The 144179-nt window shown below is 42.2% G+C and overlaps 1 protein-coding gene across 1 annotated transcript; it reads right to left on the bottom strand.

The window, feature by feature from the left end:
• Window positions 1–60895: 60895 nt before the first annotated feature.
• On the bottom strand, window positions 60896–106713 carry LOC115435859 (uncharacterized). The gene is made up of 5 exons (XM_030158467.1): window positions 106670–106713; window positions 84936–85262; window positions 79531–79863; window positions 76215–76550; window positions 60896–61092 (listed from the first exon to the last, which is right to left on the bottom strand). Exons 2-5 carry the CDS (start codon window positions 85072–85074, stop codon window positions 60896–60898), a joined length of 1005 nt encoding a protein of 334 aa, XP_030014327.1. The 5' UTR covers window positions 85075–85262; window positions 106670–106713.
• Window positions 106714–144179: the final 37466 nt, after the last annotated feature.

Genomic DNA, 144179 nt, shown 5'->3' on the forward strand with positions numbered 1-144179 from the left:
CCACTACAGCAGACACAGGTCAAAGGTCAGATATAAACCACACCCACTGCAGTAGACACAGGTCAGAGGTCAGATATAAACCACACCCACTACAGCAGACACAGGTCAAAGGTCAGGCTCAGACTGGATTATTCCATTTAGTCTGTGGTTCTGGATGAAGGTTGAGCTGAACTTGTTTTCAGTCTGTTGCTGAAAACACACCTTGGATGGTTCTTGTTCTTCTCCATTTCATGTGAACAGTGTGTGTTGTTGAAGTTCTAGAGGACTTTATTGTCTGTTCTAATCACTGTGGTCTGTTTCCTGTCAGATGACCAGGAGGAGGTGGAGGTCCGGCAGGGGGCGGAGTCTATCCGTCTGCCTTGTCAAGCTTCAGCCGATCTGCCTGAAGACACTACAGTGGACTGGACTCACTTTGATCCAGAACTGATGGTGGTCCACGTGTCCCGGAGTAAAACTGATGATCTTCAAACACAGGACAGGTCTTACCGTGACCGCACACAGATGAATGAAGACATGAGTCTGACTCTGAAAAAGCCCACAGACACAGACGGAGGTGTGTATATCTGCACCGTCTACAGGGAAGGAGACGTCCTGAGGTCTAAAGTCCTGCTCCAGGTGGTCCCAGGTCAGTGCTGGGATAGACCACATGAAACAGCTCCAATCTGAAAACACACACCTTCTGCTGCAGCTCTCACTTCTGAGTCCAAAACATTCAATATGGAGATCCATGTCCTGATGATATTTCATACTGATGGAGAAAAGACACTGTTCAATACTCTGTCTGGATATACTACCGATCAATACTCAGACTACTGTCAATACTCAGACTACTGTCAGTACTCCACCTTATCAATACTCAGACTACTGTCAATACTCCACCTGATCAATACTCAGACTACTGTCAATACTCCACCTGATCAATACTCAGACTACTGTCAGTACTCCACCTTATCAATACTCAGACTACTGTCAATACTCCACCTGATCAATACTCAGACTACTGTCAGTACTCCGCCTTATCAATACTCAGACTACTGTCAATACTCCACCTGATCAATACTCAGTACTACAGTCAGTACTCCACCTTATCAATACTCAGTACTACAGTCAGTACTCCACCTTATCAATACTCAGTACTACAGTCAGTACTCCACCTTGTCAGCTCTGGCTCTTTCATATGACCAACTGTCAAACAGGTTCACAGAATAAAACACATCTTTCTTTTCTGCTTCATATCTGCAGGTTTTCGGGTCCTTGATCATGTCTTTAAACATTTGTTAGGATTTGATTGACACGTCATCATACGATCATGTCTGAGCAGGAGTTCATGTTGGTGTTTTGTCGTCCACAGAGGGTTTTCCAGCCTGGGCCACAGCTCTCCTGGTTGTCTTTGCTGTTCTTCTTCTAATCCTTCTCGGACTTTCCTATAAGTTTCGAGGGTACTTTCTGTCAGGTACGTCACATCTGTTCCTATATTACCCATGGTGCTGTTCTTCATCATGTTTGTCTTTGTCTCATGTGATTCTAGAAGCAGACTGTCACTCATACATATAGAAACCTACAGACCAAGTTTGGGATTGTAATGTGTGTGTGTGTAGTCGCTGCTGAGGAGGTCAAAGGTCAGGAGTCCCAGTGGACTGATCAGAGAAATGCTTCAGATCATGTGTAGAATTTGACTCAGACACAAACCACAGTCAAACTGGTGTCTGAAGTCTTTTTCAGACCTAACAGTCTGCTAGACTTGGGTCCATTGGGGACTCAGTTCAGTTGGGGGCTCGGTTCGATCGGGGAATCAGTTTGATTCAACAGGGGTTCCAACATTCAAGTTTGGGCTGGGTATCATGGCCAGTTTCCATAATCAGTTCGATTCATAAGGTTCTGAATCAATTAATCACGATTGGATCCGATCCAATATCGATTCGATTCAGTGTTAATTGATCAATTCAGATTAATTTAGTGATACCAAAGTACAATTTTGAGGTGTAATCTGATTATTAGAAAGGAAATAAATCTGACATTTTATCAGTAAGTAGCTGAATCTGCTCTGAAATAATGAACAGGACACAAACATGTCCATGTTTCTACAGCGGCTTAGAACGAGTTTCTTCATCATCTTCATTCTGTTTTATGGCTGGAGGCTTCTGCAGATGAAACCAAATGAACCACCTTTGATGTGAAAACCCCCTTAAACATCCTCACTACCTTTTTAAATGACCAAGGGTTTTTCTGAACCGGGGAACAGGGGCGCTGCGCCCTCATACTTTGAGTTAGTGCCCCCTTACCAAAATTCCTTTTTTTTTTTTTCTACCCTGAAGCTCACAGTCATGCCTAGGGCTGCACGATGACTCAATTTTAAATCGAAATCGGACTTTTTAATTAGGACGATTTTTAAAAAAGAGAAATCGTAAAATGGATTTCATCTTTCTCGTGCCTAAGGGTCGCGTGCTTGCGGGCTACTGCAGGCTCCTCCTCACAATTAATTTAGTCCTCTTGCTCACTAAAGTTTTTATTCACAAATGTAAGTTCTGTAACACAAAACCAAATGTTATTTATTTTTTGAAAGATGTTGAACTTTATTTAAAGCTGTTCGATAAATCTGGAACCAAAAAGCTATAAAAAACCATCAGGATTTGCTCTGATTTGGACATTGTATCGTAGTGGATTCCCCCTGGCAAACTTATGTTATTTTCTTGTTGTATACATTGTTTGTATACTCTACTTCATTTTAAAGATTTAATGAAGAAAAAAATCTTCTGTGGGTTCATCACATGATCTCATCACAGATCTGAGGTCAGAGCAGTGCCTTGCATTGTGGGCTGCTCATGAAAATGACATGCTGACTTCTGTTGTCTTTTGTAGTTTTACCCAAAAATCAAAATCAAAAATCCAGTTTTTATCCATCCATCCATTATCCACCGCTTATCCGGGGCCGGGTTGCGGGGGTAACAGTCTACCCAGGGATATCCAGACTTCCCTCTCCCCAGAAACCTCCTCCAGCTCTTCCGGGGGGACCCCGAGGCGTTCCCAGGCCAGCCGAGAGACATAGTCTCTCCAACGTGTCCTGGGTCTTCCCCGAGGTCTCCTCCTGGTGGGACATGCCCGGAACACCTCCCCAGGGAGGCGTCCAGGAGGCATCCAAAACAGGTGTCCGAGCCACCTCAGCTGGCCCCTCTCGACACGGAGGAGCAGCGGCTCTACTCCGAGCTCCTCCCTGGTGACTGAGCTCCTCACCCTATCCCTAAGGGTGCGCCCAGCCACCCGACGGAGGAAACTCATTTCGACCGCTTGTATCCGGGATCTTGTCCTTTCAGTCATGACCCAAAGCTCATGACCATAGGTGAGGGTAGGAACGTAGATTGACCGGTAAATCGAGAGCTTCGCCTCTCGGCTCAGCTCCTTCTGAACCTCAACCGACCGATACAGTGACTGCATCACTGCAGACGCTGCACTGATCCGTCTGTCAATCTGACGCTCCATCCTTCCCTCATTCATGAACAAGACCCCAAGATACTTAAACTCCTCCACTTGGGGCAAAGACTCCCCACCTACCCGGAGAGGGCAGACCACCTTTTTCTGGTTGAGAACCATGGCCTCGGATTTGGAGGTGCTGATCCTTATCCCACTGGCTTCACACTTGGCTGCAAACTACCCCAGGGCACGCTGAAGGTCCAGGCTCGATGAGGCCAACAGGACAACGTCGTCTGCAAAAAGCAGAGATGAAATCCTGTGGTCCCCAAACCGGACACCCTCCGGCCTCTTGCTGCGCCTAGAAATTCTGTCCATAAAAATTATGAACAGAACCGGTGACAAAGGGCAGCCCTGCTGGAGACCAACGTGCACCTGGAACAGGTCTGACTTACTGCCGGTAATGCGAACCAGGCTCCTGCTTCGGTCATACAAGGACCGGACTGCCCTTAGCAAAGGGCCCCGGACCCCATACTCCCGAAGCACCCCCCACAGGATACCACGAGGGACACGGTCGAATGCCTTCTCCAGATCCACAAAACACATGTGGACTGGTTGGGCGAACTCCCATGAACCCTCGAGCACCCGATGGAGAGTATAGAGCTGGTCCAGTGTTGCGCGACCGAGACGAAAACCGCATTGTTCCTCCTGGATCTGAGGTTCGACTATCGATCGGATCCTCCTCTCCAGTACCTTGGAATAGACTTTCCCCGGGAGGCTGAGGAGTGTGATCCCCCTATAGTTGGAGCACATCCTCCGGTCCCCCTTCTTAAAAAGGAGAACCACCACCCTGGTCTGCCAATCCAGAGGTACTGTCCCCGACTGCCACGCGATGTTACAGAGACACGTCAGCCAAGACAGTCCTGCACATCCAGAGACTTAAGGTACTCAGGGCGAATCTCATCCACCCCCAGTGCCCTGCCACCGAGGAGCTTGCCAACCACCTCGGTGACTTCAGCTTGGGTGATGAACGAGTCCACCTCTGAGACCTCAGCCTCTGCTTCTTCTATGGAAGACGTGACAGTGGGATTGAGGAGATCCTCGAAATATTCTTTCCACCCTCCGACAACATCCCCAGTCGAGGTTAGCAGCTCCCCACTTCCACTATAAACAGTGTTGGTGGCACACTGCTTTCCCATTCTGAGGTGCCGGATGGTTTGCCAGAATTTCCTCGAGGCCGACCAATAGTCCTCATCCATGGCCTCCCCAAACTCCATCCAGATCCGAGTTTTTGCCTCCACAACTGCTAGGGCTGCAGCTCGCTTGGCCTTCCGGTACCCATCAGCTGCCTCAGGAGTCCCACGGGCCAACAAGGCTCGATAAGACTCCTTCTTCAGCTTGACGGCATCCCTTACTTCCAGGGTCCACCACCGGGTTCGGGGATTGCCGCCACGACAGGCACCGGAGACCTTGCGACCACAGCTCTGAGCAGCCGCTTCAACAGTGGAGGTGGAGAACATAGTCCACTCGGACTCAATGTCCCCAGCCTCCCCCGGGATCTGGGAGAAGCTCTCCCGGAGGTGGGAGTTGAAGACCGCATTGACATCGGGCTCTGCCAGACGTTCCCAACAGACCCTCACAATATGTTTGGGCCTGCCGAGTCGGTCCGGTTTCCTCCTTCGCCAGTGGATCCAACTCACCACCAGGTGGTGATCGGTTGACAGCTCTGCCCCTCTCTTCACCCGAGTGTCCAAAACACGCGGTCGGAGGTCTGATGACACGACAGTGAAGTCGATCATCGACCTCCAGCCTAGGGTGTCCTGGTGCCAAGTGCACTTATGGACATCCCTGTGTTCGAACATGGTGTTTGTTATGGACAAACTGTGACTAGCACAGAAGTCCAATAGCAAAACACCACTCGGGTTCAGATCAGGGAGGCTGTTCCTCCCCATCACCCCCCTCCAGGTCTCACTGTCGTTGCCCACGTGGGCATTGAAGTCACCCAGGAGAACAATGGAGTCCCCAGTTGGAGCACCATCCAGCACCCCTCCCAGGGACTCCAAGAAGGCCGGGTACTCTGCACTGCTGTTCGGCCCATAGGCCGAGACAGCAGTGAGGCACCTGTCCCCGACCCGAAGGCGCAGGGACGCGACCCTCTCGTTCACCGGGGTGAACTCCAACACATAACGGCTGAGCTGAGGGGCTATGAGCAAGCCCACACCAGCCTGCTGCCTGTCACCGCGGGCAATGCCAGAGAAATGGAGAGTCCAGCCCCTCTCGAGGGGTTGGGTTCCAGAGCCCAAGCTGTATATGGAGGTGAGCTCGACTATATCTAGTCGGTATCTCTCAACCTCCCTCACAAGCTCCGGCTCCTTCCCTCCCAGCGAGGTGACATTCCATGTCCCAAGAGCTAGACTCTGCGTCCGGGGATCGGGTTGTCGGGCTCCCTGCCATCGACTGCCACCCAATCCACATTGCACCCGGCCCCTACGATTCCCTCGGTGGGTGGTGAGTCCACCGGAGGGCGGGTCCACGTCGCTCCTTCGGGCTGGGCCTGGCCGGACCCCGTGGGCATAGGCCTGGCCACCAGGCGCTCACATTCGAGCCCCAACCCCAGGCCTGGCTCCAGGGTGGGGCCCTGGCTGCGCCACACCGGGCGACGTCACTTTCTTCTGATGTTTACTTTTCATAGGGGCTTCTGAACTGCTCTTAGTCTGGCCCGTCACCCAGGACCTGTTTGCCTTGGGAGACCCTACCAGGGGCATAAAGCCCCCGACAACATAGCTCCTGGGATCATTCGGGCACCCAAACTCCCCCACCACGATAAGGTGGCAGTTCAAGGGGGAGCCAGTTTTTAGAGGAAAAAATAAAATTGGGATTTGGGATCATGCAGCCCTAGTTACGCTGTACACTTATAGTTACATACAACATAGTACTTACACAACATGCAGTCTTTCCAAAAACGATCTTTTCCCAGCGAAACTACCACAGTAGCAACACATGACAATGTGCCTGGTCATCAAAAACAATATAATCATTCCAAAACTATCCTAAACATAGAACACATGTTTACACGCAACTTGAGGAATAGAAAACTGTTGGTGTAAAGTCCCACTGTGCAACAAGTTGTAACATTGACTGTGTTATTTAAGATTGTTGTCCAGAATTTTTTCCAGTTTTAGTGCCAAAGTATGTTCCACTCATCTGGAGGAAATGCTGCCTCTGACCAGTGCAGCTGCAGCCTTTGCTTTGACCTCTGCAGCTCTTCCATGTGCTTTCACTACCTGCATATTAGACACACACAGTTTGGGCTGATCATTGAATGAGCTGCCATGCTTCTAAGACAATGCTGTCCACAATATGTTTGGTTCAGAAGGAAATTATGTTGGAACAAAGCACACTACAGCAGGCCAGCCAATCAGGTGTCTACTTTTGTATTTGTCTGTTCTCAGACCAGCTGGTGGAGGTGGATTCAGGGGAGGAGTCTGTCCTGCTGCCATGTAAAACTATAGCTCACCTGACAAAGAACTGCAGACAGATCAGCGTTATGTGGAAGAACTTAGACAACGATCAGGTCCTTGTGCATAAGTACGGCTCTGGAAAACCTGATGAACAGGACCAGGATTACAGAAACAGAACAGAGATGAAGAAACACTGGCTGAGAACTGGAGACTTCAGTTTAACCCTGAAACACCCAATGGACCGGGACGCCAGAGAATACTCATGCATCATCTACAACAAAAACAAAGTCCTGAAGGAGAAACGAGTGGTGCTGAAGGTCAGAGGTCAGTGCTGTAGACAGAAGATGAGAAAACTAAAGGTGTCTGGATTATCAGACACAAATGTCCAATGGAGTTGAACTGAGAATAGGAGTTAACAGTTGAATAAGCAGTGGGTTCTGCTGATGATTCAACACAGACTGAACAAATAGGACTTAGAACTGGATCCATGGCAGATGTTTTCCTCTACTGTTGTCTGATGGTATGGGTGTTGTTCTCAGTCCAACAGGTGGAGGTGGATTCAGAGGAGGAGTCTGTCCTGCTGCCCTGGAAAACCACATTACATATAGAGGACGTCAGTCAGCTCACAGTGGAGTGGACGGACTATTATAACAGGAAGGTCCATGTGTATGAGGACGGCTCTGACAGAACTAATGAACAGCACAAAATATACAGAAACAGAACAGAGATGAAAGAAGACCCACTGAGAACTGGAGACCTCAGTCTGACCCTGAAACACCCCACAGACCTGGACACTGACACCTACACCTGCACCGTCTACAACAGACACAAGCAGATCCTGAGGAGGAAACAAGTGGAACTGAAGGTCAAAGGTCAGTCCTGTAGACACAGGTCATTCCTAGTTCTAGAACACTGAGCCCTTCTTATGCTGCGTTTCCACTACGTAGAACCGGCTCGACTCTGGTACCAGGTCCTATTCCAGACCGTTTCCATTCCAGGATACTACTCACTTTACAGTACCTGGTCGTCATAGCGATGCAGTGCGTTACTTCCGTTTCGTCTGCTCACAGTTGCTGATAAACTCACTCGTTGCGTGTTGTCTGGTCAAACTCATGCTGAATTTTTACGTCTGAACCTCCTGGACAAACTATGGTGTAGTTTTACAGACTGTCATCATGTGAATTAACCTACCGACACATTTACTGTAAACTACTGCATCTGTTTTTGTAAAAGGGCGGGGCACAGACACCACTCTGACCAATCAGTGGTCTGCAGTGTTTACACAGTGTCACCTTTTAGTATCTGGTCCCCAGTCCTGGAACCTCAGCGGAGGTGATACCAAAAAAGTAGTACCAGGTACCAGATTCCAGGTCCTTTTTCATAGTGCAAACACAAAAAGACCGAGTCGAGTCGAGTCGAGTCGAGTCGATCCCATGTAGTGGAAACGCGGCATTAGAGTCAGCATTCTAGACGTGGGTCAGTCCTCTAGATACAGGTCAGTGTGCTGAAGGGAAACCAAAAACACTGCAGCATTAATTCGTATTAAAATGACATAAACAGCTCTTTCAAAACTCTGAAAAATGTCCTTATTATTTTTTCCTGACATTCCAAAGTAAAATATAATTAGTCAAATATTTTCCATCCAGTCTCATATTAACACTATATAGATCAGGATGATAGCATCAACTTATGGGTTTGTTTCTACAGTCCTCTGACACAACAACAGAAATATTCCTTCATTTTCCAAACTGTTGAATCCTCTGGAGGGTTGCAGGGATGCCAGGGCCTATCCTGACTACCAACAAGGAAATGCACGGTTTACTCGGAATATTTGTCTAGGTCAGCGCTAACATGTAGAGACCCACAACCATTCACTGTCACATTCTTTTGATTTAGACTCACCAATTAAGCCATAAAATGCATGTGTGTGGATGGTGGGAGGAAGCCAGAGGACCTGGTCTGAGAAAGGCCACCACCAGCAGGTTTATGTTTGTACAAAGTCTGATAGAAGACTGTGTGCTGTGAAAAATGAGGGGGAATTCCAACCCAATACCCGATAGTGCAGTGGTTCCCATCCTTTTTTGCCTTGTGACCCCATTTTAACATCACACATTTCTGGCGTCCCCAAACATTCAAAACAGAGACTTTTTTTTTTTTTTTTTGGCTAAAATTAAATTGTTTTTGATGATGTAATAGTTTGCTATACTATGTTGCAAATAAACGTTCATTTTAGATAACATTTAGTCTATATAATGTCTATTATTGTGGACAGAGGCAGTAAATCAGGTGTAGATTACTGCACAAAGGGAGAATTGTATTTTCCTTGGTAGGATCTGTCCAGTCAGTCCAGCTGTGATTTACAAGGAGGACAATTAATACTGAACAAACAAGAACTGAAACTATGAATTATGAAAGAGCTGCAGCATCTGAAACTGACCACAATGAACATTTGACACACAAACAGAACCACAGTGCTGCAGTTTCACACTCAGTCATGTCTTTTATAATAATAATAATAATAATAATAATAATAATAATAATAATAATAATTAAAGCCACAAACAGCATTGAAAGGCCCTCGCCACGGGCATGTCCAGTAAAAGCCTGTCCATTGTTCAGCAGGTGGTGCTCTACCACCAAATTTTAATGTCTTCTGATGAATGAGGTGTAGGCCTGGGAGATTGACAACTAACTCAAATTTGAGGCAGATAGGTGATCATATGTCCAAACATGAGCCAATTTTAGTAAAATTAAATTTGTAGGGGGCGCTTTGGAGCCAAATTTCAAATTTTTCAAATTAATGGGTGTAGGCCTGGGAGATAGACAACTGACTCAAATTTGAGCCAAATTGGTGTTCGTATGTCCGAGCTGAAGCAGTTTTTGTAAAGGTAACTTTGTAGGGGGCGCTATAGTGCAAAATTTAAATTTCTTCCAATGAATAGATGTAGGCCTAGGAGATTGACAACTAATTCAAATTTGAGCCTAATCAGTAATTGTATGTCGGAACTGAAGAAATTTCCTTAAAAATATATTTGTAGGGGGCGCTATAGTGCAAAATTTCAATTTCTTTCAATAAATGGATGTAGGCCTGGGAGATAGACGTCTGATTCAAATTTGAGGAGGTAAATTTGTAGAGGGCGCTATTGCGCAAAATGGCATTTTCTTTTGATAAATGGGTGTAGGCCTGAGAGATTGACAACTGATTCAAATTTGAGCCACATTGGTGTTCATATGTCTGAAGTGAAGTAATTTTCGTAAAGGTAAAATTGTAGGGGGTGCTATAGCGCCAAATTTAAATTTTTTTCTGATAAATGGGTGTAGGCCTGAGAGATAGACGTCTGAGTCAAATTTGAGCCAAATTGTTGTTTGTATGTCCGAAGTGAAGCAATTTTAATTAAAAAAAATTTAAAAAAAAACTTGTAGGGGGCGCTGTAGTGTGAAATTTCAGTTTCTTTTGACAAATAGGTGTAGGCCTGGGAGACAGATGTCTGAATCAAATTTGAGCCAAATCGGTGTTCGTATGTCCGAACTGATGTCATTTTTGTTAATGTACATTTGTAGGGGGCGCTATAGTGCGAAATTTCAATTTCTTTTAATAAATGGGTGTAGACCTGGGAGATAGACTTCTGATTGAAATTTAAGCCAAATCGGTGTTTGAATGTCTGAGCTGAAGCAATTTTTGTGATGGTAAATTTTCGAAAAAACTTTGCAAAGTTTGCAACCTCGTCACACAAAAACGGTGACACCGATTCAAAAAATTCGGCTAACTTTTGATGCCCCACTTCTCTAGATACTGTACACCGATTTTGAGCTCATTCGGCCAAATGCCCAAGGAGGAGATAGTTAAAATATGACATCAACGAAAACGCTGACTCAGCATTTTGGAAATTTCAATCCAACATGGCTGACCTGGGGCAGGCTGTTCCAAAGTCGAGGGGCCCTGATGGAAAAGGCGCGCTCACCTTTCCATTGAAGCCTTTTATATATTGTGATTGACTCGCTCAACTCAACATATATTTTTTTTAGTAAGTTTTTATTTTATTTTATTTTTTTATCAATTACTAGACATTTCAGGTGACCCCATTTGAATTCCAGGTGACCCCACGTGGGGTCCCGACCCCAAGATTGAAAAACACTGCGTTAGTGACTGTTTTCAAAAATCATGTTTTCTTTCATGTTGTACATTCAATTGTGTTTAAAGTGTCGTTAAAAACTGATGCGTTAAAGGTGAAGTTGGTGATATTTACTCCACCTAGTGGTGAACTTGTAGACTCAGAGAACCAACTGAACTCTGCCCCCCCTCTCTTAGGGGGGACCCAAAAACCCTCCCAGTCCTTCACTGGTGTCAGTCTTTCTTGTCATTCCTTCTGGTCTTTTCTGTTCAGATTGTTGAAACCACTTCTTCAACACGTTTGTATAAACTGGCTTTGATGGAATGACACACTTGGATGAATTCTCCTTTTACTCTGTGGTTTGTTGGTTACAGTTTCCTTGTGCGACATTGTCTTTACTGATGTTTAATATCCTCACAGTTCCTTTCAAATCCAACTGGATCATATAAAAGGAGTATGGTTATTGGCTGAACCCTCAGTGAGTCACTCCTATTATTGATGATTTCCCCAAAATCCACAAACATCTGAGGAAACCACCTGTGAATACAGCATGGAGCAAATCCAATCAATTTTCCAGACTGAAGCACATCTACAGATGAAACTGGAGTTATTCACACATGTGTTGAACAGACATTTTAGTAGCAGTCATCCCAAACATATGACAGATAACATACCAGCAGGGCAGTCTGAGACTGAACTGGAACTGCTGTGATCCTGATGACATTCACAAACAGACTCAAAACTTCAGACACACACAGAAGTACTTGGTTCTGCTGCTGATTCCATCATCACTTAGAACTGGATCCATGGCAGATGTTTTCCTCTACTGTTGTCTGATGGTATGGGTGTTGTTCTCAGTCCAACAGGTGGAGGTGGAGGAGGGGGAGGAGTCTGTCCTGTTGCCCTGGAAAACCACATTACATATAGAGGACGTCAGTCAGCTCACAGTGGAGTGGACGGACCGTTATAACAGGAAGGTCCATGTGTATGAGGACGGCTCTGACAGAACTAATGAACAGGACGATGAATACAGAAACAGAACAGAGATGAAAGAAGACCCACTGAGAACTGGAGACCTCAATCTGACCCTGAAACACCCCACAGACCAGGACAACCACATCTACACCTGCACCGTCTACAACAGAGACAAGCAGATCCTGAGGAGGAATAACGTGCATCTGTGGGTCATAGGTCAGTCCTGTAGACACAGGTCATTCCTAGTTCTAGAACACTGAGCCCTTCTTTCCCTTTCCCTGTCCAACCTCCACAATCACAAAGAGCACAATGTGCAGTTACTCATGGAGCAGATTTGAATGATTTACATTTGAGTATTTTTAATCAGGCTGGATAATCCATCCATCCATCCATGGGTGGGTGGAACCCCACACCTGCTCCACACTTCTCACCCTGAACAACTCCTGAATAAAAAACCATAGTCCCAGCACCCTTGAGCAGATGGGTTCCAGAGCCCAGGTCTAGTGTGGACCTCTGAACCCTCTGCCACAGCTCCACCTCCTTCCCCACCAGGACAGTAGTATTCTGTGTCCTAGAGCCAGTTTAGACCACCATGGATCTGTGGTTGTAGTCATCTAATCAGCCTTCTCTGCTGTTCCTGGTCCCAGAACTGAAGTTGAACAATTATTCAATCTTTTCCTTTTACAGAGGCTGATTTTCCTCCATATAGAAGAGTTGATGATAAAAAACTGTCTCATGTTGATGTCATGTTTCCTCCCAGGTCAACAGGTGGAGGTGGAGGAGGGGGCGTGGTCAGCCCTGCTGCCCTTCAGAACGACCCCTGACCTGCCTCAGGACGCCAGAGTGGTGTGGATGTACCAAACTAATGACCTGAAACTCAGACGTGTCCATGTGTATGAGAAGGAGTCAGCTCAACCTGATGAACAGAACTATAGATAGAGAAACAGAACAAAGATGAATGAAGACCCATGGACGACTGGAGACTTCAGTCTGACCCTGAATGACCCCCAACAGGACGACTCTGGAAGATATTTATGTGTAGTCAGCAGAGATGAAGTCATCCTGAGAAGGAAAGCAGTGAGGCTGAAGGTCAAAGGTCAGAGTTCAGGTGCAGGTCAGAGGTCAGGTGTGTCTCTGTCCTCTGTCTCCTCTGCAGACAGAACTCAGATCACATATCAGTTTCCTCCAATAAGCTCAGATGCAGAAGCTGAAGCAGCTGTTTGATTGCTCTGTTGTGTGTGTGTTTGTGTTTGTCCAGTCCAACTCCTAAACTGAGGCTTGATCTTATTCCTCTTGAATATATGAAACAGGTCAATCCAATAGAAATACACACACTTCAAACACTCAGACTGGGCTGTTCCACTCTTCATTATTGTATTTCTAGTGTTTGTTTCTCTGTGATGACAGTCTGTCCTCCAAACCAAAGAAAAGCCAAACAATCCAATCCAAAGCACTGCAGCCAAATCTGACAAATGAACACTGTCAGAGAGGATGGATTTTCCACCAGGATGATGATGTGAACCCTATCTGTAAATCCACCATGGACCAGCTCACAGACTCCAGCTGAAGGTTTGGAACGCACCTCACAGTCCCAGACTGGAACATCATTGAACATCTGTGGGTAGGTCTGTCATGGGGGGATTGAATGTTCCCAAAGCTCCAGTTGGATTTAGTTGTCGTTGGTGTCCATTTGGTTTTGCCCTCGTTAGTTTCATGGTTTGTCCAAACCTCTATATCTGCTCCCACTGAGTCTCATTCTGTCAGCTCAGTTTTGGTCCGTTTGTTGAATGCATCAGTTCTTGTTCTCAGCCTTAGTGTCTATTATTTTTGTGTCCAGTTCTGGGATGTGGAGCTCTTTTCTCTGCTTAATTGTTCAAACTATCATTTGTAATCCTTTTTTGGATCATTTGGGCTGAATAAACCCCACAGCTGTGTCCTGCTCGTCTTACTGCTCGGTCCCAAACACAGATCAGAGAGAACAGTGAAGCATGGGTCCAGTCCTCCAGAGACAGCACATGGAATCCAAAGCTACAAAAGCAGCACATCCAGTAGAAAGCCACCCAATCCATCAGCACAGGATCACAGACAGGGATGGAAACAGACATCACATATGGACACACAGCATCCATGAGCATGACACACACAACACACACACATATGTTTGACACAAGTGCAACGGAGGAGCCCAGAGCAGAACACCCCAGTAAAGTCCAACAGTTTGATTAACAGGCAAACTGTCCACAGACAGGACAGACAGCAGGGCAGTCAGACAGGCGCTGGGTCTGGAGCCGGGGAATCCCAACGGGACCAGGAGGGCCCAGGCTGGAGACCTGGGCGGAGACGGAAGGAGGGGCCATCATCTGGGACTCAGGCGGAGAGAGCTGGGCAAACAAAGGTGGTTTTAGGGTCAGTTTGGGTGAATTTGGGGGATTTTTGAGTCCTAACTTCTCATTAGTCCATGTGCATTCTGGATCAGATCTACAAAGACACTGAACACTGAGGAACAGGAAGAAAAGAGTTCAGACTGGACTGAATTTAATACAGACATTTGGACACATTTGTTCAGGTTAGTCACATTTTATTGGTACAGGAGAGGTTGGAAATGGAAAGATTTTCATCATTTAATGTTAATTTTTTTGGCACTAAAATTTGAAGTTGTCATTAATTATTGGCATAATGTTAGGTGGTTTTGGGTGATTTTTAGGTATTTTTTGGGTTATTTTTAGGTGTTTTTGGGTGATTTTTAGGCGGTTTTTTAGGTTGTTTTTGGGTGTTTTTTGGGTGTTTTTTTGGATGATTTTAAGATTTTTTGGGTGTTTTTTAGGTGATTTTTGGGTGATTTTTAGGTGTTTTTTTGAGTGATTTTTAGGTATTTTTGGGGTTTTTTTTATGTGGTTTTGGGTGATTTTTAGGTCGTTTTTGTGATTTTTAGGTGGTGGTGGGGGGGTTGTGGTTATTAGGTGGTTTTTGAGTAATTTTTAGGTGATTTTAGGGTTATTTTTGGGTCGTTTTTGAGTAGTAACTTCTCATTAGTCCATGTGCATTCTGGATCAGATCTCCAAAGACACTAAACACTGAGGAACAGGAAGAAAAGAGTTCAAACTGGACTGAATTTAATACAGACATTTCAGGTTGGTCACATTTGTTCAGGTTATTCACATTTTATTGGTACAGGAGAGTTTGGAAATGGAAATATTTTCATGATTTTATGGGGTTTTTTTGCACTAAAACAAAGAAAAAATTTGAAGTTGTTAATTCAAGATTTTTTGCTAAATTTGAAATTTTTTTTGGGCTTAATTCAGCATTTTTTTTTTACTTAAATGAAGATTTTTTTTTTTTTTGCTTAATTCAAGATTTTTTTCCTTAATTCAAGCCATTTTTTTTTCCTTTTTTTTGCTTAATTCAATTCAAGACTGTGGAATTTTTGTACTATGTGGAACCTGAATTAAAATGATGTGGACACCACTGATTGTTAACATCTTAGTGTAATTTTTTCATTTCACAAATTCATCCCAGGGTCGGACTGGACCCTTTGCTGGGCCGGATTTGGCCCCCGGGCCTCATGTTTGACACCTGTGCTCTAGAATCTTGTCAGAATCAGAAGGACACTTATCAGCACCTCTACAAACCTGCTCTGAAATTCTTCTGTCCTCCTTCTTCTTCTGTTCCATGTGAAAGAGTGTTCTCCAAAGCAGCAGAACTGGGATCAAACACACCAAATGGTCCAACTTGCTGCAAAAACGTCTTTTCCTTCATTCAAATGTGGAACCCCTGCCTTGTCCCCCCAGTAACAAGTCCACAATCTCTGCAATGTCCTAAAGGATTTGGACCAAACTGTCCCTTTAGTTTGACATTTTCAGTTTGACTTGAACATTTTGTTTTGTTCATTCTTCATTTGACACACCGTATGAGTTCTAATATTTGGCTTCTATTCAAATGAATTGGAATTCATCCAAATCCCTTTCATTCAGTAAACACATGAATTCATCATTTGGTGTCCACCAGGCCCGGACTGGCTAATCGGGAGGACCGGGACAATTCCCGGTGGGCCGGTATAATATTTAGGCCGCGAGGGCCGGAGTTCACTTTAAATATGTATTTAATATTTTATTTATTTATTTTTGGGGGCCGGTGTTCAGTCATAGCACTGAGTTGATCACGTAATCTGCAGCCGCTGTTCCTGGGCCCCACCCCCTCTACTAGTAAACTGTTTGTTTTCTTCTTCTTTTTTTGCGGACACACCGTGACCTGACGTAGTATGTCCTTGCATACAGTTAGTAGCTCTGTACTGTATCTGTGGAGCAGATACCATCTGTGCTCTGTAGGCTGTGGATGGTCAGCTGTGTTTACTGTTTTAATAGAAAGAGCAAAGGTGGCACAGAGAAGGCAAGAATTAAAAAGAGGCAAGAATTAAAAAGAGGAAAGCTCTGGAAGCAAACGCAGCCAAATCTGCCAAAATCTGCAACTTTTTTCTTTTTTACAAAAACGACCTCCCGGTTGGAAACAACTAATGAGGACGATGAACCGGGTAAACCACCTTTCAAGCAAGGTTATTATCGTTAACGAAAACAAACAAAATGACGAAAACTAAAATTGAAATAACATTTTCGTTAACTGAAATAAATAAAAACTCTAATTAAAAGAAAAAAACGATAACTAACTGAAACTGTATTGTGAGCTTACAAAACTAACTAAAACGTATAAAAATTATTGATTGAATTCCCTTCGTTTTCGTCTTTGTCAATGTCGGATTGATATGAAATTAATTTATTTCACTCCAGCAGTTTGAGCTGGTGACACCATACAACACTACATAGTCTGTCATGTCTGGTCACTGGTGGTTTCCAGTGGTCTTCTGGTCCCCACTCTACCTGGAACATACAGACTAAAGCTGGGACACAGCAGCACAGTCCTGTCTGGGGTTTACTTTAGTGATACATGGGTCGGGTTTTTTTTTTTTTTTTTTTTTTTGGCGTACCGTGTGTGTGCGTGTGAGTGACAGAGACAGAGTGGAGCTAAAGGACTGAGTCAGACAGGACTAGCATCCAGGTAAAAACTGGAGAGTTTATCACCATGAAAAGGCCTTCCAAGCCCTGAACTGCACAGTTTAGAAGAGGAGAAAAGAGGAGGAGGAAAACTAATCCAATTACAGAGGTATGGAACCTGTTATAGTGTTAAGAAACGTTTGATGGTACTAGCTACAGCTAGCTGAACTGAACTGAAGCAAAGTTGGCTAATAATGGAACTGGAGATGATTAAGAGATGAGAGATCTGCTAAGGTGTGGTTTACTGATGAGGAACTGGGTTAGATATGTTTATAAGTGGTTTATATATGTTTCTGTCTGCTTTAACTGCTGGTTAGCTGGTTTATATATGTTTCTATCTGCTTTAACTGTTGGCTGCTTTGTGCATCTCCTCTCATGCTTTGCACACAAGCCCGGATTAACCATATGGGCAACTGGGCAATTGCCCAGGGGCCCGCGACCTCTGAAGGGCCCTGGGTAGCTCGGGCATAACGAAAATATCTGGTTATCTTTTGCATATAAATGAAACTGTCCGCTGCCCGGAGCCATTGCACTGCACACAAACCCTGCTCCTGCTGTCTGTGACCGTGAGCTGAGACCCTCTCCTCATTGGTCAGTCCAAAAAGCGAATCAGCGGTGACGCAAATCAACGTGCGTGCACTGAGCGGGATGTGAGACGTCAAGAACTACGCGACATACGCGAATCAAACATTGCAAACATGGAGAAGCAGCTAAGTGGGAAGTTTAGTATTGGTCAGATAAGTATTTCTTTGAGAGAAATTGACGGTTTTCCAGATGTTTATATCAGTGGCGATTTCTCATAGACTGCAAGGGAAGCCCGGCTTCCCCTAAAATGATGAAAATTAAATGGTTAAATATGTACGGTTGTGTTGACATTTTATTGACTACAAATGTGTTAAAACACGTTCATCTCAAAGATGAGTTCGTTCAAATCAGCTTTATCACAAACCAACGGACGCGATGTTGGTCACTTCTCCTCCATTCCCGTGTCTGTTTTCTCCTCCATCTCTGCTCAGTGCATTTGTCCACAGACTGTGTCCGTCTCTGGGCTTCAATGGGACTGAATGGAACAGTTTTTTTCATTGCGTCAAAACTGGACGGTAATTGGATAAATGCCACGATGTTGTCCCGCCCCCGGACACCGGGTGTCTCTGCGGGTGAATGGAGCTGTGGGCGGAGCTCGAACGGGCTATGCCAGAATCCCACGTGCTGATTGGAGGATCGGTCGAAAGGCTGAATCCCGTTTGTTTGACAGCTGTTTTCAGATCTACTCCTTCACTGACACAGTTCAGTTTAGTAACATCGCGCATTCTGCTGGGAAATCAAGAGAGAAAGTACTACGAAATTACTCGTTCATTTTTTGCACTGTAAATAAAACACACTCATTGGACTTCCTTGTTTCAATTTAACATAGTTTCAGCGTTTTCTTGTTTCATTTACATAATTTAATCATTTCTTGTTCGAGTTTAATATCGTTTTGTAGATAGTTAAATCAGTCAGACTGTCGGCTAGGTCGGAGTGAAAGGAGCATCTGTAGTTTAAAAAGGCTGAAGTCTGACACCCACAACACAATGAGCCAAGGCAATCTAAGCAGCCTAGGTCTGCTGGATACTGAGAGGACACTGGTCCAGTCCCTGAAAAAGACGCCTACTTGGTACGATAAGGTTACTGAGCATTTTCTTAACTCTTTTTTTTTTTTTTTTTTTTTTTTAATGTAAGCCGACAGTGAGCTTCCCCTGTCTAAAAGACGAGCAGCCGGCACTGGTTTATAGTATTTAGTATATGTAGTATTTAGTATTAAAATGTTTAACCCTTGCCTTGACATGCCTTGAATTGTGATGTGTTTTCTGTTTAAAAGTTAAACTGGGACCAAAATGTTTATTTTAGCAGATTATACTGCATTATATTTATTTTTTCCTTGTGGTGGCTCCATGAAAATGTTGAGATATGTTTATTGTTGAGAGAAAGCAGATTTCAAGATGTTTACATTGCACTTACTTTAACTCTCTTGTTGAATTCTGAGGTGACAAGGGGATTTCTGTTTAAAATTCATCTCTGATTCTATCAGATTATGTTTGTGTTTTGTCTGTGGGCTTTTTCTGACAATTCAATACATTTGTGTTGGCAAAAACTGTTCTTAAATAAATACTGGATACTTTGGAAATGGTTTATTTATTTTTTGTGAAAATGGAGGACACTTCCCTCTCTTTCTAATGTAGTGGATCAATTTTAGACAATACTGATGATGTGTTTTGTTTTCATATCATCATATGCAAGTGAGTGGCCTTGACAAGAGGCTATAGTAGTGCACTTATAGTTCTACGAGCATTTACACATTTGTACATCAAAATGCAATTGATAATAGTTAGATATTGGAGTATGGGGTATGTTTACATATATTCCTGGAATTTATTCTGTATTTTGCCAGATTATAGGGATCCTGGGGTTGTGATGATGGGGCCCTTGAATATTGTTGCCCAGGGTACAATGAAGTGTTAATCTGGCCCTGTTTGCACATCTTCGCATTGTTTCACGTAAGTGACGTTGTGTATGGATTGCACCCCACCTCAACCTGCTATAGGGAATTTATACATTGTACGGTACATTGTGTCTCTGCTCAGTCCATGAGCCGCCCTAACCCGACCCCCAAATAAAGTGTCCAGGGTAACCCATATCCGCGCCTCACTAATTTCTTTGAATAGGATGATGAGGAAGATAAAATATATGAAATAATTAAAACTAATACTAAAACTAAACTAAACTAAAACTAAGCATTCAGAAAAAAACGATAACTAATAAAAACTAACAAACCTGCTCTAAAAACTAATTAAAACTAACTGAATAAGAGAAAAAAAAGTCAAAACTAATTAAAACTAAACTATAATTAAAAATCCAAAACTATTATAACCTTGCTTTCAAGTTAGTTAATTATCGAGTCAGTGAATTGTGTGGCATTGTGGCGTGGAACATAACATTATGCAATTTAAATAATAGTATGATACGACGCCACATAACTGGGAAACTTTGTCTTGTAGCTCCTCAGAGTCAGAAAGCAGATCCAGCAGCAGACAGCAGCCATGAGCCCACAAGTCCAGAGTGGGCAGGTAGGACTGCTCAGAGAGGGAAGAGGATTAGAAGAAACAGGCTCCAATGAAGAGTATGGTGTAGGCCTGTTCAGTATGAAAGGTATCTGAGATGATTCTGCACTACATGAATGAAACTGACACCAAGGCTTTGAAAACAGAAGGTTTGTGCTGAGAATTCTGAGCATTTAAACTGTGCTTTAGTGTCAGAAGCAGAGCCAGGAGCCAGTAGTGATGAGGGGATTGTTCCTGTCAGGATGGAAGGAGAAGGTGAGCTGTTGGAACAGACTGTGTCAACAAGCAGTAGTTCCACTAAAACCACTGTCTAGACCCAAACCATAGTCCTGACCTATTTTAATTTTTATTATTAAAAGTGAGACAGTAAATACACAAAGCCCACAACTGAAAGGCAATAGTATAAAGTAATATCAAATAAGCCTGCATATTCTGCCAATGCAAATATCTTAATTAGTTAAGTAAGTCCAAATGTCTGTAGATCTTATTTTTTATTGTGATCCAGGTGCAGGTGAGTCTAGGGAAACTGGAGGAAGTGTGAAAGGGAGAACAGAGTCTGCTGATGACAGAGGAGCAGCTCAGCAGCACAACCTGAACCACTAATGACACACATGAACAGGAGTCTGCTGTTAGCTTTGATTACTTTGCTCACCCTCAGTCACAGGATATACAGACATTTTTTTCTGATCATCCTCATCAAACCCCTAATATCACTGTACCAAAAGTTTTCAATAGCAACGATGGAACAAACCGCAAGTAAGTTGTAATGGAAATCTTTTGTTGCAGAGGATACAAAAATAATAGTTATTAGAAAAAGCAGCAAGCTTTATTTTTTTTTAAATTATTTTTTTATTCAATATTTTTATATATTCTTTCATTTCATTTCAAACATTTTAAAGGTTTGAAAAATGTTAACACTTATAAGAACAAAAATATAGATTCTGTTGTTGTGTTGTGAGGAATAATAATGTTGGAGATGTGGATGTGCACTCACTGTTGAAATAAATCCACATTGTGAAGCAACCTTTACTTGCACTGAATTGGAAATATTTTAGAAAATACACTGAATTAGAAGGCTTTGCAGAACAGTGTGTAGACCTAACATGTAAGGTTAGAATTCCATGATTTTAATCATAATCGGTCGTGATCTAAAGTGGGCCAGTCTGAGGTATGAAACTCCAGGGCTGAAAATGAGTCTCAGTCCGGCCCTGGTGTCCACCGTCCACTGAAGCCACACACTCCACACTCTGAATCCAGGCAGCCTGCAATGATTTTGGAAGTCCACCAGATGTCCCCATTAAGCCACACACCAACACAGTGTCCACACAGTGTCCACACACTCAGGGGAATGGGCCACACACCTCATGAGGCCTCATTTGTCCATCACTAACGCTGAGCCGTCCACAGTGTATCCTCCTTCCACCACTGGTAGCCCCAGTGGAAAAGCTCCGGCACCTCACAAGTGGTTCAGAAAATGGATGAATGGATATTTAGCAGAAATAATTCCACATCTATCCACTACCCTTTACTGAAATCATCCAAACATTTGCACTTTGACGACAGTTCAACAGGTTTGGCTGTAAAATGATTGGATTTCTAAGTCAGTTTAGTCAACACAGATAATTCTATCAAAATGAACGTTTGCTGTTAGTTATCCAGGTTTTTGAAAACTAAGACCAAACTGAAGTTACAGTGAAACTGTGTTGAAAACTTCAGAAGGTCTCTGTACTGAAACAGTGGGCTCTGTTCCATGCTGAGTCAGCCCAAAAGTGTCCAGAGTGTTCTTCAGGTCTGGAGTCCCTTTGTTCTGAACAATGTCAACATGGATGTTAAAATCAACAACAATAATTCTACAGTCAAAACCAACACAGATCATAGACAGCAGTTCACGAAAATCATCGTAAAAGTCTGCACAGTATTTTTTTTTTGGGGGGGGTCATGAATATTAAAAGCATGCCTCTGGACGATGCCTTCAGCTGTACAGCCACATATTCAAAAGAAGGGAAACTTCCCACAGATAGCTGCTGACACTGATATGATTCTGTGAGTAAGACTGCACCTCCCCCTCCTCTTCTGTTTATTCTAGGCTCACTGATAAAACTGAAGGGGGGTGGGGGGTGGGCAGGGGCGGACCTACTAGGGTGGCATAGGGGGGCAAATTCCACCTTAAAACAAAGCCTTGCCACCCTGGCTGCCACCCAGCTGGCAACTCGGAAATCAAGAAACAGTTCTAACAAATCGGACATTTGTGAGTACAAAGCTCTGATGTCTGAGTTCATTGAATGCAGCACGAGGTGACGACAGCTCCTAGAGCTTTGATTTGAACCCGAGTGGCGCGAAGTGAGGACGGAGCGCCAAGAACAGAAGGCAGCAGTACGAAAGGACAAAGGGAACAACTCATTTACTACATCAGATTTCTTCTTATCCCGGTACTGGAACAAAATTCCAATATTCCGGCTTCATAGTCGCCGACCGTAGCGTTGGAAAAACCTCAGTCCTGTTCACCCACGTTGGGAAGATAAAAGCCTGGGGTCAGTCTATATCGAACAATAGAATACACAAACTTATGGGTATCATGTCCCTCCCAGAAACAAGCATGCCTCTCAAAATAAAGTCTAAAATGTATACTATCACCTGTAATGTTCATATTTTTCCACAGACATCCCATTTCAAAAACCATATGAGCCGTACGCTGGGGTCACACAGGCCAAATTTCACGTCGGTTCCGTTGATAATGGCTGTAGCCGAATTTCTGATCACGATATTCAGCGAGGGGTGCTGAAATGAGTTACTGAAATTTTACCTTTATGCAAATCATAATCACCAAATAACCAATCTGTTCAGTTTATGTTTATGTGTTTATGTTTACGCATTTGGCAGACGCTTTTTTCCAAAGCGACTTACAGGGGAAAACCAATTAAATCACTCAATCAATCAAATTTTATTTATATAGCGCCAGATCACAAAAAAGTTATCTCTTTACATTTTATATACAGAGTTGGTCAAAACCAGACTCTAAGTCAATTCTACAGAAACCCAACAGAATCCTCCAGGAGCAAACACTTGTGACTGGTGACAGTGGAGAGGAAAAACTTCCCTTTAACAGGCAGAAACCTCGAGCAGACCCAGACTCCTGGAGGATGGCCGTCTGCCTTGACCAGTTGGGGTTAAAGAGAGAGAGTAGAGAAGGGGAAAAAGAGAGAGCGATAGAGATAGGGACTGGGGGAGAGGGGGAGAAGGGGGGAGTAGGGGGAGACACATGGAGGCGGTTGAGGATAAGTGAGTGGTGATGATGAGGGCAGGGAAGAGGCCGGACCACCGCAGCAGGTCCAGAGATAATCGTGAAAGAATCTGTGGTTGTCCTGGGAAAAACCTTATTAGAATATTTAAAATGGAATGTCTGACAGTGCTAGGACAGGAGGTGCTCTCGGAAGAGCTGGGTCTTCAGGAGCTTCTTGAAGATAGGCAGGGATGACTCTGTTCTTGTAGCACTTGGTAGAGCGTTCCACCAACGTGGAACGACCCATGAAAAGAGCCTGGATTGTCTTGTACAAGGTCTGGGGACCACCAGACTACGTTCCCCAGACGAGCGGAGTGGTCGTGGGGCAACATAAGCTTTTATTAGTGCACCTAAGTAGACAGGAGCAGACCCACGGAGAATTTTGTAGGCTAGGATTAAAGATTTGAATTTGATGCGGGCAGCTATGGGTAGCCAGTGTAACTCAATGAGTAAGGGGGTGACATGTGCCCTTTTAGGCTGATTGAAGACCAGACGCGCTGCTGCATTCTGGACCATCTGTAGTGGTTTGACAACACAAGCTGGGAGGCCCGTTAGAAGAGCATTGCAGTAGTCAAGACGGGAGATAACCATAGTCTGCACCAGGAGCTGGGTGGCCTGTTCGGTTAGGTATGGCCTGATCTTTCTTAGGTTGAACAGAGTGAAACGGCATGATCGGGTGACAGAGGCAACGTGATCCGTGAAGGTCAACTGATTATCAATCATGACTCCCAAGTTACGTACTACACTGGTAGGAGCCAGAGGTATGGAGTCAATAGTGATGGAGATGTCCAGCTGTATGGTTGGCTTAGCTGGGAAGACCAGCAGTTCAGTTTTGGACAGGTTCAGCTGAAGGTGATGGGCTTTCATCCATGCAGATATGTCAGAGAGACAATCTGAGATCCGCACTGAGACTGTGGAGTCATCAGGTGGGAATGACAGATAGAGCTGGGTATCATCAGCATAGCAATGATATGAGAAGCCGTGTGAGTGGATGATCTGACCGAGTGAGGTGGTGTATATGGCAAAAAGGAGGGGGCCCAACACAGAGCCTTGGGGGACCCCCGTGGTGAGGCGGTGAACTGCTGATGTGTGCCCTAGCCAGGACACACTGAAGGACCGACCAGTAAGGTAAGATTGAAACCAGGAGTGGGCGTGGCCTGTGATGCCCATGTTCCAGAGTATGGATAACAGGATATCATGATTGACAGTGTCAAATGCTGCTGATAAGTCCAGTAGAATGAGTACTGAAGACTTGGCTGCTGCTCTAGCCTCTTTCAAGGCTTCTGTCACAGACAACAGAGCCGTTTCAGTGGAGTGGCCGATTTTGAAGCCAGATTGGTTGATGTCCAGGAGGTTATTTTGGGAGAGGAATTCTGTGACCTGTTTGAAAACAGCCCTTTCGATGATCTTAGAAAGGTATGGGAGGAGTGAGACTGGTCGATAATTCTCCACTTGAGTGGGGGTGAGGGAAGGTTTTTTGAGTAGTGGTGTTACCTGCGCTTGTTTAAATACTGTAGGAAATGTTCCTGAAGTCAGTGAAGCATTAATCACATGTGTGATTGGTGCTGTGATAGTAGGGGCAACAGACTGTAAGAGGTTGGATGGAATAGGGTCCAACAGGCATGTTGTAGGACGGCTAGAGGAAAGGAGTTTAGACACCTCGTTCTCTGTGAGGGGAGTAAATGAGGGGAATGACGCAGTTGGGCTTTTATCAGTTGAGTTAGTAGTAGCCATAGTCAGGGGAGAGGAAGCAGTGTGTGATGATGATGATGTTGAAGAAGGAGGCGTGCAGTCTATGGGTGGATCAGTGAACTGACTGCTGATAGTAGACACTTTATTTGTGAAAAATGAAGCAAAATTGTCTGCTGTCAGATTATGTGATCAGATCAGTTTATGGTGCTAACGTAAGCAAATAAGTCAACTGAATTTATTTAGAAAAGATGGCGGTGCTCAGGAAATTGGACTGACTGTGTGTGGAGATCATATCTGATTAAAGCCATGACAGAAAAGAGATGATCAAGTATAGCTGTACTCAGCAGTGAATCAAAACGCACTAAAGCTTTGGATCTGGACACATTTGTAAAGCGTTTCACTGAGCAACACGGAAATGGTGGAATTCAGCTGTTGTAGGTGTGACAACTTTGTTATTTTCAGTGGTCTGCCTTTAATCGGCTAAAATGATGACATTTATGAGAATGTCTAAGAAATACTGTTTTGGTTTTGTTTGGGAAAAAAATGGATGCAAGCCTTTAAGGGGCTAAAATGTAAGTATAAGAAATGTACAGCTTTGTTTTTTGTTTAAAAAATGTACGTAATTATTTCAACTACGAAGGAATGAGCAGGGAGAACATGTTGTGAGTAAAGATGAAACGTAATGATCAGTAACTTGTTGGAGTTCACATGTATTTCCACACAATGCATTTATGGACACTGTCATACAGTTCTGTCCAGAGATCTTCTCAGGTACTTTTTTATTCAATAGTGTGTTTTGGACCAGCGCGGTCTCAGATGCTACACCCCTGAAAATTTCCTGCCCCTCCCTTGCCACCCCAGGAATATTTTTCTAGATCCGCCCTTGGCTCAGAGTCAAAGGATTCAAAGGAGTTTTATTTGTCATTCCATCACAAAGAAGAGAACGAAACTGGTTTCTGAGGACCTGTATTTGTCATATCAGTAAATAAATAACTAATAAATAAATGAATACATTAACCTGTTTAACCCTGACCATATTTTCAGGTAAAAACCCCTAAACAGACAAACCCAAAGTAAATGAAGAAGGACTTCACAATAATAAGGTTCATGTGGATGTTCTTGGTGTCTGTGGACGTTTACAGACCTCACAGAATCTATTCCCATTGTCTAAAATATTGGATCTATTACTATGTCTGAGTAAACTGGAACAAACTAAAAGACAAATTGGAATTTTTTATCCTCGCCTGTTTTTTTTTCGGCTGGATTGACGATGATATGCAGAAATTAACTGTTTGTGTTGGAGATTTTTAATAGCGTATATTTCACCTCACAAAGATTAAAAATCATGTTTGAACATTAAAGTTTGCACTAAAATACACTTTTGATGTACTTTTATTAACATTAGGGTCTAAACTTTGAGCAAAAGTTGAACAAAAACATTCATTGTCCTGATTTATTATATTTTTATAGTAGATGAATATGTATGTGTGTGTGTGTGTGTGTATGTATGTATGTATGTGTGTGTGTGTGTGTGTGTGTGTGTGTGTGTGTGCAGGTATATAACTCCATGGATAGTGTGTGTGAATAACTGTGTTCCAGTCCCAGTTCATCTGTTGTTCTAATCTGACCTAAACTTCACTCTCCTTCGTTCTAAATCACTCAAACTCTAACACTAGTCTAACTCCTCCTCTCAAAAACCCACAACCTTCTGATGGATTGTGTCCATTTTTAAGCATTTGGACTTTGACAACCCGCCCTTCATTCAAAGCTGCAGTGACACGTCACCGATACGCGTGTGACGTAACGAAGCTTCATTTGCGGAGTCACGTGATTTTTCGCCTGGTGACGCGAGGCTTCGAACCCTCTTCTCGCGATACTTCAGCTGTGAAACCCCGACACGGAGTCGAGCGTCTGCTTCGAGCGAAACATCAGGAGTTTGAAGCGTGTTTGGAAGCTTCAGTGTCTGCGGTAACATCACTCCACACAACCGTTGTGTCACTGCTGTATGTGTTGTTGTGTCAGTTGTGTTTTTGAGCAGTGGGGTTGACCACTGAAAGGACTGACTTTAGGACTTTGAAAACTTCCATTTTGGGGGAAGGTTTGGTGTTAGCATGGGTAGGCTACTTCCGGGACTGGTGCTATCTTTAGCAGTTCATTCATTCTGGAATTGTTCTGGACTCGGAAGGAGACACAACTGAGCATTTTCAGTTGGACTATTCTAGGACTGAGGTCCAAGCAGAAAACAGTGTTTATCTGTGAACACTGTGTGTCTGCCAAGCTCTGCTCTGACAACACACACAATAATAATAATTGTTTTTGTGCATGCGCGGGTGAGTGCCGGCTGCAAGTCGCAATGCTCTTCCAACTTCTCCACTTTTTCTGCACTTTTATTGTTATTTGCTGCAATTTTGACAATCCTACAACAAATATCATTTTCATAAGAGATACATCGCTGACCACTGCAGACTTTGCTCTGGACTGTTTTTCATTTTGGTTGTTTATTGCCATTTTCGCTACCGGCATGTGTGTTGGTCCGCGTCCTTGGCGCGTCTACACAAAGGAACAGCTGATCGCCCTCCGGGGTGCGGTGGTGATGCCGCGCGACAGGCACGAGATTCCTGCGGAGGTGCTCAAAAGGACCAACAGAGGAGTTCGGGCGGGACGAAAACTCCGTGAAAAGAAGCGCTGCTTCAGGCCGGCGGTCCCCTCTGTTATCGTGGGGAATGTGCGCTCTTTGCCTAAGAACATCGATGAGCTGGCGGCGCTCGCACGGTACCGGAGGGAGTACAGGGATGCGAGCGTCATGATTTTCATGGAGTCGTGGTTAACCCCGAACATCCCGGACTCTTCTGTCGTCATGAACCACTTTCACTTGGTGCGCGCGGACAGAACGGCGGAGAGCGGTAAGAAGAGAGGAGGAGGGCTGGCTGTGTTTGTGAATGAGAAGTGGTGCAAACCCGGACACATCACGGTAAAGGAGCAGATGTGCAACAGGGACATTGAGCTGTTAGCTGTTAGCATGAGGCCATACTACCTGCCACGGGAATTCACATAGGCTATTGTGTTAGCAGTGTATGTTCCCCCACATGCTAACGCTGACACTGCCTGCGACACGCTGCTCTCATGCACCAGCAGGCTGCAGACACAGCACCCACAAGCCCTCATCCTCATTTCTGGAGACTTCAACCATGCTCTTCCCTCCTCTGTGCTGCCCACCTTCACCCAGTATGTCACCTGCCCCACAAGAAACAACAGAACTCTGGACTTGTTCTTTTGCAACACCAAAGATGCCTATACTGCTTCAGTGTTTCCTCCTCTGGGCAACGGGGATCACAACATCATCCACCTGCGCCCTGTGTACTCACCCCTGGTACACAGAGAGCCAGTTGTGACCCGGGTGGTGAGGAAATGGGGTGAAAGCAGTGCAGAGGCTCTGAGGGACTGTTTTGGAACCACGGTGTGGCCGGTGCTCTGTGCTCCCCATGGTGAGGACATCAATGCCATGACAGAGTGCATCTCTGGCTACATAAACTTCTGTTATGAGAACACTGTACCTGCCCAGACGGTGCGGTGTTTCTCCAACAACAAGCCATGGATTAACCCTGACATCAAGGCTCTGCTGAGGGAGAAGAAGAGAGCCTTCAGGTCAGGGGACAGGGAGGAGCTGAAGGCTGCACAGAAGAGGCTCAGGAGGAACATCCGGGAGGCCAAAGATGCCTACAGGAGGAAGATGGAGCAGCAGCTGCAGCAGAATAACATTCGGGAGGTGTGGAGAAGCCTAAGCACAGTCTCTGGCTTCAAAGCGTCTCCTGTACAGACAGAGGGAGACACTCGTTGGGTGAATGATTTGAACTCGCATTTTCTGAGATTTGATCTGTCACCCACCCCTCCCCCCATGCAGCCTGCCAGCCTTCAACTCAGGTCAGGACAATGGCCCAACCCTGCGCCTCTTCACACCTCTGTGATGGCCCATCAGCTCCCACACGGACTCACCCTCCCCACTCCATCCCCCGACACACTGCTGACATCATCACCACCAACACCTCTGCCCCCCTGCACAGAGCCAAGCCCACCTCTCTCCTTCAGTGCAGTCCAGGTGAGGAGAGAGCTGAAGAAGATCAGGCCCAGGAAAGCAGCTGGACCGGACGGCATCAGCTCCAGGCTCCTTAGGTCCTGTGCAAACGAACTGTGCGGGATCATGGAGCATGTCTTCAACCTGAGCCTGAGGCTGCGGGTGGTACCACAGCTCTGGAAGACCTCCTGCGTGGTACCAGTGCCCAAGACACCGTGCGCTATAGACCTCAGCAGCTTCAGGCCAGTGGCTCTCACGTCCCACCTCATGAAGACACTGGAGAGACTCATCCTGGGACACCTCCGCTCTGCTGTGGGCCCAGCGATGGACCCACTGCAGTTCGCGTACCGTTCTGGCATTGGAGTGGAGGACGCCATCATCCACCTGCTTCACCGCTCTCTCACTCATCTGGAGAAACCTGGCGGCGCTGTGAGGATTCTATTCTTTGATTTCTCCAGCGCGTTTAACACCATCCAGCCGGGGCTCCTGAGGGTGAAGCTGGAGAATGCTGGGGTGGACTACAACCTGACTGACTGGATCCTGGACTATCTCACAAACAGGCCCCAGTTTGTGAGAGTCCGTGACTGTGTGTCTGAAGTCCGGACCTGCAGTGTGGGGGCGCCTCAGGGCACGGTGCTCGCGCCCTTCCTCTTCACCCTCTACACTGCTGACTTCAGACACAACACGGACAGCTGTGTCCTTCAGAAGTTCTCTGATGACTCTGCCATCATCGGACTCATCACGGACGACGATGACGCAGAGTACAGAGGACTAACGCAGGACTTTGTAGACTGGTGTCAGCAGAACTATCTTCTCCTCAACGCCAGGAAGACCAAGGAGATGGTGGTGGACTTCCGTCGACGCCACTCTACTCCACCCGCACCAGTGAACATCCAGGGAAGGGACATTGAGAGAGTGGACTCATACAAGTACTTGGGTGTTCATCTGAACAATAAGCTGGACTGGACTCACAACACAGACACAGTACAAAAGGGGCCAGAGTCGTCTCTACCTCCTGAGGAGGCTTAGGTCTTTTGGAGTGAGAGGGCCACTCCTGAGGACCTTCTATGACTCTGTGGTGGCATCAGTGGTACTGTACGGTGTGGTCTGCTGGAGCAGCAGCATCACAGAGAGGGAGAGGAAGAAGCTGGACAAGATCATCAGGAAATCCAGCTCAGTCCTGGGCTGTTCTCTGGACTATGTTCGGGAGGTGGGGGACAGGAGGGTCCTGGCCAAACTCAGGTCAATGCTGGACCATGAGTCCCACCCCCTGCAGGAGACTCTGTCAGCTCTGGAGAGCAGCTTCAGTGACAGACTGATCCACCCTTGCTGTGTGAAAGAGAGGTTTCGCAGATCTTTCCTTCCTGCTGCTGTTAGACTCTACAATGAACACTTTTAACCTGGTGCAATAATCCCATTTGCAATACACAAAACAGACACTTTTATTTATTTGTATCCATATTGTACATACTTTTAATGCATGCAATTCTTTATTTATTTTTTTTTAAAACCTTCTGTGTGAACTTTTTCTGCACTGTCCTATAATGAGTGTTGCAACACTGGAATTTCCCCATTGTGGGACAAATAAAGGATTTCTTATCTTATCTTATCTTAATAAGGCATTCACCAGCGGATAGCACAGCGGCTAACAGCATGCTAGCGTTAGCACGGACGACAAACTCATTCCAAAGTCAACATTTTCAAACTCAAACTCAACAGTATCCTTATAGGATGAGTGGGATCTGACAAACGCCAAGTGACACAAGTTTGTCTGCCTTGAACTCATGAATAAGAACTTTGAATGAATGTGTTCCGACGGCGTTCCACTCAATGTAGGAACATCAGCCCCTCCAGAACCCGGAGGTAGGAGCAGATTTCATCCAGCATTTTATACAAGCGGAGTTTATGGAAGTGTCCAACTGTGTTTATATAGAAGGATCTGTCCAACTGTGTTTATATAGAAGGATCTGTTTAACTGTGTTTATATAGAAGGATCTGTTTAACTGTGTTTATATAGAAGGATCTGTTTAACTGTGTTTATATAGAAGGATCTGTTTAACTGTGTTTATATAGAAGGATCTGTCCAACTGTGTTTATATAGAAGGATCTGTTTAACTGTGTTTATATAGAAGGATCTGTTGAACTCTGGACACCAGCTGTGTTCTGATGATGATTCCGAGCTGTGACAGAGTTCGTCAGATCAGAAAAACACAGTTGTTTTTATCGATGTTGAGTCTTTGTTCCAGAAACTCATTCCAAGGACATATATCATTTACAGTTTTCAAATGTGTTTGTTTGGCTTTTGGTGATATGGGTAGAGTAAGGTGTCTGCTTCTGATCCTGACTAGAATCTCTGTAGGATAATCTTTGGACTGATTTGTCCTTTTGAATGATGAAGGGAAGAGATTAGACATGAGGGCACCATGGAGGATTTAGTTAGAGTGTGTGTGTGTGTGTGTGTATGTGTGTGTGTGTGTGTGTGTGTGTGTGTGCGTGTGTGTGTGTGTGTGTGCGTGTGTGTGTATGTGTGTGTGTGTGTGTGTGTGTGTGTTAGTTGTGGGCTGACACTCAGGTTTTCAAATGTGAACATTCTCAGTATTTGAAATCAACATGATTCCTTCATTTTGGGTGAATTCAGGGCCCTTTTCTGATTCCTTGGAACAGAATTCTTCCATACAGCTCCTTTAACTCTTAGAACTCTATTTGAGTTCTGACAGATCAGATCTGTTTCAGTCGACTTTGGGAAGTCAGCAAAGTAGGATGTGTGTGTGAAACAGGTGACCAGTTCCTGGACTCCAGCCACTGCTGTTTACATTAGCAGCAGGGGTTTGGGCACCAAAGGGATTTGTGATGTCACACTAGTCATCAACGCAATAAGAAGAAGAAGAATGATCATAGAAAACATTTGACAGACAATAGGGCCTTTGCAGCCAATTCTCAGCCCTTGGGCCCTAATAATACATTGAACTGGTCTGACTTTACTTTCAGTGACCAAACCAAACAAGTTTTTGCAGAGTTTTGTGATTCTGTGACTATTTAAAGAATCTGCCAACACTGGAGAGAACCTGACAGTTTTCATCTTCAGTTTGTCTGTTTTTATTTGCTTTTTCTGGTCTCATACAGGAAACACATCTCTTAAGGAGAACCCATCAAATATTGGTTGTTTTGAAAATGTCCTGTCGATGACCTAACGAGTTAATTTTGTCGATCTGCTTAATCTGGTCCTGAACAGATGTGTTTGTTCTGTTACATTCCATTGCATTTCAGTGACCACCTCTTCTTCTTTCTCTTTGTTTTGATGTAGAAAGAAGCCGAAGGTGGATTTTAAGTGAAACCTAAAAGTTGTATCAGGAGAAGATCACCTGATTCCAGCAAATATGGAAGGAAAACTCACTTGTGAGCAGTGTGGGAAGAGTTACACCCACAAGCATCAGCTTAAAACACACCAACGCATCCACAGTGGAGAAAGACCGTATGAATGTGAGCAGTGTGGGAAGACTTTCACCCAAGCATCTACCCTTAGGACATACCTCCACATCCACAGTGGAGAAAGACCATATTCATGTGAGGAGTGTGGAAAGACTTTCATCAGAAAGGAGGTGCTTAAAATCCACCAACGCATCCACAGTGGACAAAGACCATATGACTGTAAACACTGTGGGAAGACTTTCACCCAGATGAGTAAACTTAAGATACACCTACGCATTCACAGTGGAGAAAGACCATATTACTTTTATGAGTGTGGGAAAACTTTTACCGAGATGAGGGTCCTTAAGACACACCTACACATCCACAGTGGAGAAAGACCATATCACTGTAACCAGTGTGGGAAAACGTACGCCCATATAAATGGGCTTAAGACACACCTACGCATCTACAGAGGAGAAACACACTGAAATAGTCTGAGTGTTACCAATGTGAACAAAGATTCTATTCACACTCTGCTCTCTCCTACCGTCAACACAGATGTGAATCATCATCTGGACCAAACAGTACCTGAGCATCAGGTGACAACAAGAAACGCAATGTCTGAACTAGCAGCACCGACTTCTTCTGACAAGAACATCAAACTTAAAACCCTCCAGATCTGGCTCCATAGAGTCCAGATGTAAGGCACACCTATGCACCCACAGAGGAGAAAAACCAGAACACTGTGATCAGTGTGGGAAGGCTTTCTGAGCCTCCTCTGCATGATGTTCTCACTGTCACCTTCACCACAAGAAGTTGATGTACCCATGTGATAAGTGCACCAAGATCCTCTGGTCGTCCAACTTTTACAAGTGTCACCAACAGACTCATACTGGACACAAACCTTACCAGTGCAGATTTTGTGACAGATCTTTTACTACAGGTTCACAATGTACCAAAGAAGAATGTGCCAAACTTTCCACAAAAGACACAAACTGAACATACTGCTACTTATTGACTTTGTGGACATTGAATCAGTCACTTGTTGTGATTCTGTTGCTGGTTGGGGTTCTCACCTGTTCATTGTTCACAAATGAAACCAGCTACTCCTGTACCAGTTTTCCACAATTGTTCTGTGCAGTTTAAGTTCAATAAAGGCAACACCGCCACAGTTATAAAATGACAGAAAGCAGAGTATTGCAGACTGCCTTTCTTTTTTCCAAATGTTACTTTTTTTATGTGTATCCAACATACTGTGGTGAGATTTTTATACTACTTTTTCCAAAATTACATTTTTATTGCATATAAAGTTTGGGACTTGGAGATTTTAGGCATTTGATCTTTTACCACGAAGATAAATGCATGGACTAGTTTTTCCAGGTCCTGCTGAGACATCAGATCTTTTATCCTTGAGATGTTCTTAAGGTGATAGTAGACAAAGTTTGGATTTTCTCTCGTCATGGCACAAACTATGCCAGGTGTAGTTTCAGAGAGGACCCTGAAGGCCATTGTGTAAAATGAACAGAAGCTTTTTATTTTGTTTGTTTTGATTTTAGAGTAAATAGTGACCAAAACCAGTCACCATCAGAAAATTACAATACTGCTGGCAAGCTAGGGCATTACTGTAGGCTTTGAAGAAGGCCTGAAGTGCTAGGGTTAGGGTTGAAAAGACCAACTGTTCTTCATTTATATAAGCGTACCATGTCTTATTCTGTCAGAAATTTTTTTATCAGCCAGTGTAAGCATACATATTCATTTATAAAGATCCAGTCAGATATCTGCTGCAAACACTCAGTGTTCACTCTTTATTTTTCTGTTCTATTCCTATTGTCTTGGTTGTGTCTGTACCCCTGCTCTCTACCTTGCATTTCAACAGTCATTTTCTATCCACAACTCAATGTCCTGACCGTCTCTTACAGTTTGGGCAGTGACATGACTTCACCTGAAAACAATCAACAGTATACTGTGCTGGACTGTACATCAGTGGTAAATCAACTACAAATAGTGCATGGTGCTTGTAAGACTCAACCCTGTGTGTCTTATAAAGAGTAGAAGTGCTTTTTCTAGATCAGCCTTTTCCTCTGTAGCAGCAGCTCATTGGAATAGTCTGCCCACAAAGACCTGACCTTGTACCAGCTTACAGATGTTTGCACGTCTGACAAACAAGTGGCTCATCAAAACAAACTTGCACTCATTAGTGATGGTTATATTTGAATCTATGTGGTGTATATTTCTGTGCATATGTTTCTTGGAGTGTGTGTTGTATCTTCTGTGTATTTCCTCAATTTATACTTAATACAACATGAATGAACGGGACATAGATCAGCTCGGGAACAGGGAGCAACATGTGCCTGCTTTATTCGTCTACTACTCAACAACGTACCCAGGACAGTGAATAGCGTAATACCTACGCACGACAACAGGTGGCAGTAGTGGCCAATAACCCCAATACGCTCAATACATAACATACTCCTCCCCACTTAGTAAACAAGTTACATCCACAACTTAGAAATGTTGCTGAGAATAAGAGTATAATGGCATTAGTATAAATGACTAAGTATCTCAGTGACAACTAAAATGTATTGCATGTTACCATATAACTGCAACCAATTCCACAAAATCATATAATCACAAACACATATGTTAAGCATATAGCCATGCCACCTCTCATATTAACCTTTCAGTCAGCATAACCAAAATGCAACATTTCACAACATGAATGTCCCAAATGTCCTTTTTTTTTCTTTTTTTTTTTTTTTCTAACTAAGGGAATGAGGTAGACTGCTCAGACCCTGACATTACCCCAGGGATTATTCTGCCCTGTTCTTCAGGGTAAGTCACTAACTACAGATTAAGGCGTTGAGGAGGCCGCCGTTCTCTTAGAGGGTATCGACGGACAGCTCTGCCATCCGGCAGAGCCACTGTGGCTGTCCCTGGAACAGACGTCATGGAGGATGGTGGTGACAGTTCAGACTCTTGGAGAGTTGAAGAAGCAGATGCAGTAGATTCAGGCTCTCTGGCACACGGTCGGTCCGGAATGAGTGTGGGTTGGGCTGAACTGGTCTGCTCTACTGGCTTAGCACGACCTGGTGATGTTTCCACAGGCGATGTAGCTCCAGGAAGCAGCTGATCAGCATGTCTCCTCCACACAATGTCTGTGGAGGTCTTAACCGTATATGACACTGGGCCTGTTTGTGCTATGACTGTAGCAGGAATCCATTTTGGACCGTTGCTATAGTTACGAGCCAGTACTGGATGACCTGGGTGGAAAATCCTGTCTTTACTACTTCAACTGCGTCTCTCAACTTGAGCCTGCTCTCCCCGAGAGACAACGTCTTTGGTCTTCGGCGGTTTCACAAGATCAAGGTTGGTGCGAAGCTGTCTCTTCATGAGAAGCTCTGCTGGAGCAACCCTTGTGGTTGAGTGAGGGATGTTTCTGTAGGACAGCAGGAACCTGTTCAGTCGCTGGTGGAGGGAGCCTTGTCCCTGTGAAGCTTTCAAAGAGTGTTTCATGCTCTGGACAAATCTCTCCGCTGCTCCATTGGTGGATGGGTGGTATGGGGCAGAGCGGATGTGTTGTACTCCATTGATCTCAAGGAATCTCTCAAATTCTTGTGAGATAAACTGAGGTCCATTATCACTCATGAGTTGTTCAGGAAAACCAAATCGACTGAACATTTCACCAAGTTTCTCGATGGTTTTCTCTGTCGTTGTAGATCTCATTATGGACACCTCTGGCCATTAACTATGAGCATCCACTGCTATCAGAAACATCCTTTCTTCAAAAGGACCAGCAAAATCCACATGGACACGTTGCCAGGGTTCCGCTGGCCAATCCCATGGATGGAGAGGGGCTGGTTGTGGCATGCGGCTGATTTGCATGCACGATGAACATGTTCTAACTGTCTCTTCAATCTGTGCGTCAAGTCCCGGCCACCAAATGTAGCTTCTGGCTAACTCTTTCATGCGAACCATGCCACTGTGGCCAGTGTGTAGCTGCTGTAGCAGTCGTTTTTGCAAAACTGGTGGAATAATCACTCTGCGTCCCCATAAGAGGCATCCTCCCTGCACAGACAGTTCATTTCGTCTGGCCATGTAAGGTTTCAGTTCAGGGAGATCTCCACGCTCTCCTTTAACAACTACGTCCAACAGCTTTGATAGCACTGGATCATTTCTGGTGTGGCGTTTCACTTGAGCTGAGGTGACAGGTGCGTCCTCCACCTGTAGATGTCAGCCTGCTGTGATCCAACATGACTTTCTGGTAGGGGTAGCCTAGACAGGCCATCTGCGTTTGCGTGCTGCTCCGACCTTCGACATTTGATGTCATAGGAGTGAGCTGACAACATCAAGGCCCACCTCTGCATCCGACTGGCTGCCAGTGGTGGAATTCCAGTGTGTGGCCCAAAGATTGTAGTGAGGGGGTGGTGGTCGGTCAGAAGAATGGATTTCTTCCCAAAAAGATACTGGTGAAACTTCCGGACACCAAACACAATTCCCAGTGCTTCTCGTTCAATTTGTGCATATTTGCTCTCTGCTGCGCTGAGTGTGCGCAAAGCAAATGCAATGGGGCGCTCTCCACCATCAGGCATTATGTGTGAAATAACTGCCCCAACTCCATAAGGGGAAGCATCACAGGCAAGTTGTATGGGTAGAGTTGGATCGAAATGTGTCAAAGCATCAGACTCCAGCATGAAACATCCATAATAGTTGAGCAGTCCCAGATATGATCTTAGTTGACCCACATTTTGGGGGGCCGGTGCATCCACAATCGCTTTAACCTTGGATGGAGCCTTGTGCAAGCCCTTAGAGTCAATCACATGCCCCAAGTATTCCACTGAAGATCAGAAAAACTCACACTTGGATCTGCGCACCCTGAGTCCATATTCTGCCAGGCGCTGCAGCGTGGCATCCAGGTTCTTCAGATGTTCCTCGTCAGTCTTTCCGGTGACCAGGATGTCATCCAGATAACACTGAACGCCCGACAGTCCACTCAGTATCTGGTGCATCGCACGCTGAAAAAGGGCAGGAGCAGAAGTTATGCCAAATGGTAGCCTGCAGTACCTGAAAAGGCCTTTGTGAGTGTTTACTGTTAGTAACTCTCTCGACTTCTCATCCACATTCATCTGCAGGTAGGCTTGGTTCAGGTCAATCTTGCTGAATTTTTGTCCACCAGCTAAACCTGTGAACAGATCATGAATGTGAGGAAGTGGATATTGTTCAGCCTCCAGTATGGGATTTAAGGTCACTTTAAAATCCCCACAGACCCTCACTGAATTGTCTTTTTTCATAACTGGTACAACTGGAGTCGCCCAGTCGCTCTGGCTGACTGGTTCCAGCACACCACTCTTAACCAGGGAGTCCAGCTCTGCTTCCACCTTTGGTCTTATTGCATAAGGAACAGGTCTGGCTTTCAGAAACTTCGGTCTGCTGTCTGGTTTGATGTTCAGTTTGACAGTGATTTCCTTCATGCTTCCCAGTTCCTCCTTGAACACATCAGGATGTTTGTCAGGCACTGTTGTCAGGCCGATATCTCCTCTGCACAGCCTGCGGATTGCAGGCCAGTCCAGTATGACTTCCTCTAGCCAGGAGCGTCCGAGCAGAGATGGAAAGTTCCCTTTGACCACATACAGTGGCAACTTAGCCGATTGACCATTTACCTGGACTGTGACACTGATGACTCCTTTTGTTGGCACTGGCTCACCGGTGTAGGTTCTCAGGATGAGGCTGGATGGTTGTAAAGGAAGGTACTGTAGAGTTTTCTTGTAAACTGCATCCGATACCAGGGAGACTGCTGAGCCTGTGTCAATTTCCATGCGCACTGGCTTTCCATCCAGCAGTGGAGAGACCCAGTATCCCTCTACTCCTCCGGTCACTGACAGCACATACACTGCAGCCTCATCCGATGAGGCGCTGTCCACAGGAGCCTGACTTTGCTGAACATTGTGTACAGAATGTCTTTTCTTGAACTTTTGCTTTGGTGTGGTGTAGCATTGTTTTGTGTTCTTAGTTTGTTGCGGTCCTTTGCTTCTGTATGCACGTTCAATGTGTCCCTTTTTGCCACACTTTTTGCAATTCACATCCTTGCTCCAACACTCTGCAGCAAAATGTCCTGTTTTGTCACAGCGATAACATCTGTGCTGAGCTTTGTGTCCTTCGGTGGAGACCTTGTACACTTTTCCATTCGTGCTAAGCTGATGAGCCTCCTTGCTGGCTAGCTCCATTGACACACTAATCTCGATAGCTTAATCCAGAGTAAGCGCACTTTCAGTTAGCAGACGCTTCTGTGTTGCTTCATTCCTCAGCCCGCATACAAGCCTGTCTCTGATGGTGTCGTTTAACACATCCTTAAATTCACAGTGCTCCGCAAGCTTTTTTAGCGCAGCCACAAACACCGTCACCGACTCCACTTCTTCCTGATTTCTCTTATGAAAGTGAAAACGTTCAGCAATAACCAAGGGTTTAGGTGAGAAGTGGGCAGCTAATATAGCAACTAAGCTGTCGTAGGTTTCATTCCCGGGTTTTTCTGGCTGAACAAGGCAACGTACCAAGTTGAATGTTTTCAGTCCCATCACGGTAAAAAATGTCGACACAACTTTTTCATCTTCAGTGTCATTAGCTTCCACAAAACACTCAAATCGTTCCGTGTAAGAGCTCCACTGCTCTGCATTTTCATCAAACGGACGAATGCTGCTGATAATCCCAGACATTTAGGCTCGTCCATAAGTTACTGTCTTTAGTAGCAGCTCCCGTTAGCTTAACTGTATTCACAAGTCCTTCGTTTATGCAGACATGCACCTTTCGACTTTTCCTGACGGTGAAGCTAGCTCTCCAGCTCGTTAGCCCTCCAACGTCATGGCCAAAATTCCAGCTCAGTCAGTTAATTCCGGAAAACAAACGTGGATGCCATTATCCTCGTCGCCACTTTGTTGTATCTTCTGTGTATTTCCTCAATTTATACTTAATACAACATGAATGAATGGGACATAGATCAGCTCGGGAACAGGGAGCAACATGTGCCTGCTTTATTCGTCTACTACTCAACAACGTACCCAGGACAGTGAATAACGTAATACCTACGCACAACAACGGGTGGCAGTAGTGGCCAATAACCCCAATACGCTCAATACATAACAGTGTGAGTCAGTAGGAGAGAGTAAATGAGACGGTTTTGTGTGGTAAATTGATGTTACACATTTTCTATTTTCATGTATGTATAATAATCTTAGTTGTCTTTTCTCCTCTATACCCTACTTACTGTGTTACAGACACATTTAAATTGAACATCAACCTGTCCAGGGACTACAGATGGACATTATCTTCAGCTATAACCTGGCACCAACAGCTTTCCTTTTGACTGTCTAGGTCACTGTATTGTCATGCACCGTCCCTGTTCAAATAAAAATCATACCATACATTCCCTCTAGGCATTCCTGAGATGTTGCATTCACGAGAATGGGGCGGACAGACAATCCCAGAACATTATGCCTCTGGCCACGCCTATAGAGGGTTGTACAAGTAAGAGAGACTTAAAACACTTGAGGTTACTTTTATACCCAAAGGTAGACTTTATGCAGTGTGTTGTCATCCATTCATTGATGCAACATTACAGCAAAACAACCGAAAGAGACAAACATGATAAACATGATGACTTCAGGTACGTCAACCCAGAAAGGCTGAAAAATGCACTTTATAGACTGCATTCACTCTGCAAACACCATAAAACCAGTGTTACTGTTGATTGTCTTATTTCTCAAAAGGTGTAATATTTTTTAAAAATTGTGTTTTGTTTTTTTTTTTGGAGCGAGCAGTAATTTCCGGGTTGTCTCACAAAAGAACGCGGTTGCCGAATTCCAAAGTAGAATATAGATGTAATCCCCAGGGCACAAAAATCTGTTTTATGTGTTTTTTTTATTGAACGGATATCAACAGTTACAGAAAGGTTTAAACAGCTCAGATAACCTTTGAATGTAAGGAATAAATACAAGAACTAACACACCACTTGGTTTCTTCTGTGGCAGCGTCCTTAGCAACGAGCATAGCAACGGCAGAAAACGCTCCACTGTAACAATTTTATGCTGAGACGTGAAATATTCATCGTAATAACAAACAAACCAAAGATCATTTACAAGAACTGAACCAATATTGTGAAATATCAAAGTATGTTTCTCGTTAGAAATATCACCAAATGCTTTTTTATGTCCAAACTGTCTTGAAATCCTACATTTTCCACTGAGAATGAAAGGAGTGACCGCCATGTTTTTATTTGGAGAAGCCGAGCTGCCAGCGGTCACATGACCCATCTGCAGGCCAATGGAAAAGAACAGGATAAAAAAACGTGAACATTTGACAATTTTCAGGCCCTAATTGTGAAACTGACACATTTTGCACTGTGGATAAACGTAGATATTTCACATTTGGATGTGAGACTGGGTTGTCCAGTCACAAGGAGGAGTCATGCAGTACCTTCTATGACTGAACTCCTTCATCCTTACATTTCCTTGCGTCTGAATCATTCCAGTCACTGTTCCATTAGTGTTGGCGTATCCCACAGCAGTTTTTCCAGTGGACTGTCTCCATGACAACAACCAGTAGCACACGCAAAATCCTCATTTAAATAAGGCGGTCTCCAAGACTTTGTACCTGTTGTCATCTGTGCAGGAAATCTGAGTCGATCACCCGTGACACACAAATCACACATTTTTTAGCATAATAATATCAATAATGAAACAAAAAAGTAAGAAGTGACTAGATAAATATTTTGAGCTCCAACCAAATGGTGCTTCAGTGAGTCTGGAATCAGCTGAGGACAATCGGATTCAGTCTGTAACAGAATTATAACGTGGACAAAACAATGACCTGAAACATGAGAGCAGAGGAACTGAGGGCTTCATTCCTTTTACATTAAGAAGAAAAAAAAACAAAGAAGTGGCAAAACAGTCCTCATATCTCACAGTGAAATAACTTTTTGTTCTGCTTTAATAAGTTCCTTGATCTTTAACTGTTACAGAATAACTTAATAAGCACAGGGTCAAAGGTTAACAGAGGTGGAGGAGGGGTTTCACTGAACCCTCAGTGACTGTCAACACCTTCTGTGACCAACTTTTCAATGATTAAACCTACCAATATGCTTTAAAAGGTAAGGAATAGTGGAGGGTCTCAGCTTTCTAGGGGTACCACATGTGTATTACCTGGGCCCACTGACGATCTGTGGTGAATGTGTTTAAGCATTAGTATCGATTCATTATTATTTCTTCATTTTAGTCAATAAAGGGCTGTAACTTAAGAAAGGTCAGATGCAGATCAGGGGTGTTAAACATAAGGCCTGTGGCCCAAAACCAACCTGCCAAAGGGTCCAGTAAATATAAAATCATGTGGAAGTCTAAAACTAAGTAAAAGTAAAACTTTGTAAACCAGTGGTTCATCACCTTTTTTACTCCTGACTCCATTTTAACATCACACATTTCTGGAGACCCCAGACATTCAAAACAGAGACTTTTTGTTGCTAAAGCTAATTTGTTTTTCTTCATGTAATAGTTTGCTATAATATGCTGCAAATAAATGTTAATGTTAGAGGACATTTAGTCTGTATAATGTCTGTTATTGTGGACAGAGGCAGTAAATCAGGTGTAGATTAAAGGCTCAGGATCTGTCCAGTCAGTCCAGCTGGGATTTACAAGGAGGACAATGAATACTGAACAAACAAGAACTGAAACTATGAATTATGAAAGAGCTGCAGCATCTGAAACTGACCACAATGAACATTTGACACACAAACACAACCACACAAACAGAACCACACAAACACAACCACACAAACACAACCACACAAACAGAACCACACAAACAGAACCACACAAACACAAACACACAAACAGAACCACACAAACAGAACCACACAAACACAACCACACAAACACAAACACACAAACACAACCACACAAACACAACCACACAAACAGAACCACACAAACACAACCACACAAACACAAACACACAAACACAACCACACAAACAGAACCACACAAACAGAACCACACAAACACAACCACACAAACACAAACACACAAACACAACCACACAAACAGAACCACACAAACACAACCACACAAACACAAACACACAAACACAACCACACAAACACAACCACACAAACAGAACCACACAAACACAAACAGAACCACACAAACACACAAACAGAACCACACAAACAGAACCACACAAACACAACCACACAAACACAAACACAACCACACAAACACAACCACACAAACAGAACCACACAAACACAACCACACAAACACAAACACACAAACACAACCACACAAACAGAACCACACAAACACAACCACACAAACAGAACCACACAAACACAACCACACAAACACAAACACACAAACACAACCACACAAACACAACCACACAAACAGAACCACACAAACACACAAACAGAACCACACAAACAGAACCACACAAACACAACCACACAAACACAAACACACAAACACAACCACACAAACACAACCACACAAACAGAACCACACAAACACAACCACACAAACACAAACACACAAACACAACCACACAAACAGAACCACACAAACAGAACCACACAAACACAACCACACAAACACAAACACACAAACACAACCACACAAACAGAACCACACAAACACAACCACACAAACACAAACACACAAACACAACCACACAAACACAACCACACAAACAGAACCACACAAACACAAACAGAACCACACAAACACAAACACACAAACACAACCACACAAACACAACCACACAAACACAACCACACAAACAGAACCACACAACACAACCACACAAACACAAACACACAAACACAACCACACAAACACAACCACACAAACAGAACCACACAAACACAAACAGAACCACACAAACACAAACACACAAACACAACCACACAAACACAACCACACAAACACAACCACACAAACACAAACACACAAACAGAACCACACAAACACAAACACAAACAGAACCACACAAACACAACCACACAAACACAAACACACAAACACAACCACACAAACACAACCACACAAACAGAACCACACAAACACAAACAGAACCACACAAACACAAACACAACCACACAAACACAACCACAGTGCTGCAGTTTCAGACTCACAGTTTGTCTTTTATGTATTATGATTGTCTCTCTCAACTCACCATATATTTTTTATTGGTACGTTTTTATTGTTATTTTTTATCAATTACTATAAATTTCCGGTGACCCCAGTTGAATTCCAGGCGACCCCACGTGGGGTCCCAACTCCAAGGTTGAAAAACACTGTTGTAAAGGCTCTGTCTGGGTTACAATATATTAAATTAATTCAGACAATTCAGAAAATGAATATGCAAAATTGTGGTTCTGAAATAGGCAGAATCTGTGCTGATTGACACTGAATGTCAGAAAACTCAATAACCTCCAGTATTTTACATCATGAGCCACAAAAGGTTTTCTTGGTCTCTGAGTAGAAACACTGGTCTCATGCTATACTGGGTTACACATATTAAGAGTTGTTATATCTCAGTCCATTTATACTCCTTCTAAGGACTATTGTTACTTCTTTTATTTATTCATTTAACCTTTATTTAACCAGGAAAAACCCCTCTGAGATCTTACCTGAGACTCTAACTCACAGTGATGTGTTGACACTTTACAATTAACATCATAAAGTGAGTCCACCACTCAGAAGACATTCATATCCAAAATATGTCCATCATCCAACACAGATAATAAAGTTGAAACAACAAGCCATTTTTTTGCATTCAAACAAAAAAAGGAAGAAAAATACCACTTGTTTAATGCAAATATTAGAAGCATTTTGGCTCTTTATTAGTCTGTATAAAGCTTATTAACTATACTTCTATCTGTCTAGATCTATATCTTGTACATGCATAACTATTAATGAAGCAGCGATGTAAAGAAAAGTGGGACAATGGGACAGAGTTCCCCTAAAACCACATGAGAGACTGCTGAAGTGATCCACAAACTGATGGAACTCATTAAAGGATGCTGTACGTACATTCCTTCAGTACTCATTAAAACAACATCAGCACACCTTTAATTGAACATACTTCTACATTCATGAAAACAACTCATAATTACTTATTGTGTGATGACATTTCCATTATGTATGAACTTACATTTGTTCTTTTATGGTCAGATGTCAGCCATGGTTTAAACAGGAAGTCATCACACCAACCACAACTTCTTCATTCACTGTTCACTCAGTCACTCTCTCAAGATCAGAAACATGGGAATATTCAGGGGTTTTTTTCTGCAAAAATGACCCTCCTATTATTTTGTTGTTAGTTCTTTGCATTTATAATGAAACTTGTCTAAACTATAGTGTGTCTTCACTGTTGTCTTGCCTTTCAGTATTGGTTTAATCACAGACATTAAACTTCTGCCATAACTTTAATGTATTCAAATCCACGTTGTCTACATCTCATCTGCTTTTAAACTATATAAAACCACTTCAACAACCAAACATGACAGTTCATATGTTTGGATCCCCATCAGCACACAGTGATCTCACAACCAAAGAAGCTGTTGTGGACCAAGCAGTCAAAGCACAAAACACAGGTTTAAAGTTCTGGAAAAAGGGATTTATTTCCCGTAAAAAATCTTAACAAAATAGATAACTGAAAAAGGAGTTATAGGGCCCTTAAAAGAGGTCAACAAAATAGAACTCCACTGAAGAAAAATGCTAACATAACTAGACATCAACTCAACTAACAGACCTGCCAGACTGAGACACTGGGGCGACACATGTACTACTAGAGCAAAGCACAGTTCACACACAGGGGGAAAGGAAATAGACAGAAACTAAAACTAACAAAGAAACCCTAATCCCCCCTCTGATGTACACGCTCTGGGTCTGGTCCATGGGAGGGGCTTCAGCAGAAAAGCCTGCTCCGCCCTCAGCCCCACCTTTTGTCTGCAGCAGGAAATGCCCCCCCGCAGCAGGAAACTCAAAGAACAGACAAATTCATTCAAAGCAAAATGACAAACAATGCAAACTAAATGTGCATGTTCCATCTAGTGACAGTGTGTTATCCTAGTGCTAATGAATCAGTTTTAAGCCAAAAAACAATGAGTGTTGTATGTGAACTAAGTGAGTGTGGCTCAACAGGACTCAACCTGTGGTGGTGTTTGTGAGTGTGGCTGCTGCAGCCTTTTGTGTGGCTGTGGGCACGGCCATCACAGAAGCAGAAACAAATGAATATTCAGATACAGTGGTCTATCCCAGAGGTGTCAAACGTATGGCCTGCGGGCCAAAACCGACCCCCCAGATGGTCCAATCCGGCCCGTGGGATGAATTTGTAAAATGCAAAAATTACACTGAAGATATTAACAATCAAGGATGTCAAAATCATTTTAGTTCAGGGCCACATATGACTAGTAAAATAATGGAATAAAAACCTATAAATAAAGACACATCCACAATTTGTCTCTTTGTTTTAGTGCAAAAAATTGCAAAAGTAAAATTACATTACAAAACTGTTGACTTTTATAAACTATCCTTTCACAAAAAATGTAAATAACTTATGGATAACCTGAGATTTCTCAAGAAAAATAAGTGCAATTTTAAGTATATTCTGCTGTTATTTTATGTTTTGTGCCGTTGTGAATCCACTGTGATCTGTCAGTTGTAATGTACATGTGTAAATGATGGGTCACTGTGCTAACTATTAAGTTTATTGTGTTGATTATCAGATTCTTTTTCATTTGTTATATTAATATTTATTTGGTATATTTATTCGTTGGTTATGAAAACAACAGTTTATATGGAAGGAAGGAATGATTTGACATTGATCGACTCTTTAAAAGCCACTAAACCACTTTTCTACATGAGATTTATTCAGAATACGATTTTACTTCAAACTCAACTACATGTAAATTTTGAGAAAAATGGACTTTTTCGGCAAAATATACATCAGTAGAAGCTTTTGGTCAGTGGTGGATGTTTGGGTCTTTATGGGTTAATGTTGTGAAATCTTAATATACAAACATCAGAACACCCCGAAGAAAACTGAGAAAAGAAAAAAAGCTCTGACATGAGACGCAAAAACAAGAGTATTTTTGTTTTAACAGCACTTGCAAAGTATTGTCTTCAAACACACGACCACAGATTGTTCTCACAGATCCAAGGACGATCGTCATTACAGTTCAGGTCATTCCACCGGCTGTAAAGCAACATTTCTGCGCAGTCCTCTCCACTGAACTCCAAAGCATCGTTAGGCTCACCTGTATCCCAGAACCTAGGAACGCAAGAGTAAAGGTAAATCTGTGACTGAGGCCAGTGCACTGTTCTTATTATTTCAACCAGAGGGAAGAACATTTGTTTCCTACGACAGAGTGACTGGAGATCCGTCGACCCATGTCCAGGTTCCCTCCTGTTCACGATCACTCAGACCGATCCAGCACCTCCTGTTGAACCCTGAGATGAAGTCCTGGAAAGTATAGAAATGCACCACTAAGAACCTACACCACCTGATCTGGAACTATAACTGACATGGACCAGTGGTTCATCAGTTATTAACCCATAAAGACCCAAACATCCACTGGTGTCCAAAACCACCTACTGATCTAACCTGTTTAATACCTGATGATCCACTAATCCTATCAATGTGTGTGTGTGGGAGGCTTCGTATCAAGTACCACATTAGCCCTGATTTTCTGATGCAACGAGATGTTCTAAGCACTCCTGTGGAATTTTTTTGAAATTTTCATCCAAACCCCCCCCCCCCACCACCACCACCACGAAAACTACTTTAACTGTGAAAATCTGCTCTTTCAGCTCCTCCACTCTTTGTCCAGTTCAGTGTCTAAATCTGTTCATGATGGGACAGTTCATGGTCCTGTCAGTGCCAGACTGTGTGGACACAGTACTGTGGACTAGGAACAGTCTGATGTCAAGGTCATGGTGGAGGTCAAAGGTCACCAAAATGACTAGTTTTTTCAAAATTTCATCCCATTCTGACATTTGATCAAATCTGTCCTCAGTTCTGTTCCTCTGGTTTCCTGGTGGGACCCCCCAGGGCCTTTAGTCCTTTACAGACACAGTACAGACTAAACATTCAAACATGGACAGAACATTTGAATTTGCCGTCATTAGTGTGGAGGAAACACCAGCACACATTTAGGAGGGAACCACTGACACTTCATTCATTTTCTGAACCTGTTTTATCCTCACTAGGGTCACAGGGGCGGAGCCTATCCCAGACACTTATGGGTGAAGGCGGGGTTTACCTTGGACATGTGACCAGTTCATCACAGACGGAACATACAGAGACAAACACACTGTCACATTCACACCTATGGGGGATTTAGATGAACCCATGAACCTATCAGAGCATGTGTTTGGATGGTGGGAGGAGCCAGAGGACCAGAGAGAACCCACACAGACACAGGAGAACATGCAAACTGCACACAGAAAGGCCCCACCCCCAGGGACTAAAGGCTCCACCCCCATGGACTAAAGGTCCCACCCCCATGGACTAAAGGCCCCACCCCCATGGACTAAAGGCTCCACCCCCATGGACTAAAGGTCCCACCCCCATGCACTAAAGGTCCCACCCCCATGCACTTAAGGTCCCACCCCCATGGACTAAAGGTCCCACCCCCATGCACTAAAGGCCCCACCCCCATGGACTAAAGGTCCCACCCCCATGCACTAAAGGTCCCACCCCCATGGACTAAAGGTCCCACCCCCATGCACTAAAGGCCCCACCCCCATGGACTAAAGGCTCCACCCCCATGGACTAAAGGTCCCACCCCCATGCACTAAAGGCCCCACTCCCATGGGCTAAAGGTCCCACCCCCATGGACTAAAGGCTCCACCCCCATGCACTAAAGGCCCCACCCCCATGGGCTAAAGGTCCCACCCCCATGGACTAAAGGCTCCACCCCCATGGACTAAAGGTCCCACCCCCATGCACTAAAGGCCCCACCCCCATGGGCTAAAGGTCCCACCCCCATGGCCTACAGACTCCACCCCCATGTCCTGGTGTTGAATTGAACCCAGGTCCTTGTGTGTGTGGCTCCAGGTCTGTCCTCTGCACCAACAGGACAGGTTCATGTAAATGTCAGTGCTGTGGAACTGCCGTCTGTTCTGTGTTCATGTCTGTGCAGAATACACAGGAAACAGTTGTGTTGAATGGGTCTGAGTGAATGTCAGTTGTTTGTGGTCAGTAGATGTGTTCTGAGGACAGAACCTGAGCCCAACATTTGGAAGAACCCACATGAACAGATGAGTTCCATCACATATGCATTTGGACCATTTGGGTGACCTTTGACCTCTAATCTGACCTTTGACCTGTAATTGGACCTTGACTCTACACCTTTTGTAGTTCACAGCACTCTGCAGACAGGACATGTGTCACAAAAAAACATTTAGGGTCCAGCATGAGCAGACTGACACACTAGACTTTATCAAAAGTGAAGAAGGTTTGAAAGTTGACAAAAAAAAAACAAACAAACATGTTTTCAGGGTTGAAAAAGTAATTTTTGGGGTGGGGGGGGTTGTTGGGCTTGATTTGAAATTTTTTTTACATTTTTGTATTCCCAAGACATGGGAGCATTAGAAAATCTGAACTAAAGTTGAATCTGAAAATAATCCTGTAATTAGCCCCCCACACACACACACACACACACACACACACTATCATTACATGTAAATAATTGGTGTAAAATAAAGTTTTTCATCTTTTCATGGTCATCAGATATGACCATATTTGGACGTTCAGAGGCTCTGTAGTTACCGTGGAAACACCGTCATCTTCTCCAACATTGGTTCTCCAGTCAAACCCATGTAGTTGGATCAGTGCCAGTGGATGGACACACTGGTTTATGTTCAGTTAAAGACAGACTGGACTGAAAAAGTCTTTTTTTTCCTTCAGTTTCCTCTGCTTCTGATATAATAACCTTCTACTTCAGTCTGAGCTTTTATGAACATCTACATGATCAGTGAATTAAATCTAGAAAAATACATGATTTACACTGAAACAATGCAAAACACAGAGGATAGATAGATAGATAGATAGATAGATAGATAGATAGATAGATAGATAGATAGATAGATAGATAGATAGATAGATAGATAGATAGATAGATAGATAGATAGATAGATAGATAGATAGATAGATAGATAGATAGATAGAACAAGGGAAAGAAGATAACCCTTGGGAGCTTTATGAAAAATTCAGAATGACAGAATTGTAGTCTATCACAATATAAATAAATAAATAAATAAATACATACATACTGTATGCTAGTACAAAGCAGAAGAAACGAACAGGCAGGAATATATTCATACGAACAGTAGCGATAAATGCACATTCATTGTATTCTTTCACATTATAACTTTTAATAATTAAAATATTTTGAAGTAAACAACCACACAGCCTGTCATAGAAGCATTCAGCACAAGTCGGGGGGAGGGGGGGTAGTTGTCAGTCAGGGAATTCCGTGGGCTGGACCTGTAACTCTGCGGCATGGGATTGGTCAGACAGGTCATTTACTTTACATTCATTCAAATGTTCAGAGTCAGACAGAAATCAGTGAATAACTTGCTTTAATACAGTCTTTGCTTAGTAATCAAGTTTTTGCCAACAATCCGTTTGCAAATATATTGTGTATTTTTTCAGCCACTAGGCTAAACGTAAGTTTACATGTATTTATTACGAACATAATTCTTCTGTTAAAGGAAGCCATGCATGTTAGATATTCTGGAATATTTGTTAATCAATGTTAAATGACCTGTCTGACCAATCCCATGCTGCAGAGTTACAGGTCCAGAATTCCCTGACTGACAACCGCAACCCCCCCCCCCCCCCCCCCCCCCAACTTGTGCTGAATGCTTCTATGACAGGCTGTACGGTTGTTTGCTTCAAAATATTTTAATTATTAAAAGTTATAATGTGAAAGAATACAATGAATGTGCACTTATCACTGCTGTTTGTATGAATGTATTCCTGCCTGTTTGTTTCTTCTGTTTCGTACTTGCCGCCATTGTGCCAGATTCGGACAGATTACAACGCACATGTGTAGATGAGATCTGGAACATAACGACCGTAAATGAAAGGGCCAAATGCCCCGCCGGCCTCGGTGCTGAAGGGTAAAACAGCAGGATGTTGTAGGTTTGTGTGAGCTGAATATCAGTGTAAATTCACACATTGGACCTTTTCTTCTTTCGTGTTGATGATCAGCAGATCTGCACTTTTGTTTCTACAGTTGTTTCTGGCCGTTTCCCAGGATCCCGTCACAGTTGAAAAGAAGTAACAGCTGCCGTTGAACAGTTTCCATCCTTCAGGACACGGTCTTACTGAAAGAAAAAACATAGAAACAAGAAATTTTCACGGCGCACACAAGGTTTTAATGACAAGTGGAGAAAAGAAAACATTATGATTATTATTTCTATTAGCAGTAGTAGTATAACATAATTAACATTTATTTATTTATTTATTTATTCTGGTTTGGCCCATTTTAAATCATATTGTGAATTCTAATGCGATCAACCCTCTAGACACTTCCTGTTTTAACTTCCTTTTTTTCTGAGTATATTCAGAGAATTTTCCGAGTATTTTCCAAGTATTTTCTCACCCTCAGCCCTCAGCCTCTCCAGCTCCTGAATCATGTCGGTGAGTGTGGCGTTGAGTCGGTCTCTGTCGTGGGTCAGGTTCCATATTTGTTTGTTAAGGGTTGGTAGAAGGTCCCTGAGGTTGGCATTGGTAGACGACAGGTCTGCAGCTGAGGCAAAGAGACAAATCTGACCCCTTTGCACTGAATTTACATCAGAACTTTCCCCCCAAAAAAGGATAATGTATTCAACAAAATATGTCAACATAAACATATAAGTCATCAAGGTTTCAAAAACTGGGGTGAAACTGTCACACATCTAGAATATCATCTTCAAAAAGGTCCATTTAAAAAGAGTTTTACATGAAATAAGTTTACATTAGAAGTACCACTGTTTTCCATTTGATGCTACTTCACAGTTCATGTGCAGAGACACATGAATGCAGCATTAAAATGAATAAAAAACCATCAGATATAACAGAAAAACACTGACATCTGACATCGAACTGCACAGTCAGTTCATCATATTTAACCCTTTGTAAACCCTTTTTGCCATTTATCTGGGTTCATTTGCCGATCGTTATGTATGTGTTCCATGTTATGGCATGTTTATTTTTTAATATTATTACCCCGCCCCCAAAGGGGAGACCAGGTATTTGGTTTGGTTTGTTTCTTTGTTTAATTGTTTACACTTTAGCAGCAAAACTACTGGTTGAATTCATACCAAACTGGGTTTATAGATTGCCAGTGACCCAGAATAGATGTCATTGCATTTTGGGAAAAATAGGTCAAAATTCAGATTTTTTATGAAATTTTATTTATTTATTTATTTTTGTCATTTACTTATAATGGGAAAAATTTCACATGTTTATAAAAACATCAGTTTTGTTTCAATTTACTTCAAACTTGGCACAAATATAGAGGCAGTAGACATGATGACATCAGCACACGCATAGACATGATGACATCAGCACACGCATAGACATGATGACATCAGCACATGCATAGACATGATGACATCAGCACACACACAGACATGATGACATCAGCACACGCATAGACATGATGACATCAGAACACACACAGACATGATGACATCAGAACACACACAGACATAATGACATCAGCACACACGTAGACATGATGACATCAGCACACACACAGACATGATGACATCAGCACACGCATAGACATGATGACATCAGCACACACGTAGACATGATGACATCAGCACACACGTAGACATGATGACATCAGCACACACATAGACATGATGACATCAGCACATACATAGACATGATGACATCAGCACACACATAGACATGATGACATCAGCACACACATAGACATGATGAAATCAGAACATGCACAGACATGATGACATCAGAACACACACAGACATAATGACATCAGCACACACATAGACCTGATGACATCAGCACATACACAGACATGATGACATCAGCACACGCACAGACATGATGACATCAGCACACGCACACGCAAAGACATGATGACATCAGCACACACGCAGACATGATGACATCAGCACACACGTAGACCTGATGACATCAGCACACGCAAAGACATGATGACATCAGCACACACGCAGACATGATGACATCAGCACACACATAGACATGATGACATCAGCACACACATAGACATGATGACATCAGCACACACATAGACATGATGACATCAGCACACACATAGACATGATGACATCAGCACACACATAGACATGATGACATCAGCACACACATGGACATGATGACATCAGCACACACATAGACATGATGACATCAGCACACACATAGACATGATGACATCAGCACACACATAGACATGATGACATCAGCACACACATGGACATGATGACATCAGCACACACATAGACATGATGACATCAGCACACACATGGACATGATGACATCAGCACACACATAGACATGATGACATCAGCACACACGCAGACATGATGACATCAGCACACGCATAGACATGATGACATCAGCACACGCACAGACATGATGACATCAGCACATGCACAGACATGATGACATCAGCACACACATAGACATGATGACATCAGCACACACATGGACATGATGACATCAGCACACACATAGACATGATGACATCAGCACACACGCAGACATGATGACATCAGCACACACATGGACATGATGACATCAGCACACGCACAGACATGATGACATCAGCACACACATGGACATGATGACATCAGCACACACACAGACATGATGACATCAGCACACACACATAGACATGACGACATCAGCACACGCACAGACATGATGACATCAGCACACACACAGACATGATGACATCAGCACACACATAGACATGATGACATCACACACCCGCAGACATGATGACATCAGCTGGATCTATGCAAAAATAAACTACAATATGAGTGAGAGGCGGGGTTTGTTGTACCTGGAACCACTTGTTTAATCTAATTTCAGTGCCTCTTGTATATCTCTTGTATATCTATTATACACTTCTCACATTTTATACACCGTCTGCTATAAAATCATCATATATCAATATTTTTTCTGCTTCTTTCTGCATAAATCTCTTAAACCACTTCAGTTCTGCTCAAAAACTACCAAATATTCAGTTATTTTCAGGATTATAACCCTTTAAATGCCAATTTGAATATGTGATGCTACTTGTTTTATTAAAAAAAAAAAAGAAAAAGCACACACAAAATATGAGATTTTTTTTCTTGGTAGTTCTCAGTCCAACTGGACTAGTTTAAATCCAGTTGGACTGAGAACCACCAGGAAGAACGCTGACCTGGGCAAATGAGAACCTACACAGACATGAGATATTTTCCATGCAATACATGTTGGAGGAATGCGACATTGTTTTACATCAGAGTCTTGGACATGTTAAAGATTTGCAATAATGCTGATTTTATAATAGGCTTTGCATTTTTAACGTAACATTAAAAAATGTGGTTTCAATGTAAGTCAATGAGTCTTTTTTTTGGCACGAGGGCCTGTACTGAACAAAATTTGACCAAAGGTTTGATGCTTCCCTCTTAAAAACAGTGGAGTCAAAGTACGAAGTAGCATAAAATACAGCAGAAATAATCCAGTAAAGTGACTAGAGATGGGGTTAAATGAACAACAATGCTATTCATTTTACATTGGACACAGTGGTTTTCATACAAATATATGAAAACATTCAGTTTCTTTTCCCATAAAACAAACAAAAAATGCAAAACAAAAACAAAACAACCCTCAATATTAAATAGGATGTAAAATAATAAAACTGACTGTAAAAGTCCAGAAAGAACCCACATGAGACTGAATCTATGTGAATAAAGTCCTGTTCTTTGTGCAGTGTTTGATCCACACTCACTGTAGACCCCGAGGCCGATGAGTCCAACCACCAGGAAACCACAGAAGAACCCCAGAAAGACAACAGCTCCACATAAGCCACTGTTTGAGACCTGAGGAGCTGAGGACAGGAAACAGACCACAGAAGAACACTACAGTGATAATGAGACCAGTCTGGAAAAACACTTGTCTGAATCCAGGATCTCTACTCTCACCTGAAGATCCTGTTTTGACAGGTTGGACCTCCTCAGCGTTCACGTACAGATCCTCCATCCTGGGTTTGTAAATTCAGTTCTGCAGCGATGGCCAAGTCACATGTGAACGTCCAAACACTTCAGCTGTGTCAACTCTGGAGGAACTCATGAGTCTTTCAAACACTGAACTGTCTGTTGCATTATGGGTTGAGGTTTGTGCATATTTTTAGCAGCTAGTGGTTTGGTTTTTCTAGACCAGAGAGCAGTGCATACGTGTGTCATGAGTCACTATTGGTATTTGGGCAGTAAAAGCAGCATTTTAAAAACAGCCAAGCATCCTGTATCATACTTACATGTCTGATGTTTTTAACAAATCAAACCGTTTGGAAATTGGCCACTGTTCATCTCGTCCATATTTTGGTGATTTTTTATGTCACAAAAACTGAGAATTTTAACATTTTCCAAAGTGTATATTTTCTAATCTGTAGTTTGTGTTTGTCTGTGTGTTCAGGGTAAAAGCAGGTATAGTTAAACGAAAGCGTCTCATCCCATTTCACTCGTGTCTATTACACTGGTCTGTTTAGAATAATATCCATGTTAGGGCCTGATTTACTAAAGGTTGTAAAAATGTGGCAAACTTGACTGCACATGCAAAAACCCCGTAGAAGCTGATCTACTAACAGGACGTACCAAGGGTTGTGTCTCTCAAATGGGCAAAACAGCTCACACAACCCATTTAGCGTGTTTGCCTTGATGAATATGAAATATAGACCTTTCTGCCAGAACACACAAAATTATTGGGAGTTGATGCAAATATTTATTTAGCGCAAAATGTGATTTACCAAACCTGAAACTGATTGCGGTGCCTTATTTTGCATCTATGTTTAGTGTCTGAAAGGTAGGTTTGAACTGGCACAGCTTCATGTAAAACTGGCTGCAGTTGTTGTGGCGAAGAGGCGACATAGGCCCGACCAAAGGGCAACACAGAGAAGCAATGTTTCATGTTTGTGACGGAAGAAAAAATAATTGACATGTATCACCCAGGTGCACCTGCTGATCTGAATTCGGGGAGGGATGATTTGTAAGAGCGGGGGGTGAGGGTGGGGGGGTTGCGGTCCGTGCCCTACTGCAAGACTAGTACACACAAACCATACGGCCATAAAAGTGAAAATGAAACTTAAGACGCTTATAAGATAGAGGTCAATAAATCGTAAGACGGGGGGCTGGGGAAACATTAATACAACAGGGAGTATAATACATAAGAGTGGGGGGAGGGGCGTACACCTGCAGACACCAATGTTACGTCCTACCCACAACGCCATTGTAGAACTTCTAGATGAACTAGGGGATGATTTGGGTCCAGTCACAAGGAGGAGTCATGCAGTACCTTCTATGACTGAACTCCTTCATCGTTACATTTCCTTGCGTCTGAATCATTCCAGTCACTGTTCCATTAGTGTTGGCGTATCCCACAGCAGTTTTTCCAGTGGACTGTCTCCATGACAACAACCAGTAGCACACGCAAAATCCTCATTTAAATAAGGCGGTCTCCAAGACTTTGCACCTGTTGTCATCTGTGCAGGAAATCTGAGTCGATCACCCGTGACACACAGATCAATAGCGGTGCATTTTTTAGCGCAAGCGAGCAAATTTGCGCCCGTTATTTGCAATCTTAGTAAATCAGGCCCTTAGTTTGAACACTGAACAGGACAGAAGTCATAAAATTAAATTGAACTTCTTCATCATAGTCCTGTTTTTCAGTGATCACCACATGCTGCTTTTACCAGGAATCAATTAAAGGTGAGATTCAACAGAACGTCTTTGATTCTGCAGGAAACATGACATCACAGCTGACTGTGGGTGAAGATACAAACTAATTCTATAAAATAATATCAATAATGAAACAAAAAAGTAATAATTGACTAGATAAATATTTTGAGGTCCAACCAAATGGTGCTTCAGTGAGTTTGGAATCAGCTGAGGACAATCGGATTCAGTCTGTAACAGAATTATAACGTGGACAAAACAATGACCTGAAACATGAGAGCAGAGGAACTGAGGGCTTCATTCCTCTCAAGGTCAAGGTCAAGGTTACTTTATTTATACCCGTAGGTAGATTTGTCTTGCAGTCTAGGTGATTGCCTTGGCATTACAACAACACATACATTAAACAGACAGGACAAAAAGTACTCTTCAACATTAAGAAGAAGAAAAAACAAAGAAGTGGCAAAACAGTCCTCATATCTCACAGTGAAATAACTTTTTGTTCTGCTTTAATAAGTTCCTTGATCTTTAACTGTTACAGAATAACTTAATAAGCACAGGGTCAAAGGTTAACAGAGGTGGAGGAGGGGTTTCATTGAACCCTCAGTGACTGTCAACACCTTCTGTGACCAACTTTTCAATGATTAAACCTACCAATATGCTTTAAAAGGTAAGGAACAGTGGAGGGTCTCAGCTTTCTAGGGGTACCACATGTGTATTACCTGGGCCCACTGACGATCTGTGGTGAATGTGTTTAAGCATTAGTATCGATTCATTATTATTTCTTCATTTTAGTCAATAAAGGGCTGTAACTTAAGAAAGGTCAGATGCAGATCAGGGGTGTTAAACATAAGGCCTGTGGCCCAAAACCAACCTGCCAAAGGGTCCAGTAAATATAAAATCATGTGGAAGTCTAAAACTAAGTAAAAGTAAAACTTTGTAACCAGTGGTTCATCACCTTTTTTACTCCTGACTCCATTTTAACATCACACATTTCTGGAGACCCCAGACATTCAAAACAGAGACTTTTTGTTGCTAAAGCTAATTTGTTTTTCTTCATGTAATAGTTTGTTATAACATGCTGCAAATAAATGTTAATGTTAGAGGACATTTAGTCTGTATAATGTCTGTTATTGTGGACAGAGGCAGGAAATCAGGTGTAGATTAAAGGGTCAGGATCTGTCCAGTCAGTCCAGCTGGGATTTACAAGGAGGACAATGAATACTGAACAAACAAGAACTGAAACTATGAATTATGAAAGAGCTGCAGCATCTGAAACTGACCACAATGAACATTTGACACACAAACAGAACCACACAAACACAACCACACAAACAGAACCACACAAACGCAACCACACAAACACAACCACACAAACAGAACCACACAAACACAACCACACAAACACAACCACACAAACAGAACCACACAAACACAACCACACAAACAGAACCACACAAACACAACCACACAAACAGAACCACACAAACACAACCACACAAACACAACCACACAAACAGAACCACACAAACAGAACCACACAAACAGAACCACACAAACACAACCACACAAACAGAACCACACAAACAGAACCACAGATACACACAACCACACAAACACAACCACACAAACACACAAACAAAACCACACAAACACAACCACACAAACACAACCACACAAACAGAACCACAGTGCTGCAGTTTCAGACTCACAGTTTGTCTTTTATGTATTATGATTGTCTCTCTCAACTCACCATATATTTTTTATTGGTACGTTTTTATTGTTATTTTTTATCAATTACTATAAATTTCCGGTGACCCCAGTTGAATTCCAGGTGACCCCACGTAGGGTCCCAACTCCAAGGTTGAAAAACACTGTTGTAAAGGCTCTGTCTGAGTTACAATATATTAAATTAATTCAGACAATTCAGAAAATGAATATGCAAAATTGTGGTTCTGAAATAGGCAGAATCTGTGCTGATTGACACTGAATGTCAGAAAACTCAATAACCTCCAGTATTTTACATCATGAGCCACAAAAGGTTTTCTTGGTCTCTGAGTAGAAACACTGGTCTCATGCTATACTGGGTTACACATATTAAGAGTTGTTATATCTCAGTCCATTTATACTCCTTCTAAGGACTATTGTTACTTTTTAAAATGTATTTATTTAACCTTTATTTAAGCAGGAAAATCCCACTAAGATCTTACCTGTGTTGAAGAAAATCTCAAAAACCTGGTTCAAAGTTTGCTGCGATGAGTGTAGCTTTATTCAGTGTTCTGGAGCACGGTGAGAGTACAGATGCAGACGGTCTGTTTCAGTAGTCTGACCCCAAATCTACGTTTTCAGATGGTATTTATACAGTTACTATAAAGCAGTCAACAGAAAACTAAAACCAGACAAAGTAATAAAGATACAGGGGTTGTACTTCAGGAAGGAGCCAAGGGAATTTACATTCAAGGGAAAAGGGAGGGGGTTGAACTCCAGGAAGGGGGAAGTATTCACACCCAGGGGGAGGGAGGGTAAGTCTGTCAGACCTGGTGGAGGCATCTGAACATATTAACAAAACATCAGTGGTTAATGCAGGTTAACTCGACAGGGAACATGAAACAGAAGGGTGCCTTGTGTGCTTTTTAATTTTTTTTAAATCTCCTATTCAGACATCATCAAACTCAATCCAAGACAAAAAATCATAGTTTTCTTCTCCTACTGGTGGAGTGGGTTGAGTTGTTTTGGTGTACATAATTGTAGTGATTGGTTTTGTAACAAATGATGAACAAATGGTTTTGAAACAGGAGATCAGAAGAATAACTGTAGTCAGGATTCCAGAACCAAGTAAAACAAATCCTAAAATGTCATAACCCAACGCCCCTAACTTCTGTTTAAGCCACTCAAATAAACCAGTGGTGTCAGGGTTACATAGTGTCCTGATAATATCATGCATGTGGTTAGTTCTTTCTTGTATGGTGGAGTTGTGATCAGACATAAAAGTACAACATTTTACTCAAATAACAGCACATGTTCCTCCTTGTGAGGCCAGTGAATAATCCAATGCAGCACAGTTTTGTAAAGTCATTATTCCAACAGCAGTCATTTCCTGTGAGAGCATGGACATGCCTTTAACTGTGGAGTTTACAGAAGGTCCTCACCTGCATGAGAAAGGTCTTTAATTTGATCCAAGGATGCCATGACTCCATAATTTGGAATGAGTCCATGGTGTGTGTGTGTGTGTGTGTGTGTGTGTGTGTGTGTGTGTGTGTGTGTGTGTGTATAAGTCTCTCTTTACCATGTGAACTTCAGCTGACATGGTCAGGACTCTCGTTGTTGGTATCACATGACCCAACCCACATACCCCAGACCACCCCTGTGCTTAAAATTCGTATGCCTTCATGCCACAAATCCAGTACATCCTTTTTGATAAGAGAACAGACAAGTACAGCGTTCATAGGTGGAGTTCAATGTAGCATGTGGTAAGTGTCACAGGAGGTGATGGCCACAGCCGTCAAAGGGAGTCCTTCACTTGTTCTGTGTGGGATGAATCCACAGACATCACAGTTCTTGGGGTTTGGGCTGTTATCAGCCACCAGTTTTACTGTTGGTTGAGGGTTGTGGTTCATGCTCATTTGGTGTCTCTCTGTTCTGGTACACCAGGGCTGTCCAACTCATTTTCTTCACATTCAGCCCAATTTAATCTGAAGTGGGCCGAACCAGTACAATAATAGCATGATAGCCAGTAAATAATGACAACTGCAAAATGTTTTAGTGCAAAAAAAATAACATTCAGTTATGCCAATATTTACATGTACAAACTATCCAAACAAAAGGATGTGAATAACCTGAAAAAAATGAAATTTGTTAAGAAATCTAAGGACAACTTTATCCATATTATGCCTCCACTTATCATTTTTTATACATATGTGTTACAGATCAGACCTACAAAGGCACTAAACATTTAATAACAGGCAGAATATTGTTAAAATTGCACTTCATTTTCTTTAGACATTTCAGGTTGTTCATATTTGCTCAGGTTTTTCACATTCTATTGTTACAGGATAGTTTGTTCATGTAAACATTTTCATAATTTAATGTTTTTTGCACTAAATCAAAGAGAAAAAAATTGGTGTTGTCATTATTTATAGGTTATTATGATATTATTTTTGAGTTTGATGCCCTAACTTGCATTTTGCAAATTCATCCCGCGGGCTGGATTGGAACCTTTGGCGGGCTGGTTTTGGCCCCAGGCCGCATGTTTGACACCTGTGTGGTCCAACAAAAGATCATGTTTGTGGTGTCTGTACATTTCCTGGTTTGTTTTATAAAATCAATTCAGGAATTTTCTTGGCAGTGATCCACTCAGACCTTTTCTCCATAATTGTACTTGTGGTCAGTTTGGAAAGTGTTGTCCATCTTCTTCTGGGACTCTGGTGCCTGCGTTGTCCTTCAGGGGAGGAGGATTCCTGCAGAGATGCAGCTGACATTCTATGGTACTGTAGGTGATGAAGAAGAGGGCCCACAGGGTGTAGAAGGACTCTGCTGGTCTGTGGTGCACGATGGAGGAGGAGTCTTCTCGCAGTGTGATGCCTGGACTCAAGTGAGATGACCTCACACCTGACAGCTGTGGTCAGCAGGACATGTTGTGGTTTGGACCAACGGGGTTTCAGGGCGTTTTTCCACTGGAACTCTCTGATGCAGATCCAGTCTCCTGATTGGATGTTGTGTCCTGCTTGGTCTGTGGGAGGAGACTGGACAGCTTTCATGTGTGTGAGTTGACTGAACAGTATAGGTTAGGGCAGAGCAGAATGAGATCAGACACTCATTCATGCATGGAGATCCATCTTCTTCACACATAGGACTGGACTACCAGGCATTGTCATTGAAACAGAGTCAGCTTTCTTGTGAGGCCAGGCTTCCAGTCAGTTGGAAAACATGTCAACACACACAAGAACATTGTCATATCCCTCACATTTAAGCATATGAATAAAGTCTGTGTGCAGAGTTTCAAAAGGTCCTCCAGGGGGAGGATGTGTCGACAGTGTTGTCTGTGCTGTTTTTCCTGGGTTGTGTTGTGTACAGGTCAGGCATCGTTCACAGTGTTTTTGGACAGAGGATGTAAATCATGGAGCATACCAGTCTTTCAACAGTATTTGACCCGTCCCCCTTTTGCCTACATGTGATAACCCATGTGACCCGTGTTAGCCATGGATACAGGAATGTAGGAGCCACGATGCGGCCGTCATCGTGGACCATGGGTGTTTTTAGCCCATTTTTGGGGGGGTGCTGAAGCACCCCTAAACTGACTCCCAACACCCCTAAAATATTTTAAGGTTGCTGAGATTTTTCTTTTTTCTTGTTTACTTTATATCCATTGTTAACATGCCAGAAAAATGTCAAAACCCTATACAGTACATGGTTGAAATGTAATATTTTAACAACAAAAAGACAGCACCCCCACCCACCCAACTTGTCTCTAAAATGGTTTGATCCACTCCATCCCTCCCCCCTTTCCCTGACTCAGACTCTGGGCTCCACCTGTACAGAGCAGTGCACAGGCGCTGCCTTCTACAGTTGGTCTTCTACCACTGATCTGCCTTGGCGGAGGTCTGCGCTCTCCGAGTGCTTCTAGTTTCTTTTATGATTCCAATCCGTTCCTCTTTGACTGTGGATCAGCATTTAAATAACTTTGATCAGATTTGATGGTTTAGTCACAGAGTTTCTCAGACCCAAAAATGTTCTGCTTTTCTTTCACAGATGTGGGAATGATGGTCCAAAATTGCATTAAAATGTACAAAACAGTGAAATTTCTCTTGCCTGGCCAGGCAGCACTCTGGGTGCTCCGCCCCCCTAAACCTCTGATCCTAGAACCGCCCCTGTCGTGGACCCACAAATTATTTCCATATTTACATCGAATAATTCATTGATCAGTTTGTCATGTTCAGTGAGTGTCCCTGAGGATGTGGTGAATCCTCGGTTTGCCCACAGAGTACCAAAGTCTTGTAAACATTCCAAACCGTATCTGGAATCTATAGGAATGGGAACAGTTTGAACTGTTTGCCAGATGACAGGCTCTCATCAGTGAGTATAACTCAGCTACTCGGGCGGAGCTTGAGGGTGGCAGAGTGGTGCTTTCAATCATTCAAAAATGATCACAAATTGCATCACCTCCATTTTCTCTATATGCTGAGCCATCAGTATCGAAAACAAGAGCAGAGTTAGAAGGAGGAGTTTCAGAAAGGTCAAAGCGAGGTTTAGGTGAACAAGAGATGACGTCCATGCAGTTCTGGGGTTAAACGTGAAAGCTTTCAGTGAAAGGACCAATAGAACCTCCAGTCAGCTCAGATAAAAGTACACATAGGAATACCTTCAACCCCCACAGCTCTAACAGTTTCTGTAGATGAGTTTAGATGAGTGGATTCTGTTGGGTTTAAGGTTCAAAAGTGAAGCTCCTGTTTCTACTAGGAATGATGGAGATTTTCCATTAACATCTACCAATAGATGAGGTTCTTGATCTGGTTTTTCCAGTTTAATGAAAGGAGCTTGGATCCCATTTCTCTGTGTTTGACTTTGGTTTCTTTCCTGACAGCTCTATGAGTGTGGGCTTGGATGGTTTTCCATTTGAATGTTTACTGGAGGTGCCATAGGCAGGTTTGTCTGGGGTTGGGATGTTTGGTGTGGGCACCTTCTCACCCAGTGGTCTGGTTCACCACAATAGAAGAAATGATCCCGCCCTTTGTTTGAGGAGGGTGAACAGGTGTTTGGTCCCAGGTGTGAACTGTCTCTGGTCTCCACCTTCTGCTGCTGTTACTTCTGCCGTTGTTTTCCCTCTGGTTGAACTGCCTGGACAGTGACACACTTGGACAAACATGAGCATTTCACACATTTTATATTCTCTTTGTGCAGTGTTGTCTGACATTGATTTTCCTGTCCATCCAACAGTTAAAGCTCTACTGTATGATGTGGCATTTTTACACTTTTCTTTTGTCATCTTAAAATGCTCCTAATAAGTGTGTGTCAAACTAAAATGTAAAAGAAATCCGCCAGGCATTGAAACTCAAAAATGTTTAATTCTCATATATTTCTGATAAAAGTCTGACCAATCATTTTAGTCGGTCTGAATAAAATAATTGGCCGAACCTGACTGAGCCTCCTGTCAATCATCCATTACGGCCGTCCAGCATCCGATCCATTATCTCCGCCTCACATCCAATATGTGTCCCTCTGAATCTGACGCTTCACTGGCGCTGCTTCTCCTGTCACTGACCACAGTCTACTGACCACAGTCTACTGACCACTGACCACAGTCTCCTGTCACTGACCACAGTCTACTGTCCAGGATGTGTTTGGATAGAACTGACATGCACATGTGGAAGGAAATAAACGGATTTATGAACAGAAACGACAACTGAGGGGCACAAACGGGAGTCTGATGAATGAAGGATGGAGATAAAAGTCCAGAAGTCAGCTGTACTGGACTGAACAGGTCTGCATAAAGCTCAGCTTTTCTGACGGTGGGACTCATACAGGTACATGCACATGGTGTCACACATGTAAGATGATGTAGGATGATAAATGTGTGGACTATGAAACTTCAAATGTCCACGGAAAATTCGCGGAGGCCGCGCGTTCACAGTGCGCGCGCCCATCCCCTGAGCACCGCAGTGAAGACCCTGACCCAGTACTGCACAGACCAGGTCTACTGATGGAACAGGTCTACTGATGGAACAGGTCTACTGATGGAACAGGAGCCGCGGGCCCGCGGCAGGTGGATGATGCATCTGATTACTGAGGGAGGGGTCCGCGGCCACGCCAAAACGGACCGGACCTCCACCTCTGCTTCCTACTCCGTTTCCATCGCGCATCAGGTGAGAGGAGGAGAGAGGAGGAGGAGCCTCAGAGCTCAGGCAGAGGGAAGGGGGCGGGGCTTTGGAGGGAGGCGGGTTGTTCATGTTCAAACTTTTACTAAGTGCTGTGAGAAATGCCACATCGGTAGGTAGAGCTTTAACTGTACCTTTTCTTTAAACTTTTTCTTTTGCTTGTAGACTGCTCACAAACACATTTGCAGAGTACCAGGTGGAAGATCATCAGTCTGATTTTGTGAGAGACTACAATTCTCTGTTGCTGTTATCATGAGTTTTTCATAAAGCTCCTGAGGATTATCATCTTTCCTTTGCTCTATTTATTTATTTATTTATTTTGTGATAGGCTACAATTCTCTCTCTCACTGTCATTCTGAATTTTTCATAAAGCTCCCAAGGGTTATCTTCTTTCCCTTGTTCTATCTATCTATCTATCTATCTATCTATCTATCTATCTATCTATCTATCTATCTATCTATCTATCTATCTATCTATCTATCTATCTATCTATCTATCTATCTATCTATCTATCTATCCCTTTGTTCTGTTTTCTTTGACTTTCTGTCTTTCTTAACTGTATCCCTCCCTTATTCTCCCTGATTATTCACCTTAGATTTTTTTTGGACGCTCAAAAGGAAATCATCATTACTGGTTTTCGTCACTAATGTCATCACTGGATTATTCAGCTCTTTGACAGGATATAGTGTTTTGAGTTTATCATTTTTGGTCGTGGTGACACTGTTCCATTTAGTTTTTATCTGCATTGTGTTATTTTTTTTCTCCAATTGGGCCATTAACTTATTATTTTGATCAGTAAGTGAAGCTATTTGGGATTCTGTATGACGACATTTACTTTCATTTGTCCAAAATCTGAGGGAATTAAAGTGCTGTTTTTTATCTGGACAGAAACTTAATTTCTCCTTTAAATTTTCTAATCCGGTTCGATCAAATGTCCCGTTTTAGGGAAATTTCAACAGACCATTATTTGCAGTTTATTCAACCCATGTTGCAACAAATTTAACGCTATTGGCGCCATAGTTTTCATACATGTACTTGACAGGACTGGTTAACTCTTTCCTGGACTCTCTTCTAAAATAACTTCCATTGTCTTTCTGTAAGATCCCTCCCAACACCAAAAACAACTTTCTTTTACACTTTCTCTATCCCACAAATCACTTTACCAATCCTCTAATCAACATTCTACTTCAGAGACATACCTGGAGTGAGAAATCTGCCACTAAGTGTTGGAAGAGCGAGTCATCCCCACTTCTTCCTAACAGTCCTGTATAGGCCGATTTACCTGACAGTGTTCCAGACACTTTCCTAACAGCGTTCCAGACACTTTCCTAACAGTGTTCCAGACACTTTCCTAACAGTGTTCCAGACACTTTCCTAACAGCGTTCCAGACACTTTCCTAACAGTGTTCCAGACACTTTCCTCACAGTCTTCCAGACACTTTCCTAACAGTGTTCCAGACACTTTCCTCACAGTCTTCCAGACACTTTCCTAACAGTGTCCCAGACACTTTCCTAACAGCGTTCCAGACACTTTCCTAACAGTGTTCCAGACATGTTCCTAACAGCGTTCCAGACACTTCCTAACAGTGTCCCAGACACTTTCCTAACAGTGTTCCAGACACTTTCCTAACAGTGTTCCAGACATGTTCCTAACAGTGTTCCAGACACTGCGGACCTATCTCTCTTGTGTCCCAGACACTTGGTCCTTGTCCAAGGGTCTATTGCACATTGGCCAGTTTCTGTTCTCTATGTTTACCTGAGATGTTAAACCACTAGAAGAACAAGTCGGATTCTACGGCAGGACGATGCAAGTAACTTTTACAACTAAGTCAGTTATGAAAATACAAGCATTCCCAGACATACACAGGATAACAATAACAGAGCAAAGCCTTTTCAAAAACCTCTGTCCACACTCACACAGCAAACTTACTGAAAATTTGGATGGCGTCCCCCTTCTTTGGGACTCCAGTTTCTCAGACCCTCAACAATGCACAGCAACAAAATCTGGGTTTTCAAAAGGACCCTTACCTCTGAAATTTGGCTGTTAGGTCACTGGTGTTGTTTTTGTCTGGAAAGAGGAGTCTCCATTGAAGGTCTGTTGCCATCCGGGTCACGGCACCATTTGTTGAAGAAAATCTCTAAAACCTGGTTCAAAGTTTGCTGCAGTGAGTGTTGCTTTATTTAGTGTTCTGGAGCACGGTGAGAGTACCGATGCAGACAGAGTCTGTTTCAGTAGTCTGACCCCAAATCTGTGTTTTCAGATGGTATTTATACAGTTACTTCAAAGCAGTCAACAGAAAAACTAAAGACAAACAAAGAAATAAAGAATAAGGGGGTAGTACTTCAGGAAGGAGTCAGGAAATTTACATTCAAGGGAAAGGGGGGGGGGGGGTTCACACCAAAGGGGAGGAGGGTAAGTTTCTCAGACCTGGTGGAGGCATCTGAACATCAATCCATCAAATTTTATTTATATAGTGCCATATCATAACAAAAGTTCTCTCATGACACTTTACATGTAGAGTTGGTCCGAACCAGACTGAAGCCAATTTACAGAAACCAACAGAATCCTCCAGGAGTAAACACTAGTGGGTGGAGACAGAGGAAGGAAAAAGGAGCTTTAACAGCAGAAACCTGGAGCGGAACCAGACTGAGGAGGATGGATGTTTTCCTTGACCAGTTGGGGTTAAAGAGAGACAGTAAAGGAGGAGAAAAGAGAGAGCGATAGAGATAGAGAGAGACTGAGGGAGAGGGGGAGAGGGGGGAGGTAGGGGGAGACACATGGATGGAACTGATGCACAGAAAACTGAAGTAGAACATCTATGGAACTGTAGAATAAACACTATCAGAACTATATGGAGAAGTGAGTAATGACGATGAAGGTGGAGAGAGGCAGGAGCACAGCAGCAGGTCCAGAGAGGATCCTGGGAAAACCTGTGAGGATCCAGGGAAAACCTGTGAGGCGATAAAGCACAGATACTCCAGGGAAGAAGTCAAGTCAGTAACATGTATTCACTGGGGCGTAAACAGAAGAGAGAATATTATCAAAACATGAGTGGTTAATGCTAAACAGGTTAACTCGGCAGGAAACATGAAACAAAAGGTGCCTTCTGTGCTCTGTTCTGTTCTGGGCAGATGGAGTCTAGATGTTGTGTGACGTCAGCAATCAGCTGGGAAACAGCTGATGCATTGGCTCGCAGGTGGATTTACACTAAAGTGGAAAACAGTTCACACAGGAGAAGAAATATCAGTAAAACTACTACAAGTGGGAGGGGTCAATCCATTCAGTTTTATTATTGTTATTACCAATAATAATAATAATAATAATAATAATAATAATCACAACCATTTTGACTGTGATTGTGGATTTCATTGTAATAAATAGTATATTTTTTCCAGTTGTATTCAATTCTTTTGTTTATTATTGGGTCCAATATGCTAATAAATTAAGATAAAGTGTAAAAGAATTATCAGATCATATCGGTGAAATAGTGCAGAAAAAATCTATCAAACATTTTTTATGTGTCATATAAAGGCCAAATCAGAAATATTGAAAAAGGGCCCTTCCTGATGTCCCCTCATGTGAGGAAATGTTCTTACCAGCACAGTCTACCTGCCAAACTGTAGTTAACTGCATATGTTTTGTTATGGGCTATATTTGTTCAAATCAGATTATTTACCTGTATCATCTGACAAGTAAATTACACTATGAGTAATGTTAAAATTGTGACACTGAACGTTAAAGGTATTAACCACATAGTAAAGAGACGTAAAATACTTTCTATGTTTAAAAAAGACAAGGTACAAGTGGCGTTATTGCAGGAGACCCACCTCACCGACCTCGAACACCTAACATTAAAACGTGACTGGGTAGGTCAAATATACTATTCTTCATTTAATTCAAAGAGTAGAGGGGTAGCAATACTTATCAATAAACATGTGGCATTTACACTAGATAAGGTCATATGCGATACCGAGGGAAGGTTTGTAGTTACTACCGGGTGTCTGTACGGTGAACGTATTCTTATAGGTAGTATCTACGCTCCCAACACTTTTGACAGTTCATTTGATTCCAAACTGTTGGCTAATATCTCCTCTATCTGTCCTCCACTAGTAATCATGGGGGGGGGGGGGACTTTAACTGTATATTGACCCCAGGAGTGGATCAGAGTCCACCTAGTGCCCTGCCGCTCTCCAAGATGACTAGAGCGACAAGAGAGCTCTGCTCCGACCTTGGCCTTTTTGATGCATGGAGGATAATCAACCCACAAGAGACAGATTTTACTTTCTTCTCCCGCCCTCACCATTCCTTTTCCAGAATTGATTATATATTTGTTTCAAGATTAGCTTTAGACAGGACCAGCACTTGTTCTATTAACACATGTACACTCTCAGACCACTCTTCAGTCACTATTGAACTTATACCACCCTATTATGACCCCACATCCAGACACTGGCGTCTGAACCCAGGTCTGCTTAGCAATCCTTCATCTATAAACATTTAGAGTCACAATGGGAACTTCTCATTTCTACAAATGATACACCTGATGTCTCTGCCTCAACTTTGTGGGAAGCAGGTAAAGCATTCTTGAGGGGTTCCATAATATCATATACAGCTGCAAAGAAAAAAAATTCACTACCAAAACAAATAGAAGTCGAACAGCAAATTCTAACATTAGATAAAGAATTTACAGCTACCTCCTCAATGTCTGTTTTTAAAAAATTAGAAGCGGCTCAATCGGCCCTGGACCAAATGCTAACTGAAAAAGCAGAATCAGCAATATTCTTTGCTAAGCATAGACTGTTTGAATCTGGTAATAAACCCGGCACACTCCTTGCTTGCTTGGCCAGAGGTCGTGCGGGGCTCTATGCAATACTGTCACTTAGAGATAGAACTGGCACAGAACAATTTGAAACTAGAACTATACGTAAAATAATGAAAGATTTCTATCAGGACTTATACTCATCAGAGTGCCACAACACCTCAGAACAAAGGAAACTCTTTCTTGATAAAGTAAACCTCCCCACACTATCTGAAGAATGGAAGAATGACCTATGTAGACCAATTACCGCACAGGAAGTCCTGGACACCATTAAATCTTTACAGAACGGGAACGCTCCCGGCCCAGACGGGTTTGGCCCCGAATTCTATAAGAAGATGGTAAACTCAGTCATGAGAGCTCTAACCAACATGTTTGTTGAATCTCTTGAAAAGGACACGCTACCACCAACTTTAAATCTGGCTCACATCTCTGTGATTTTAAAGATAAGCCCTCTGATCAGTGTGCGTCTTACAGACCGATTAGCCTTCTCGGGGTTGACTGCAAGATACTATCAAAACTACTAGCTAGAAGACTGGAGGAAGTTCTACCTGTCTTAATTAAAGCTGACCAGACAGGGTTTATTAAAAATAGATATTCCCACTCAAATGTCCGCAGGCTCCTGAATATAATACAATTTTCACATAATATCAAAAAAAAAGGCCCTCGCCATCTCATTAGACGCTGAAAAGGCGCTTGACCGTGTGGAGTGGGAGTATGTTTTTGATGTCCTACATAAATTTGGTTTAGGCTTGAATTTTATTGAGTGGGTTAAACTATTATACAGATCTCCTACGGCTACAGTTCTTGTAAATGGCTCTAAGTCTGATGTCTTTCCCCTGAGTAGAGGTACACAGCAAGGCTGCCCTCTCTCTCCACTAGTATTCGCTCTTGCACTGGAGCCCCGAGCTGAGGTTATCAGGGGCCACCATGGGATGACTGGTATATCTATGGGAGGAAACGAATATAGAATTTCACTCTATGCTGATGATATTTTACCGTTCATTACCAATCCAGAGAGTTCTTTTCCTATTTTGTTATCGATCATCACTCAGTTTGGTCAGATTTCAGGGTACAAAATTAATTATAGCAAGTCAGAGGCCCTACCACTGGGCGATTTTGGAGATCAGGTAACCCTGGTTGATTTTCCTTTCAGATGGTCATCCTCTGGCTTTACTTACCTGGGCGTCAAAGTATCAGCAAATCTTAAAGAACTGTTTAAATTAAACTTTACACCAATCCTGGCAGCAGTCAAAAATGATCTCAGCAGGTGGTTTGATCTCCCTCTGTCATGGATGGGTAGAATTAGCTTAATAAAGATGAATGTGCTCCCAAGAATATTATACCCATTACAAATGTTGCCACTTAAGATTACAAGGAGAACTAATTTAGATATTGAAAGAGTTCTCTCAAATTTCATATGGCATGGGAAAAAACCCAGACTAAAAATTAAAACTCTACCATTGCCGGTAGATAACGGGGGTCAGGCCCTTCCCAACCTTCTGTATTATAACTGGGCTTGTCATGCGCAGATAATATCAGGCTGGCTTAAAGATTTTCTTCATCAGGAGACACACGTGGATGCTTGGTGCTGCACTCCTTTCTCCTCCCTCTGCTTTATTCTAACTGAAATGAGCAAGCTCCCAGCTGAGGTTAAAAACAGTGTCATCATGCTTAATACACTTCAGATCTGGCATGATGTTGCTAAGCACACTGGCAGGGGGGGCTTCTCATCAGCTCTACAACCTTTAACTCAAAACAAAGCCTTTCCTCCTGGTACAGGGGAAAGTATTTTTGGTATCTGGAACTCAAACGATTTGAGATTTATAGCTGACCTATTTGAAAATGGTAATTTTACATCATTCGCACAGCTTCAGACTAAATACAAATTACCACACAATCCCTTTTTTGGTTTTCTCCAGGTGAGACACTTTGTAAAAACTAATCTTATTCTCCCAACAGACCCACCAATACTTCGCCCAGTCGATAACTTCCTTCTTAATTTTAATTTGACTGCCATGAACAGTAAAAAATTCATCTCCCTTTTTTATGCTAAACTATACTCTGTTAATCCTTTCACGGTCAGTACATATATGGAGTCGTGGGCAAGAGACTTGGAGGTTGACCTTGATGCCAACACATGGTCAGACGCCTTTGAATCTGTTCAGAAAATTTTTACTTGTAACAGACTCAGAGAAAGCCAGTACAGGATATTACACAGACTCCAATGTAGCCCTCACCTTCTAAACAGAATAAACCCCCAGATCTCCCCCCTGTGTGGAAAGTGTAAAAACGAAGTAGGGACATACTACCACTGTGTTCGGCAGTGTCCCATGATAGTCAGATATCGGAAAAACATCGCTAGGGAGCTCAGCTCAATGTTCCTAAAACCAGTTCAGCAGGAGCCTGTCTTGTTTCTCCTGGGAGTACTTGGGGGGCAGCCCTCGCTACCTGCTGCACAGCTTGTACTGATGGGTAAAATTTTTACTTCTGGCAAGGAGATGTGTTTTGTTTCAATGGATTAAAGCTAAACCTCCATCTGTAACACAGTGGTACAGGGAAATATTTCAGGTCTTTCCTATGAAGCGCCTCAGTGCTACACTAAAGGCCAATGACAACTTGTTTTATAATGTCTGGCATCCCTTCCTGAATTACCTTCCTGACGATACCGCTGACTTGTTGAAGAAAGGGCGACCGTATTTGGTCTTCACTAATAAGTCATAGAATATTTTTATTCTCTTTATCTCCTCTTTTGTATGGCCCCAGTGTAAATTTATATAAGCTATATGTGCAGTTTATATAAGTGAATCATTGTTTTCTTTTGTGGTTTGGCTGTATCTGTGCTGTGTTGTTCATTGTTTCTTGTTTGTGAAATCAATAAAATATATTGCAAAAAAAAAAAAAAAAAAAGGGCCCAAACCTCCTGTGAGCCCTAAGGGTTAAACACCATCTTCCACTACGACCCACTAGATCAGTGACATACGATCCACTGAAACCAGCTGAAGCTCCATCTGGGTTCTGTTACAAAGACAGAAGAAACAGAGGAAGTTCATGCGGTTTATTGCAGTTTCAGGTTAGAGATTTTGTGGGAGTGTGTGGGAGTGTGCAGGCTGGACCGAAACCTGCTGGACCGGACTCTGTGGGAACTGGCGTGGCTGTAAAGTAAGAAAATAAACGAAGCATTGAGGGAGAAAAGATTTTCAATTCAAGGTAGAAAAAGTTAGTGTGTATTCAATGATAAGTCCCAATAAAAAAAAAAGAACAATAATAACTAAGAGTTGGAGGTTTAAGCAATATCTAACTGTTTCAGTACAGAGATCTTCTGAAGTTTTCAACACAGTTTCACAGTAACTTCAGTTTGGTCTTAGTTTTCAAAAACCTGGATAACTAACAGCAAACGTTCATTTTGATAGAATTATCTGTGTTGACTAAACTGACTTAGAAATCCAATCATTTTACAGCCAAACCTGTTGAACTGTCGTCAAAGTGCAAATGTTTGGATGATTTCAGTAAAGGGTAGTGGATAGATGTGGAATTATTTCTGCTAAATATCCATTCATCCATTTTCTGAACCACTTGTGAGGTGCCGGAGCTTTTCCACTGGGGCTACCAGTGGTGGAAGGAGGATACACTGTGGACGGCTCAGCGTTGGTGATGGACAAATGAGGCCTCATGAGGTGTGTGGCCCATTCCCCTGAGTGTGTGGACACTGTGTTGGTGTGTGGCTTAATGGGGACATCTGGTGGACTTCCAAAATCATTGCAGGCTGCCTGGATTCAGAGTGTGGAGTGTGTGGCTTCAGTGGACGGTGGACACCAAATGATGAATTCATGTGTTTACTGAATGAAAGGGATTTGGATGAATTCAATTCATTTGAATAGAAGCCAAATATTAGAACTCATACGGTGTGTCAAATGAAGAATGAACAAAACAAAATGTTCAAGTCAAACTGAAAATGTCAAACTAAAGGGACAGTTTGGTCCAAATCCTTTAGGACATTGCAGTGCTTGTGGACTTGTTACTGGGGGGACAAGGCAGGGGTTCCACATTTGAATGAAGGAAAAGACGTTTTTGCAGCAAGTTGGACCATTTGGTGTGTTTGATCCCAGTTCTGCTGCTTTGGAGAACACTCTTTACATGGAACAGAAGAAGAAGGAGGACAGAAGAATTTCAGAGCAGGTTTGTAGAGGTGCTGATAAGTGTCCTTCTGATTCTGACAAGATTCTAGAGCACAGGTGTCAAACATGACGCCCGGGGGCCAGATCCGGCCCACCAAAGGGTCCAGTCCGACCCTGGGATGAATTTGTGAAATGAAAAAATTACACTAAGACGTTAACAATCAGTGGTGTCCAACTCATTTTAATTCAGGTTCCACATAGTACCAAAATTCCACAGTCTTGAATTGAATTAAGCAAAAAACTTTAAAAAAAAAAAAAATGGCTTGAATTAAGGAAAAAAAATCTTGAATTAAGCAAAAAAAAAATGCTGAATTAAGCCCAAAAAAAAAAAATCTCAAATTTAGCAAAAAATCTTGAATTAACAACTTCAGATTTTTTCTTTGTTTTAGTGCAAAAAAACCCATAAAATTATGAAACTCTTTCTATTTCCAAACTCTCCTGTACCAATAAAATGTGACTAACCTGAACAAATGTGACCAACCTGAAATGTCTGTATTAAATTCAGTCCAGTTTGAACTCTTTTCTTCCTGTTCCTCAGTGTTTAGTGTCTTTGGAGATCTGATCCAGAATGCACATGGACTAATGAGAAGTTACTACTCAAAAACGACCCAAAAATAACCCTAAAATCACCTAAAAATTACTCAAAAACCACCTAACAACCACAAAAAAGAAACCCACCTAAAATCACAAAAATGACCTAAAAATCACCCAAAACCACATAAAAATAACCCAAAAAACACCGAAAAATCACTCAAAAAAACACCTAAAAATCACCCAAAAACCACCTAAAAAAACGCCTAAAAATCACCCAAAAATTACCCAAAAACAACCCAAAAAAAGCACTTAACATTATGCCAATAATTAATGACAACTTCAAATTCGAGTGCCAAAAAAATTAACATTAAATTCTGAAAATATTCCTATTTCCAAACTCTCCTGTACCAATAAAATGTGACTAACCTGAACAAATGTGTCCAAATGTCTGTATTAAATTCAGTCCAGTTTGAACTCTTTTCTTCCTGTTCCTCAGTGTTTAGTGTCTTTGGAGATCTGATCCAGAATGCACATGGACTAATGAGAAGTTACTACTCAAAAACAACCCCAAAAATAACCTTAAAATCACCTAAAATTTACTCAAAAACCACCTAACAACCACAAAAAAACCCCCACCTAAAAATCACAAAAACCACATAAAATAACCCAAAAACACCTAAAAATAACCCAAAAAATACCTAAAAATCACCCAAACCACCTAACATTATGCCAATAATTAATGATAACTTCAAATTTTAGTGCTAAAAAAATTAACATTAAATGATGAAAATCTTTCCATTTCCAAACTGTCCTGTACCAATAAAATGTGACTAACCTGAACAAATGTGTCCAAATGTCTGTATTAAATTCAGTCCAGTCTGAACTCTTTTCTTCCTGTTCCTCAGTGTTTAGTGTCTTTGGAGATCTGATCCAGAATGCACATGGACTAATCAGAAGTTAGGACTCAAAAATCCCCCAAATTCACCCAAACTGACCCTAAAACCACCTTTGTTTGCCCAGCTCTCTCCGCCTGAGTCCCGGATGATGGCCCCTCCTTCCGTCTCCGCCCAGGTCTCCAGCCTGGGCCCTCCTGGTCCCGTTGGGATTCCCCGGCTCCAGACCCAGCGCCTGTCTGACTGCCCTGCTGTCTGTCCTGTCTGTGGACAGTTTGCCTGTTAATCAAACTGTTGGACTTTACTGGGGTGTTCTGCTCTGGGCTCCTCCGTTGCACTTGTGTCAAACATATGTGTGTGTGTTGTGTGTGTCATGCTCATGGATGCTGTGTGTCCATATGTGATGTCTGTTTCCATCCCTGTCTGTGATCCTGTGCTGATGGATTGGGTGGCTTTCTACTGGATGTGCTGCTTTTGTAGCTTTGGATTCCATGTGCTGTCTCTGGAGGACTGGACCCATGCTTCACTGTTCTCTCTGATCTGTGTTTGGGACCGAGCAGTAAGACGAGCAGGACACAGCTGTGGGGTTTATTCAGCCCAATGATCCAAAAAGGATTACAAATGATAGTTTGAACAATTAAGCAGAGAAAAGAGCTCCACATCCCAGAACTGGACACAAAAATAATAGACACTAAGGCTGAGAACAAGAACTGATGCATTCAACAAACGGACCAAAACTGAGCCGACAGAATGAGACTCAGTGGGAGCAGATATAGAGGTTTGGACAAACCATGAAACTAACGAGGGCAAAACCAAATGGACACCAACGACAACTAAATCCAACTGGAGCTTTGGGAACATTCAATCCCCCCATGACAGACCTACCCACAGATGTTCAATGATGTTCCAGTCTGGGACTGTGAGGTGCGTTCCAAACCTTCAGCTGGAGTCTGTGAGCTGGTCCATGGTGGATTTACCGATAGGGTTCACATCATCATCCTGGTGGAAAATCCATCCTCTCTGACAGTGTTCATTTGTCAGATTTGGCTGCAGTGCTTTGGATTGGATTGTTTGGCTTTTCTTTGGTTTGGAGGACAGACTGTCATCACAGAGAAACAAACACTAGAAATACAATAATGAAGAGTGGAACAGCCCAGTCTGAGTGTTTGAAGTGTGTGTGTTTCTATTGGATTGACCTGTTTCATATATTCAAGAGGAATAAGATCAAGCCTCAGTTCAGGAGTTGGACTGGACAAACACAAACACACACACAACAGAGCAATCAAACAGCTGCTTCAGCTTCTGCATCTGAGCTTATTGGAGGAAACTGATATGTGATCTGAGATCTGTCTGCAGAGGAGACAGAGGACAGAGACACACCTGACCTCTGACCTGCACCTGAACTCTGACCTTTGACCTTCAGCTTCACTGCTTTCCTTCTCAGGGAGACTCCATCTCTGCTGACTAAACATAAATATCTTCCAGAGTCGTCCTGTTGGGGGTCATTCAGGGTCAGACTGAAGTCTCCAGTCGTCCATGGGTCTTTATTCATCTTTGTTCTGTTTCTGTATCTGTCGTCCTGTTGAAAATGTTGAGCTGACTTCTTCTCATACACATGGACACGTACGTTTTTCAGGTCATTAGGACGGTACCACCACCCCACTCTGGCGTCCTGAGGCAGGTCAGGGGTCGTTCTGAAGGGCAGCAGGGCCGACCACGCCCCCTCCTCCACCTCCACCTGTTGACCTGGGAGGAAACATGACATCAACATGAGACAGTTTTTTATCATCAACTCTTCTATATGGAGGAAAATCAGCCTCTGTAAAAGGAAAAGATTGAATAATTGTTCAACTTCAGTTCTGGGACCAGGAACAGCAGAGAAGGCTGATTAGATGACTACAACCACAGATCCATGGTGGTCTAAACTGGCTCTAGGACACAGAATACTACTGTCCTGGTGGGGAAGGAGGTGGAGCTGTGGCAGAGGGTTCAGAGGTCCACACTAGACCTGGGCTCTGGAACCCATCTGCTCAAGGGTACTGGGACTATGGTTTTTTATTCAGGAGTTGTTCAGGGTGAGAGGTGTGGAGCAGGTGTGGAGCAGGTGTGGGGCAGCTGTGGCGCAGGTGTGGAGCAGGTGTGGGGCAGTTGTGGAGCAGGTGTTGGACAGGTGTGGAGCAGGAGTGGAGCAGGTGTGGGGCAGGTGTGGGGCAGCTGTGGAACAGGTGTGGGGTTCCTCCACCTGCTCCACACCTCTGGTAGAACTCTGGCTCAGTGGCTTTATGTTGGAGTTCACCCATTGAATGAGGGGGCGGAGCTTCAGTTCAGGAACAGGTTGTGACTGTTGTCTGTCCCAGGTGGACCCTGCTGGTCTACTTGGAGTCTGGTGGTGGTGTACTGGAAGGCGCTCCCCTCATAGACTCCACTGTTCTACTGAGAAACTTCAACATTCACATGGGTAATGACAATGAGACCAGGAGGAGTGGGACTGGGAGGACTGGTCTGGATCTGAACCTGGGGTTTTTCCATTATCAGACCTCTGGACAAGTCACAGTTTGTCCAGAACTAACACTTTGTCACAACAGTGTTATTAATTCTTTAAGTGCCAGACAGTTAAGGGGCTAATAAGCCTTAAAAGTGCCACAGAATTTGGCCGTTTTTCAGTATTTCGCGTCGTTTTTATAATATTTGAAGAATCCTGCAGGAAACCGCTCGGTAACATCCGACTGATTGCTGATTAGATCCAAAACGCACCGGACGCAGCCGATTCATTATTGATCGTAATTTGCATAATTTATAATAATAATAATAATAATCTTTATTTATATAGCACTTTTCATACATTAAAAACTGTAGCACAAAGTGCTTTACATATCAGTTTAAAATCAGTACCGCCCCCCACCCACACCCACCCACTCACCCGCACACACACACACACACACACACACATATACATGCAAACCCACAAGCTCACACATACTTAAGAAGACTGACTGAGCACGGGTAGACCAGAACAAAAATGTACAAGTAAAAGTAAAACATCAATTTAGGAGGCGCTGTCTCAGGGAGGGCAACACGGTGGTGCAGTGGTTAGCACTCATGCCTCACAGCAAGAAGGTCCTGGGTTCGATTCCAACACCAGTCGACGGGGGGTGGGACCTTTCTGTGTGGAGTTTGCATGTTCTCCCCGTGTCTGCGTGGGTTCTCTCCGGGTACTGCGGCTTCCTCCCACCATCCAAAGACATGCACTAATAGGTTAACTGGTTAATCTAAATTGCCCATAGGTGTGAATGTGAGAGTGATTGTTTGTCTCTATATTTTCAGCCCTGCGATGAACTGGCGACTTGTCCAGGGTGTACCCCGCCTTCGCCCCTATGTAGCTGGGATAGGCTCCAAGCGACCCCCGTGACCCTAGTGAGGATAAAGCGGGTTCAGAAAATGAATGAATGAATGTCTCAGGGAGCCATCCGCACCAGGATGCAGCCGCCGACCCCGGCGACCAGGCACCAGCAACACAGCCCCGCATCCCAACTAGTGGGAGAGGGCCAACTGGGACCCCCACCCACCAGAAAGGAGCGGACCCCAGTGAGAGAAGGCGCCACAGCCCCCGGAGTCCACAGCCGCCCCCCGGCATGGAGGGCTCCCTCTGATGAAACACCGGAGAATAAGAAACATTAAAAGATATAAAATATTATTCGGTCGCGTGACCTCAGATTCCCGTCTGCTTGGTCTCAAAAGGGGGACACAGAAAGAACGTCATCGAAATGTGAGAAAGAAATGGGGGTGGATGGTTTGTTTGTACACAAATGTGGCGTGTTCTCCAAAGCCAATCTGATCGGCCCGTGGCACTTTACAGGTTGTTTTCGTAAAGCCGATTTAATCGGCCCATGGCACTGAAAGTGTTAAGTACATGTGGCACAAGGTGTTTTGGGCAGGTCCAACGAGGACAAAACCCCTGGAATATGTAGGAAATGATATATGACACAGCTGGACAGGGAAGGATGGATGAATGGATTATCCAGCCTGATTAAAAATACTCGAATATACAGGGTGGGGAAGCAAAATTTACACTGAACATTTAGTTGTTTTTTCTCAGCAGACACTACGTCAGTTGTTTTGAACCCAAACATATACTGATGTCATAATCATACCTAACACTATTATCCATACCTTTTCAGAAACTTTTGCCCATATGAGTAATCAGGAAAGCAAACGTCAAAGAGTGTGTGATTTGCTGAATGCACTCGTCACACCAAAGGAGATTTCAAAAATAGTTGGAGTGTCCATAAAGACTGTTTATAATGGAAAGAAGAGAATGACTATGAGCAAAACTATTACCAGAAAGTCTGGAAGATACTATTAAAGAAGAATGGGAGAAGTTGTCACCCCAATATTTGAGGAACAATTGCGCAAGTTTCAGGAAGCGTGTGAAGGCAGTTATTGAGAAAGAAGGAGGACACATAGAATAAAAACATTTTCTATTATGGACATTTTCTTGTGGCAAATAAATTCTCATGACTTTCAATAAACTAACTGGTCATACACTGTCTTTCAATCCCTGCCTCAAAATATTGTACATTTTGCTTCCCCACCCTATATATCATTCAAATCTGCTCCATGAGTAACTGCACATTGTGCTCTTTGTGATTGTGGAGGTTGGACAGGGAAAGGGAAAGAAGGGCTCAGTGTTCTAGAACTAGGACTGACCTGTGTCTACAGCACTGACCTGTGACCCACAGAAACACTCGTTTCCTCCTCAGGATCTGCTTGTCTCTGTTGTAGACGGTGCAGGTGTAGATGTGGTTGTCCTGGTCTGTGGGGTGTTTCAGGGTCAGACTGAGGTCTCCAGTTCTCAGTGGGTCTTCTTTCATCTCTGTTCTGTTTCTGTATTCATCGTCCTGTTCATTAGTTCTGTCAGAGCCGTCCTCATACACATGGACCTTCCCGTCACAACAGTGCGTCCACTCCACTGTGAGCTGACTGACGTCCTCTATATGTAATGTGGTTTTCCAGGGCAGCAGGACAGACTCCTCCCCTGAATCCACCTCCACCTGTTGGGCTGAGAACAACACCCATACCATCAGACAACAGTAGAGGAAAACATCTGCCATGGATCCAGTTCTAAGTGATGATGGAATCAGCAGCAGAACCAAGTACTTCTGTGTGTGTCTGAAGTTTTGAGTCTGTTTGTGAATGTCATCAGGATCACAGCAGTTCCAGTTCAGTCTCAGACTGCCCTGCTGGTATGTTATCTGTCATATGTTTGGGATGACTGCTACTAAAATGTCTGTTCAACACATGTGTGAATAACTCCAGTTTCATCTGTAGATGTGCTTCAATCTGGAGAATTGATTGGATTTGCTCCATGCTGTATTCACAGGTGGTTTCCTCAGATGTTTGTGGATTTTGGGGAAATCATCATAATAGGAGTGACTCAATGAGGGTTCAGCCAATAACCATACTCCTTTTATATGATCCAGTTGGATTTGAAAGGAACTGTGAGGATATTAAACATCAGTAAAGACAATGTCGCACAAGGAAACTGTAACCAACAAAGCACAGAGTAAAAGGAGAATTCATCCAAGTGTGTCATTCCATCAAAGCCAGTTTATACAAACGTGTTGAAGAAGTGGTTTCAACAATCTGAACAGAAAAGACCAGAAGGAATGACAAGAAAGACTGACACTAGTGAAGGACTGGGAGGGTTTTTGGGTCCCCCCTAAGAGAGGGGGGGCAGAGTTCAGTTGGTTCTCTGAGTCTACAAGTTCACCACTAGGTGGAGTAAATATCACCAACTTCACCTTTAACGCATCAGTTTTTAACGACACTTTAAACACAATTGAATGTACGACATGAAAGAAAACATGATTTTTGAAAACAGTCACTAACGCAGTGTTTTTCAACCTTGGGGTCGGGACCCCACGTGGGGTCACCTGGAATTCAAATGGGGTCGCCTGAAATTTCTAGTAATTGATAAAAAATAAAATAAAATAAAAACTTACTGATAAAAAATATATGTTGAGTTGAGCGAGTCGATCACAATACATAAAAGGCTTCAATGGAAAGGTGAGCGCGCCTTTTCCATCAGGGCCCCTCGACTTTGGAACAGCCTGCCCCAGGAGATAAGGCTGTGGAATCACTGACGTCTGTGAAATCACTTCTGAAAACACATTTTTATAGACTTGCCTTTATGTGATGTTTGTCCCTTTTTATTTTTGTAATTTTTAATTTTATCTTGTTTGGTTGTTCATTTATATTCTCATACATGATGTTGTTAAATGTCACTCCTTCATTTTTGCATTGATTCGACAGCATCATGTTACGCTATCCCTGCCCTCTTTACTCCCATTCACTCAATTTATATGAAGTGTCATGTTTTTGCGTTTGCTGTGTATATCTCTGTTATTGTGTTGCTTCTGTTTTAGTGTCTTTTCTTGCATCTTGTATTCTGCTGTTGTGCCCTTCTGCTTTGTCTGACAAAGCACTTTGTAAACTTCATTTGAAAAGGTCCTATATAAATAAAGATATTATTATTATTATTATTATTATTATTATTATTATTATTATTATTATTATAACAGACATGACAAACTGTGAGTGTGAAACTGCAGCACTGTGGTTCTGTTTGTGTGTCACATGTTCATTGTGGTCAGTTTCAGATGCTGCATGTCATACCTGCAGCCAGACGATAGTCTGGTTTTGTCTGTCTTTTATGTTTTGTTTGTCACTTCCTGTTTTATTTTGTTAAGTTTTCCCTCATGTGTCTTGTCTGTCATCTTTACTTCCTGTTCCCCGTTCATCCTGACCTCTGTCCTGATTACCTGTCTCCGCCCTGATTTGCTCCACCTGTGTCTAGTTGTCTTCCCTCCCTTTTGTGTATTTAAACCCTGTCTTTTCCTTTTGTCAATCGCCAGTTTGTAACTCCTGTAGTTCAGACCAGTGTTTTTGACCTCGTTTGTTCGTTTGCCTGCCTGTTTTTGACCTGTTTTGGATTCCTCGGTTTCTCGTCTTCTGCCTGATCCCTGTCGGTTTTTGTCTGCCTCATCTGATCTGGTTTTGACCTTCTCGCCCTGACTACCGGTACGTGAGTTTGCCTTGTCCTTATGTCCTGTTGCTCGATTGTTAGCCTGCCTGTGTATGACCTGTTTCCGTCCCTGACCTCCCTTTGCTTTTCCCCAGTCGGGGAAAGTACTCCTAACACTGCTCGGGGAGACGGGCTGCTGCCCTCGATCCGGAGGACGAATCAGAGGAGGAAATCTCCAACCATTATCCTCAAGATTCTGTCTCTCATAATATTTTTTCACCTGTGTGTGTGAATAATAAATCTTTTGGAACTAATTTTTGTTGTCTGAGTTCTGCATTTGGATTCTGTGGTTGTACTAACGTTATCACACTGCAGCTCTTTCATAATTCATAGTTTCAGTTCTTGTTTGTTCAGTATTAATTGTCCTCCTTGTAAATCACAGCTGGACTGACTGGACAGATCCTGACCAGGGAAAATACAATTCTCCCTTTGTGCAGTAATCTACACCTGATTTACTGCCTCTGTCCACAATAATAGACATTATATAGACTAAATGTTTTCTAAAATGAACATTTATTTGCAACATAGTATAGCAAACTATTACATCATCACAAACAAATTAATTTTAGCAAAAACAAAAAGTCTCTGTTTTGAATGTTTGGGGACGCCAGAAATTTGTGATGTTAAAATGGGGTCACAAGGCAAAAAAGGATGGGAACCACTGCACTATTGGGTTGGAATTCCCCCTCATTTTTCACAGCACACAGTCTTCTATCAGACTTTGTAAAAACATAAACCTGCTGGTGGTGGCCTTTCTCAGACCAGGGGCCTCATGTATAAAGCGTGCGTACGCACAAAAACCTGGCGTACGCCCTTTTTCACGCTCAGATGTATAAAGAGTGAAATGACTGTGGAAATGTGTGGTCCTTCACGCCAACTCCATAGCTGGTGTACGCACGTTTCTAGTATTTGGAACCTTTGGCGACACTTAGAGGTGACACTGAAAAACTGTTAATAATGTGAAAAAGGTCATTCCTCCGATTGATGGGCACATCGAAGATACACAGAAGAACTATGAACACACTGGTACGTCATCCTACTGTCAGAGCAGCACATCCACCACCAGAACCAACCAGACCAACCAGAACCAGACCACCCCTGGACCCATCAATGCCAATCCTGCCCGGGAGGACATTAAGCAACAACCATATAAAGAGACAAGGACACAAAATTCATTGGTTGATAAATATAGTGTTCATGTCTGTGAGAACATTTATTAGTTGGTCCAGTCACTCACTGACTCCGCCCATTGTCCTCACCACGTCCTAATGTGACTCGGGTCAGTACAGACCCATGTCGGTCAGACGGGCATCAGCAGAGGACTGTTGGACCGGTGGACCAGCTAACGCTGGGGAGGCAACAGTTAGCCTCTGTGACAGGAGGATGATACTGCGTCTGACCGTCTTCTGTCTCATTGTTGTAAAATAATAATTTGAGTGATTAAACATGAGTCAAAGTCTTTGATTTCCTCTTTGATTTCCTGACATGACTATGCATGAACCTTTATCTTGTTTGGCTGTGATCAGACTGTGTGTGACCCGTAGAATGAACTAATGTGTGACTTAAACAAATACTAAATATATATTTATCTTGGGGCTGATCCGCATCAGCCCTGTAAGAAAAGTGTCACAATATCGGCGACTCTTTCCTCAGAATGTCTCAGTTCGTCTCTTTTCTCCTTCCACCTGTTTTGGCCTCCGCTTCACATCCACCTTGACGTCATCATCTGATCCTGCAGAGTGGGGAATCCCACCTGCAGACCCCGTTTATGCTGATTTGCATATTTAAATGTGGGCGTGGAGAGGGAGGAGTCAGGTAGTCCAACATATGCGCTCAATTCCACGCTGATTGCGATGAATAAAGGAAGTGTACTTGGATTCGGGCGTATGCTCAGTTTTATACATCTGGATTTTTTTGTGCGGCAGGTTTCAGTATGAAATCCACGCAAGTCTTTATACATGAGGCCCCAGGTCCTCTGGCTTCCTCCCACCATCCACACACATGCATTTTATGGCTTAATTGGTGAGTCTAAATCAAAAGAATGTGACAGTGAATGGTTGTGGGTCTCTACATGTTAGCGCTGACCTAGACAAATATTCCCAGTAAACCGTGCATTTCCTTGTTGGTAGTCAGGATAGGCCCTGGCATCCCTGCAACCCTCCAGAGGATTCAACAGTTTGGAAAATGAAGGAATATTTCTGTTGTTGTGTCAGAGGACTGTAGAAACAAACCCATAAGCTGATGCTATCATCCTGATCTATATAGTGTTAATATGAGACTGGATGGAAAATATTTGACTAATTATATTTTACTTTGGAATGTCAGGAAAAAATAACAAGGACATTTTTCAGAGTTTTGAAAGAGCTGTTTATGTCATTTTCATACTAATTAATGCTGCAGTGTTTTTGGTTTCCCTTCAGCACACTGACCTGTATCTAGAGGACTGACCCACGTCTAGAATGCTGACTCTAATGCTGCGTTTCCACTACGTGGGATCGACTCGACTCGACTCGACTCGGTCTTTTTGTGTTTGCACTATGAAAAAGGACCTGGAATCTGGTACCTGGTACTACTTTCTTGGTATCACCTCCACCGAGGTTCCAGGACTGGGGACCAGATACTAAAAGGTGACACTGTGTAAACACTGCAGACCACTGATTGGTCAGAGTGGTGTCTGTGCCCCGCCCTTTTACAAAAACAGATGCAGTAGTTTACAGTAAATGTGTCGGTAGGTTAATTCACATGATGACAGTCTGTAAAACTACACCATAGTTTGTCCAGGAGGTTCAAACGTAAAAATTCAGCATGAGTTTGACCAGACAACACGCAACGAGTGAGTTTATCAGCAACTGTGAGCAGACGACACGGAAGTAACGCACTGCATCGCTATGACGACCAGGTACTGTAAAGTGAGTAGTATCCTGGAATGGAAACGGTCTGGAACAGGACCTGGTACCAGAGTCGAGCCGGTTCTACGTAGTGGAAACGCAGCATAAGAAGGGCTCAGTGTTCTAGAACTAGGAATGACCTGTGTCTACAGGACTGACCTTTGACCTTCAGTTCCACTTGTTTCCTCCTCAGGATCTGCTTGTCTCTGTTGTAGACGGTGCAGGTGTAGGTGTCCCGGTATGTGGGGTGTTTCAGGGTCAGACTGAGGTCTCCAGTTCTCAGTGGGTCTTCTTTCATCTCTGTTCTGTTTCTGTATTTATGGTACTGTTCATTAGTTCTGTCAGAGCCGTCCTCATACACATGGACCTTCTTGTCATCATCGTCCGTCCACTCCACTGTGAGCTGACTGACGTCCTCTATATGTAATGTGGTTTTCCAGGGCAGCAGGACAGACTCCTCCTCTGAATCCACCTCCACCTGTTGGACTGAGAACAACACCCATACCATCAGACAACAGTAGAGGAAAACATCTGCCATGGATCCAGTTCTAAGTGATGATGGAATCAGCAGCAGAACCAAGTACTTCTGTGTGTGTCTGAAGTTTTGAGTCTGTTTGTGAATGTCATCAGGATCACAGCAGTTCCAGTTCAGTCTCAGACTGCCCTGCTGGTATGTTATCTGTCATATGTTTGGGATGACTGCTACTAAAATGTCTGTTCAACACATGTGTGAATAACTCCAGTTTCATCTGTAGATGTGCTTCAATCTGGAGAATTGATTGGATTTGCTCCATGCTGTATTCACAGGTGGTTTCCTCAGATGTTTGTGGATTTTGGGGAAATCATCAATAATAGGAGTGACTCAATGAGGGTTCAGCCAATAACCATACTCCTTTTATATGATCCAGTTGGATTTGAAAGGAACTGTGAGGATATTAAACATCAGTAAAGACAATGTCGCACAAGGAAACTGTAACCAACAAAGCACAGAGTAAAAGGAGAATTCATCCAAGTGTGTCATTCCATCAAAGCCAGTTTATACAAACGTGTTGAAGAAGTGGTTTCAACAATCTGAACAGAAAAGACCAGAAGGAATGACAAGAAAGACTGACACTAGTGAAGGACTGGGAGGGTTTTTGGGTCCCCCCTAAGAGAGGGGGAGCAGAGTTCAGTTGGTTCTCTGAGTCTACAAGTTCACCACTAGGTGGAGTAAATATCACCAACTTCACCTTTAACGCATCAGTTTTTAATGACACTTTAAACACAATTGAATGTACAACATGAAAGAAAACATGATTTTTGAAAACAGTCACTAACGCAGTGTTTCTCAACCTTGGGGTTGGGACCCCACGTGGGGTCACCTGGAATTCAAATGGGGTCACCTGAAATTTCTAGTAATTGATAAAAAAAAAATAAAATAAAATAAAAACTTAGTAATAAAAAATATATGTTGAGTTGAGCGAGTCAATCACAATACATAAAAGGCTTCAATGGAAAGGTGAGCGCGCCTTTTCCATCAGGGCCCCTCGACTTTGGAACAGCCTGCCCCAGGAGATAAGGCTGTGGAATCACTGACGTCTGTGAAATCACTTCTGAAAACACATTTTTATAGACTTGCCTTTATGTGATGTTTGTCCCTTTTTATTTTTTTAATTAGGCCCGAGCCGAGTAAAGCCGGCGCAGGGCCTATTGAGTCTGCAGTGGGCGCATGGGGACGAAATTGCCAGTGACGCGGTCGCCTTTCGCCACTGTCGCCACTCTCACAAATATTCACATTCAGGGCACTGAGACCTTTCTGAAGATGTACATGACATGTGCACAAATCGCATATTTACACCTGCTCAGAATGAATGGGAGTCAATGTGACACGCCCACTCGGGGTCCGTCACATGTGTGTAAGTGCACGACACGTGACATCTGACCCCACAGACATGTGGGGGAGCTCGAGAGCTTTCAAATCAGGCCAAATATGTGGTTGCCATAGAAACGTCTATATTGTTCTTGCTCAGATTATTAGGCCTGAGCCGAGTAAAGCCGGCGCAGGGCCTATTGAGTCTGCAGTGGGCGCATGGGGACGAAATCGCCAGTGACACGGTCGCCTTTCGCCACTGTCGCCACTCTCACACATATTCACCATCACGGCACTGAGACCTTTCCGAAGATGTACATGACATGTGCAAAAATCGCATATTTACACCTGCTCAGAATGAATGGGAGTCAAAGGGACACGCCCACTCGGGGTCAGTCATGTGGGTGTAAGTACACGACACGTGACCTCTCACCCCACAGACATGTGGGGGACCTCGAGAGCTTTAACATAAGGCCAAATATGTGGTTGCCATAAAAAGGGCTCTATTGTTCTTGCTCAGATTCTTATTATTTCTCTTTATTTATTATTTATTTAGTTTTAGGGGGCCAAGCCCGCGGGGACTGTGGAACGCGTATGCCAGCATAAGCGTTCCACAGTTCCAGCGGTGCTGTGGAACCCTATTGTTTTTGTACGGATTTTTATTAGGGGGCCAAGCCCGCGGGGACTGGGGGACGCGTATGCCAGCATACGCGTTCCACAGTTCCAGCGGTGCTGTGGAACCCTATTGTTTTTGTACGGATTTTTATTCTTCAATATTATTATTATTCTTTTTATTCTTCCGTTGATAAAACTGTTACTGCAGCCTAAACCGTACATGGTACGGTGGTGCAATTTGGAGGGTTGGTCCAGACCCCTGCCGGGACCTCAGACGCAAAAATTCACATATATTCACCAGTAGGGGGCGCTATAATCAAAGATAACGCGTTTTGGTCTATAACTCCCACACCGTATGTCGCACATTCAAAAACCTTATATCCTCGGATTCCCTGAATAGTACTAAATCACGTGAGCTAGGCCACGCCCATTTCCGCCATGACTTTTTTCCCTGTAAAATCGCGAAAACTGGAAAACCTACTTTTTCGAACTCCGACTTGGGACTTTGTCCGATCTGCGTGAATTTTGGCACATACACTCTTCTCATGGACCTGATTCAAAGTTATTACAATAATTTTGTTTGGTTGAAAAATACGCAAATAATTAACGAACAAATTTCTGTAGCTAGCTAAAAAAATGCTTACTCTTACATATCTCGGTCAAAATAAATGCTATCAAATCCAGATCTTAGATCCTTGGTTCTCATGTGACTCTGAGGGTATGAGCCGAATTTGGTGGATTTTGGCCACTAGGGGGCGCTGCAAATATGGAAAATTTATATCTCTGAAACGGCTGCACCGATTTCTACAAAATTTGGTGGGTATGATGGAGGGCCTATCCTGAGGCCATATCTTGAAGGTGGGTGTGGCTGAAAAATGTGGGCGTGGCTTATTTCAAGTTAAACAACAAACATTTCCTACAGCTGAACTGTTCTGCTGAGGGCTGTGAAATTTCTATGGACCCTATAGAATAGGACACAGATCTACCAGAGCAAAAACTGTGGATGTGCTCCACTAGGTGGCGCTATAACAGACAAATATGCGTTTTTGCCTCTAACTTCCACATTTTGAATGACACGTTCATAAACTTTACATCTTTGTATTCCTTGGATAGATTTGAGTCTTTTGACATAGGCCACGCCCACTTCCACTGCACATTTTTCTTTCTAAGTTGCTAGATATTGAAAACATACTTTTTCGAACTCCTACTAGGGTTTAAGCCCCATTGGCTTCAAACTTTGCACATACAATCTCCAGAGGCTTTTGATCTAAAGTTATCACAATCAGCTTGCTGCTGTAAAAAATGTGCTAGTTATAAACAAACAAATTTTTTTGCTAGCTAAAAAACACATATTGTTGCATATCTTTCTAAAAAAAAATGCTATCCACATCAAACTTTAGTTACTTGTTTTAAAGATCAACCATAGGCTCTGTGCCAAATTTGGTACAAATCGGAAAATAGGGGGCGCTATAAACAGAGAAATATCAAGTCACAAAAAAGTTGGTCCGATTCACAAAAAATTTGGTGAGCATGATGGAGGGTCACTCCTGAGACCAGCTGTAAAGTTTGGTAATGATTGGTCAATGTGGGTGTAATTTATTACAACAAATCCCAGTCCCACACATTCCTCCTTTTGCATTCCTAATGCATTGGTCCCATTCCAGTGAATGCAGGGAATCCGGCTCCAACTGTTCCTGCAGCCTAAAGCGTACATGGTAGAGCGCTGACATTTGGAGGGTTGGTCCAGACCCCTGCACGGAACTGAGACGCAAACAATTATATATGTCCACCAGCAGGGGGACATAGAACCAAGGCATATGCATTTTGGTCTATAACTCCCACACTGTATGTCACATATTAAAAAACCTCATATCCTCAGATTTCCTGAATAGGGTTGAATCACATGGGTGTGTTCAGGCAGATTTGGGGGACGACTTTTTTTCCGGCAAAATTGCGAAAACTGGAAAACCTACTTTTTGAAACTCCTACTTGGGATTTTACCTGATCTGTGTGAATCTTGGCATGTACACTCTTCTCATAGACATGATACTAAGTTATCAAAAGGGTTTTTTTTCGGTCAAAAAATGTTAAAATTATTAATGAATAAATTTCTGTAGCTAGCTAAAAAAATGTTAACTATTACATATCTCAGACAAATTAAATGCTATCAACTCCAAATATTAGATACTTGGTTAACATGTCACTGTGAGGGTATGAGCCGAATTTGACAAATGTTAGCCTCTACTGGGAGCTGCAAATATGTAACATTTTTATCTCTGAAACACCTTTACAGATATCTTTGTAATTCGGTGAGTATGATGTGTGGTCACTCCTGAGACCAGCTGTAAAGTTTAGTAATGATTGGTCAACGTGAGTGTAATCTATTCCAACTAATCCCAGTCCCACACATTCCTCCTTCCACTCTACTGGTGCATTTGTCCCATTCCAGTGAATACAGCGGCTCAGACGGTGGAATACTAACTCCAACTGTAAACCCTTATGAACGGGGCCCAGCCTCCACCAGCTCAGCCCCAGACCCGCGTCCTTCGGGGACGACTTCCGTGGGCTCTGTGGGGCCTGGGGTCCGAGTGGGCGGGGAGGCTTGGCCCCCGTTCATAACTGCTCGCAGTTCTAGTCTTCTTTTTATTTTTCTCCAGCTAAAACTGTTACTGCAGCCTAAACCGTACATGGTACAGCAGTGCAATTCGGAGGGTTGGTCCAGACCCCTGCACGTAACTCAGACGCAAAAATGCACATATATTCACCAATAGGGGGCGCTATAATCAAGGATACCTCGTTTTGGTCTATAACTCCCACACCGTATGTCGCACATTCAAAAACCTTACATCCTCAGATTCCCTGAATAGTACTGAATCACATGAGCTAGGCCACGCCCATTTCCGCCGTGACTTTTTTCCACGCAAAATTGCGAAAACTATAAAACCTACTTTTTCAAACTCCGACTTGGGATTTTGTCTGATCTGCGTGAATTTTGGCACATACACTCTTTTCATGGGCCTGATCCAAAGATATCACAAGAATTTTGTTTGGTTGCAAAATGCGCATATAATTAAAGAACAAATTTCTCTAGCTAGCTAAAAAAATGCTAACTCTTACATATCTCAGTCAAAGTAAATGCTATCAACACCAGATCTTAGATCCTTGGTTCTCATGTGACTGTGAGGGTATGAGCCAAATTTGGTGAATGTTGGCCACTAGGGGGCGCTGAAAATGTGGAAAATTTATATCTCCTAAACGGCTGCACCGATTTCTATGAAATTTGGTGGGTATGATGAAGGGCCTTTCCTGAGGCCATATCTCTAAGGTGGGCGTGGCTGAAAAATGTGGGCGTGACTTATTACAAGTTAAACAACAAACATTTCCAACAGCTGAACTGTTCTGCTGAGGGCTGTGAAATTTCTATGGACCCTATAGAATAGGACACAGATCTACCAGGGCAAAAACTGTGGATGTGCTCCACTAGGTGGCGCTATAACAGACAAATACGCGTTTTTGCCTCTAACTTCCACATTTTGAATGACACATTCATAAACTTTACATCTTTGTATTCCTTGGAAAGAGATGAGTCTTCTGACATAGGCCACGCCCACTTCCTCTTCATATTTTTCTTTCTAAATCGCTACATATTGAAAACATACTTTTTCGAACTCCTACTAGGGTTTAAGCCCCATTGGCTTCAAACTTTGCACAGACAATCTCCAGAGGCTTCTGATCTAAAGTTATTACAATCAGCTTGCTGCTGTAAAAAATGTGCTAGTTATAAACGAGTAAAAATTTTTGCTAGCTAAAAAACACATATTGTTGCCTATCTTTGTCAAAATAAATGCTATCCATATCAAAGTTAATATTCTTGTTATAGACGGAAACCAGAGGCTCTGTACCAAATTTGGCACCAATCGGATTATAGGTGGCGCTATAAGCAGAGAAAAACCAAGTCACAAAAAAGTTGGTCCGATTCACACGAAATTCGGTGAGCATGATGTGGGGTCACTCCTGAGACCAGCTGTAAAGTTTGGTAATGATTGGTCAACGTGGGTGTAATTTATTACAACAAATCCCAGTCCCACACATTCCTCCTTTTGCATTCCTAATGCATTGGTCCCATTCCAGTGAATGCAGGGAATCCGGCTCCAACTGTTCCTGCAGCCTAAAGCGTACATGGTAGAGTGCTGACATTTGGAGGGTTGGTCCAGACCCCTGCACGGAACTGAGACGCAAACAATTATATATGTCCACCAGCAGGGGGCCATAGAACCAAAGACAATGCATTTTGGTCTATAACTCCCACACTGTATGTCACATATTAAAAAACCTCATATCCTCAGATTCCCTGAATAGGGTTGAATCATGTAGGCATGGTCAGGCAGATTTGGGGGATGACTTTTTTCCAGCAAAATTGCGAAAACTGGAAAGCCTACTTTTTAAAACTTCTACTTGGGATTTTTTCCGATCTACGTTAATCTTGGCATGTACGTTCTTCTCATAGACATGATACTAAGTTATGAAAAGGATTTTGTTTGGTCAAAAAATGTGAAAATTATTGATGAATAAATTTCTGTAGCTAACTTAAAAAATGTTAACTATTACATATCTCGGACAAATTAAATGCTATCAACACCAAATAGATACTTTGTTTACATGTCACTGTGAAGGTATGAGCCGAATTTGATGAATGTTAGCCTCTACTGGGCGCTGGTAATATGTGAAATTTTTATCTCTGAAACGCCTTCACAGATTTCAACAAAATTTGGTGAGTATGATGTGTGGTCACTCCTGAGACCAGCTGTAAAGTTTAGTAATGATTGGTCAACGTGAGTGTAATCTATTCCAACTAATCCCAGTCCCACACATTCCTCCTTCCACTCTACTGGTGCATTTGTCCCATTCCAGTGAATACAGCGGCTCAGACGGTGGAATACTAACTCCAACTGTAAACCCTTATGAACGGGGCCCAGCCTCCACCAGCTCAGCCCCAGACCCGCGTCCTTCGGGGACGACTTCCGTGGGCTCTGTGGGGCCTGGGGTCCGAGTGGGCGGGGAGGCTTGGCCCTCGTTCATAACTGCTCGCAGTTCTAGTTATTATTTTTATTCTTCCGTTGATAAAACTGTTACTGCAGCCTAAACCGTACATGGTACGGTGGTGCAATTTGGAGGGTTGGTCCAGACCCCTGCAGGGACCTCAGACGCAAAAATGCGCATACATTCACCAGTAGGGGCCTTATAATCAAGGATAACGCATTTTGGTCTATAACTCCCACACCGTATGTCGCACATTCAAAAACCATATGTCGTCAGATTCCCTGAATAGTACTGAATCACGTGAGATAGGCCACGCCCATTTCCGCCATGACTTTTTCCCCCGTAAAATCGCGAAAACTGGAAAAACCTACTTTTTCGAACTCCGACTTGGGACTTTGTCCGATCTGCGTGAATTTTGGCACATACACTCTTCTTATGGACCTGATCCAAAGTTATTACAAGAATTTTGTTTGGTTGAAAAATACGCAAATAATTAACAAACAAATTTCTGTAGCTAGCTAAAAAAATGCTAACTCTTACATATCTCAGTCAAAGTAAATGCTATCAACACCAGATCTTAGATCCTTGGGTCTCATGTGACTCTGAGGGTATAAGCTGAATTTGGTGAATGTTGGCCACTAGGGGGCGCTGCAAATATAAAAAATTTATATCTCCTAAACGGCTTGACCGATTTCTACAAAATTTGGTGGGTATGATGGAGGGCCCATCCTGAGGCCATATCTTGAAGGTGGGTGAGGCTGAACAATGTGGGCGTGGCTTATTTCAAGTTAAACAACAAACATTTCCTACAGCTGAACTGTTCTGCTGAGGGCTGTGAAATTTCTATGGACCCTATAGAATAGGACACAGATCTACCAGAGCAAAAACTGTGGATGTACTCCACTAGGTGGCGCTATAACAGACAAATACGCGTTTTTGCCTCTAACTTCCACATTTTAAATGACACATTCATAAACTTTACATCTTTGTTTTCCTTGGATAGAGATGAGTCTTTTGACATCGGCCACGCCCACTTCCACTGCATGTCTTTTTTTCTAAGTCGCTACATATCGAAAACATACTTTTTCGAACTCCTACTAGGGTTTAAGCCCCATTGGCTTCAAACTTTGCACATACAATCTCCAGAGGCTTCTGATCTAAAGTTATAACAATCAGCTTGCTGCTGTAAAAAATGTGCTAGTTATAAACGAACAAATTTTTTTGCTAGCTAAAAAACACATATTGTTGCATATCTTTCTCAAAATAAATGCTATCAACATCAAACTTTAGCTACTTGTTTTAGAGGTCAACCATAGGTTCTGTGCCAAATTTGGTACAAATCGGAAAATAGGGGGCGCTATAAACAGAGAAATATCAAGTCACAAAAAAGTTGGTCCGATTCATACAAAATTTGGTGAGTATGATGAGGGGTCACTCCTGAGACCAACTGTAAAGTTTGGTAATGATTGGTCAACGTGGGTGTAATTTATTACAACAAATCCCAGTCCCACACATTCCTCCTTCCACTCTACTGGTGCATTTGTCCCATTCCAGTGAATACAGCGGCTCAGACGGTGGAATACTAACTCCAACTGTAAACCCTTATGAACGGGGCCCAGCCTCCACCAGCTCAGCCCCAGACCCACGTCCTTCGGGGACGACTTCCGTGGGCTTCCGTGGACTTCCGTGGGATCAGAAAAATTTGAAATTCGGTGCCATAGCCCCCCCTACAATTTTACCTATACGAAAATTACTTCACGTTAGACATGTGTAGCAAGAATAGGATACCAATTTATTGATTAATTGAGTGTTGATTCATTGATTAATTTAATTATAGATTTATAACTAAGCTTAAACCTAAATCAACCCCAAAACAATAATTTGGAAATCTTGCAAAGGTGATAGTTCATTGACTGCACAGATGAACCCATGTGTGAATAACAGTACACAAAGCACAACTGACACAGCAGAATTTATATACATACAAACGATTTATTAACTAACTAAGACACACAAATAACATAAAGACAAGAGACAAATACAACAAAAGGAGCAGGAGATTATGGACAGGAGACTATGTAAATTAAGTTGGCAGATAGCTATATTCAAGATATTATAATGTTAGTGAGGTTACGTTGAGGTACCTACTTAAATTGGAATAACACCAACTCAGATAAATCAGGAGCAAGTTTCTTACAAGTTAGAGGCCTTCTGAAGGAGGCAGGTTGGAGTGGCCTTGACGGAGGATGGATGAAGTCTTCTGACGTAGTTAGAAGCAGGACAGGCTGTGAAGCGACGTGTTTGTGCTGGAGGCCTGAAGGTCTGGAGTTCTGAAGTTCTGAAGTTCTGAAGCTCTGAAGTTCTGAAGTTCTGCTGGCTGGAGGACGTTCACAGCTGGCTCTGGCGGCTGGTTCTGGAAAGCTCGCCAGGAGAAGATGGAACAGCTCTGAGATCCAAGGAGATGGTCAAGACTCCTTGGAGAAAGCTCTTTGCGTAGGTGAGAGCTCAGAAGAGGTGGAGAAAGCTCTTCTCTTTGCGTAGGTGAGGGCCCAGAAGATGGACAGGACTCTGCTGAAAAGTTGGTTTCATTCACCTTTATAGTTCTGTCCAAAAACCAACTTGCCACACCTTCCTCGTACATATAGATGAGTCATCGATGCCTTGGGGTGTTGCCTTCTTTGTCTGTTTTCGGCGGGAAAACGCCTCCTCGTGAATATTTAAATGAGTCGTTTCTCTTCCCTCTTGGGAAGACAGAGGGGGAGAGGACTGTGGGCAACCTTGTAAGAAAACTTTGCATCCTTAAATAAGATCCTTAAATAAGATCACTTAAACTTTATACATCACCTGTAACCTCACTTAAGCATCAGTAAAATAATAGCATGATTATTCAGACATGCTATAAGCAGTGATACTCTTACTTTCACATCATTCACCGTGAACATGATGAGAACACACATATGTGAAACCACAGGTCAGGCAAATGGCTTAAGTCTTACGTGCAGAAAAGAGTTAACGTGCTGAGTTAATCAACATTAACACATAATGTAATACATTATTTACATGGCACATATAGGGATTTTATCATTCAGTCCTTTGTTTGTTTCTGGGTTCATCTTCACCTCTGGATAAGCAACAAGTTCCGGGGTGCTCTCAATCACCACGACAAGGGAAATGGCTCTTGATGAAGAACAGAACGAAAATGAGCCTAAGTTTCATTGTTCTGTGTACTTTTAAATTAGGTTAGTCTCATTCTTTAAGCTCATCCGTCATTATAAATGTCGCTTGTAGAGGATGTCCCAGCTTTGACCTGGTAATATATTACGTCAATGGGAGCACGTCCAAAATAAAGTTTGTCATAGAGCCACGAAAATTGGTACACAGATTCATCATGAGGAGACAAAAAAAAATATTATTATGGCCATGCCCCTAAACCAACTGGAAGTCGGCCATATTGGATTGAAATTTCCAAAATGCTGAGTCAGCGTTTTCGCTGACGTCGTATTTTAACTATCTCCTACTAAGCCGTTGGGCCAAATGAGCTCAAAATTGGTATAAAGTATCTAGAGAAGTGGGACATCATAAGTTAGCCGAATTTTTTGGATCGGTGTTACTGTTTTTGTGTGACAATGTCGCAAACTTTGCAAAGTTTCTTCGGTAATTTACCATTACAAAAATTGCTTAAGCTTAGACATACAAACACCGATTTGGCTCAAATTTGAAGGAGTCGTCTATCTCCCAGGCCTACACCCATTTATTAAAAGAAATCAAAATTTCGCACTATAGCGCCCCCTACAAATGTACATTTACAAAAATGACATCAGTTTGGACATACGACCACTGATTGGGCTCAAATTTTACTCAGACATCTGTCTCCCGTGCCTACACCTACCTGTCAAAAAAAACTGAAATTTCGCACTACAGCACCCCCTACAAGTTTTTTTTAAATTTTTTTATTCAAATTGCTTCAGTTCGGACATACGAACACCAATTTGGCTCAAATTTGACTCAGACGTCTATCTCTCAGGCCTACACCCATTTATCAGAAAAATTTGAAATTTGGACCTATAGCGCCCCCTACAATTTTATTTTTACAATAATTACTTCACTTCAGACATATGAACACCAATTTGGCTCAAATTTGAATCAGTTGTCAATCTCCCAGGCCTACACCCATTTATCAAAAAAAATTGCCATTTCACTCAATAGCGCCCCCTAAAAATTTACCTTCACGAAAATTGCATCAATTCGGACATAAGAACACCGATTTGGCTCAAATTTGAATCAGTTGTCAATCTCCCAGGCCTACACTCATTTATCAAAAGAAAATTCCATTTCACACAATAGCGCCCCCTACAAATTTACCTTCACGAAAATTGCATCAGTTCAGACATACGAACACCGATTTGGCTCAAATTTGACTCAGTGGTACATCTCGCAGGCCTACACCCATTCAATGGAACAAATTGAATTTTGGCTCATAGCGCCCCCTACAGATTTATTCATGCAAAATTTATTTCAATTCGGACATACGAACACTGATTTGTCTCAAATTTGAGTCAATTGTCAATCTCCCAGGCCTACACCCATTCATCAGAAGACACAAAATTTGGTGCTAGAGCACCACCTGTTGAACGATGAGCATACTTCCACTGGACGTGCCCTTGGCGAGGGCCTTTAGATGCCGCTTGTGGCTTAAATTTTTATTTATTTTTTTAGGCCCGAGCCGAGTAAAGCCGGCGCAGGGCTTATTGAGTCTGCAGTGGGCGCATGGGGACGAAATCACCAATGACGCGGTTGCCTTTCGCCACTGTCGCCACTCTCACACATATTCACATTCACGGCACTGAGACCTTTCCGAAGATGTATATGACATGTGCACAGATCGCATATTTACACCTGCTCAGAATGAATGGGAGTCAATGGGCCATGCCCACTCGGGGTCAGTCACATGGGTGTAAGTGCATGACATGTGACATCTGACCCCACAGACATGTGGGGGAGCTCGAGAGCTTTCAAATAAGGCCAAATACGTGGTTGCCACGGAAACGGCTATATTGTTCTTGCTCAGATTATTATTATTATTTGTTTTTTTTTATTAGGCCCGAGCCGAGTAAAGCCGGCGCAGGGCCTATTGAGTCTGCAGTGGGCGCATGGGGACGAAATCGCCAGTGACGCGGTCGCCTTTCGCCACTGTCGCCACTCTCACACATATTCACATTCACGGCACTGAGACCTTTCCGACGATGTATATGACATGTGCACAAATCGCATATTTACACCTGCTCAGAATGAATGGGAGTCAATGGGACACGCCCACTCGGGGTCAGTCACATGTGTGTAAGTGCACGACAGGTGACATCTGACCCCACACACATGTGGGGGACCTTGAGAACTTTCAAAAAAGGGCAAATACGTGGTTGCCATAGAAACGGCTATATTGTTCTTGCTCAGATTATTATTATTTTTATTTTATTTTTTATTTTTTTTATTAGGCCCGAGCCGAGTAAAGCTGGCGCAGGGCCTATTGAGTCTGCAGTGGGCGCATGGGGACGAAATCGCCAGTGACGCGGTCGCCTTTCGCCACTGTCGCCACTCTAACACATATTCACATTCACGGCACTGAGACCTTTCCGACGATGTATATGACATGTGCACAAATCGCATATTTACACCTGCTCTGAATGAATGGGAGTCAATGGGACACGCGCAGTCGGGGTCAGTCACGTGGGTGAAAGTGCACGACACGTGACATCTGACCCCACAGACATGTGGGGGAGCTCGAGAGCTTTCAAATCAGGCCAAATATGTGGTTGCCATAGAAACGGCTATATTGTTCTTGCTCAGATTATTATTATTTTTATTTATTTTTATTTTTTTTTTGTCTTATTTTTCTTTCTCCTGCGCTTTGAGCTCAATTTTGACCCTCTGAACATTTACGAAAACTCACCAAATTTTGCCTAAAATTCAGAAGTGCGAGAAATTGAATTTACATATAGGTTTCGTAGATGTCGTTAAAGAAATGTTGCGGCAGCGCCCCCTTGAAAAGTGGAAATGCATTGCGCCAATGGGAGCGCATCCAACATAAAGTTTGTAGTGGAGCCACGAAAATTGGTACACAGATTCATCATGAGGAGACAAACAAAAAATATTATTATGGCCACGCCCCTAAACCAACCCTTAGTCGGCCATATTGGATTGAAATTTCCAAAATGCTGAGTCAGCGTTTTCGCTGAAGTTGTATTTTAACTATCTCCTACTAAGCCGTTTGGCCGAATGAGCTCAAAATCGGTGTACAGTATCTAGAGAAGTGGGACATCAAAAGTTAGCCGAATTTTTTGAATCGGCATCATCGTTTTTGTGTGACAAGGTTGCAAACTTTGCGAAGTTTTTTCGAAAATTTACCATCATAAAAATTGCTTCAGCTCAGACATACGAACAGCGATTTGGCTGAAATTTGACTCAGACGTCCATCTCCCAGGCCTACACCCATTTATTAAAAGAAATTGAAATTTCGCACTATAGCGCCCCCTACAAATGTACATTTACAAAAATGACATCAGTTCGGACATACGAACACCGATTTGGCTCAAATTTGACTCAGACATCTGTCTCAAAGGCCTACACCTATTTATCAAAAGAAACTGAAATTTTGCACTACAGCGCCCCCTACAAAACTTTTTAATATTTTTTATTAAAATTGCTTCAGTTCGGACATACGAACACCAATTTGGCTCAAATTTGACTCAGACGTCTATATCCCAGGCCTACACCCATTTATCAGAAAAATTTTAAATTCGGCGCCATAGCGCCCCCTACAATGTTACCTTTACGAAAATTACTTCATGTTAGACATGCGAACACCAATTTGGCTCAAATTTGAATCAGTTGTCAATCTCCCAGGCCTACACCCATTTATCAAAAGAAATTGCCACTTCGCTCAGTAGCGCCCCCTACAAATTTACCTTCATGAAAATTGCATCAGTTCAGACATACGAACACCGATTTGGCTCAAATTTGACTCAGTGGTACATGTCACAGGCCTACACCCATTCAATGGCACAAATTAAATTTTTGCTCATAGCGCCCCCTACAGATTTATATATACAAAATTTTGTTCAGTTCGGACATACGAACACTGATTTGTCTCAAATCAATTGTCAATGTCCCAGGCCTAAACCCATTCATTAGAAGACACAAAATTTGGGGCTACAGCGCCACCTGCTGAACGATGAGCATACTTCCACTGGACTCGCCCTTGGCGAGGGCCTTTAGATGCCGCTTGCGGCTTTAATTTGTCTTATTTTTCCTTCTCCTGCGCTTTGAGCTCAATTTTGACCCCCTGAACACTTACGAAAACTCACCAAATTTTGCACAAAATTCAGAAGTGCGAGAAATTGAATTTACATATAGGTTTCGTAGATGTCAGTAAAGAAATGTTGCTGCAGCGCCCCCTTGAAAAGTGGAAATGCATTGCGCCAATGGGAGCGCGTCCAAATTAAAGTTTGTCGTAGAGCCACAAAAATCGGTACACAGATTCATCATGACGAGACAAACAAAAAATATTATTATGGCCACGCCCCAAAACCAACCCTTAGTCGGCCATATTGGATTGAAATTTCCAAAATGCTGAGTCAGCGTTTTCGCTGACGTTGTATTTTAACTATCTCCTACTAAGCCGTTTGGCCAAATGAGCTGAAAATCGGTGTACAGTATCTAAAGAAGTGGGGAATCCAAAGTTAGCCGAATTTTTTGAATCGGTGTCACCGTTTTCTGCGACGAGGTTGCAAACTTTGCGAAGTTTTTTCAAAAATTTACCATTACAAAAATTGCTTCAGCTCAGACATACAAACACCGATTTGGCTGAAATTTGACTCAGACATCCATCTCCCAGGCCTACACCCATTTACTAAAAGAAATTGAAATTTTGCACTATAGCGCCCCCTACAAATTTACATTTACAAAAATGACATCAGTTCGGACATACGAACACTGATTTGGCTCAAATTTGACACATCTGTCTCCCAGGCCTACACCTATTTGTCAAAAGAAACTGAAATTTCGCACTACAGCGCCCCCTTCAAGTTTCTTTTACATTTTTTTATTAAAATTGCTTCAGTTCGGACATACGAACACCAATTTGGCTCAAATTTGACTCAGACGTCTATCTCTCAGGCCTAGACCAATTTATCAGAAAAATTTGAAATTTGGAGCTATAGTGCCCCCTACAATTTGACCTTCACAAAAATTACTTCACTTCACACATACGAACACCAATTTGGCTCAAATTTGAATCAGTTGTTAATCTCCCAGGCCTACACCCATTTATCAAAAGAAATTTCCATTTTGCTCACTAGCGCCCCCTACAAATTTACCGTCACGAAAATTGCATTACTTCGGACATACAAACACCGATTTGGCTGAAATTTGACTCAGTGGTACATCTTGCAGGCCTACACCCATTCAATTGAAGAAATTAAATTTTAGCTGCATAGCGCCCCCTACAGATTTACTTATACAAAAATTTCCTTACTTCGGACATACGAGCAATGATTTCCCTCAAATTTGAATCAGTTGTTAATCTCCCAGGCCTACACCCATTTATCAAAAGAAATTTCCATTTTGCTCACTAGCGCCCCCTACAAATTTACCGTTACGAAAATTGCATTACTTCGGACATACAAACACCGATTTGGCTCAAATTTGACTCAGTGGTACATCTTGCAGGCCTACACCCATTCAACTGAAGAAATTAAATTTTAGCTGCATAGCGCCCCCTACAGATTTACTTATACAAAAATTTCCTTACTTCAGACATACGAGCAATGATTTCCCTCAAATTTGAATCAGTTGTCAATCTCCCAGGCCTACACCCATTCATCAGAAGAAACTGAAATTTGGTGCTAGAGCGCCACCTGCTGAACGATGGGCATACTTCCACTGGACGTGCCCTTGGCGAGGGCCTTTAGATGCCGCTTGCGGCTTTAATTTTTCTTTCTCCTACGCTTTGAGCGCAATTTTGACCCCCTGAACATTTACGAAAACTCACCAAATTTTGCACAAAATTCAGAAGTGCGAGAAATTGAATTTACATATAGGTTTTGTAGATGTCGGTAAAGAAATTTTGCGGCAGCACCCCCTTGAAAAGTGGAAATGCATTACACCAATGAGAGCACGTCCAACATAAAGTTTGTCGTAGAGCCACGAAAATCAGTACACAGATTCATCATGAGGAGACAAACAAAAAATATTATTGCGGCCACGCCCCTAAACCAACCCTTAGTCAGCCATATTGGATTGAAATTTCCAAAATGCTGAGTCAGCGTTTTCGCTGACGTATTTTAACTATCTCCTACTAAGCCGTTTGGCCAAATGAGCTCAAAATCGGTGTACAGTATCTAGAGAAGTGGAGCATCAAAAGTTAGCCGAATTTTTTGAATTGGTGTCACCGTTTTTGTGCGACGAGGTTGCAAACTTTGCGAAGTTTTTTCGAAAATTTGCCATGACAAAAATTGCTTCAGCTCAGACATACAAACACCGATTTGGCTCAAATTTGACTCAGACATCTATCTCCCAGGTCTACACCCATTTATTAAAAGAAACTAAATCTCGCACTACAGCGCCCCCTACAAATGTACATTTACAAAAATGACATCAGTTCGGAGATACAAACACCGATTTGGCTCAAATTTGACTCAGACATCTGTCTCCCAGGCCTACACCTATTTGTCAAAAGAAACTGAAATTTTGCGCTACAGCGCCCCCTACAAGTTTTTTTTTATTTTTTTATTAAAATTGCTTCAGTTCAGACATACGAACACCAATTTGACTGAAATTTAACTCAAACGTCTATCTCTCAGGCCTACACCCATTTATCAGAAAAAAATTAAATTTGGCTCTATAGCGCCCCCTACAATTTTACCTTTACGAAAATTACTTTACTTAAGACATACGAACACAAATTTGGCTCAAATTTGAAGCAGTTGCCAATCTCCCAGGCCTACAACCATTCAGCAAAAGAAATTGCCATTTCGCTCAGTAGCGCCCCCTACAAATTTAACTTCACAATAATTGCATCAATTCGGACATACGAACACCGATTTGGCTCAAATTTAAATCATTTGTCAATCTCCCTGTCCTACACCCATTTATCAAAAGAAAATGCCATTTTGCGCAATAGCACCCCCTACAAATTTACCTTCACGAAAATTGCATCAGTTCGGACATACGAACACCGATTTGGCTCAAATTTGACTCAGTGGTACATCTCGCAGGCCTACACCCATTCAATGGAACAAATTGAATTTTGGCTCTGTAGCGCCCCCTACAGATTTATTTATACAAAATTTTTTTTAGTTCGGACATACGAACACTGATTAGTCTCAAATTTGAGACAATTGTCAATCTCCCAGGCCTACACCCATTCATCAGAAAACACAAAATTTGGGGCTAGAGCGTCACCTGCTGAACGACGGACATACTTCTACTGGACGTGCCCATCTCCCAGGCCTACACCCATTTATCAGAAATATTTGAAATTCGGTGCCATAGCGCCGCCTACAATTTTACCTTTATGAAAATTACTTCACGTTAGACATACAAATACCAATTTGGCTCAAATTTGAATCAGTTGTCAGTCTCCCAGGCCTACACCCATTTATCAAAAGAAATTGCCACTTCGCTCAGTAGCGCCCCCTACAAATTTACCTTCACGAAAATTGCATCAATTCGGACATACGAACACTGATTTAGCACAAATTTGACTCAGTGGTACATCTCGCAAACCTACACCCATTCAATGGTAGAAATTTATTTTTAGCTGCATAGCTCCTCCAACAGATTTACTTATACAAAACTTTATTTAGTTCGGACATACAAACAAAGATTTGTCTCAAATTTGAATCAGTTGTCGATCTCCCAGGCCTACACCCATTCATCAGAAGACATTGAAATTTGGTGCTAGAGCGCCACCTGCTGAACGATGGACATACTTCTACTGGACGTGCCCGTGGCGAGGGCCTTTAGATGCCGCTTGCAGCTTTCATTTTTCTTTCTCCTGCGCTTTAGCTCAAATTTGACCTCCTAAACATTTACAAAAACCCACCAAATTTTACCCAAAATTCAGAAATGTGCAAAATTGAATTCACATATAGGTTTCGTAGATGTCGGTAAAGAAATGTTGTGACAGCGCCCCCTTGAAAATTGGAAATACATTACGCCAATGGGATCACGTCCAACGTAAAGTTTGTCGTAGAGCCACGAAAAACGGTACAGAGATTCATCATCAGGGGACAAACAAAAAATATTATTATGGCCATGCCCCTAAACTAACCCTTAGTCGGCCATATTGGATTGAAATATCCAAAATGCTGAGTCAGCGTTTTCGCTGACGTATTTGAACTATCTATTGAATGAACTCAAAATTGGTGTACAGTATCTAGAGAAGTGGGGCATCAAAAGTTAGCTGAATTTTTGGAATCGGTGTCACCGTTGTTGTCTGACGATGTTGCACACTTTGCAAAGTTTTTTCGAAAATTTACCATTACAAAAATTGCTTCAGCTCAGACATGCGAACACTGATTTGGCTCAAATTTGAATCAGACGTCTATCTCCCAGGCCTACACTCATTTATGAGAAAAATTTTAAATTTCGCGCGATACCGCCCCCTAAACTTTACCTTTACGATAATTGCTTCAGTTTGGACATACGAAAACCGATTTGAATCAAATTTGAATCAGTGTTCAATCTCCCAGGCCTACACCCATTTATCAAAAGAAAACGCCATTTTGCTCAGTAGCGCCCCCTAAAAATTTACCATCACGAAAATTGCATCAGTTCAGACATATGAACACCGATTTGCCTCAAGTTTGAATCATTTGCCAATCTCCCAGGCCTACACCCATTTGTCAGAAGACATTGAAAATTCACACAATAGCGCCTCCTAGAATTTACCTTTGCAAAAATTGCATCAGTTCAGACATACGAACACCGATTGGGCTCAAATTTGACTCAGACATCTGTCTCCCTTGCCTACACCCATTTATTAAAAGAAATAGAAATTTTGCACTATAGCGCCCCCTACAAACATATTTTTAAGGAAATTTCTTCAGTTCCGACATACAATTACTGATTAGGCTCAAATTTGAATTAGTTGTCTATCTCCCAGGCCTAAATCTATTCATTGGAAGAAATTTAAATTTTGCACTATAGTGCCCCCTACAAAGTTACCTTTACAAAAATTGCTTCAGCTCGGACATATGAATACCAATTTGGCTCAAATTTGAGTCAGTTGTCTGTCTCCCAGGCCTACACCCATTAATTTGAAAAATTTGAAATTTGGCTCCAAAGCGACCCCTGCAAATTTAATTTTACTAAAATTGGCTCAGTTTGGACATACGATCACCTATCTGCCTCAAATTTGAGTTAGTTGTCAATCTCCCAGGCCTACACCTATCTGTCAGAAGACACTGAAAATTCACACAGTAGCACCCCCTACAAATTTACCTTTACAAAAATTGCATAACTTCAAACATACAAACACAGATTTGCCTCAAATTTGATTCAGTTGTCAATTTCCCAGGCCTACACCCATTCATCAGAAGACATTAAAATTTGGTGCTAGAGCGCCACCTGCTGAATGATGGACATGTTTGTACTGGACGTGCCCGTGGCGAGGGCCTTTCAATACCACTTGCGGCTTTAGTTATTATTATTATTATTATTATTATTATTATTATTAGTATTATTATTATTATTATTATTATAAAAGACATGACAAACTGTGAGTGTGAAACTGCAGCACTGTGGTTCTGTTTGTGTGTCAAATGTTCATTGTGGTCAGTTTCAGATGCTGCAGCTCTTTCATAATTCATAGTTTCAGTTCTTGTTTGTTCAGTATTAATTGTCCTCCTTGTAAATCACAGCTGGACTGACTGGACAGATCCTGACCAAGGAAAATACAATTCTCCCTTTGTGCAGTAATCTACACCTGATTTACTGCCTCTGTCCACAATAATAGACATTATATAGACTAAATGTTTTCTAAAATGAACATTTATTTGCAACATAGTATAGCAAACTATTATATCATCAAAAACAAATTAATTTGAGCAAAAAAAAAAAAAGTCTCTGTTTTGAATGTTTGGGGACGCCAGAAATGTGTGATGTTAAAATGGGGTCACAAGGCAAAAAAGGATGGGAACCACTGCACTATCAGGTATTGGGTTGGAATTCCCCCTCATTTTTCACAGCACACAGTCTTCTATCAGACTTTGTACAAACATAAACCTGCTGGTGGTGGCCTTTCTCAGACCAGGTCCTCTGGCTTCCTCCCACCATCCACACACATGCATTTTATGGCTTAATTGGTGAGTCTAAATCAAAAGAATGTGACAGTGAATGGTTGTGGGTCTCTACATGTTAGCGCTGACCTAGACAAATATTCCGAGTAAACCGTGCATTTCCTTGTTGGTAGTCAGGATAGGCCCTGGCATCCCTGCAACCCTCCAGAGGATTCAACAGTTTGGAAAATGAAGGAATATTTCTGTTGTTGTGTCAGAGGACTGTAGAAACAAACCCATAAGTTGATGCTATCATCCTGATCTATATAGTGTTAATATGAGACTGGATGGAAAATATTTGACTAATTATATTTGACTTTGGAATGTCAGGAAAAAATAACAAGGACATTTTTCAGAGTTTTGAAAGAGCTGTTTATGTCATTTTCATACTAATTAATGCTGCAGTGTTTTTGGTTTCCCTTCAGCACACTGACCTGTATCTAGAGGACTGACCCACGTCTAGAATGCTGACTCTAATGCTGCGTTTCCACTACGTGGGATCGACTCGACTCGACTCGACTCGGTCTTTTTGTGTTTGCACTATGAAAAAGGACCTGGAATCTGGTACCTGGTACTACTTTTTTGGTATCACCTCCGCTGAGGTTCCAGGACTGGGGACCAGATCCTAAAAGGTGACACTGTGTAAACACTGCAGACCACTGATTGGTCAGAGTGGTGTCTGTGCCCCGCCCTTTTACAAAAACAGATGCAGTAGTTTACAGTAAATGTGTCGGTAGGTTAATTCACATGATGACAGTCTGTAAAACTACACCATAGTTTGTCCAGGAGGTTCAGACGTAAAAATTCAGCATGAGTTTGACCAGACAACACGCAACGAGTGAGTTTATCAGCAACTGTGAGCAGACGACACGGAAGTAACGCACTGCATCGCTATGACGACCAGGTACTGTAAAGTGAGTAGTATCCTGGAATGGAAACGGTCTGGAATAGGACCTGGTACCAGAGTCGAGCCGGTTCTACGTAGTGGAAACGCAGCATAAGAAGGGCTCAGTGTTCTAGAACTAGGAATGACCTGTGTCTACAGGACTGACCTTTGACCTTCAGTTCCACTTGTTTCCTCCTCAGGATCTGCTTCTCTCTGTTGTAGACGGTGCAGGTGTAGGTGTGGGTGTCCCAGTCTGTGGGGTGTTTCAGGGTCAGACTGAGGTCTCCAGTTCTCAGTGGGTCTTCTTTCATCTCTGTTCTGTTTCTGTATCTATAGTCCTGTTCATTAGTTCTGTCAGAGCCGTCCTCATACACATGGACCTTCCTGTCCTTGTGGTCCGTCCACTCCACTGTGAGCTGACTGACGTCCTCTATATGTAATGTGGTTTTCCAGGGCAGCAGGACAGACTCCTCCTCTGAATCCACCTCCACCTGTTGGACTGAGAACAACACCCATACCATCAGACAACAGTAGAGGAAAACATCTGCCATGGATCCAGTTCTAAGTCCTATTTGTTCAATCTGTGTTGAATCATCAGCAGAACCCACTGCTTATTCAACTGTTAACTCCTATTCTCAGTTCAACTCCATTGGACATTTGTGTCTGATAATCCAGACACCTTTAGTTTTCTCATCTTCTGTCTACAGCACTGACCTCTGACCTTCAGCACCACTCGTTTCTCCTTCAGGACCTTGTCTTTGTTGTAGACGATGCATGAGTGTTCTCTGGCGTCCCGGTCCGTTGGGTGTTTCAGGGTTAAACTGAAGTCTCCAGTTCTCAGCCAGTGTTTCTTCATCTCTGTTCTGTTTCTGTAAATCCGGTTCTGTTCATCAGGTTTTCCAGAGCCGTACTTATGCACAAGGAGCTGATCGTTGTCTAAGTTCTTCCACATAACGCTGATCTGTCTGGAGTTCTTTGTCAGGTGAGCTATAGTTTTACATGGCAGCAGGACAGACTCCTCCCCTGAATCCACCTCCACCAGTTGGACTGAGAACAGACAAATACAAAAGTAGACACCTGATTGGCTGGCCTGCTGTAGTGTGCTTTGTTCCAACATAATCTCCTTCTGAACCAAACATATTGTGGACAGCATTGTCTTAGAAGCATGGCAGCTCATTCAATGAGCAGCCCAAACTGTGTGTGTCTAATATGCAGGTAGTGAAAGCACATGGAAGAGCTGCAGAGGTCAAAGCAAAGGCTGCAGCTGCACTGGTTCAGAGGCAGCATCTCCACCCCTTCACCTCTACCACTAATGTTCAAATCCATTCTGCTAGTGCCAGCAAAGAGCAGGTGCACAACAAGGAGCAGTTCTGTGTGTGAGGAACAGACAAAGCACCTGTCTACTGCCATCACACTGGGATATTCACACTGCTCTGTTTAGACGGGGGGGTTCGGCCCGTCAAAGGGTCCAGTCCAAACCGTGGGATGAATGTGAGAAAATCAAAAGAGTCAAAGTCGTTTTAGCTCAGGGGAGACATACAGTCCAGTTTGAACTCAAGTGGGTCGGACCAGGACAAATACACTGTGTTCAATGAAGTTGGAACAGTTCAGTTTTGGGACATGTTCCTCTGTTTATTCCCATTCAATCACTTTTGACCCAGAACAAGGATTACATACTGAGTCCAGTTCCACCTGATCTATCAAGGATAAATCACATTTCATATGAAGAAATATTTATTCTAATTTTATTGGAAACAGTGTAATAACATTATAACTTATAGATGTCAATATTCCACCTGTTCCTAAATGTCTTGTGTGTTCGTAGATCCACTGTGATCTGTACGTGTGAATGCACATGTGGAAATGATAAGATCAGACTTAGTAGTGTTGGAACTGTACACTTATTTTTGTGGTTGTACAGGGGTGTTCAGGTTATTCACATTTTCATTCTGCAATTTTACATTTTTCACACTAAAACAAAGACAAAACTCCAGAGTTGATATAATTGACAGTGTTATTCTGCTGTTGTTTTCCTGGTGCAGCCTGATTCAGATCAAACTGGGCTGAATGTGTGACAGCCCTGGTTTAGACACAAAGGTCCAGGTGTTTGAATGCCTCCTCTATTATTGTGGAAGAAATAAATCTGCTTCATGTGCTGCTGATGTGAAAGGTGAGCACATGCTCTGTGTCTTATGACGGTTTCATCTGTAAGTTTGTCGTGTACATTAAATATTATCAGGGTTCTCACTAGGATTTTTTCACAGCGTAGGGGCACCATGGAAGCTGCACACGCATGCGGCGTTCGTACGCCTGCGGCGTGCACCACATACATGGTGTGAGTTTTGTAGGGGGGTCCGGGGGCATCCTCCCCCAAAAAATTTGTAAATGTCTAACTCTGTGAAACACTATTTCCTGCATTTTGAGGGGCACATTTTGAGGAATGAAGCCAAAAAACAATGTAATATTATCCTTCATTTGGCGTCGGTCCCACGCTTCGACGCAGACATGATCATAGGAAAATATTCACTTGCATGAAATTCGGGATAATGGGAGCGTCACTCACACTATACACACGCACACACACACACACACACACTCTCACACACACACACACACACACACACACACACACACACACACAGGCTAAAGTTTAGATCTAATTTTCCACAGGTGATCGTTCCGTTTAAATCAGATAAATTGATTGAAGTCTCATTGTCAGCCAATGAGTGTAAGGCAAGTGATGTTGGTGGGCGGGGTCAGACAATACCAAGGCACACAAAGGGGTGTGGCTTCTATTGTTGTCATTTCCTGTCTGCAGCGCTTTGAACCAAAACAAAGGAATAGATTTATTCACATTCAAATCTGGTTCTCATTACGCTGGACGATCACACACACACACACACACACACACACACACACACACACACACACACACACACACACACACACACACACTGTGATGTTGTGTTGTTAAAGCAGTCAAATGGGGCCCTCTGGTGGTGGAATCAGTGTCAGTGGTGTGTGTTTTGTCCTTTGGGTGTTACCGTAGTCAGTTCAGACATGGAAGGAAGTAGCAGACACGTTTGTGTCATTGTGTTTGTATGGACAGAAAGAACGTTTGTCTGTGAGTATTTTATGTTCAGTTGTTGTGCTAATAAACAGTCAAACCTGTCTGTGATGGAAACTTTTGTTGTTAGAATAAAAGACGTAAAATCTTAAATCAATCTGAAGATGCTAATCGTTAGCATGCCTATGGATTTTTCCATTTATGTTAGCATCGAGCTGGCGATCTTTTCTCATTCATTTGAATGTATAATGCTGTTAATGTGCTGTAACACAGAACAGAACTCAGACATGTTTTGTTTGTATGTTACAGTTTTACACTGAAGTCTGCAGTAAAAGCTCTGGACACAAGTTTTGGGCGTCTGCCTTTTCTTGGTAAACCTGTTATCTATCTGCAGAGCTACAGCTGTACACACAAGCAGGAGCAGAATACACACAAAAACACCGCTACGCTGGTGGACAGACAGCGGAGTGGGTCAAATCTCAGCGTCGGGGGCCTGACGTTCAATGACGCTAGTGAGAACCCTGATTATGGTCCAATTGCTGTTGATAGATAAATGATGAGAACTTCATTTTTATCGACGTCATCAGGGGTTTTTCTAGAAAAAATTCGTCAGAGGGAGCACAGGGAGGAGAGGGAGCGAAGAGACCAAGCGGGGGGGATGGTGTGGAAGGGGGGGTTTCCCTTTTGAACATCTGAGGTAAAAATGGAACATTCTCAGGCTATCTCAGAGGGATATTGTAACTCTAGTGGCCCTCCTGCAATTTTTTAAAGCAACCAATTGAAGAGTAACTTATTGTTCTGTTGGAGGTGAAATAATGTTGTAAATGAAGACAAAAGTCAGGTGACAGATCCATTGTATTGGCCAAGCTTGTGTTTACAAATGATCCACTCTAGTGTTCCTCCTCTTTTCTTTCACACGCTTTCTACTTCTGTATTTTTCTCTAATCTAAATCTAACAGAACAGTTCACACACTATCCACAGCTCACCCTCCTCACACTTTGAACAAGTCCAGATGACTGGAACATACTTTGGCACTAAAACTGGAAAAAATTCTGGACAACAATCTTAAATAACACAGTCAGTGTTACAACTTGTTGCACAGTGGGACTTTACACCAACAGTTTTCTATTCCTCAAGTTGCGTGTAAACATGTGTTCTATGTTTAGGATAGTTTTGGAATGATTATATTGTTTTTGATGACCAGGCACATTGTCATATTGTCACGTCTGCCACCAGACATTAGTCTGGTTTTGTCTGTCTTGTGTGTTTTGTCTGTCATTTCCTGTTTTATTTTGTTAAGTTCTCCTCATGTGTCATGTCTGGTGTCTTTGCTTCCTTTCCTTAATCGTTTCCACCTGTGTGTGATTACCTGTCCCCGCCCTGATTTGTTCCACCTGTGTCTCACTGTCTTCCCTCCCTCTTGTGTATTTAAGCCCTGTGTTTTCCCCTGTCCTGTGCCAGTTCGTAATTGCCTTCGTTTGTTACTTACCAGTGTTTTTTGGATCCTGTTTGTCTGTCTGCCTGTTTTTTGACCCGGATTGCTTCTCAGACCACTGCCTTTTGCCCGACCCTTGTCTGTGCCTCAGCTGCCATTGATTCAACGTGTGTTTGACCTTCCTGCCTGTCTTACTGGTACGTGAGCTTGTCTGTTCCCCATGTACTGTTGTCTTTCCGTCTGCCTGCCCGTGTATGACCTGGTCTGTGTACTGACATCCCTCTGCTCTCCCCTAGTCGGATACCCGACGTGTTTTTTTTCGGTCCGGGCTGTGAGGGTCCGTCTCCAGTCCACTTCACAAGCCCTGTGAAGAATCCTGAACTCTGTGACCTCAAGATTCTGTTTACAATCACTGTCAGAGACTTGTCTGTTAACCTTGTGTTTAATAAACACTGTAAACTTTTACATCTGCTTCCGGGTCTTGCATGTGGGTTCAGTCTCCGTACTCTGATCATTACACATGTGTTGTTACTGTGGTAGTTTTGCCGGGAAAAGATCGTTTTTGGAACGATTTCATGTTGTGTAAGTACTGTGTTCAGGGCCAGATTAACACTTCATTGTACCCTGGGCAACAATATTCAAGGGCCCTATCATCACAACCCCAGGATCCCTACAATCTGGCAAAATACAGAATAAGTTCCAGGAATATATGTAAATATACCCCATACTTCAATATCTAACTATCATCAAATGCATTTTGATGTACAAATGTGTAAATGTTCGTAGAACTACAAGTGCACCACTATAGCCTCTTGTCAAGGCCACTCACTTGCATATGATGATATGAAAACAAAAATCATTAGCATCAGTATAATCTAAAATTGATCCACTACATTAGAAAGAGAGGGAAGTGTCCTCCATTTTCACAAAAAATAAATAAGAAACCATTTCCAAAGTATCCAGTATATATTTAAGAACACTTTTTGCCAACACAAATGTATTGAATCGTCAGAAAAAGCCCACAGACAAAACACAAACATCATCTGATAGACTCAGATATGAATTTTAACTCTTTCCCCGCCAGAGCATTTTCCAGTGAGTTGGTAGCCAGCGCCAGCCTTTTTGGTCATTTTCACTAATCTTTGGAGGCTCACTGAAAATGTTGTGTTAGGAGTATGTGAACACTGAATACATCAAAAGAAAGAACAGAACTTCAACTTTTAAACACAAAAAACGATTTTATTCTATCTTCATTCGTTTGTGAGATATGAATATTTGAATATTGGTCATTTTCAGGAAAAAAATGAATTTAGAGCAAAAAACTGAGAAAATTGAATTTTTTCAAAGACATTGATTTTCAAGATAAAACTGATTTCCTATTTACATTTTTGACTCTTTCTTCTTTACCAACAGTAACACTGTATTCAAAATCACAAAATAAAATAATTATAACAACAATAATAATAACAAACAGCTCTAAGATATTCCATCATTCCGCAAAATGTTAGTGGAATCCACACCAAACTTTAGACCAAACATCTTCTAAAGCACCAGGTTCCTTCTAAACTTTACACTTTGACATACATCAGTTATAAGTAACAACATATTAGTTTAGTTTTTTGATATAAATACTTCAATATTCCTCAATTTCAAGAAAAAAAGAAACAAATTCACTAAATACTGCAGATTTCTGGCCTTTCTTTGGCTGCACCACATCCTCCTGTTGGACCAGCTGCTGTGTTTGATCTGTAAATAATTATATGGACATCTAGTTATTTATCTTTGGATGAATATATGTATTTATTTATTTATTTCATACAAAAGCTAAATCCAACAGTGTCTTACCTGTGTCCCTGCTGACATTCTACAGCTGAATCTGTTCTGTGTCCTCAGTCTGAATCTGAACTCACTCTAACAGATGAACACTAGCTGTCCTTTGTCTTGTCCCACGTCTGGTTGTCTGTCTTCTCCTTGAATGTCCTCTATAAATGTCTCTTTTCTCTTCCTCCTGTCTGTCATTTTCTCCGTGTCGCTCCGTGACCCCCCCCCCTCCCCCATCTCCGTGTCAGACCTGAGCCGCTCCGTGTTTCCCGTGTTCCGTGTCCGTCTCCCTCACCTTCTGTTTCTCCGTTCCTGTCTCTAATGGTTCTTCTGTAGCTCCATCACATATTGAACTGTCAGACTCTGTCTCCATAATCATCTTTAAGGCTTTTGAAACTGCGTGCGGTTCCTGCACAGTCTGCACTTCCTCATTCAGTGACTGCCGCTGGATGCGTTGCCATGGGATACGGAGACTCCAGTGCAAAAGCGTTTAACCCGGTCCTTCATTTTTCCGAAAAAACTGCTTAACTGTTTGTTTTTGGACTAAGGAAAGTATTTCACATGATCCGCAACACCTCCAACTATAGCATAACAGTGAAAACACGGATTGACGGAAAATCTCGTCATTGGCGAAGAAAGAGTTAAACAGAAATCCACTTGTCACCTCAGAATTCAACAAGAGAGTAAAAGTAAGTGCAATGTAAACATCGTTTTGATTCGCGTATGTATGTCGCATAGTTCTTGACGTCTCACATCCCGCTCAGTGCACGCACGTTGATTTGTGTCACAGCTGATTTGCTTTTTGGACTGACCAATGAGGAGAGGGTCTCAGCTCACGGTCACAGACAGCAGGAGCAGGGTTTCTGTGGAGTGCAATAGCTCCGGACAGCGGACAGTTTCATTTATAAGCAAAAGATAACCAGATATTTTCATTATGCCCGAGCTACCCAGGGCCCTTCAGACATCGCGGGCCCCTGGGCAATTGCCCAGTTGCCCATATGGTTAATCCGAGCTTGACTGTGTTGCATGTAACTATAAGTGTACAGCGTAACTAGGGCTGCATGATTTTGGCCAAAAAAAACAAAATCCTGATTTTTTTTTTCCCCTCTAAAAACTGGATTTTCGATTTTTTTTTTTTTTTTTTTTGGGTAAAACTACAAAAGACAACAGAAGTCAGCATGTCATTTTCATGAGCAGCCCACAATGCAAGGCACTGCTCTGACCTCAGATCTGTGATGAGATCATGTGATGAACCCACAGAAGATTTTTTTTTTTCATTAAATCTTTAAAATGAAGTAGAGTATACAAACAATGTATACAACAAGAAAATAACATAAGTTTGCCAGGGGGAATACACTACAATACAATGTCCAAATCCTGATGTGTTTTTTTGCTTTTTGGCTCCAGATTTATCGAACAGCTTTAAATAAAGTTCAACGTCTTTCAAAAAATAAATACTGTTGGGTTTTGTGTTACAGAACTTAGATTTGCGAATGAAAATTTTAGCAAGTAAGAGGACTAAATTAATTGTGCCAGTATCAACATTTCCTGAAATTTTCATCCAAATCCGTCCGTAACTTTTTGAGTTATCTTACAGATGGACGCCGGCAAAAACATAACCTCCTTGGCAGTGGTAAAAAAAAAAGTGTTTTTTTTTTCCTTTTTGGGGTATCTGGCCCACAGAAGTGGGTAAGTCAGTGACAGGCATCAGTCGTGTGTATGTGGACCAGGTTAATATGAGTGATCCACATGTGGTTCTGTTTAAACTGGGGGGTCCGTGTGTGGAACAGACCGACCCAGGACACACTGGAGGGATTCTATCTGTGGAGCTGGTGGATGTGTGTGGGCACAGGGCTGTGTGGGCTCCTCTGCTGAGGCTGATGACCCCAAGACCCGGACCCGGATCAGAAGAAGACAGTACGGTACGGATCCGGGACAACGGAAGATGAGTGATCCCCATGCAGTTCTATTTCAGTTGTGGGATGTGTGTGTGAAGCCACGGCTTATATTGCTGTAAGTACTGTGGGCTCATGAACAGATTTAAAGTCCATGGTCATTACACAGACTTCTGTGACAGACTGCTGTCACAGACAGGAGGAGGAGCCTACAGTAGCCCGCAAGGACGCGACCCGGAGGCACGAGAAAGACGAAATCAATTTTACGATTTCCCTTTTTTAAAAATCGTCCTAATTTAAAAATCTGATTTCGGTTTGAAATCGATTCATGGTGCAGCCCTAGGCATAACTGTGAGCTTCGGGGTAGAAAAAAAAAAATCGGAATTTCAGTAAGGGGGTGCTAACTGAAAGCATGAGGGCGCAGCGCCCCTGTTCCCCGGTTCAGAAAAACCCTTGGTCATTTAAAAAGGTAGTGAAGCAGTTTAAGGGGGTTTTCACATCAAAGGTGGTTCATTTGGTTTCATCTGCAGAAGCCTCCAGACATAAAACAGAATGAAGATGATGAAGAAACTCGTTCTAAGCCACTGTAGAAACATGGACATGTTTGTGTCCTGTTCATTATTTAAGAGCAGATTCAGCTACTTACTGATAAAATGTCAGATTTATTTCCTTTCTAATATCAATATTGATCCCAGTATTGATGTGTTGCATGACTGCAGTACTCAAATAATCAGGTTACAACTCAAAATTGTACTTTGGTATCACTAAATTAATCTGAATCGATCAATTAATACTGAATCAAATCGATATTGGATCAGATCAAATCATGATTAATTGATTCAGAACCTTATGAATCGAATTGATTATGGAAACTGGCCATGATACCCAGCCCAAACTTGAATGTTGGAACCCCTGTTGAATCAAACGGATTCCCCGATCGAACCGAACCCCCAACTGAACTGAGTCCCCAATGGACCCAAGTCTAGCAGACTGTTAGGTCTGAAAAAGACTTCAGACACCAGTTTGACTGTGGTTTGTGTCGGAGTCAAATTCTACACATGATCTGAAGCATTTCTCTGATCAGTCCACTGGGACTCCTGACCTTTGACCTCCTCAGCAGCGACTACACACACACACATTACAATCCCAAACTTGGTCTGTAGGTTTCTATATGTATGAGTGACAGTCTGCTTCTAGAATCACATGAGACAAAGACAGACATGATGAAGAACAGCACCATGGGTAATATAGGAACAGATGGGACGTACCTGACAGAAAGTACCCTCGAAACTTATAGGAAAGTCCGAGAAGGATTAGAAGAAGAACAGCAAAGACAACCAGGAGAGCTGTGGCCCAGGCTGGAAAACCCTCTGTGGACGACAAAACACCAACATGAACTCCTGCTCAGACATGATCGTATGATGACGTGTCAATCAAATCCTAACAAATGTTTAAAGACATGATCAAGGACCCGAAAACCTGCAGATATGAAGCAGAAAAGAAAGATGTGTTTTATTCTGTGAACCTGTTTGACAGTTGGTCATATGAAAGAGCCAGAGCTGACAAGGTGGAGTACTGACTGTAGTACTGAGTATTGATAAGGTGGAGTATTGACTGTAGTACTGAGTACTGATAAGGTGGAGTACTGACTGTAGTCCTGAGTATTGATAAAGTGGAGTATTGACAGTAGTCTGAGTATTGATCAGGTGGAGTATTGACAGTAGTCTGAGTATTGATCAGGTAGGGTATTGACAGTAATCTGAGTATTGATCAGGTGGAGTATTGACAGTAGTCTGAGTATTGATCAGGTGGAGTACTGACAGTAGTCTGAGTATTGATCAGTAGTATATCCAGACAGAGTATTGAACAGTGTCTTTTCTCCATCAGTATGAAATATCATCAGGACATGGATCTCCATATTGAATGTTTTGGACTCAGAAGTGAGAGCTGCAGCAGAAGGTGTGTGTTTTCAGATTGGAGCTGTTTCATGTGGTCTATCCCAGCACTGACCTGGGACCACCTGGAGCAGGACTTTAGACCTCAGGACGTCTCCTTCCCTGTAGACGGTGCAGATATACACACCTCCGTCTGTGTCTGTGGGCTTTTTCAGAGTCAGACTCATGTCTTCATTCATCTGTGTGCGGTCACGGTAAGACCTGTCCTGTGTTTGAAGATCATCAGTTTTACTCCGGGACACGTGGACCACCATCGGTTCTGGATCAAAGTGAGTCCAGTCCACTGTGGTGTCTTCAGGCAGATCGGCTGAAGCTTTACAAGGCAGACGGATAGACTCCGCCCCCTGCCGGACCTCCACCTCCTCCTGGTCATCTGACAGGAAACAGACCACAGTGATTAGAACAGACAATAAAGTCCTCTAGAACTTCAACAACACACACTGTTCATATGAAATGGAGAAGAACAAGAACCATCCAAGGTGTGTTTTCAGCAACAGACTGAAAACAAGTTCAGCTCAACCTTCATGCACAACCACAGACTAAATGGAATAATCCAGTCTGAACCTGACCTTTGACCTGTGTCTGCTGTAGTGGGTGTGGTTTATATCTGACCTCTGACCTGTGTCTGCTGTAGTGGGTGTGGTTTATATTTGACCTTTGACCTGTGTCTGCTGTAGTGGGTGTGGTTTATATCTGACCTTTGACCTGTGTCGACTGTAGTGGGTGTGGTTTGTGTCTGACCTTTGACCTGTGTCGACTGTAGTGGGTGTGGTTTATATCTGACCTTTGACCTGTGTCGACTGTAGTGGGTGTGGTTTATATCTGACCTCTGACCTGTGTCTACTGTAGTGGGTGTGGTTTATGTCTGACCTTTGACCTGTGTCTGCTGTAGTGGGTGTGGTTTATATCTGACCTCTGACCTGTGTCTACTGTAGTGGGTGTGGTTTATATCTGACCTTTGACCTGTGTCTGCTGTAGTGGGTGTGGTTTATATTTGACCTCTGACCTGTGTCTGCTGTAGTGGGTGTGGTTTATATCTGACCTTTGACCTGTGTCTACTGTAGTGGGTGTGGTTTATATCTGACCTGTGTCTACTGTAGTGGGTGTGGTTTGTGTCTGACCTTTGACCTGTGTCTACTGTAGTGGGTGTGGTTTGTGTCTGACCTTTGACCTGTGTCTACTGTAGTGGGTGTGGTTTATATCTGACCTCTGACCTGTGTCTGCTGTAGTGGGTGTGGTTTATATCTGACCTCTGACCTGTGTCTGCTGCAATGGGTGTGGTTTGTGTCTGACCTTTGACCTGTGTCTACTGTAGTGGGTGTGGTTTATATCTGACCTCTGACCTGTGTCTTCTGTAGTGGGTGTGGTTTATATCTGACCTCTGACCTGTGTCTACTGCAGTGGGTGTGGTTTGTGTCTGACCTTTGACCTGTGTCTACTGTAGTGGGTGTGGTTTATATCTGACCTGTGTCTACTGTAGTGGGTGTGGTTTGTGTCTGACCTTTGACCTGTGTCTACTGTAGTGGGTGTGGTTTGTGTCTGACCTTTGACCTGTGTCTACTGTAGTGGGTGTGGTTTATATCTGACCTCTGACCTGTGTCTGCTGTAGTGGGTGTGGTTTATATCTGACCTCTGACCTGTGTCTGCTGCAATGGGTGTGGTTTGTGTCTGACCTTTGACCTGTGTCTACTGTAGTGGGTGTGGTTTATATCTGACCTCTGACCTGTGTCTTCTGTAGTGGGTGTGGTTTATATCTGACCTCTGACCTGTGTCTACTGCAGTGGGTGTGGTTTGTGTCTGACCTTTGACCTGCAGCTGTACTTGTGTCATTCTGTCTTCTTTAGGCCCGCCCCTCCGTGTTTCCCATTGGAGGTTACAGGTGTAGTTGCTGCTGTCAGACAGTTGTGGTTTCTTCACAGTGAGGCTGAGGTTTCGAGATTGCGGAGCGTTGGACTTCATATACGTGCGGTTACTGTGTCGGTATTCCTCTATCAGTTTGCCACTGTCGTATTTCAGCAGGTGAATAACTGTTTGGTTCAGATCAGAGCGTTTCCAAACCACTGAAAAGGGAACGTCCGGGAACCCGCCAGAATACTGGTAGGGCAGCAGGACCGACTCCATCCCCTCATAGGCCTGCACCACTACAGCCAGTGCATGCTGGGAAACTGAGGACAGACACACAAACAGAGTTGATCTGTGAATGGGACCAGAAGAACCCAGGTGAGTCCTGCTCAGGTTCCTCCGTCTGGTTGGTGTTTCTCATCCTTATCTGTTCCACACTCACATTAATAAGGCTGGGATTTTACACCAGAACTTTGGTCAAAGTCGTCCTGTCAGAACATATACGGTGTGATTTGTTGGGGGTGGGGGGGGTCAACCCCCCCTCTGGTTGTCACATCCCTACTTCTGCTCAATGAATTTCATCCTTGGGGGGGGGACAACCAACTAAAACAACAGCAGGTTGTGTCAGTTTTCTTCCTCCTATATCCTCCATCACTGACACTAACGTTCACCTGAACCAAACTGTCACAGTCTGACAATTCATTACCGTCCACATGCACTGGGGGGGGTAAGGGGGGGTGAATGGGACTAATTCCTGGTGCCCAGCATTTGTGTGTCCAGTAGATACAGGTTAGAAGGTGTGAACATTTCATTTTAGATCCACTGTATAATAGAGGAATAGAAGCAGGGAGTTGGACGTTGAAAGTATGGAAAGGTTCACTTTAGTTTCACACTAGCGTTAGTTCCATTAGTTCTGGACCGCACCCCCACGTATACAACTGCTGCCAAGTACAGAAGTATAAATGTGCATTTACAGAATGACTATATGACTATATATCTATCTATCTATCTATCTATCATATATATATATATATATATATATATATATATATATATATATATATATATATATATGTATATATATATATATATGTGTGTGTCTGTGTGTGTGTGTATACGTATATATGTATATATATGTATGTGTATATATGTATTAGAGCCCGACCGATATGGGATTTTTGGGGCTGATGCCGACACTGATACTGGGGGCTAAAAAAGCTGATATCCAAAATATCGGCCAATATCTGATATTGGCCAATAACCGATATGTTGGCTGACATGAAATAAGAACACTGATCTCCACAGGATATAATCATCTTCTATTAGATAATTGTGGACAGGTGGATAAACAGTTGTATAAATCTGTGTTTATCTCATATATAATTGACACAATTTTCAAATCCAAACTATGCAATCACAAAAATAATTAGAGCAAAAACATTACTGAACACACAATTCTGTTTTCACTCACACATGTGGATGTGTCTGCCTCACAGAACTACAACTGCACATATGGACTAAGGACTAAACTGAGCATGTGCAGAGGGAATTAGGTCAGTCCTAAATTGTTCCTGATTGGAGCAACTGCAAGAGTTCCAACTGACCTGTGTTCCAACTGTCCCCAGTCTCCCCTACACTATTAACACCCAGGCCTGTCTGCAGAATGAAACTGTGAGGGAGACAGGAAGTGCACGGACATGGGGGTGTGTGGGGGGGTGGATACTTCATAAGACGAGGGGAGGGGTCTGTGATTTTCGGAGTGGGGGGGTGGGGGATGGGGGTTAAGTGGTCCATCCTCGTCAGAGCGCGGGGGAGGTGGCTCCGTGATTATGTGATTGCGTGTGGGGGGTGATAGCGTCATTGTCCGAGCAGGAGTGAAAGTGAAACTAACTCACTTTAAAGTTCCTCTTATTCTCCGGGCAGCACACACACACACACACACACACACACACACATACATACACACAGGAGCAGCGAGCGACAGAATTTCCGCGAAGAAAAAAAAGTTAATATATCAGCTACATTGGCTACATATTGACCGATGTTGATTAATTGGTGAAACGCTATAATCGGCCCGATTAATTGGCCGGACTCTAATATGTATATATACATATATATATATATATATATATATATATATATATATATATGTGTGTGCATATATATATATATATACATATATATATATATATATATATGTGTGTGCATATATATATATATATATATATATATATATATATATATATATATATATATATATATATATATATATATACATATATATACATACATATATATATATATATATATATATATATATATATATATATATATATATATATAAAATTTATATTTATATATATTTATATATGTGTGTGTGTGTGTATTCCATCAGTGACCAGTGGTTTCACTCTACAGTTTTTTTCTTCATATTTCCAGTGAAATTAACTCTTTTCTTGTTCCTTTATCTGCCTTCAAATTGTCCACAGTTGTTCTTTTTTCCTCTCAGAAACAGTCTGTGAAACATTTGATGTATTTGAGTAAAATGTCCAAAAACAGTCAGTGCAGTGCACAGTACAGACATGTTCCACCACATGAGATGGGGGACGGCTGTTTTATGGTTTTCTTACCGTGGATGAGGAGCCCAACCACCACCAACACTTTCATCTTCCTGCACAAAGTCCACAGTTGTAGTTGAATGTCCTTGGGACTGAAGGGACCCAGGCTTCAGAAGCACACAGGTGTCACTGGACCGCTTCCACTGAGCTCCACTGTGGACCGTTTCCAGCCAAGAACCTTCTGGAATGGAATGGAAAACAGGCTGAGCAGCTTTGGACTGAAGAGTCTGGAAAGAGTTCACTCAAACACTCTGTTCTCTAACCTGAGGAACCAAACATTTCCCAATCCAACTGTTTGACAGAATGTGGATCAATAAGTTTCACACCCAGGAATTCACTTCCTGTTTGAGTTACTAGTGGAGTTTCCTCTGAAGGATTCATTCACTGAACATTCCAGTGTTTCCTCAGACCCAAACTTCACTGAACAGGTTGAGTTTGTCTCATTTGAACCTCCTCAGACCCAGCTGTGGGTTTTCTGTGCACATATGTGGGCAAGAGTTTCACAACTTTATACAAAAAAATCAAATCAAATCAAACTGTCCACCACAAAGAACATTCCATAAAAATGTAAAAAACTGCATCTGAAAAAACTGTTGCATCATCATGTTTCCAATAGAAACACTGATTTAATAAAGAACAAAAACAGCTGGTACTGCTGACATTTCCTGGATCTGAGGAGGATAATACTGAATCCTTTATTAGACAAGTGACCATTTTTGGTCATTTCCACATACATGACAAGACAGTGACAGTAACACTTCCAGTGAGGACAGTGAGTCCACAATCTGAGGTCCAATGTGGTCTCCAGGGTCTATAGTTCCAATGTGGTCTCCAGGGTCTGTCAGGTCCAATGTGGTCTCAAGGGTCTGTCAGGTCCAATGTGGTCTCAAGGGTCTGTCAGTTCCAATGTGGTCTCCAGGGTCTGTCAGGTCCAATGTGGTCTCAAGGGTCCAGAAGGTCCAATATGGTCTCCAGGGTCTGTCAGGTCTAATGTGGTCTCCAGGGTCTGTCAGGTCCAATGTGGTCTCCAGGGTCTGTCAGGTCCAATGTGGTCTCCAGGGTCTGTCAGGTCCACCTGTGCTTTGTTCAGTTCCATGCAGTAATGGAACTAATGTAAGGAATGATGTTCAAAGGGGTCATGTGGATGTGGACAGGGGTCTGGACCAGCACACATGGGGGTCTAATGGGACAGGGGTCTGGACCAGCACACATGGGGGTCTAACAGGACCGGGGTCTGGACCAGCACACATGGGAGTCTAATGTTCTAAATTCCTGTTCCTTTCATCTTACGTGTGTTTTTCTTGTATTTTGGATCCTGGTTTAGCGGAAACACCGGGACACGATGGGAGAACCGGGTTCAGCTGTGATCACACACTAACAGGGTCGGTCTGGTTCTTACTGTGGCCCAGTTCCACCCCGCCGGTTCCCGGTCAGACTCGGCCCCTTAACCTTCCCCTTCAGACCACCTGTGGATGGCAGCGACTGGCACTAAAGCCTCATGTTCAGTCCTGTGTCCCAGTCTGTGGTCCAGGTCCATGTCAGTCCAAACCAACATGAGGTCCGTTCTGTTTGTTCTAATGTGTGTGTTCCACCAGTCAGTTCAGTGAAGTCATCCAGTACTGGGAATGGGATGAAGTCCCACAGTAAGGATGGAAAGCCCTGTCAACAAATATAGAAGGGAACTAGGAATGCATTCTGATCTGTTACTTTGGATTTCAATCCAAACCCAAATGAGGGACGTTCTATTTGTTCTAATCTAGACTGAGTTAAACACAGCGGTACAAACACAGCGGAACACGACCCCCATGAACAAAAACATCACAATAATAGAAATACAGATGATTTAGCAGCAAAATGTAGTGAAAACACTCAACATGTGACAAATGTTTTAGGGAATAAAACAACAAAGTGCATCCAGTTTGACCAAACTGTGAACAACACAACAACTCTGACAGTATTTTTCTGATTTAAGACTAATTTGGACAAACTAAAACTCCCATCAGCAGTTTTGGTTTTATTGTTTGGAAATAAACCCTGTGCTCATCTCAGTAATCTGGACCCAAAAAGTACAGATTTTATTTATTTTATCAACAATCAGCATCAACTCATCATCCAGTAAGGTTTCAGACCCAGCACATTTACATATTTAATCATCATCATCATCGTTGTCAATTATTAGAATAATTGTATTGTGTTGTACATATAGAACAGAATGATCAAATATCTTCATGAACCCTGTTTATGGAGGATTTTCATTTACTCTGGTGATTTAATTAACTTTGAATTACATCTACAGGGGTTTTATACTTTAAATATTCAATTATTACATGTTTGTGCAATTTTTGGGGAAAAGCAAAAGCAAGTCATGGATAAACTACATGTAGATGATCTACAAAATAATTAACAAATAAATGGATGTAAAATTCAACCTATTCTCACTAGAGGAAACATCTTTGGCACTTGTCCTTCTTTAACAGACAACAACAACAACAACAACAATAATAATAATAATAATAATGATAATAATAATAATAATAATAATAATAATAATAATAATAATAATAATAATAATAATAATAATAATGAGAGAAAGAACCATAAACTGCATTAACTCGAAGTCATTTCTTCTATTGTGTCTGATTTACAAACACTTCAATAATTCTTTAGTTTTTCTTTTTCAAATTTCTCAGCGAACACATGTATGAATATAAGGTTTGGTTTGTTCCTGACTCTAGTATATATTCTAAATATATTCAGTCTAAATACTGATCTGATTTTAAAACCCAGAACTTTGACCCCATCTGCTGATGAACAGAGGGCATTACACCTGAAACCTCCCAGTGCATGAACAGTGGGGTTTTCCTCAGTTTACGTCACTGTAAATCGCTTTGGAACTTCAAATGAACACCTACTAGTGGGAATTTAAAGTCAGCACAGAAAATTCTTTGGAACTGCCGTGAACCCCCCCCCCCCCCCCCTCTGGTTCCAGAGCCTTGGTAATAACCCCTCCCCAGCCCCTTGGACTATGTGAGGTTTTGGTCTGTAAATGGTCCTGCTGTGAGCTATCCAAATGCAAATGGAGTCGTACATGACACAGCAGTTTACAGTGGAGGTGACACAACAACTGACTGACTTGAACCAGGCAGACACTGGATGAGCCACCAGACTGTGGACCAGAACCACAAAAAGGCTGGAGCACAATCCACAAACTGTGGTGAGTACATATTCAGGGTACGTTTACACGGCAACACTCCGCAAAGATTTCTCCTTTGCGTTATAAAATCATTCCGCGTTAAGACGAAGCCGCTATGATAACGATCTGCGTTAACATGAGTCCAGCTGAATACGCTGTAGTGTCCATGCCAGACCAGTAGCTGGCGATGTAGAGCTGTAGTGAAACATTGGCGGTAAAACATGCGCCTGCGCACAAACGATTTCCGGTTTAGACAGCCTTTAAATGAGGAGAAGAAGAAGAAGAGGCGGACAACACTATTTACAAACAACAATGGCGAGTGGTCGTACAAAGACGCAGGACTTCTTTGTCTGGACAGACGAGCTGAGCACAGTTAGCAGCACGTATGTTGTTCTGAAACCGGCCATTGTTGTTGTGGTTGTTCCTTCTTTTTCTACAGCTTTATTGTGTCATAGAGGCTGGCAAACCAGCTTGGAGGCGCATTACTGCCACCAACTGGCCTGGAGTGGGTTAACTGGCGGTTCTTGGCTACGCACGCATGCGGTGACGTCATGTTTTACCCTGGAACGCTCCGACTCGCGTTAACACAGAGCAGAAATGCGGAGCGTATCGATAACATTCCACCCTGGACCCTGGTATCAAAAGTTTCCGGATTCAGGCACTCTAGGCACCGTTTCCATGGTAACAGAAGGCTAATCCGCCATGAAATCTTCCCGGAGTCGACTGAATCCTACGCCATGTAAACGGCCCCTCAGTTCATTATTACATGTTTGCTATTTGGGTGGAATTGTATCTGTGTGACTTTCTGAGTTAAATGCACAGTGTGTGATAGTGTGGTTTGACTGGTGGAACTGATTAAAGTCCTGAATGTGTCACATTGACCTGCTGGAACCTGGAGGGGTTTGTTCCCAAAGTCACTGATTTTTTGTCTTGTATTTTTTTAGGAAGGTGTGCACCGTCTGCAAAACAGTGAAGGAAACAACAGACGTATGAACCAGAGCAAAGGTCAGATTTAAAGAGCCTGGATCCATTCTGCTCTGTAGAAGTCCATGTGTGCCTGTACTGAACTGTTTCTATTTGGTTTTCAGACTGAGCTCACCCACAGTGAAGCAGTGACTGCTCATTTAATGGCAGCTCCAGCTGAAGGTCCAGGCTGGAATGGAGTAGAAAGTGGAATCCTGTTGATGAAGGAACTTTAATAGTTGGTTGTGTTTTGTTTCTCTGTTGTTCTAATCCTGTGCATCTATTTTTTTTTACTCTTCCTAACTTGTATATTTGAATTCCAGTGGTCTGTAAGACATAATGAAACAGTCCGATGGAACTCCATATACAGCCGACCAGATCTAACAGTCCAGGCAGAAGACATGAAAGTTTCAGCCCACAGCAGAGAAGAAAGACGGGAAGATTTAGAAGAATCTGTTTAATCTGAATCTGACACAAACACCACACTCTACTACTGTTAGCCTCACAGTGCAGCACTGATGGTACTTCTGTCTGGACAGCAGCTGGAGGAAAAAGAGGAGGAACTGGATGACAAGGAGGAGATTTATGGAGGGGGGGGGGGGTCACAATGGATATGAGGTCTGATGAAGAAGATGGCACTGATGGGACATGTGGGTGGACTGGAAGGCCTCCATCCTTCCAGAGTCTGGAGCTCAAACCAATGAGCTGAACTCCAACACACTGAGGATAACTGAGATATCCCGACTTAATCCCTGATCCTAGTTTTGTTCAACAGGCCCCAGGTGTCAAACCCACAGGTGGATCCACTGCATGAAAAAACAGATTATCGACCCCGTAAACGCCCGCAAACTTCAAAGATTCCCAGTAATTATCGTGAGTTTACAGAGAAGTTCAGCTATGCCGGAAACTGCCACAAACAGAGCACACGGGGGAGGGGGGGGGTTTAACGGCTCACAGGGGAGTGAATGATCCTAATTTCCATTTGAATGTCACTGGTGTCTGCCATGTCTGACCTCAGAAACAGACATTGGATGTTTTTTTTGTCTTTTCCTAGCAACCCATTGGATGTTACCGCAAAAGACAGCTCACATGTGATTGGTCATCTGTGCAGCATTATAGTATGCCCCACCCATTAAAATTATTATTATTATTATTATTATTATTCAGGTATTTATTTATTTATTGTTGCAGGGTAATAATTCTCATACTGAAAACATCACCACCAAAATCAATTCAGAAAGAACCCGACTGCCAAGATCATGTGAAAAAATAAAGACAAGCTTTAGTAAAATGCAGAATACAAAAAGCACACTTACATACAACTTTTAGACTCAATAAAATGAGCCCATTTTCCAGTTCAAACTAACAGAATGTCCACAGTCAGTTCAGTCACATGTGCTGTCCTCACAACATGTGAGTGTGCAGCTCCAGCCACAAACCAAACTAAAGCACAGTCCAAACAAGGCTTTCTGTTCTCAGCTGGAGCTTCTCCTGTACTTGACGTTTTCTGTAACGTTTTTGTAACTGCAACATATAAAATCCATCCACCTTCACTGACTCACAGACAGTTCTTATTAATTCCACTGCACATGGAATGAACTCACATCGCTAGCTTGAATAGCATTAACGTTAGCTTCAGTACACGTTCACAGAACAGTTTCAATCAACAACAAATAGAACTTAATATTGTTTTCAGATATATACACTTACAAAGACGAACATTTTCCAAGACACACAGTAGTAGAGCACACTTAGCGAACATGAGTTTTTCTGAACTTTAACTGCAGAGAAAAGAACCAACGGAAATATACGGCAAAGATCATCTAGTAAAAGAGCACTCACTCTGTATACAACCTTAGTGCACAGAGAACACAAAGATCCTTAAGGAGAAGACATCTCACTCCTATCAATTCTTAAACCAACTGCATTTGAACAGATTTTAACAGATTTATTTATCTATTATTAACTTATTGTAACTTATGGAAGTAATTTATACAACTGATGAAACAAGTTTGGTCTGTGACCTAAAGAACACATCAGGTAAGTGTTGGCACCAGCTTCTCTGAGGGTGGTCCAGTCCAGTCTACTGTGGTGGTAGAACATGTGTTGGTTCTGCTGTAGTGTCTGTGGTGGTAGAACATGTGTTGGTTCTGCTGTAGTGTCGGTTCTGCTGTAGTGTCTGCGGTGGTAGAACGTGTGTTGGTTCTGCTGTAGTGTCTGTGGTGGCAGAACATGTGTTGGTTCTGCTGTAGTGTCTGTGGTGGTAGAACATATGCTGGTTCTGCTGTAGTATCTGTGGTGGTAGAACATGTGTTGGTTCTGCTGTAGTGTCTGTGGTGGTGGAACATGTGTTGGTTCTGCTGTAGTGTGTTGGAGTTCAGCTCATAGGTTAGAGCTCCAGACTCTGGAAGGATGGAGGCCTTCCAGTCCACCCACATGTCCCATCAGTGCCATCTTCTTCATCAGACCTCATATCCATTGTGACCCCCCCCTCCATAAATCTCCTCCTTAGGCCCTTTCCCACCAAAAGGTCCAGGAACTTTATTACCCAGAACGTATTTACCAGGAACTTTTTGGGTAAAAGAGTTCCTGGTAACTGCGTTTCCACCGCACCTGAAAGTTCAGGGTAATTTATTCAACTCAGGTTGATGATGTATGAGGAGCAGAACCAGAAGCTGTAGTCCAGTTCATGTCCATTCACAAACTGACCTCTAACACAATAAAATGACCCAGAACTGTAAGTGGACAGGTTGGGTTTAATGTTTTACTGGTTGTGGAATCACTGAATCCATGTGGAATACATTTGAAATGAAGTTAACCATCATTCCAGATCCTTCATTTGTATTTAAAAATGGTAGAACATGTGTTTTCCACTTCTCATTCCTTAAACTAAATCACATCTAACTTTCAGTGTGATGGATGGTTCTGTTTCATTTCTATTGTTTTACAGATTTAGTCCAGGTTCAACCTAAAGTCACACACATTTACTCAAATGTCTGCATTTAATTCAACTGCAGATTACTGATAAAAGTACTGATACTCATATTTGGATGCCTTGTAAATGAACAGACAGTATTAGGTTAGATTTTTTTATTTTTATTAAAAACTGAAACAAAACAAAGGTGCCTTGAGACTGAAAGGGAAATAAACATGTGTGAAAGGTTCAGGCTTTTGGACCAGGGTCTGGTCCAGCTGGTCCAGGACAGCCGGTCTGGAACTCCATGGTCCTGGTCCCTTTTTCTCTTTCCTACAGGAAAAGTAATAAAAATGCATAAATGAATACCAGAACACATGAGGACAGATTCCTACCAGTGTGATGTGTCATGTGACCTGTCTGACCTGGGCCGTTGTAAACAGTAGATGTTGGACCAGGACACAAACGAGCCACAGGTTCAGAAAAAGAGGAGAGTCCGTCCGCTCCAGTTCAGGTGGAAATCCCAAACATACAGAATAAACCAGTGTTCAGCTCACAGTGACAACATGAATCCATCCAGTTCTGATTTAGGTTTAGTGTCAGACTGTTGACCAGTTAGCATTAGCATTAGCATTAGGTTAACTGGACTTCACTTTGGACTAAACAGCTGATGCTTCTGACTACTGTTACAGCATGAACCAACTAAACACTGAATATTTGTGTCATATTCAGACCATTGGTTTGTTCCACTGTCAGATCCACTGTGATCGTTGTGCTCCTTTAGTTTCTTTGAATCCTGCATACATTTCTTCTTCTTTTCTCGTATTTCTTTAGGCGTGTGTCTTATATTTGGCTCCGACAGCTTTTACTCACTCGTTTCATGTCTGTGATTCACAGCCCGTCTGAATTTCCTCGTCGTCCGTCCACTTGTTGTAGCTTCTCTTTTGGTGCATTTTCCAAATTATCAAAATCCAAAGCTTGTGTAAATTAAATGAGTTAAATCTTGGTGGTGAACAGAATGTGTAAACACTGTCAGTCTAGTCCACCACTCAGCCTTCTGCAGCACACAGCTCCGCCCCTTAAAGTTCCTGGTAATCTGAATAGTACTACCTCTGTACCAGGAACTTCTTCGGGGTAAATTCGGGGCCGGGGGAGGGTCAGTTACCAGGGGAATTTTCAGTGGAAACGCACCAGGAACTTTGAAAGTTCAGCATAATACAGAAAGTTCCTGCAAAAGTTCCTGCGGTGGGAAAGGGCCTCATGTTGTCCAGTTCCTCCTCTTTTTCCTCCAGCTGCTGTCCAGACAGAAGTACCATCAGTGCTGCACTGTGAGGCTAACAGTAGTAGAGTGTGGTGTTTGTGTCAGATTCAGATTCAACAGATTCTTCTAAATCAGTGGTTCTTAACCTTGTTGGAGGTACTGAACCCCACCAGTTTCATAAGCGCATTCACCGAACCCTTCTTTATTAAAAAATAAAATATGATTTTTTTCAAATTCAAGACAGGCATATGTTTTACTGGTGCACAAAATGAACCGTGCAACTGTGTTCAAAGAACAAAACCAATACAGTGCATGAACTCACAACAAATTCCATACCTTTTCACAAAGACATGACCTTTTTAATACTACCACACTGAAATGGTTTTAATTTTTAACCTTATGTATTCCAATAATGAACTTATTGTATTTATGCTATTTATCATTTTTAACATTTTAACACACACCCATCACCTAATTTCCATCAGGCTACAATAATAATGAATATTTACTGCAAATCAGTGTGACTTCTGCTGTTGCCTTTGACAGACCAGTTCAGAAATGCGTGGCTTCACCTTGGTAAGTGCCACTCTCTTTCTCCATCCGCGACGGTGCGTCGGTTGTCACATGATTGTAACTGACCAGTGCGGTGACCGAAAATGTAAACAAACACTACACATGGCTGCCTCCATGGTTAACAGGAAGTAGCAAAAGTCATAACAATGTGGAAAATAATTCATCATCAGACGAGCGGAAGAGATTATAAACACTTCCGGATGTGTTGTAGTGCTATAAGCAACAACAATACACCGCGTATATTGGATGTCAATCAGAGAAAGAGTCTCTGAAGCCGTTTGTTTACTTACACAGACCTAGCCCGACACACACTCGACTAATGAGTCGAGTGTGTGTCTTGACCTCCACCGAACCCCTGAGACTGACTCACCGAACCCCTAGGGTTCCATCGAACCCAGGTTAAGAACCACTGCTCTAAATCTTCCCGTCTTTCTTCTCTGCTGTGGGCTGAAACTTCCATGTCTTCTGCCTGGACTGTTAGATCTGGTCGGCTGTATGTGGACTTCCATCGGACTGTTTCATTATGTCTTACAGGCCACTGGAATTCAAATATACAACTTAGGAAGAGTAAAAAAAAAGATGCACAGGATTAGAACAACAGAGAAACAAAACACAACCAACTATTAAAGTTCCTTGATCAACAGGATTCCACTTTCTACTCCATTCAAGCCTGGACCTTCAGCTGGAGCTGCCATTAAATGAGCAGTCCCTGCTTCACTGTGGGTGAGCTCAGTCTGAAAACCAAATAGAAACAGTTCAGTACAGGCACACATGGACTTCTACAGAGCAGAATGGATCCAGGCTCTTTAAATCGGACCTTTGCTCTGGTTCATACGTCTGTTGTTTCCTTCACTGTTTTGCAGACGGTGCACACCTTCCTAAAAAATACAAGACAAAAAATCAGTGACTTTGGGAACAAACCCCTCCAGGTTCCAGCAGGTCAATGTGACACATTCAGGACTTTAATCAGTTCCACCAGTCAAACCACACTATCACACACTGTGCATTTAACTCAGAAAGTCACACAGATACAATTCCACCCAAACAGCACACATGTAATAATGAACTGAATATGTACTCACCACAGTTTGTGGATTGTGCTCCAGCCTTTTTGTGGTTGTGGTCCACAGTCTGGTGGCTCATCCAGTGTCTGCCTGGTTCAAGTCAGTCAGTTGTTGTGTCACCTCCACTGTAAACTGCTGTGTCATGGACGACTCCATTTGCATTTGGATAGCTCACAGCAGGACCATTTATAGACCAAAACCTCACATAGTCCAAGGGGCTGGGGAGGGGTTATTACCAAGGCTCTGGAACCAGAGGGGGGGGATTCACGGCAGTTCCAGAGAATTTTCTGTGCTGACTTTAAATTCCCACTAGTAGGTGTTCATTTGAAGTTCCAAAGCGATTTACAGTGACGTAAACTGAGGAAAACCCCACTGTTCATGCAGTGATCAGACTAAATGTTGGTGTGACGGCCTGAACACCACTAAACTCTGTGACCTCTGACCTCTGGAACAGCTTCATCATCTGATTTCTGTTCATTCTGGATCCTGAAAGCGTCTGAATCTCAGTGAAAATCATCCAATCACATGAAGACGACACAATAAACCTACTGTGACTGGCTCCAGGGGGAGTTCATCTGTAATCCTCCAGGGTTCAAAGTCTGAAAATTATCGACCTTTTGCTCGTTTTGGGTCGAACTGAAGACGTTTGAGAAATGAATACAGACAAAAGCAGACACGTGATGATTTCCTATCAGTTATTTGTATATTTTCAGTTGGAGGGTGTGCAGAGGTCAGTAAATCTACAGGGATGCAGAAGGGTTCATCTGTACACTCATCACATCAGGATCCACAACAAAAACTGCTCCAAAGAACTGTGCAATAAACTGGATCCCTATTCAACCTGCAGCATGATCTGCATACACACAACTGTCAATAGTCTATATCGATGGTTAAAATACAAAACCTCCTATCTGAAAAAATCACTTTTTTCAGGAAACAAACAAACAAAAAAAACCCCTGGATCCTGTTGGATTCTGTAAATTGGCTTCAGTCTGGTTTGGACCAACTCTATATGTAAAGTGTCATGAGAGAACTTCTGTTATGATTTGGTGCTCTATAAATAAAATTTGATTGATTGATGGTTTAGTTTTATTCTAGTGTGGTCTTTGTTGTTGTTGTCAGGTGACCTTCATGTCATAAGAAAGGGCGGGGTTATCTGCAGATAGACTGAAAATGTGGAGTCATCCTTGTTCTCACCATTTAATGTGAAAACTCCAAATCTATACATTTGCAGATAGGAGGTTTTGTTTTTTGCCCGTCGATATAGCTGTTTGTATTTGTCTTTATTGTTGGTTTTGCACTTGTTCTGCCCTTGGGTGCTTTTTGTGCTTTGCTGCTGTCACTGGAATTTCCCCTGTGGGACAAGTACAGGCAGATCTGATCTTATTATTACAATGAAAAACACAACAGTACTGTGAACTGGTTTTATGGGAACTGTTACTTTACAGAGAAGGGATTATTAGTTTAAAGAAATGCAGTTCTTTTTTAGTTTAGTTGGATCTTTTCTTGGTCAGCAGTCGTTAATAACACTGGGTTACAAAACATATTTGTTGTAAGTTGTCTAGGTTTTTTCAACTGAATTAGGACCATTTTGCACCGCTAAATCCAAAATTGACATCTGTTTTTCTCAATCAGGTCAGGTTTTTTTGCTAATTTGATTTTGAAAAATTTGATCTTCTCACAAAATTGATTACATTTTTGTAAACTTTATCTTGGTCACCAAGTTTAATACCAAAATCAGTTTGGTAAGCACACTCTGAAACTTGTGACTTGACTCCTGTTAGGTACAATGGTGTATTCACCGCAGATGGAGCAGAATACGTCAGGCTTATTTTTGAAAGATCTTCTAGTCGAAGCCATTTCATTCACCTGTAATATTAAAAAAAACATTAATCATAAATTGGCAAAAATAAAATCTTCAGAACTCGTTTATTGCAAGAAATATGAAAGAATTTTGTATCATATGATGTGAAAACGCTCATAAATGTAAGCAAAAATGTTCAAAAGCCAATATGTAGCATAGTTCAGAAAGATGACCTGATTGAGCAAAATTAATGTGATTTTTGGATTCAGCACCAAAATGATCTTAAATCAGCTCCAAAAACTGAAACAGTAAATGTGTTGTTGACCAGTGTAATTCATGTTTAGGACAGTTTTCAGGAGTTCCCACGGGCCCTGAACGCACCGCGTGCACGAGCCCAGCTGTTCTTCCCTCACAGTTCTTTGACCGGATGTGACGGTTGTGTTTGAAGGGTCACGTGTGACACCGGCTTCAGCTCCGACCACCGCCCGTCCGCCAGCCGGTACTTCCGCTCTGTCCCCGGCTCCGTCACGCAGTTTCCCGGTGTCGGTTCGTTCTTTCGGACTGGACCTTCCGAACCTTCAGCCTCAGTTTGACCATGAGAAACCAGCCCGGACCGGACCGGACCGGACCGGACGGACGGAGGCTCCGGTCCAGAACCTCCTCACCTGAGTCGGACCCGCCCTGAACAGGCCTCGGTGACGGATCCCGCTCCGGTTGACCGAAAACCGATTCAAGCGACACCGACCGACGAGTTTTCCGGTTCAAAGTGGACCGGAAGTCCCGAACTACAGTCAACAGCGACAAACAAGAGCCGATAAAGAAGAAAAGAGGAGAAGTGTACCTTCAGCTGCAGAGTCCAGGAGCACAGAGCAAACACCTGCAAAGGAAAGAGAAAGAAGAGGAGTTCAGGAGGAGTTTAGGACACTGACAGCAGCAGCACACACAGCCAATGGAAGAGCAGCACATGAACAACTGCAGCAAGTCCACACAAGTGAGGCCCAGAGGAACACAGCTGCAGGAACAGGCTGGGACAGAGCCAGCATGTGTTCAGCCAAAGCACTGAACATGTGCATGGAGTCCACAGTACCAGCAAACTGAGGTTCACATCTGAGTCTGAGGACAAGGAACACACTTCTGAACTAACTAACAGACAAACAGACTAACAGACAAACTAACTAACAGACAAACTAACAAACTAACTAACTAACTAACTGACAAACTAACTAACAGACAAACAGACTAACTAACTAACAGACAAACTAACTAACAGACAAACTAACAGACTAACAAACAAACTAACTAACTAACTAACAGACAAACTAACTAACTAACTAACTGACAAACTAACTAACAGACAAACAGACTAACTAACTAACAGACAAACTAACAGACAAACTAACAAACAAACTAACTAACAGACAAACTAACTAACAGACTAACTAACTAATAGACTAACTAACTAACAGACAAACAGACTAACTAACAGACAAACTAACTAACAGACAAACTAACAAACAAACTAACTAACTAACAGACAAACTAACTAACAGACAAACAGACTAACTAACTAACTAACTAACTAACTAACTAACAGACAAACTAACTAACAGACAAACAGACTAACTAACTAACAGACTAACTAACTGACAAACTAACTAACAGACAAACTAACTAACTAACTAACAAACTAACTAACTAACAGACAAACTAACTAACAAACAAACTAACAGACAAACTAACAAACAAACTAACTAACTAACAGACAAACTAACAAACAAACTAACTAACTAACAGACAAACTAACAAACAAACTAACTAACTAACAGACAAACTAACTAACTAACAAACAGACTAACTAACTAACAGACAAACTAACTAACTAACTAACAAACTAACAGAAACTAACTAACTAACTAACTAACTAACAGACAAACTAACTAACAAACTAACTAACTAACTAACAGACAAACTAACAAACTAACTAACTAACTAACAGACAAACTAACTAACAAACAGACTAACTAACTAACAGACAAACTAACTAACAGACAAACTAACTAACAGACAAACTAACAAACAAACTAACTAACTAACAGACAAACTAACTAACAGACAAACAGACTAACTAACTAACAGACAAACTAACTAACAGACAAACAGACTAACTAACAAACTAACAGACAAACTAACTAACAGACAAACAGACTAACTAACTAACAGACTAACTAACTAACAAACTAACTAACTAACAGACAAACTAACTAACAGACAAACAAACTAACTAACTAACAGACAAACTAACTAACAAACTAACTAACTAACAGACTAAGTAACTAACTAACAGACAAACTAACAAACAAACAAACTAACAGACAAACTAACTAACTAACAGACTAACTAACTAACAAATAAACAAACAAACAACAAACTAACTAACAAACAAAAAAACAAACACTGAACTGTTTCAACAAACCCTGTGGTTCAGATTTGGACTGTTAGAGGAGAAAAGAACTGCAAAGTGTCCTGGACAGAGAAAAGAAAGAAGGAATGGAAGAGAAGAAACTGACACAACACACAACAATTAGTATATACACACATGATTATATAAATAATATACACACATGATTATAGAAATAATATACACACATGATTATAGAAATAATATACACACATGATTATATAAATAATATACACACACGATTATAGAAATAATATACACACATGATTATAGAAATAATATACACACATGATTATAGAAATAATATACACACAATTATATAAATAATATACACACATGATTATAGAAATAATATACACACAATTATATAAATAATATACACACATGATTATATAAATAATATACACACATGATTATAGAAATAATATACACACAATTATAGAAATAATATACACACACGATTATAGAAATAATATACACACATGATTATAGAAATAATATACACACATGATTATATAAATAATATACACGCATGATTATAGAAATAATATACACACAATTATAGAAATAATATACACACACGATTATAGAAATAATATACACACATGATTATAGAAATAATATACACACAATTATATAAATAATATACACACATGATTATAGAAATAATATACACATGATTATAGAAATAATATACACACGATTATAGAAATAATATACACACATGATTATAGAAATAATATACACACAATTATAGAAATAATATACACACACGATTATAGAAATAATATACACACATGATTATAGAAATAATATACACACATGATTATAGAAATAATATACACACAATTATATAAATAATATACACACATGATTATAGAAATAATATACACACAATTATATAAATAATATACACACATGATTATATAAATAATATACACACATGATTATAGAAATAATATACACACAATTATAGAAATAATATACACACACGATTATAGAAATAATATACACACATGATTATAGAAATAATATACACACATGATTATAGAAATAATATACACACATGATTGTAGAAATAATATACACACACGATTATAGAAATAATATACACACATGATTATAGAAATAATATACACACAATTATATAAATAATATACACACATGATTATAGAAATAATATACACACAATTATATAAATAATATACACACATGATTATAGAAATAATATCCACACGATTATAAAATAATATACACACACGATTATATAAATAATATACACACACAATTATATAAATAATATACACACACAATTATATAAATAATATACACACATGATTATAGAAATAATATACACACAATTATAGAAATAATATACACACACGATTATATAAATAATATACACACACGATTATAGAAATAATATACACACATGATTATAGAAATAATATACACACACGATTATAGAAATAATATACACACATGATTATAGAAATAATATACACACAATTATATAAATAATATACACACATGATTATAGAAATAATATACACACGATTATAAAATAACATACACACATGATTATAGAAATAATATACACACACGACTATAGAAATAATATACACACACACGATTATATAAATAATATACACACACGATTATATAAATAATATACACACATGATTATAGAAATAATATACACACACGACTATAGAAATAATATACACACATGATTATATAAATAATATACACGCACGATTATAGAAATAATATACACACATGATTATAGAAATAATATACACACATGATTATAAAATAATATACACACACAATTATATAAATAATATACACACATGATTATAGAAATAATATACACACACGATTATATAAATAATATACACACATGATTATATAAATAATATACACACACAATTATAGAAATAATATACACACAATTATAGAAATAATATACACACATGATTAAATACATAATATACACACATGATTATATAAATAATACACACGCATGATTATATAAATAATATACACACATGATTATATAAATAATATACACGCATGATTATATAAATAATATACACACATGATTATATAAATATACACACACAATTATATAAATAATATACACGCACGATTATATAAATAATATACACACATTATATAAATAATATACACACATGATTATAAAATAATATACACACACGATTATATAAATAATATACACATATTATATAAATAATATACACACACAATTATATAAATAATATACACACACAATTATATAAATAATATACACACATTGTATAAATAATATACACACACGATTATATAAATAATATACACACACGATTATATAAATAGTATACACACATTATTATAGAATTCTTCTTATTATACTTATTATTATAGACTTATCATTAATATAAACATATTACTATAGATATCATTATAGCAGGGCCGTGCACAGAGCTATAAAGGGGCAGGGGCTCAAACTTCCAAAAGGGCACATGAAAACGAATAACCACCAATTACAAAGTTCACATTTAGCAACAAGCAACATTATGAATCCACAGCAAGTCAAAGATGGACCACATGGTCCAGATCCATGTCCTCAGTCCTGGGTGTGTCCTCCTGAGCCCTAACACAGGCTGTGCACCTTCTGCACATACTCTGGATTCACCTCCTCATCCTATCTGGGGGATGTTGTCCCACTCTTCCTGAAGGACCTGGATGAACATCTGCTGGTTTCCAGGTGTGGACGCCGAGCATACACGGATCTACAAGAAGATCCCACAGATGTTCAATGGGACTGAGATCTGTGACGTGCTGTGGATTCATAATGTTGTTTGTTTCTAAATGTGAACTTTGTTGAACTAGCCTTTGTCATATTTGACATTCTCCTCTGGATACTCATCCACTGTTCTGTTGTCAGATCTTCTAGATCTATTGTCTAAAAAATAAGTTCTTTTATCTCCCTTACAAGTTCCTCTGTAGGTGATTCTGTCTTATTTTAAGTATGATGAGATATTTGGATGAGTAAATGAGAATAATACACTTGGTAAGATTTGGATTTTTGCAGTGGAAGTCCAAGACAAATTCTTCAAAACAGATGTTAAATTATGTATAAAAGCATGACAGTGAATGTTCAGAACTAGAAATACCTTCATTTTACATCTGGTTTTACACCTACTTTTACAGTGAAACATTGAATATTTCGTTTCTTTTCGTTCTAGGACATATTTATGATGATATTTAGGTTTTCCACAGTTCAGACAGAACCATGTAGAGGAAGTGTTAACCCAAGCCAAACCACTGAACATTACATGATAATAATAAAGTTTAGATTGTAGTATTTACAGCTGTATCATTTAATACTGAGCAGGTTGATGGGAATATTTGTGGAGGTTTGTGGTTATTTTAAATCAGATTCACTCCAGGTGTTTGAGGTGAACACAGATATTAGGATAATGGATCCAGCAGTTTGTGAAACAAAAGCAGAAATGTCAAAGTGTTGGCACTGATGAAAGAGTCGGGGATTTGACCTGAGTTTTATGACTCTGGTACAGCAGAAGGACCAGATTTAGGTATTGGATGAGAAGAAGACTTGGATGTGTTTTCTTTTTATGCAATTTTATATCAGTTTAGCAGAATTTAATTACTTCAGCACATTTAACCCATTCAGACCCACTGGTACTTTTATGGCACCTTCTAAAGGATTTTTTTCTCTCTTTTTAACGTTTCTCATGTGATTTATCACCATTTATTATAATAAAAACCTCTGTGTTTTGCATTTTTCAGTGTAAATCACTTCCTTTAGCCTATATTTAATTTACTGATCATGTAGATGTTCATTAAAGCTCAGAGTAAACTTAAAGGTATTCTGCAAAAACAGAGAAAACTGAAGAAAAAGGGACTGTTTCAGTAAGTGAGGACTATTAGCATGTGTTCCAGTTTTGCGGCTAAAACTCCACAGTTTGTGGAACTCCAACAGAAGCAGATGTGTGTGAGTGCTTCAGCAGGACTCAGACTCAGGTGGACACCAGCTGTTACAGTGGGCTAGTCTGGAGCTAATGCCATGACCTGACCATGACACTGAATTATTTACTCACTTACCATCGGGTTTAGCCCAAAACTAGAGCTGTAGAAGAACAGGACCAGGACCAACAGAGACCAGTGAATGTTCTGGGCAGATAGTGGGTGGACTCTGATGGACCTGGAATCACAGCACTTCCCTCCTCCTCATTCATTCTCCAGACCGCATGACGTGTGTGTGTGTGTGTTGCAAGGTTTCACAGGAGGAAGGGGCGGGGCCTGACACAGATGAAAGGGCACCATGAGCAGGTCCAAATTAAACCACTCTGAACATTTATTATCATTGATCAAAATTTTACTCACAAAAATTTTAGTCATGCAGTTTTTTGCGCAAAAAACAAAACAAAACAAAAAACAGTACAAAGGGCACTTGTAGGCAGAGGATCAAAGCGGCAGGGGCTGAAGCCCCCCCGGCCCCCTGCTTTACATGTGCCAGGGTAGGAACGACGCTGGAATGTTTCTCACAGAGTAGAAGACAATCTGGCAGAGAAACACAGATCAGAATAGTGAACATACACCTCCTCACCTCACAAGCTGCAGCTTGTGCTCACAGGTGAGGGGAATGAGGCTGATGAGGAGGTGTGTGTGAGTTAAAGGGCCAGAGAGAGAAACAGAGCAGACACACACACATATGACACTTAGACTTACAGTAGTTCTATTAGATAGAGTTGGGTTTCAAACCCAAACCTTTTTACACTTTTCAAACACTTCTGTGATATTGGCTGAAAATGTGGTGAATAAATGTTGAAGTGCTTTGAGAAGAATCATGACAACAAGCACCGAGTCAAACATAATGCATGAAAACTACAGATCCAGTGCATCTGGAATCTGCCCCATCTGCAGGAAAACAGGGAAATCTACTGTCATTTACTGACTCCTAGTTTTAGAATCCGACTCCGTTTAGTGTCAGGACAGTAAAGGTTCAACTATTTTCTGTAAAGTGGGAACTTGTTTTTCATATTCGCTGATCAGCCAGACCATCCTGACACTGACAGGTGATGTGGTCATGATGTGTACTGCCTGGTTTCCATGGTAACTGTCGGTGGGCAGGATCTGTCAGGTAGATAAGTGAACATTTACACCTTGAAGTTGATGTGTTGGAAGCAGAACAACAGACGGTGTGAGGATCGGAGGAACTTTGACGAGGACCGCGTTGTGATGGGGCTGACTGGGGTCAGACTGTGTCCAGGTCTGGAGGTCCAGTTAGTCCATGGGCCAAGACCAGATATTTGGGATATAGGTACCACCCAAGGGGTCCAGTTGTAGTGATGCATTTTGAAATGGTCTATATCTATAGATCCTATTTGGCTGTGATAGCCGTTCCACAGCAGTAGCTCAGTCGTAGCTCTCAGCCGTTGAATAAACCCACTGGAAGAGACCAAAGCAGAGGTCACAAAAGGTCATTTGAATGGATGTAATGTTAATACCAACACATATTCACCACATTCATGGCCAGTTCTGTGTTCTTATCACAGATGTGAGTTCCTTATAAACTAAATAAACAGTTTAGACAGTAGATAAGTGCAGACTGCAGCAGTACACATACAGCAGTCTGGTAGATGAACAGTCTGTCCTCTAAGAGAAGTTTAATTAAGGTTCAGTGAAATAAGGAGGAAAAGGGAATGTGACAGAAAGTCCTTAAGGTCAGGAGAAAATGTCAAATGTATATAATAGTTGATCAGTTTCATTCTGAGCATAATTAACCCATAAAGACCCAAATATACACATGTGACCAAAAGCATCTGCTGATCTAAACTGTTTAATACTGACTGATCCATTCATTCTATCAATACATGTCAAGAACTGGTGTCAAATACAGTTCTGCAGCTTTTCATGTTCAGATATGACCATATTTGGACGTTCAGAGGCTCTGTAGTTACCATGGAACAAGGGTCTCAAACTCAGATCCTCGAGGGCTGGTATCCTGCATGTTTTAGTCGTTTCCCTCCTCCAGCACACCTGACGGTCATTATCAGGCTTCTGCAGAGCTTGATAATAGGCTTATCATTTGAATCAGGTGTGTTGGAAGAGGGATACATCCAAAACAAGCAGGATACCGGCCCTCGAGGATCTGAGTTTGAGACCCCTGCCATGGAAACACCGTCATCTTCTCCAACATTGGTTCTCCAGTCAAACCCATGCAGTTGGATCAGTGCCAGTGGATGGACACACTGGGTTTATGTTCAGTTCAGGACAGACTGGACTGAAAAAGACACTGTTTCTGTAAGAACCAGAAGTACGAAGTCTGGACCCAAATGCACGACTCGCAGACAAAAATACAGTTAAGTAGTGTTTATTAAACACAGACAGGGTAAACAGTTCACAAAAAGAGGGTTCGAGTGAGTCCTCGGTGTATTCTCTCCGCGGATTCGTCACGTTGTCCGAATCCAAGGGAGGAAACTCACGACCCGGGTCAGGAGCACACGAGGGGAACCAGACTAGGAAAAAGCAAAGGAACGTCAGGGGACAGACCAGGTCATGCACGGGGAGACTGACAGACAGGCAACAGGACATAAGGGAAAAGGCTGAGGCACGTACCATAAAACCGGGCAAAAAAGGTCAAACACGGGAGTGGCAGATCAGGCTGAAGTACAGACAGAGGGTCAGGCAAATGTCAGAAGTCGAGGAAACAATCCAGGTCGGGAACAAACAGGATCTGGAGAAACGCTGGTAGGTAGACCCACCATGAGGGAGGAATACGAACTGGCACAGGACAGGGGAAAACACAGGGATTATATACACAGAAGGGAGGGAAGACAATGAGACACAGGTGGAACAAATCAGGGCGGGGACAGGTAATCAGCACAGGTGAAACTAGAAGCACTCAGAGAGCGCAGACCTCCGCCAAGGCTGATCAGTGGCCCCCCCTATGGCCCCCCCCCACGCCAAGGAGGTTATGTTTTTGCCAGGGTTTGTTTGTTTTTCTGTCTGTTTGTCTGTCCGTTAGTGTGCAACATAACTCAAAAAGTTATGGACAGATTTTGATGAAATTTTCAGGGTTTGTTGGAAATGGGCCCCCTCGTGGGCCCCCCCACCCCCGATCACCACCAAAATTTAATCATTTCTTCCTTATCCCATTTCCAACAAACCCTGAAAATTTCATCAAAATCTGTCCATAACTTTTTGAGTTATGTTGCACACTAACGGACAGACAAACAGACAGACAAACAAACAAACAAACAAACAAACAAACAAACCCTGGCAAAAACATAACCTCCTTGGTGGAGGTAACAATCAGGGAAGGGAAGCAAAGACACCAGACATGACACAAGAGGAGGACTGAACAAAATAAAACAGGAAACGACACACAAGACAGACAAAACAGACAAGAGTCCAGGGACTGATATGACAATTTCTCAAGTTCCATGAGGATTAAAGAACATGATTCATAAAATAGGGAGATAAATATTTATTATTAATAATATTTTCTGGAGAGGGGGTGGGGTTAAATAAGTTGCACTTCTTCCCACCCCTTTTTAGGCATGTAAATGAAACTATTGTGCTTTTCTTCTGCCTAAGATTGTTGTAATTGTTGATATTTGTATTATTATGTTTTGCTTGTTGCATGTATGTTCAATTTCATTGCATGTTCGGAATAAAACACTAAATCAAATCAAAATAAATGAAGACTCTGGTGCTAAAAGTACCAAAGTCACATTTTTGGACAAGTTGAGCACATAAACATGATGTATTTGTTTAGCTCAGTCCACCCTCTAAATAGTTTTTAACAGTATTTTTTTTGTGTGTGTGATATCAGTACTTTCAGCACCAGGGTCTTCAAATACAGGAAAATACCTGATTTTCACAGAAAAAATGCAAATCACAGAGGATAAAATCCTGATAAATGGTGATAAATCACTTAAAGGTTAAATAGAGAGAAAACTTTATTTGGGAACTGAGACAGAAGTGGTCTCAGGCGTTGAAGGTGGGTGTGCTTGGGTGCTGTGCCACTCATCCCTGAGTCCATTTTCAGTTGGGCCCTAACATCCAGACCTGCACACACACCAGAATACCTTCTGTGTTCTTTTCTGGTCTGTTTGCATCAGGATTGGCTCTAGAACATGTGCTCTTCTGTCTGAAATGAAATGGCACATTAGTTTTCTGCTGCGTAGTTGTGTCATTATTAAACTGCTGTCTTTGGTGGGATCACTCCAGAACTCCAGAACCTTCATTTGCTCTGAATGAAAAGACAATTTAGCATCACTTCACTTATTTCAATCTGAACTAGAAAAGCACTCGGAGAGCACAGACCTCCACCAAGGCAGATCAGTCCCCCCCCCCCCCCCCCCCCCCCCCAGACAGACAAACAAACAAACCAACGCCGGCAAAAACCTAACCTCCTTGGCAGACGTACCTCTGTCCTGACTCAGTCTTAAATAAACATTCATATTTACTTGCCTCAGATGCGCTGCTCGAATGCAGTGAAAACACGTAGACTATTTTCTGAAAGAAGCAATCAACTGGAACATCTTCCTATAAAATCTGAAAAGTAGAAGCATATTGTAATGTCACAACCTTATCTTGGACCAGTTCCACTGCATTTTTACAGGAAAAGGTGGAAGAATTCACAAATACCACCATAGGCCATGAAGAGGAATGAGACATTTTTTGGAAAAAAAGAGGTACCATAGAATCCTGACTAAGCTCCTCATTTGGAAAGGCTGTCATGGTTTCATACACATATATATGTCCTACTAACAGA

The sequence above is a fragment of the Sphaeramia orbicularis genome, chromosome 16 (assembly GCF_902148855.1).
Source record: "Sphaeramia orbicularis chromosome 16, fSphaOr1.1, whole genome shotgun sequence".
NCBI lineage: Eukaryota > Metazoa > Chordata > Actinopteri > Kurtiformes > Apogonidae > Sphaeramia > Sphaeramia orbicularis.

What these genes read in the sequence shown, in the direction of transcription:
- LOC115435859 (XM_030158467.1), bottom strand. Translation starts at nt 85,074, where the DNA reads ATGAAAGAAGACCCACTGAGAACTGGAGACCTCAGTCTGACCCTGAAA. An exon ending in AGTGGAACTGAAGGTCAAAG is followed by an intron (nt 79,864 to 84,935) that starts GTCAGTCCTGTA and finishes TGTTGTTCTCAG; the next exon opens with CCCAACAGGTGGAGGTGGAT. An exon ending in AGTGAAGCTGAAGGTCAAAG is followed by an intron (nt 61,093 to 76,214) that starts GTCAGAGTTCAG and finishes ACTTGAGTCCAG; the next exon opens with GCATCACACTGCGAGAAGAC.